The 144,179-nt window shown below is 39.6% G+C and overlaps 1 protein-coding gene across 2 annotated transcripts; it reads right to left on the bottom strand.

The window, feature by feature from the left end:
* Nucleotides 1–49,506: 49,506 nt before the first annotated feature.
* Nucleotides 49,507–122,171, bottom strand: wnt7bb (wingless-type MMTV integration site family, member 7Bb). 2 transcript variants are annotated; one of them, XM_088924035.1, is made up of 4 exons: nucleotides 122,027–122,171; nucleotides 97,055–97,281; nucleotides 58,918–59,189; nucleotides 49,507–50,816 (listed from the first exon to the last, which is right to left on the bottom strand). In XM_088924035.1, exons 1-4 carry the CDS (start codon nucleotides 122,095–122,097, stop codon nucleotides 50,337–50,339), a joined length of 1,050 nt encoding a protein of 349 aa, XP_088780161.1. In that variant the 5' UTR covers nucleotides 122,098–122,171; the 3' UTR covers nucleotides 49,507–50,336. The 2 variants fall into 2 exon arrangements, with proteins under 2 accessions (XP_088780161.1, XP_088780162.1); XM_088924036.1 differs by lacking the exon at nucleotides 122,027–122,171 and adding an exon at nucleotides 117,717–117,802.
* Between the last annotated feature and the right edge of the window lie 22,008 nt (nucleotides 122,172–144,179).

The following is a 144,179-nucleotide window of genomic DNA, read 5'->3' as shown; positions in this document are numbered from 1 at the left end:
TAGACTTAACTTTCAGTGTCCGTAATATGGGTGACACATTGACACCATAGTTGGCATTGGGGGTCTGGAGCTCTGGGTTCAGTTCCAGGGTGCTGTCTGTGTGGAGTCTGCATGTTCTCCCTGGGTTTGCGTGGGCTTCCTCCCATAGTCCAAAGACATGCCGGTACTGTAGGTTAATTGGTTTATGGGAAAGTTGGCCCTGGTGTGAGTGTGTGTACGTTTGTGTCTGGACAAGTTTAGCATCCCCTCCAGGATGTATCCTGCCATGTGCCCATTGATTTCTGGGATAGCCTCTGGCTCCTCCTCTGCAACCCTGCATCGCATAGAGAGGTTGGAAAATGGAATGGAAGGATGAATGGATGTAATATATTATAAAAGGAGACAGTTGCCAGCAGCCATATCACCCTGCAACTCCCATCTGGCAGCCCCACTGAAGCTCAGCAGGTGGGAGCCTGGTCAGTACCTGGATGAGAGACTCCTGGGAAAGCTGAGGCTGCTGCTAGAAATGGTGTTAGTGTGGCCAGCAGGGGCGCTCACCCTGCGGTCTGTGTGGGTCCTCAATACCCCAGTATAGTGACGAGGACACTATACTGCAAAAAGGCACGGTCCTTCAGATGAGACGTAAAACCGAGGTCCTGACTCTCTGTGGTCATTAAAAATCCCAGGGCATTTCTAGGAAAGAGCAGGGGTGTAACCCTGGTGTCCTGGCCAAATTTCCTATTGGTCTTTACCAATCATGGCCTCCTAATAATCCCCATCTATGAATTGGTTTCATCACTCTGTTCTCCTCCCCACTGATAGCTGATGTTTGTTGAGTGTACTGGTGCACTATGGCTGCCGTCCCATCATCCAGGTGGGGCTGCACGTTGGTGGTGGTGGAGGGGATCCCCATTACCTGTAAAGCGCTTTAAGTGGAGTGTCCAGAAAAAAGTGTGAGCAATTATTGTTATTATTATTCATTTGCTCCTTTCATAATATAATCAGTACTGGGATTAAGAGAAGTTAGTGGATGTTTTTATTGCATTGAATAATATTAATATACAAAACCAATGTCTGCTACTGACTATCAGAAGTTATCGGGTTCTCTTAACATCCAAAGGCCTGCAGATGTTTAGTACTTCCTGTAGTAGTGTTGACTGACTTAGGAGTAGCTTACAAATACAATACATTTTGTTTTATTGACAGCCGTATGTGAAGAAAAACATGTTTTCTTTAACACTGCTCACTTTCTAGGGGCCACGAGCAAGCATAGTACCAAACCACAACACTCCGAACTTGCAGTTTGCGCAGCGGACATGAATCCTCATCGGCGTCCGTGTTTTTTCTTGTAGATGCATTGCCTCGCTTGCCGAGACATGCTGGCGGGGGGACTTGAGACGGCGATGGCAGTCTGCAACTCATCGCGTGAGATTCGGCCATTGTTCTGTGGTGGCTGTGACAGTGGTCGTCAACGCAGCATTAATTAAAATGAAAAACAAAGCATAAACAATAAACAGCGAACCACAAAAGCCACAGCTACCTCCCATGCTACCCTGGAACCAGCCAAAGAAAGTAAATACAGTAATAAATTCAAGATTTCTTTCTGCCGAACTTTAAAGCCCCTTGTTATATATGAGCTTAAGTGCATTGCATTATTCAACAGATAGAACCGTAAGGATGTCATTCATTGGAAACGAAGCAAACCGGCTTTAGAAGTATCATGTTTCAGATCGGAGGCTGGTAGTGCTTTCTTGCAGATGTGCAGCTTGGCATTTTGAGTAATTTCTGAGCTTAAAAGGAAGGGGCTCTTTGAGCTCCTCATTCAGTGCGACGGGGCAGGGGGAAGTGGGGGGAGGAGAGCTTGTAATGGAATCACTTCATAAGTAAAATACCAGTTAGGGTACAATAGGCAGCCGCAAACCAGGCTGTGGTAGGAATGTTTTTCCAATATGCCATGTATTTATGCGAAGCATATTGGTATTAAAAATGTATTTTCTCTCCCCTCAACAAGAACCAGGCATTGCCCCGCTGCCCGCCCCTCAGCCTGTCAAAGAAGACGTTCCCCTTCGAGCCCAAGGTCACATTTGGTGCGGGGCTCGAGGGGAACAAGACAAGCCGTCGGGAGATGAAGTCGAGCTGCTGAATGCGTCCGGGGTTCACGTCGTCGGTTGCCACAATGCTAAGTGCGAGAGCTTGGATAAACACAGGTTTTTGTTTCCGGCACTGATTTGCGGTACCGACTCTTTCCCTGGGCGTCTGTGTCGTGTGTTAAATGGACACTTGTAGATGAGCAACTCTCGATTTTCCTCTAGCTTCCCTTGTTAGTATGGCTGTTTTTTTGCTGGTTCAAGCACAGCCTAAAGAAACACACACAAAAGCGCTGTCTCTTCCTCAAAGATTTCCTTCTGTATCCGTACTGTGAATGAATGCCCATACCAGCAGAAGCTGCTGGTGTTAGCACTGTAACCCTGTTGCACTACAGCTGAGGCATGTGTATTTGCATATTTAAAAATATTACCCAGATTAACCAAAATGCACTCCCGTTTCAGGTCCTAAATGCAACCCTCATCAGTGTTCATGTTCTGAGCAATTTTATTGTTGTACCATTCTGCACAGTGGCTCGTTGCAGTTTTACTGTGAAAATGGGGCTCTTGAATATGATGCCGAGGAAGTACAGGATATACAGGGATAGAAAAATTGCTCGCTAATCTGTAGTGGGCTTTAAATGCTGAGAAGTAAAGTGATGGTAGTAAACCAATGATGAGCAAATATAGTCTTTGCCTTTGCAAAGAACGTACTGTATGCGTTCATGCCTAACCTTAGGAGATCAGTTGTGGAAGGGTGTTTAATTCTGTCTCGGGCATCATCTAATCTCTCCGCATTAAGATATAAAGGTTTTATTGGATAATGTCATGCTGAACATTTTACCCTTTTTAAAAAAAACAAAACAACAACATCTTGTTAGCATACAAAGCCAGTGCAGGTTAATAATTCTTTTCACTTCCTGTGCTTTGCTTTTTTTTTGGATTCCCAACCAACGCCTGTTTCGTTTTGCGGCTCAAACACGAGAAATCGAACACAAAGGAGCCACCTTCCCGCAGATGTGCATTCCCATGGATTTAGAAGTGCCCTATTGAAGGATGAACAGCATTCCAGGCCTTAAGAGACTTTGCAGGGGGAAAAAACCCCAAGATCGCCAAATGGCATGTGGCTTTGTGGGATGCTTCACATGGTGGCCAGTGTGTCAGAGCTGGTTACTTCTAATCGCTGGTGATTGGTGGGAGGTTTGAACCTCCTGATGCAAATCACAACCGTTTAAGAAGACCATGACCACACAGTGGCAGATTAACATTCCATGTGATTAACTCATATCACTATAGTTGTGAACTGGGTTTGAATCCGATTGGGAAGGGCTTTGCTTTGATGGCATCTTGTGGAAATGTTCAAGTCTGCATTCTGAGTGTTTACAGGGGTGAAATGGACATAGACGTTTACCATTCACCTGTGGTTTGAGTGTCTTTTTAACTGACCTCACAGCTCCTATCTTAAATATTGGTAATGTCAGGCCATGTCACATTGAAATTAGAAGAAACACACCTTATATCTTTGCAGACCCGACGCAGACTTCTGAACGTTAGTAAAACCCAATATCTTTTGGCGTAAAAGACTGGAGAATTGATTGGCATGGCTGAAACTCACGGGGGTGAAAAATATCACACAAAACCTAAAATATTTCTCAGCAGCTTTGAATTCGCAAACAGGTAATGTAAAAAAAAAATCATTTTGTTTTCCCTTCCTGTCTCATTTCCCTTAAATGACTCAACAAAATGGGAAAATAACTGTCAAATGTAAATCTATCTTATAAGGCTTTCATATGCTTTTCAACAGCTGGTCTGTGCAACTGACCTGTACTTGTCTTGCATTGTGCCCCTGGAATAAAATAATTTTAAGCCTAACCTCTTTCTTACTAAACAGTGCTAACAATTGGAAACTAGTTCTGAGTAGTGTTTGAAAAAGAAAAATGAAGTTACGTTTGTTGACAGTATTTGTGAGTAAAAGACTAGACAATCCCTATCATCATGGTCACTCTCTCCCCCTACCATAAAACAGACAAAAAAAAGAGGAATATCTGTCCATTTTTCATCCAGGCTGTTTGAATTTCTCACAGAAAGCTGTTATGTCATCTGGGAGTGCTTTTCCCTTAACCTTCAGCATTCTCCTTGCCTAAAGTATGAGAACTATGCAATTGGCTACCGATGTGGTGGCAACAGAGTTATGGAAAAGACATTGTTACTTAACACACAGGCAGCAGTAATCATAGATCGTTTTCATCAATATATCCATCAATATGGAGAGGGAGTGGTGGCTCTGTGGCTAAGGATCTGCGTCTGTGGTTGGAAGGTTGCTGGTTCATATCCCATGGCTGGCAGAGGAATCCTTCTCTGTTGGGCTCCTGAGCAAGGCCCTTAACCCCAGCTGCTCCAGGGGTGCTGTATAAATGGCTGACCCTGCGCTCTGACCCCCAGCTTCTCTCCCTGTCTGTGTGTCTCATGGAGAGCAGGCTGGGGTATGTGAAAAGACAAATTCCTAATACAAGAAATTGTATATGGCTAATAAAGTGATCTTATCCTGATAATGCAGATCAATAATTGTATTAATTGAACTAAATTAGTACTCTACTAGTATTCAGATCAGGAGGTCGTGAAACACCTTCTCAATGCGGATGTTTGAAATACTTGTTCGTCTGTCCTTTGTGGGGCTATTTTAGAATTTCTGTTACGTGCCCTATAAAAAGATTGTGTCCTGTGTTAAGGAGAGGAAAATAACATTTCATTTGTTATTGTGCGAAAGAACAAAACACATGCTAGCTTAAGGTGAGGAATAAAGTTGCAGATATCAAAAGGGATTCACATTTTAACGCCCCTGTTCAAAGGCAATAGCTTGTTTCACTCTTTACATTTTTAATTCATTGTTAAAACATCATTGTTTAACTTTTGACCAGTTCTGAAGTTACTAAAACAGAAGATCTCTTGAGCTGTAGCTGAACCATCTTTGGCAGCCCAATGTTTTTTAAAAGAAAATGTTTTCAGTCCTTTCTAAGATATAAGCATCAAGAGAGTGATTCACACCTGACCTTATCTTATAAGGTTTAGAATTAGAGCAGGATTAAATCCAAGTCTGTCAGCCACTCGCAAATTCCAATTGCAATGCATGATAGCATATTTCCGCAGTGGGTGTAAGCAGAAAGCTATAATCAAGTGACACAATGAGAATTTGTCACTGGTTGATGGGTTGAATTTTGGCTTAGTGCAGGTGCAAGTGACTCCTTAATGATTCCTGTTGGGATTTCACTCAGGAAAAATCCATGACAACTTTGTTTTTCTTTGTGGTTTGCCTTGCTCTTTTCCAGATAGGAGTTTTAGGGACCATAGGATTTTGTGAGGAAAAAAAAATCTACTCATTCTGAGTTGAAATTGAGTTCAAATAAAATCCTTTTCTTCAGCTGCTTAACAGCAGTACAAAGGCTAAATGGATAATGATTACTGTACTGTAAGTGGCTGTTAATATGCTGTAGAACAGCGTGTTGAGCAGCTACATTCAATCTACCTGTATGGTAAACAATCGTCTTTAGTACAGTCAGACACACTTGCAATAAAAAAGAAAGATGTTTCTCAGTACCATTGTTCTGCTGACTACACCAGTTCTGTTTCTTATGTATGTGTAAAATGAAAGAAGTGACAACAGAAGCAGTGAGTATTTTAAAGGAGCTTTAGCGAAGCTTTGATTATCTCCTCATGTGATTTAATGTTATATATTCCTTTATTATTTAAACATTTTCAAGATCTTCAGCTATTTACTGTACAGTCTCTGTCAACTTAATTGACAGTTAATTGGTTAGTCCCATCTCCTTTAACAATAATACCAACAATATTTGAATTTATATAATATATTCTGAATTTCCACAAAAATGTTATCTGTTCCTCATGGTTCTGTTTAGTGGTACAGTGACAAACGTTCACACCTGCTACACTCTGTAAACATTCATTTATGTCAGAATCAGCTGTTTCCTTGCATATTAAGATACAGTATCATCGTGTTTTCTTTGGAAGGATGGCCACATGGTCTATGACTGAGCATTTACATCCAGTGATCCAACAGACATGACTTAATTGCGTAGAGAAGTTGTTCTCAACCAAAACACTTTTCTTCCTTTAAATAAATCACATTTGTAAGTGGCAACAAACGAAGGTATCTAACATATCAAATTCAAGAAATGGTCTGCACTGTGTGTATCATTGTTTTGTGAGAACAGTTAATCTAGTTTGGGGGTGTTTTAGCTCTGGTCCTGGAGAGTCCCGGTTGAGTGTGTTTCATGGGCAACCTTTTGAATTATCACTTTATAAAGCCCTGTCACAGCTTAACTGCGATCGTTTAATGAGGTGGTAAGGTCAATTAAGTAATTTAGAGATCAGCAGTAACAAAAATTAGAATATCTTTCAGCCATCCAGGGATAGTGGTCCCCCCACTGAAACATCCATCCATTTTCAAACTGCTTCTTCTAATTCAGAGCCATGGGAGAGCTGAAACCTATCCCAGCAGGCAATGGGGACAAGGCAGGATACACCTTGGACGGGGCGCCAGTCCATTGCAGGGCACACACAGACACGCACACACTCACACCAGGGTCTGTTTTACCAGAAGCCAGTTAATCTACCAGCACATCTTTGGACTTTTGGGAGAAAATCTATGAGAAGATCATACAAACTCCACACAGCTAGTACCCTAGGTCTGTCATTGAACCCAGCGCCCTGTGAATTGCTCAAACACGTGTTCCTGACCTTTAACAGGTGATTTAGGGTGAACTATAATAATTTCTGGATTGATGTGGACTCACTATGACCATTGTTACAAACCCCTGCTTAGGTGATGGTACAGGACTCAGACAGTGTTTAGCCAATAAAAAGGTTATGACCAGAGGAGACCAGCTATTCCCAATCAAACTTCACCACGCCATTTAGAAGCCTGGGGTTTTGTGTTCTTGCAATATTATGGTTGATTTATAGTTGAAGTTAATTTTGAGTTTTTGTCCTTGAGGATTAGTATGTCTTCAGGTCTTCAAACCAATGCGTTTAATAACCTAAATCAGGTCATGATTTGTTTTAAGGACTCCAGTTCAACAGTTTCTCCAGGCTCTTCAGGAGTTGCTGCTTTGCAGAAATCTAGAAAACCTGTACATTGAAGACCTTCGACGGTGAACTGAATAATTCTATTTTTACAAGGAGAAATATCCTCCCCAGTGAAAATACACATACACACTAATATGTGCAGTGCATACAACGGCATTTTAGGAAACAGCTATGGGTTTGTACCACATGAATATGAAAAATGCAGAGCTAACCAGTGTCAATGGTGTAAGAATTCCTCTGACCACAGAGTATATGATTTCAATAGGATATATGGCACCAGTTCAAGGCAATATGCAGCAGCTGTATGTTTTATCTCACGCAGATTTTAGCACTCAAATACTTTCCGTCCTTCAAACTTTTCAAGGGAAATGTGGACAAATGCCCAGAGATATGGTGTCCTTTTTTTTTTCCCTTCCAAAAATAATGCCTAAATCTGGTTGGCTATTATTTATTGCTTGCACTTCAGTCTGTCGTATTTGGCCTGGGTGAGTTAGTGTGAGTACAGGTTTTCACTTCACAACCTGTTCGGCACAAACAGCAAAACACTGCCCCCCCCCCCCATCATCCACCCCTGTGGCTGAAGGTGTCACGACGCTTGAGGAATGATTCCCTTCTTCAGGAGGCCTTTGCACTCTGGTGAAGTACCGTAAAACTGGCCAAATAAAGAGGAGTTTGCCACGGTGTAACAGCTGGCTGAGGAAACCCTGGGAAAGCAAAATAAAATGATGCTCAGCCCTGCAGTCACGGCCTCTCTGTGCGGCATTCCATTTCCTTTCAGCAGAGCGGACCCGTGAAAGGACGTGACATAGAGCCTCTCACCGCTCATTGTCTTAAAACATCCCTCAGCTTTTTTCGGCAGGTTTCAGATGCCGGATTGGAGCCCCTGACCTGTTTTCTTATAGCATGTAGACTATTCTCACCCCGCAAGAATGTTTGTGTTTGTCTGGTCTCTTAAATCCTTATTAGTCACTTGTTACAGCCACATTCTCAGCCATCCCCTGTGCTTTCGTGGTCACAGCCTTCCTTTCCCTCCAGTGGAAGAGTTGGGTGGTGTGAAGGTTTTCTTTGGCCTCCACAACATGGGAGAGGTCTGAAGAGTGTTTCGGGGGTGGGGGTGGGGGGGGGGGGATTGAGTCATGTGGACTGTCGCAGTCACTCAGGCCCCTCTGACGGTCACCTGTGCAGGAGGCAAGGCCTATATGAAAACCAGTTTACAGCAACATCCACGGGACGTTGATTTCATGCTCCGGCAGTACTGCTTGGCAGTAAATGAAACATGCGGTCTCGTCCCCTTCAGTGTAGGTAACCCGGAATTAGAGTCTAGACTGCGAAGAGTAACAAGGAGTGAAAAAAAACCGACCAGTCTGTAAACCCGTTGAGCGCTTTCGGATTTCTCATCTCTCGCCCCACGTCTTTGAGAGCTGGATTGCGTTTTCTTGAAATGTGAACTCCCAAGTGCATTTATAGTTGCGTACCCACACAAAGCTGAGATCCGTCATGGGTGCATGAATATTTCGCTTTCTACAGCTGTCAAGAGCTTTCTGAGCTCTTGATTTTACCTTGCTTTATGAAATTGACATTTATCACATGATCAGTGCAAAAACAGCTCTGTAAATGATTAGATAGTTAGAGGTGCTTTAAAACCCCTTTGTTCCCAGTTAAATGAGATTGTTATGCTACTGAACAGGCTAGTTGGACTAAATGGCCTTCTCTCTTTTGTACCTTCTCTTATATTCTAATGCCTGGATCAGCACAGCTTGGAGGCAGAAGTGTTTGTTATGAGAAATGGACTCTTAGACAAACAAATCTTAAAAAATAAATGTATCAAGAAAACTGGAAAAGGGCATGCTTATTTATCTCTAATTAATCAGGCAGATATTTTTTACCAAAGTGACTTACATTTGTGTCCATTTGTACAGCTTAGTATTTTAGTAGAGCAATTCAGGTGAAGTACTTTGCTCAAGGGTACAACAGCAGTATTTCACCTTGGATTTGAACCCACAATCTTCCAGTTATGAGTCCAGAACCCTAACCACCTATTCAGGACAATTCTTATTTGAAACCAAATGCCTAACTATGCCATAGAAACCCATTCACCAGATTTCTGCAGATTTAGATTGTAGGATTAAACTGATGGAAGCAACTTCAGTAAATGACCTTGGTGGCCACCACATGTTTGTAAAAGTTCACGTGTACCCGTTTATAAGTGCTTGAGCTCTCTGTTTTTATTCATTCTTTTGTAGTCATGTATCTCATTGTTCTTCGAGGCTTTGTCAACCTTTTTGCTGGAAATACCCTGCAGAACATCTGTGTAACAATATCCTCTGTGGGTTTTGTTTATTTGCTTTTGAGGAAGAGATGAAGGCAGTGTGATATATTGTGAAATGGAAATTCTTGTGTCAAAAAACTTTAAAAGTGCTGTACAGTCATGTACAGAGGTGGAGATCAGTAGGACTGCACTGTCAACTGGTTATTCACCTGCCTGAGCTTTTCATTTGTCCCATTAATTCCCATTTTCCAATATATCCTTTTTCTCTGGTCTGAGGCTTTTGAAACTTTTGATGATTTCAGAGAGACTAAAAGACCTAGGAAACCTCTATGCATTATGGCTCCGGTACAGGAGTTGTGGACTGACACAATATTAATGAAGAAGACAGAAGGTCCTGAGAATGATATATTTGTTAATAACTCATGGCACTACTAAAAAAAAAAGCAAAATCGTGTCCTGATTGTCACAAAGACGAGCCCTTAATACCAGAAACCTTTTTTTTTAACCTATCTGCAGACCTATATTAACAAACTGTAGCTTGAGGAAGCTGTTAGGGTATGTTTCTGTGGGTTTAATACCCTTCTCAAATCCTGCCTGTGCCCCTACCTTCTGCTCTGGCTTGGATTCAGCATACAACGTTTCTGGATTTCATGTTGGTTAGCAGCATGACAAGGTTTGTTTTGGTTCTGCATCTAGCCTGTAATTTTAAAGATTTATGCCCCTCACTGCCCCTATAATTAACGAGATTTCTAATACTTAAGTGCATACATATATAAAAGTTTAATTGCCCTGCGTATCAGCACAACGGCAGTTATTGGTATGTAAGCTGCTAACTGAAAACACAAGTGGGTTTCCATAGTTACAGTCATCACTGGTACGCTGTTAGACCAACACCCGCTTGCATTTTCGTTTCTGTGCTCGAGCCAAATCTGTTTCTTATGTTTACAAAAAAAGACTGACTCCGTATTAACCAGGAAGTTTGGTTATTTTGTAGAGTGCTAATGATAAATTTGGGCAGAGGGGGAAATGCTACATTTAATCTCTTAACAGATATCCATAGCTTTATGTAATACAGTATGTGTGCGCATGGGGACTGACTTGAGAGAAGTACCTAGGCACTCACACTTGGAAAGAAAGCCAGTCTTTTTTGGAAATGCAGATAACCAGCACGATACGAATACTTTTTCGATGGCTATCTGCAAATTAACACATGAGGTTGAAATCATCGGTCTGGGCATTTGACTTGCGTGAGATGGTCTTGGGGAATGTTTTGCGAGTGACCATTTTCACCGGAAATAATTAAACGATGCTCAATGGCTGTGCCCTGTAATTAGTCAGGCCAAATCACATCACAGATGTCCTGACTCTCCACCTTTTTTGAAGGAAAAACTAGCACTTTCATACTGTACAATGCTATACCACCCCAAGTCTTGTTTTGTAACTGAGTTCTGGATGCATCCAATGACATTAACATTTCCAATACCCAAAGGTGTCAAATCATGAAATTGTTAATCTGATCACTGCCCATGAAGGGATTTCATGTCAGTTGATGCTTTCATCTCTCTGTAATGTATGGTTTATTTTCTTTCTTATAGCCTTTTTTTAATTTGAAAATGATTCTCTTTTCTGGAAAGAGAAGCAATAACAGGGAGAGGCAAAAAAAAACCCAACCCTTTAGAAGAATTTTAAGTCGCATCGTGCAGAAGCTGATATCAGGCATTCCTTTGCACACAGACAGCTGTGACAGCTGAATGACCCAAATATCAAACAACACTTTATCAGACGGATTGTTTTTGCTATTGTTCCAGTACCTGGTGGTAGCACACCCACAGACAGGCCCTGCTGGAAAACTGTGATAATCTGGGCTTCACTGGAAAAAATAACAGTACCCCTGAAGGCCATTGGGAGTGACAGCATCTGTGTTGCCCATCACAGCTGATGACTGACATTGGTGTGGAGGAGGGAGTGGTTTTGAGTGTTGCTGATCTTCCACTATGCCCTGTCCAGGGGAAACAGCATCTCCCATTTCTATATCTTTTTCCCGCTCAGGGTTTTTAGGGTTGGGTTTTTTACAAACTCTTCTTCACACCAGGACGTGACCATCCTTTTTCGCTTTGGGGGATGTGAGTTAAATACTGGGTTTGCCATCTCTGAAACCGGAGAATCGCCCCCCTTTGACTTTACTTTGTGCTTTGGAGACATCCCAGGGCTAAAGTCTCCTTGGTTAGCAATGAGATCGCTTTCAAAGTTTGTCCAGGTCTTGTGTCGTTGCTGTCTGGAGATTGACACTTTCTCCAGTCTTTTCATGTATCAATCCACACATATCATCCACATTTCTCTTTGAATTCTAGCATGTATCTGTTTATGTCAGATTTTGACTGTTTATAGTCATCTAATTTCCCTGAAGAGAAAGGTTTCAGATTATGGTAAGTGCTTATTGATAGTCATTTGAATTGGAAGACAGTTGACTATTTAGTATTTCAGCTAGGTGAAAAGGCTTGGGCCCTTTTGTGTACTCTTCAATGAATGATTTTAAGACTCCTATGCTTTTATGTTCTAAGATTTTGCAGGATTTAGTTTCATATTGTAAGAACTAAAACTGTAAGCTTTTACTACCCCAGAGATTCTTTTAAAACGACAGTTAAAGAAGAAATCTTTGATGCTGAGAAGTTCACAGTCTTACTGAGTTGTCAAAAAAGAAGTATCAGCAGAAGGTTACATTTCTGTTCAGACATATCTTAAAGGTTAAGGTATTAGATTTATGTCTTAAGCTTGGCCCTTTTTTGTTTATACATCACATTCTCAGAAAATACCACAAATACCACCAGCTTTTTAATCTAAAACGCGTTTCGGTGAATTGTTGATATATATCCAGTAACAAATACTGTGCAACTGCAATTTGTAATGTTTTTCACCGGTGCCTGTTTATCTGTGGCAATTCACCTGTGGTAAATTAATACTTTATGTAGATGTTTTGCTTTCTGTTTATACTTTATTAAGACTAAATTAATTAAGTATAAACCGCCGCTAATAAAAATTACAAGTAACATTTGTACATATTTAAAAGATGGTTAATTAAAAATTATTGAAAAAAATATATATGTGGAGCCTGTCATGAAATTTCCAGGAGCAAGGCAGAACAAAACTCTGGATGGGAGATTAGACCATAAGAAAGGTTCCACTAACAACAGGAGGCTGTTCAATACATCTAGTCCATTTAGTAGTTATCAGCTGATTGAACCCAGGATCTCATCAAGCCACTCAAAAACATGGTTGGGCAGCTTGTTCCACACTCCCACCACCCTTTGTGTGAAGGAGTGCCTCCTGTCCTGATTGGGGGATCTCATCTAGTTGTTTCTTGGAAGCCAGAGTATCAGCTTCAAAAACATGGCTGGGCAGCTTGTGCCACACTCCTACCATCCTTTGTGTAAACACATGCCTCCTATTCTCTGTTTTAAATGCACTTATGGTCCATTGCAGGATTCCACTTTACAGCAGAACACACAGACACACACAATTTAGAAAAAATATTTAAACAACTCCAACATGTCTCTGGGTGGTGGAAAATTGGACAAAATCAAAGAATTCTTAAAACTGCCTGCAATTTCTTCAGTGGACTGCACAACCAGTCGTGCTTTTAGATGTATTTTGTGTTACTTTCCAGTAATTGAAGGTAGACACTCAACCTAAAAACCTAGAATCTCCCAATCTGAAAGGAAATTCACCTGAGCTGATCCTGGCAGTGTGGAGGTCAAGCTGGCCTATGATTCTAAAATTTTATGTTTGATTGGAAACTGACTCTTCATGGAGATCTATTGAAAACAAGGTACAGGTATATCCCAGAAAGCAGTGGATACAAGACAGATCACACCCTGGACAGGATGCCAATCCATCACAGGGCAGACAAACACACAGATATGGACACACACACTCACACCAGGGCTGATTTTTCCCAGAAGGCAATTAAACTACTGGGATGTGAATTCAGGGAGAACATACAAACTCCACACAGATAGCACCCCAGGTATTGAACCCAGGGCCCTAACACTGCAAGACAGCCATGCTAACCGCTGTGCCACTGTGCTGCCCTAAATTGATTCATATCACTTTTAAATAATTTTATAGTTCGCACCTTGCAATATCCTTATAGTATTTGCAAACAGGGACTGTGGTATCAGTTTACACTGTCATGTCTATAGTTTGTACTTTAATAATAACACTGGCTCCATCCATTGGACAGCATACCAATATTGTGTCCATGGATATACAGGGTAGTTACCCACATCCTAGATTTCTTTTGGATTTCTCTGGATTTTCAATAAATTGCTCAATTGAATTGCCTTTTGAGAATAAGGCATTCTTAAGAAGCTGACCCAAAGCTGAGTTTAACTACAGCTGACTCTACCGCAAAGAAAAGCTAGACTGACCCCAGGGCCTACTTGAAATTACCCACTCCGAATCGCTACAGGGTTTCCCACTCAGTCCCTGCCATCTTCTATCATTTCCTGTACAAGCTTGCTTTTTCCTGCTGGCAGCCATTTTGTTCCTGCACCTCCCACAACCTTACACACAAACGCACCTACCCAAAACACTTTGAACCCATAGTGAAAATTAAATCTAAATCACAACTAAATACAAATATGTTTGTTTTTATGTATAAGATGGGACCTGAATGAACTGCTGTGCCAAACAGGTAAGTGCTATATAATATGTTTGTTTATAGTCTTTATGGTGAGGGTAGGCCTAAATTCTGCAGTTGGAACAACTCTTTCTTTGATATCTGTATTCAGTCACATTCCTTACCTACACGTTAAGATTTTGACTGATTTTCACCAGATCCATAAAGAGAATGTGATGGAGGTTCTTAATAAAATTCAAGCAGAACTTCCTTACATTGTCAGACTTTGTGGTAGGCCTTCCATCCTAGAGTAGTATCTACAGTGAATGAACTTGGTCATATTTAGTTTTAGCTTGAGAGCTAAGCAACCAAAGCAACAGTTGACAATCTTATACTGCCTTACAGCATGTGATGTAAGTGTAACAAAATATCTTAAACACTATTATTGGACTGTTATTTTGGGAATAGCAATTTGACAAAATTGTTTTGTGAATATTAATATTGAGGGATTCATTAAAACAATTAGCTTTCAGGAGATTTTGTTCCCTATAGGCAGGAATGTCTGGGCTCAAAGATGTCCTATTATTACAAACTCCTTGTACATGTATGTTTGGAATAAAGTCAAAGTATTCTAGGTTTTTGATCAAGCAAGTTGCCTGCTCATGTATTTTTAATGTCTTATCTAGTTGTGCGCTGTGTACAGTATTCCAATTATCGTTTTATTTTAAATTCTAAAACTTTTGCTTGTTTAGATACTAGGTAATGCACTGTATCCTTTAAAGTGTAAAACTACATACTGTATGTATTTAATGAGGGAAAATAATGTAAGATTTATTAGGATTTATTATGATGTTAAGCCATTTTTCCGCTGTAACAAACAGGCTCTGATGGCTTGCTAACCGCAATCTCATTTTCCATAGTATTAATTTTGTTGCTGACACCTTACTGGCATTAGGCCATTATACCATCCTGACAAAGCAGCAAATACAGTTGGATCAAGATCGCTATGGATATGTTCTCAAACTGGCTAAATAGCATTTGATCTGCTTCCTTACTTGCACAATCTGTGTCAATTAGTTACTTGATTTCTGAAATTGTGTATCACGAGCAGATGTAAACGGAGAATCTACTGGAATGAATCCTTCACTGCACACTGTGTGCTCTTCAAAATTCATTTCACTTCCAATATGGGCGAGGTATTTATACTGTAAAAAAAAACAACAATGGGAATTGCTTCAGCTTTTTCCACATTCCAGCTTTTTTTTAACTCTTTCGAAAAATGCCCTATGTGGGGGGCTTTTTATGCACAGTATCCTCACCCTGGCTTGTATTCAGCTTGGCAGTGTCCCAGGTCCACAGCTGTAATTAAAATCCTGAATGATCTTCCTATCATGACCCATTATGAAAAATCTATATTATCTTGCATTTCTCAAAACAAAACAAGACGACAACAATAAAACAGTTCAGGCTGGGGTCAATTCTCCAACTTAATTAAATTCTCCTGCAAAAAAAATGATTTCAGTGGAGGGTTCTACGACTATCTGCATATTAGGAAACCATAACAGTGCTTGCTTAAACTATAAACACATACCTGTTGATGCGGTTAGTGGTTACAGTGCGATATTGAGTAGTGCAGATGGATTCTGAAAGAATCTGGCAGTAGGTACTACAGCTCAACATCCCTTACTCCTACACAGCCTCCTTGTGCATGGAAGCACATATTCCAGCCAAATTATTTTCCTTTTAACATAGCTACCTATTTGTTTAAGTCATCCACTTTTTTATATGAGTTGGACAGTTACAATAGAGTGTTCCTGTATTTCTGAACCCCTTGTTGAAGTACTCGTGCTTTATATTCTTTTTGCTAGTTTTTGGAAAACTACTACCCCCCCCATTTTAAAATACAAAATAGTTAAGGTTCATTTTTTTTAATCCTGCACCTCTGATTTAGGCACATTCCTTTAAATATCTTGGCAAAAAAAGAAAGAGTAATTCAGCTGGGATCAGATTTAGTTATGGATAAGTGAAATTTACAAAGTTAATTGGAGATGAGTAAATTTCGCAAAGGAAAGAGGCATGAATAATCTGATGGAAGCCTCAGTAACACTTCCAACCAAACTAGTGAGAGTAAAGAGTTTGGGGTGCCGTATTCTGGAGAATATTGATTTGAGTGAAGGTAATGAAAGAGTTACTGAAAAATAAATTCTGAAATGAAAGGACTTGACTTACAGCAGGTGCTGGAACTTGTCTCCGTGCAAAGACCCCCCCAAAACCAGGTGATCCAGACTGCAAAATGCTGAGGAGTAATCTGAACAGAGAATATTGTTCAAAGCCTGTGGGCTTCCAACTATTTCTTCTGTAGGAAAGCATCTGTGGAATTGGGCAGGTGGCCTGGGGATGAGGGTGGAAAAGGTTGGGGGCCAACACTGCACCATGTAGGACGCCAGCACAGAACAGGGGACGTAGGAGCCATTGCTGCCATTATCTGTGTCACAGCCAAGACATCTAAAGGATCATGGACTGCAGTGCAGAAGCAGAGGGCGTATGGTCAGATACAGAAGCCATAGTGAGAGGGGTGGGGACAAGGTGGACTCCTGCAGGACAAAAGAAAGAGGAATAGAGAGAAAGGAGATGAAGACGTTCCTAGGGCCAAAGTCCCAGTGAGTAGGAGACCCAACAAAGAAAAGGGGAAGGGAAAGAGAAGATAGGGGAAGAAAAAGGCAGGGAGCACAGAGCAAAAAAGCTGGACTGAGGAATTTCCCCTAGAGGTCGTAGTTGAGCCGGAGCTCCATGTAGGAAGGGGGGAATTGTCAGGATGGGCTGAGAGAGAATGGAAGATGGCATGGCGTGTTTTTTGTGGCACTTGGAAAGGTGGCACTGGTGTGGCTGTACCTGTACGAGTACCTTCGTTTGGAATAGAGACATGGACCAAAAACCAGACTAAGCTGCTGGAAAAGCTGAAAGCAGACTGGTCTGACTGAGACAGGAATTGACAGAGGCTGGGTTGAGGAGGCCCACTGTGAAGAGACTTGTGAGAAGGCCAGTGGGCTTGAAAGGACTAAGAGCAGGAGGCTGAGCAATGACAGGGGCCACATGGGAGTCAGATGATGGATGCAGGTTTGGCACTTGGAAAAACGGCAAGTAGTAGTAATTCTGGAACTGGGGAGCATTGACTTTTTGGAGACATTGGGCTTCCCAAATCGACAGGACTTGACCTCCTCCAGAACTTTCATGTAAAGCATCAGTTAACCTTTTGAAAACAAAAATATGGTTATGTAACAAATACGACCCTGCGTATAACAGGGATCTCAGCAGCCCTGGCTGGGGGAGTTCTCCTTTAGCTCAGCCGGCAAGTTCCCTGTTGCGTGACGCCGGAGACCCGGGTTCGTGCCCAGGCAGTGAGGGACAAAATGGCTGTGCAGGAGTGGCAAGCGCAGAAACCTCAAGAGCTGTAACTGTTACAAGGAATTTACTTTTTACCATTAGTTAAATAAAAGGCAGCTTATTTTCTGTCTTTTCAAATTTTGCGTAGAAACCAGAATGATGTCAGTATAGGCGATAAGTGTACATTTTGTGTGAATTTTGCAGAATGTCATGTTCAGGGAGGTCACAACCCATGTGCGCTGTGCACTTCTGAGCCCTGCAAAAACAGTGATTTAATAAGTTCTCCTATATAGCTGCAAGCTGCAACAACACTTGATAACAGAGGAGAAACACATTGCTACGCCGAAGCAAGCCAGAGCTCGTGGCCCTTGGTCTCCGCAGCAACCAGCCGTGTTTGCACGACGAGTTGGAAGGAGTTGAACACCTCCCCAGGGGTGCCATAACGATTTGTCCAGGTCGATTGTCCCAGCCACCTGCCCCAACTTAATGAGTCATCGTCTCATTAACTTCTTGATATTTAAACCCTGATCTGCCTATGGTCTGGTGCTCTGTCATTGAGCTGCCGTCCCTGACAGAGACATGCTCGCAGCACATCCTGCTTGTCGAGAGAAGATTGATCTGCCAGATTCAGCCCGTCTGTCTGACCAGGTTCAGAACCGTGCTTCTAGCTGGCTCGCCATCTGTCTTCGTTCACAGCCCTAGCCCAGCTTTGTACCAGACCAGCGGCATTGTGCCACAGACTGGTCCTCCAGCCTTGCTTGGCCACGCAGGTTTCCTGTTCTGATCGGCCCTGATTAGCTCTGCCAAGCGTTCACTGTCTATCCAACCCGACTGTGCACCCCCTGCTCAGCAATCTCCATCACCCCATGAAGAGACTTTCTCCCCGCTCTCGTTTCTCCTCATGCCTGCAGTAAGCTCAAGCACTTGAATCCTCTGTCCAGCAGATCCAGCTTTTTCCATCATACTGCCACTCATAACATATACAGTGTGCTTTCAGAGTGTGAATAATAGATGATCACAGCAATTTCATGTTATTTTAATGTCTACCTAATAACCATTTATCATCTGGATATCACCATTTAGTTCTCTTTAGGACACCAGGTTATGTTTGTGGCCACCTTCTTCCCAGTACAAAGGAAATGACAATTGATTTTAGAAAGAAATGTTCTGTTTCTGCAATCCCTGTAACTGTTTATGGGACCAATAGTGAAACAGTACATTAATATAAATACCTTGGTACTATTAGTGACTGTATATTCAATGTGGAAGAAGATATTCAAAGGTGCAACAAAGTTCCTTAAGGAAGTTAACGAGTTTTAAGCACAATGTTAACACTTTTTTGTAAGATTTCTGTTCAGAGCATACTAACCTTTTGTCTTCAGAGCTGCCTCCTCTTGCATATAAAATTTTAGATGAGCCCTTTTGAGCTCATTTAGAATATACAGTACTCTCCTATCCTCTGGGAGGAGGTAATAGATCCCCTGTATAACTAATACCTTTATACCTAAAACCATTCAATTATTGTATAATGAAAGAATCGTTTGCATACGGGATATTATATTATTATTGGTTTTAGATTTTTTTATAATTGATTTTTAACCTTATGGTACTGGACGAATTCTGAGTGATGTTGTCAAATGTTGTTTTGTATTGCATCATTATCGTGTACAGCGTTTATGAGCTTTTTCATGAGCACAACAAATTCCTTTAAACCCATAAAGGTTAATTCAATTCGGTACCTTGTGTGTTTCAATGGCCAGACTAAGAGAAAATGTGTCAATGGGGCTAGAATCAGGCCACGTCATAGCACAATGGCTCTAAGGCATTTGGCAGACTATGGTTTGTGATATAATCATTGCAAAATTCTTACTAATCAACAACAATTTACATTGGACAGCAAAAGAGGTAGCACAGGATGGGAAGATGCCATATCCTCTGATGAACTGAGATTTAATCTGACCTTTTCAGATGATTGAATCTGTATCCATCAACTCCAGGGAGAGGGATTTGCACAGAACTACATTATCAAACAGGTTCCATCAGGACTTGTTTTACAGGAAAGTCTAAAATTAAGAGAGCAACATCATGCAACAACTATTCCTCCTTCCAGAAGTCAGAAGTGGAATACACAGACATCACCCTCCACCATTGTAATAAGCAGTCATCCATATGCATGATATTCAAGTGTTAGGATGGCCTTCAATATCACCTAATAAGAATGTTACTGTATACTGTATTTCTAGACATTGTAGATCTTAGTTTTTGATGGCAACATTTTCAATCACAGACCATAGTAGTTGTAGTTGGCCATTTAACATCATTGGTTATTTTTTTTTAACTACAACTAGTTCAGATGTTCACTGATGCCTCGAAAACTTCAGATATGTGGCTCGACAGAAGGTGGTTGCTCCTGCTACTATACATGAGTGATCCTTGCATCTATTACATCAGTTAATCTTTCCAGTGCAGACTCTGGTTGATTCCTAAGCTTATTGCATTGATAATCTAAGTAGCAATGAATTTGCCATATGAACCTTCATTGTGTCATAAACTCAGTTCGGTGAGTGAAATCTTTTTTTGTTTTCCTCTCAGTATATTTAGATTTTTGGTAGTGTTTCACACTGTCTGTCATCATGCACAATTTCCTGTAAATATTACAAAGAATATCTTTGAAGTGGTTAGCTTTGCTGCCTCTTGGCATTGGTGATCTGGATTTAATTCCTGGGGTGCTATCTGCATGGAGTTTATACATTCTCTCTGTCTTCACATGGGTTTCTTCCCACAGTCCAAAGACGTACTTCTTCTGGGACTTCTGGGAAAACTGACCTTGATATGGATGTGTCTGTGTGTGCCTTGTGATAAACTTTGCTTGCCGAGATAGGCTCCGACTCCCCCGTGACCCTCTATTGGATAAAACAGTTGGGAAATGGTTAGATAAAAGTAGAAATTGTGAGAGTGCAGGAGGCCAGATCAGTGACCCAGTCCTACCAATTGCAAATGCTGTTCAAACAAATTTCCAAACTGATATATAGTTCCCTTATTCTGAAATGCAGCTTTTCAAAACACCTCAAAACTAACAAGGAAAATTTGAGGAATTTAGAGCAATTGAGGAAATTTAATGTTACTAATTTTTCATCGTTGGTTCATAGTGACATGGGAGACACTGACCTAACTGATTTGAATCAGCTGGGAGCTGGTCTTGCCTGGGTGATATGACTGGCTTGATTCCTTGTTCTCTTGACTTGGTAAATCAGTTAGCTGCCTGAGAGAGACCTGCTTTTTCTTGAAAAGGCAGGACAACTGCCTTCAATTAAGTGCAGTTTGTAGGTCTGATCTGCACAATAGCAGCATCATTAGGCTAGTCCCTTGGCTGTCAACCGCTTCTGCTTATCTTCAAATACTTTGTGTTCATTTTTCTGTTTTTGTGAAATCACCCTAAAAGGGCCAGTTTACATTTATTCTTCAAGGAAAGTGAAGACTTCCACACCCACCCAAGATCGATATGGCGATTCACACAAAAGCATCTAAATGGTTTCCTATTCCAGATGACATGTCGGATTTGAGGAGGTGACATCTCTTTAAAACACAGACTGCTGTCAGCACTGGATATTCCCAGAGAAGATTACCGCGTCAGTTCAGTAAAGGATGCATATTGATGTTTTTAGTGTGTGCCTGTAAACCAGTGAATGTCAGTGAAACTGAGTATCTTCTGCTAAGTGCAGACAGTCTACAGTGCCAAGGATAATGACCCCTATCATGGTCTAGTTTAAAAAGACTTCTGTTTCAGCCTTAGGAAACCAAAGACACTTGAGAGCCCTAGAACTACAGTGGGGAAAAAATTAAATATGTAAACATGCCAATAAAAAATACTATCAACCCTGCAGATATCCTCTGAATATAGATATTTTTATTATTAAATGTTTATTAAATGTTTTTTTAATTAATTTAAAACTATCCCATCCTTATATTTTTCATGTATTCATGGTTTGATTAAAATTACAAATTGAACTATTAATAAAGTCCTAGACATTCACAACAATATGACTGGCATGGTCTTCTGCCCAAAACCTCAAGCTGACGATCAAGTAACTCCATTCAAACTGATTTACTGCATCAGCTGTTGAACTGCCATAATTGTCTGTTATTATTAGAAGATATTTTATACCTAGGCAGTAACTAGTGTGATCAGTTTCAGTGGACTGACTTGATTGACAATCTGAGGTTTTGGACTGAAACGCATGATACTAAGGTCATTCTTATTCACCCTTGATTTTCACTCAAGGCACTTGAATATTATTTTCAAAGGCAAACTGGAGCACACTTACTCTATAGACATCATCAGCTGAGAAGCAGATGTTGCATGTTGACATTAACATGTCATACAGTATCTCAGATGTTCATATGGCTGTTATGTCAACTTCCCTTCACTTGTTTAGAAGTATGCTCATGGGTTTTGTAAAAAATTACAGTAACCGAGGAACGTCACAGCAAGGTGGTTGCCTTACTCATAATATACTTCAGCTTGAGGGTCAGAGTTCCAGTCTTCCTACTGTTTTTAACATGGAACTGGAAAAACAGAAGAAAACACAAGTTCATCAAGTTCACACAAGTTCATCCATACCAAAGCCACTGCTGCTGCCCATTAAAGAGGAATTTGCAGAATAACCTTGTCTGATATACAGACACTTCCCTCCCCCCAACTTACCAGTGGAGAAATGTTCGGGTGGGGCATGGTAGTGTTTGGCAGGAAAATGTCTGCCAGAGAACATTCAGAGATGCTTAAATAGAGACATATGTTCCCAAAGGCATCACGGGCTGGTCTTGAACAGCAGGCCCTCCGACGTAACTCTATATTCACAAAAAAAGGAATGGAGGGGAAATGCCCGTTTCAAAAGATAGAAGATGACAAGAACTGATTAAAGGAGAGGAATATGTAGCGACTGACCACATAATTCAATTCAATCCTTCATTCAACCAGGTTGGTCCAACCCGGAGCACATTTTAACAGTATTTACATTGCTGGCTGGGGGAATAAGGGTGCGTACATGTGTAAAAGCTAGGGATAAGTCTTGGATAGAAAACAGCATCTCTCTGTTGCAACCACAGAACATTTATGTCTATTACAGTACACAAAGCACAAAACAAATTGACCCTCAGTCATAGTAAAGTGCCTATTTCTGCCTATTCAGGATATGTTGCCATACAAGGACATACAGTATGCAATGGGGGCTACTTGCTATAATACGTTAAGTAAACTTTCCTATTCCTCAATATGAGAAGTGCTTTCTAATAGGGTTCTCATACCCTCTCTGTTATTTTTCTGAAAAGCTATTCAATTCTGAAACAAACCCCCCAAAAGCTGGTGCTGTCTTGCAGGGCAAACTGTCATTAAGACTCATTTCACTAAGACTAGGTCTGTGACCCAAACTTTACAATGAGGTGTGTTTTTCAGTGCATTTGAGTGGACTGTAAGTAAGGCATTCTTTTTCATTCGTTTTCTTAAAGGCTTTTTTTCAAGTTACCTTAGAAATGATCTGTACAGACACACTAACCAGGCTATTGTCCTATCTCACAGTTAATGGGGAATCCCACCACCATCACCAATATGCAACCCCACCTGGATGATGCGACAACAGCCATAATAGTGCGCCAGTACACTCGCCACACACCAGCTATTTGTGGGGAGGAGTACATAGTGATGAAACCATTTCAGAGTGGGGATTATCAGGAGACCATGACTGGTCAAAGGGAAATTTGGCCAGGATGCCAGAGTAACACCGCTACTCTTTTCGAGAAACACCCTGGGATTTTTAATGACCACAGAGAGTCAGGACCTCAGTTTTAAGTCTCACCCGAAGGGCAGTGCCTTTTTTGCAGTATAGTGTCCCCGTCAGTATACTGGGTCATTAGGACCCACACAGACCGCAGGGTGCGCGCCCTCTACAGGCCCCTCTAATACCTCTTCCAGTAGCAACCTTAGTTTTTCCCAGGCGGTCTCCTGTCCAGGTACTGACCAGGCTCACGCCTCCTGAGCTTAAGTGGGGCTGCCAGTTGTGAGTTTCAGGGTGATATAGCTGCTGGCATTCTGACTCTGGTTCCCCAAAGAAGAGGTGGAGAGTTGTCTGAGGAAGGCACAGGCTTTATGGACTTTCCCTGCATTGCATGTTGAATAAAGGTAATCCCTATGGCATTTACAAGTGGCAATTAGATCGTCAGTGTAAACTGAAAACTAATGTGTAATTTCAGAATAAACATTCTTTACTTACTGCAGCTAGCATTTCTTTGCTATTACAAAATATTTTTTTGCATCTTTATCAATGACATTCATTTCCATTTCCAATGCTGCCAAATTTGTTGTATTATGAACGCGACGCTCAAGTGTCTTTTCATGCTTTAAATGTTTTTCCTGAAATGTTATGTGTTGTTTTTGTTCCTCCACAACTGTCCCAGCTAAAGAAGTCTCGGAGAAACTTTCAAAAAAGGAAATTAGTTTCCCTAACCCTAATTTCAACATGTTATTATCCCTCCCCAGATGAAAGCAGCCAGTTGGATTTCACTAATGTAATGATCCTCATTTAACCAAGAGAGGATCTGTTTATTTTTGGACTTTGTTCTGCAAAGATGGAAGTTACTGAAGACTCTATGTAGGGAAACGTATCTGTGAATTCATTGGTGTGTACGTGAATGGAATTAGAATTTAAAACATAGCCGTCATTTTTGGATCTCTTTCCATGAGGTCTACCAGTGTGGCAGATGCAATATTCATACGGTCTCAGATAACAATAATAAAATGGACACCCAATGATTTAGGGAGACCATTCTAGTTAACTAGTGATAGTATTTTCAGTTACAATAGCAGGTTCCTTTTGGAGGAAGATGCAGTCTTCAGAAAGCCATGCCAGGAAGAGGAAACTGATGAAAGCCGATCTATTTTGGTGCAACACAGGTGGTCAATGAATCATTCTTAATAATTATTCATTACGCTTACATTCAGTGCTTTTCTGGACACTCCACTCAAATCACTTTACAGGTATTAGGGACTCCCCTCCACCACCACCAGTGTGCAGCCTCCACCTGGATGATGTGGCAGTACTCACACCACACACCAGCTCTCAGTGGGGAGGAGAACAGAGGGATGAAGCTAATTCAGCTAAACGGATTATTAGGAGGCCATGTTTGGTAAAGGCAAGGGGAAAATTTGCCCAGGACATTGGGGTACCACCTCTACTCTTTTTGACAAATGCCGTGGGACTTTTTTAATAACCATGGAGCATCAGGACCTCATTTTTATATCTCATCCAAAGGTAAGCGCCTTTTGTTTATAGTATATAGTGTCCCCATTGATATATTTGGCCATTAGGACTCATATAGACTGGTGCACACACATTACTGGTCCCACTAACACCACTTCCGGCAGCAACCTTAGTTTTTCCCAGGAAGTCTCCCTTCCAGGTACGGGCCAGGCTCACACCTCCAGAGCTTCAGTGGGCTGACAGTTGAGAGCTGCAGGGTGATATTACTGCTATTACTATTCATAAATTCTTCTTATTGTAGTTCTTATTCTTCTTGTCCTAAAACGGTGGTCCTGGTCCTGCTGACCCACCCCCTGTTGGTTTCTGTTCGAGTCGAGCCCTCAGTTAGACAGTCACTCCCTTCACTGACTAATAAAGAATAAGATTAATTCGAACCATTTGTTCCCAGCTCTTAAACATGTTGTGTTTTGCAAGTGAAATAAAATCCCAGACTTGTGAGTAGAAATAAAAAAATGCAAATATTCACTTGAAGCTTCTTAGATTAATTAAGGCTTCAGTTTGTTGGGTCACCAGCATTAGTTTGGGAACCACAATACAATTCTATTAAGGCAATCATAAATATGGCAAACACTGGCAATAACTAAGACAAGAATAATAATGTGATAATGTTTAAATCTCAAGCACTACAATGTGAATGTTCGATGCGCTTCAGAATTACCATGCTTCGTCACGTAATATTTTCTAGAGAAAATATTGAGATCTACAGGAAAAGAGCATCCAGTTTGATGTCATTTCTTGTCCTACTGGATTTAGTGATTGAACAACATTGTACTTGGGAGCTTACCATAAAGCTTCCATCGTTGCCAAGAAAGCTTTGGGCAGAATTCAGTTGCTTGTATAATCTACCTGGACCCAGCAATTTCTTTCAGCTAAGTTCTTTTGCCTTGCTGTTTGAGCATGGACAGCAGTGGTCACACATGAAGGATCTTGGTGAGTGGAAATTGAAGACTGAGAAGCATCGATTTGGGGTGTTATATCACTGGTGGAGTCAGGACAGACGTATTTTATGGTGGCCTAGTTGGAGTCTTGGAAAGCATCACGTTAATCAACTGGCACAGAGAAAATGACCAAGTTCTGGATGTAATTCTAAGTTGAGAAGAAAGATGTATTATTGTAATCTTTCTGAACAAATCATTGTAGGCCTGGCCATAACCTTTGTGCTGTTTGATACTGTAAGAAAGAGCACAAACATCTTGCCAAAGATGGCAATACAGTTTGTGAAACAGCATATAATAGCAGACGGTGAGTGCTCATCACTGAAAACAGAGGAAGCAAGACTTTCAATCTTGCAATCATGCCTCACCCCCAAGCACTCTTAGGCATCAGCTGGTTTGGTACTGTAGATGTAACCACAATTTTCTGCTCTTTGAAACACGAACTTTCCATGAACCAGCACATGAATTCATGAATGATTGTTTTTATGAATGAATTCCACGTTTTATTGTGCAGAACATGAATTCATGTTTTCATAGTCTTTATGGACATTCACATGGTTGTCAAAGCTGGTGGTCTCGGAAGGAACGAAAAAAAATAAGAGGGTTTCTACTTACCAAATTTTCATTTGTCAAACGAGGGCAGTAGTTTCTTTTCAAGATCGTGCAACAGACATTAACGTAAAGTTGGAAAAAGAAGAGTGGCATCTTCATCTGACTGTCTATGCATGAAACATAGAAGCATATGTGTGACATCTTTGAAAAATATGGAAAATATAGGAAAATATATCTCAGCAAAATCCACTTTCCTGAAACCATTTAAAGAGATGCCACATGAGAAATAGGCCATGGGCAATCACAGAGATTGCGATTGTAAATGCTGTCCACAGGAAATACTGTTATAAGTACACAGTCATTTTCCATTCAGTATATATATCCGCATATCGATATTTTATTATAAAAATATTTCAAAACAAAAAACTGACCTTTTTTATATTTTTATGCACTTTCCAAACACAATTCTCTGATCAAAGTATTTGGTATTCAGTCTGTATTCTAAGTGGGATGTATTCCAAGTAATCAGACAAAAACAAATATTTAGAGTGAGTGTTTGGGATCCTGTTGGGACACATTTTGTTCCTGTGAATTCCTAGATGCCTTCTTTCAGATATTTTCCATTTTTCCATTCATCTCATCTCTTATTAGGACAAATGTTCCAATACCAACATTCCACCATCTGAGCCAAAGGAATCATCTGACCCAACGACAAAACCCCAAATAAAATATTTTTATTGCAGGAATGGTTATACCTCCTTATTGACAGTGTTGATGGTGGATAGCAGTCACTCCAGCATTTGAATTAGTCCACTGACATGCTGTTCGATTGAGGGCTATAGCTTAAAATGATGCATCCTATACTTTACACATTAAAATGGTGGCTACCATATGGCCAGAAATGATGAGTGATGTTGTGGAACAGATCCAAGGCTTATCAAAAGACAAGGGTAAGATGACTACCTGCCAAAACAGTTGGTTTTTGTAGAGATGATCGTTATGATGCTATATTATTCATGAAAATGGCTACTGTCACTGACCACTAATGCACATCTTCGCCCAAAGGGTTGTAAGAATAAGGAATAAGCTACCAAGCCATGTTGTTAAAGTTGATAAACCTTGAAATAAACCTTTATTAAGTTCTAACCGCTGGGCCTATTAAACCAAAAAAAAAGCATTTAGGTCTGATGGTTCTGATGGTCTCATACATTTATTCTCGTTGATTCTTTATTTCAAATTGGCTATTACAATTTTTACCTCCTCATCTTAGAATGGCCAATTGTTTCCATAAACTTCTGCTCATGGCAGTCTCCTCTGAACCCTGCATCCTGCAAACTGCCAGAGAACTCGCCTCTGCTCACTGTTGTTCTACCTGGATTATCCTGCTTTCTCAGTGTACAGTGCAGAAAAGATTGCACCTGTTGAGAAATCACTTCACCTGCTGGGAGTGCAGGCTGCAGAGGTCCTGTAGTTGGTTTAACCCGCAGAGATGATGATCATCTACAGTCTATAATAGCTAATCCAGACTATTCAGTAAAAAGCACATTTATCTTAGCTCTCTTGGCTCCAGAAAAGTGCTCAGAGACCAATCAGTTCTGCTAACCCTTAAACCACCTAGGTATTGCAATGTTTTTCTCTCTGCCTTAGTTTTAATTACTTATTCTCTTCTGGATAATCCCGATGTTCACTCATTGGGTTTATGATTGTGTTTTTCTTTGCAGATTGTTCCATTGATATTTTATTTTGAAGGTGTGTGTGTGTGTGGGGGGGGGGGGCTTGTCTTTGTTGTGGCTGTTTCTACTGTGTTTTCATACTGTACGTCAGGAAACTGTTGATGTGGGATTTAAGCATATTATGTTGGGCTTGTGGATGTGTGTTCAAGCCCACAGGCGTTAATGTTACTTTGCAATGACCCCCATTTCCACATCAAAAGCAGAGTTGTGGCCTGCCTTTTTTCAGCTAGCCAGCTTTGTGGAAATGTTTTTTTTTGCATTGAATTTGTACGTAGTATTTAAGCATTTAATAGATCACAATTATATTCTCGTGGGGCCATTTGAATTTTGCATCTGATTGCATACTGTCTGGCGCAGTAAATTAACATGGTGGGTAGTCTCCCTGCCTCACAGCTCTTGGATCTTAAGCTCGGTTCTTGACCTGGGTGCTTTCTGGGTGGAATTTGCATCGTTGGTCATGTCGGTTTTCTCTGGATGTTTGAGTTTCCTGGCACGGTCCAGATACATGGTGTCTGGGTTAGCTGGCATCTCTGAATTGTCCCCCAGGTGTACGTGCACGTGGCAAAAAGGATAGGAGTTATTGTACGTCCAGCGTGTGTTCTGCCTCATGTCCATTGTCTGCCGAGTTAGGTTCTGGGTCTGAATGCCTCTCCATTGGTCTAAGCACTTGTTAAAAATGGATAGTCTATTGTTGATGTGTTTTCATTACATAATAATGTTGCTTTATTAGCCCTATACAATTTCTTGCCTTAGGAATACGTCTTTTCACATACCCCAGCTTGCTCTCCATGAGACACAGACACACGGACAGGGAGAGAAGCTTGGGGTCAGAGTGCAAGGTCAGCCATTGTACAGTGCCCCTGGAGCAGTTGGGGTGAAGGGCCTTGCTCAGGGGCCCAACGGAGTAGGATTCCTCTGCCAGCTGCAGGATTTGAACCGGCAACCTTCCAGTCACAGCCACAGATCCTTAGCCACAGAGCCACCACTCCATACGCCCAGCTTCCAGTGCCTCAGTTTACCATTCAGTGCTGCTTTTAAGTGTTCCTTATGACAACCTGCTCTGTTATACTATGAGACTGTGGCTTGAATTCACCTAGAATTCCATAGCTTGCTTCAGAAATGGCTTTGTGGGTTTCATCAATGTGGTCCCCTCCCAAGAAAAGTGCCCATGTGTATACAAAAGTGTATATGCGTTTAGAAAAAAAGGTTGTTTTTTATATGAGGTAGTTTTCCTGATGTGTCTGCCTGACCTGCCATGGGTGCCTGCCGGCAAATTTGCCATTTATGTTTCTTCGGGTGTTCTAAGGCTTTACTGCTATGACCCTTGCACCAGCACACTGAGGTCTTGTCACCTTTTTATCGCCGTCTACCATCTTTTCAGGCTCAAAGGGACTGCAGGGCACTTAGGAAGAGGTGAAGGTTTATTCCATGTTGAAGGGAAAAGAAAAGACGCAACATTTAGGTTCTGGAGCTTTCTTTTGGTATCACACCTGATGGAGCATGGATGTCAGTGTACGGTGCCTCAGTGCTTATTGCTGAATGGTGAGCCAAGCATATCCTGGACAGCCATAGTCCTGGAGTTGCTTGACTGGTTGTAAGTATCTAGGCCGAATCCTACAGTCTTAAACAATGCACCCTTACACCTTTTCTCCCTTAGAACAGCAAAACACTTCGCTTGAAAATACTTTTTTTTTAAAGTTCATCATAGAGTGGCGGTCTGAACTTTGCCATTTGTAACGTAACTTCATAGTTCGGCTTTCTGAGACAAGAGGCCTCTCTAAACCACACATTTTGCATGCGCTGCGGTAGCCTGAGATGGGTTGGCAGCTTGACTCAGTTATGGAGGAGCTAAAACAGAGTAACATTGTGAAAGATTAGCGAGTGTTATGCTGTTCTGATCTTTCAGCCTTGATTAACTGTCTTATGATAAATACAAGATCTTAAAATAACACTTCACCCTCTCGCCTGGCCTCATCGCTTGCAGAGGACAAAATTCTTTTTGTTTACCTTTATTGTGGCTCAGAGATTCAGCCAAAGGAAGGCACAATAAAAGGAATCTGAAGCTTCTTTCTAGTTGTTATATAGCAACCACCATATTAGCATAATAACTATTGAAGACTTTAGTTATGGCCCTTTTGTCTTCAAGTTTGGTGACAGTGCAATATAGCCCAGGACAAAAAAAAAACATTTAAAGAAGCAATTAAAGAGTTTTGCACAGTTTGCAAAGACAATAACTCAATTGTTAATGTGTTATTGAGTTGACAGGTAGCAAAGCCCAGCTTAGGCCTGTGTACTTGTGAAGTTTGTCAGCTCTGACAATCTTTGCAAAAAGACAGCGGCAGTCAATGCTGATAAAAGTGAAGGATTTTTTACCTAGTTTCTTAAAACATTGCTACATAAAGACCTAATTTATAGTTTATTTTTTATTTAATCTTTCAGCAGCAATGTGTAATTTGGTGCACCTAGTGGGTTGGTTTAATGACAATGAGAGTATCCCAAAATACAACATAATACCATAATTTTGGAAAAAATATCATTTCATTCACAGCTGATAACGTGCACCTCATTGTGTTCTGTTCAGTTTTAGCGCATTTGTCGAGTCAGAAACAGCTCAATGACATTTTTATTTAAAAGCTACAGATTTTCTTTTGTGGTTTGTTGGCTTGCTGGGCCTTTTCAAATCATTGAGAGTTTCACATAATGTCAGATTCCAGAGTGAGAAAAAAGGACGTGTGGGTAACACATCTTCTCCTTGCCTGGATTCAATTGCTTTCAGGCACCTCGTAGCCTGAGACTGACCTAAACTTTCTACAAAAAGACAGTGCTGAATTCTTCTACATCAAAAGTCTGGCCTCCAGTCTTGGGAGAATTTATGGGTATCAAGCTTCCTAGTGCATTACTGTGTATCACTAAAATGGATGACCAAATGTTACACAGACGCAAATCCAGAATGAATGCATAGAAACTGATAGGATAAGTGTTTTGTTTTGAATGATAACTACTAAAACATATCATCAAGTTCTATTGCTATTATGGCATCATAAGGAAGGTCTTTAAAATGGGAGCATGGAACCGAAGTAGGAGAAATTGCTAACAATTCTAATATGCTTGCAAATTAATGATAGGCCTATAGAATAATTTGCTCAGTAATGCGTTAAAACTGAAAGTATATATCGCCATCATTTTGAAAGGATGTATTTATATAATCAGTAAATCAACTGAATGATGAATAAAACAGCCATAAAATGACGTACTGTACATTGCCTTTGATTTTGCAGATGTCAGTTCACAACTGGATGCCTGGGTCTCAATTGTCCATGAACAAGCAGTGAATGTGACTTGACACACATACTCTGGGCTTGCAGTGCTGCAAGTAAGAGCTACTGTATTTCCCTCCCTTGGTCAGTTCTAACTGGGTACCATGGGGTCTACAGTGCACGAAATGGTTCTGTAGATGACTCATTGCTGTGTATTTTGGACGAAGGCAAGCATAATGCACATCCCTTCTGTGTTGGTATGAGCTTGTGGTATTTGTGAGTTGATCTAAGGATTCTGCATTATTCCACACCCAGAAATTAACATAACAATCCCATTATGACACTTGAAAAATGTTCTGCTCAATTCTGTTCTTGCTGAACTTACCTTGTGCACTATGGAGTACAAAACATCAGGAATAAAAAATATACAATGTTTTTTTTGTGTGTACTGGAGGTGTCTTTTGGAATTACCAGTGGTGATTTCACAATTTTCAAGAATGCAAAAAATGTTTAACCTTGGGGAAAAGTCATAAAATACCCAAAGAAATTCTTAATTTTACTCACCTCTAACTAATTAGTGGCTAAAGGAAATATTCTGGCAGTATTTTGTGTTGATACAGGAAGACTCCTCGTACTTGCCACGTCTGCAACAGTCTGGATCCATAAACATTAGGTTAAAGGTCCTGTGAATCAGAGGTAGAAATGATTGCACAATCATTTCTACTGCAAATGACATTAAGCATGCTTATGTGGTCTTGCCGTCTGCTTTAGCGCCTTTTAAAAAGCAGATTAACACTGATTTCATGTTTTTCGGACATAGCATGGAAACAAAAACTTTTAAAATGATATCTACAAATAACAAACTGTTGTCCTTATCACTAAGAAACAGTTATGCTGTATGTGTTACTCTATTTCTGCACTAGTTGATATACAGAATCCAGTTGTGTTTTTATTTTACAAAACTGCACCTTACTTAATGTATGCAGTTTCCTAGGCAGGCTGTTTCTTTACAATGTCAGTATGTATTTTTATTAACCATGAAAGCTTAAATGTAGTATAAATAAATCATATATTAAATAATTTAACTTTCTTGCTTACTTTTTGCATAACTGCAGCCATATGTGGCATGTAGTGCATTCACTTTAACTACATGGAAAATTCTAACAGGAGCTAAAATTGACTAATGTTATGCTTGAAACCAAAAACATTTTAAAGAAATTTAATCTTTCATGCCGAAACAAATTCTAAATATTGTATTTTTCGAAAGAAAGGAACAATATACAACTTGATCGTGAAAAGAAAAACAAGAACTCTTAAAGAGCAACAGTTGAAGGTTTTTTCTTGAAACAAAACTGTTACAAAATGTTCACGTTAAATTAACTTTGAGTTGTCTTCGAAGTTTCAACATGATTTGCATAATTTTTGTACTTGTTGACAACATATAGCGTGCTGCGTGAGCTAACCCAAATGTCAAAAATGCAAATATTTTCCAAATGTCCAGAAATTTCTTCTTCAGAGTATTATGTTTTGTGGTCTCAGCTGCAAAGCAGATTGACGTGGTTTTATCAATGGCATTTGTAATATAAGCACAATAACATAGAGTTTTCCTACCCTTAAAGTAATGGCACTCAATTTTCTGTTTCCTTTAGAAAAGATTTGGGTACATATTTCTTGGAGACTATACTGCAACACCTTTTTATTTCAAAGCCTGCTAGTTGACTGATATGACTCTCCCACCAAACGATGGTTTTACACTTTCTTGCGAGAAAATGCACTATTTCATCAGGTCTTGAAATTCCGGGGAAAGCCCCACTTCAGTCTTCAGTTAGAGAGTTGGGTTTGGAATCAGGGTCTGGATCCGGAATCTGAGTCCTTAAACCATCAAAAAGGACTTAAAAATAAAAAAACCGAAAACCCAGTATCTTCGCCACGTGACAGGTGTGAGACCGGGTGTCAGCAAAAAGCAAAGAGAAGCAGCACATTATGGCAGACCAGGTTTGTTTTCATTTCCAGAATGATTCTGTTCTCTTACTTTAACATGCCGATCAAACTCCAGTAGAGTTTGCCTCTTCACAACCTTGCTTAGTCTTGTTTATGGGGTAAAGAGTTGTTCATTTCCTGGGCGAAACAGTGGTGCACTGGGCATTTAGTTCAATTCCTGGGGTGCTGTCTGTATGGAGTTTGCATGTTCTCTCCGCGTTTGTGTGGGCTTCCTCCAGGTGCTCCGGTTTCCTTAGGTAGATTAATTGGCTTCTGGGAATACTGGCTTCAGTTTGAGTGTGTGCCCTGTAATGGACTGGTGTCCCATCCACATGGTGTCCTGCTTTGCGCCTGTACCTTGCAGGGTACAGGACAGCACAGATTCTGGCTCCCCCATGCCCATGCATTAAATAACGAGGTTAGCAAATGTATGGATGGAGCCTTTAATTCCTTTAGAGTAAAAGAAGAATACACCCAGAAAATGGAGTAAACATTATTTTCTTTGGAGCTTTATTCATTTTCTTCTTGTTGAAAATTTTGGTGTGGGAAAAAAGTAAGATTATGCTGACTAAATTTTCAACGGCTGGTGAACGAGTTGTGTGCACAGGCTGTTGAAGAGAATGTAGCCTGCTGTTCCATGAAAGAAAACCTGGTTCCTCAAAGAGGTCAGAAATGAGGTGTTCTTGTAGATTGGATGTGAGCCTTGACCATGGTGCCCTAAATTAAAATCCTGTGCCATCAAGAAAAACATGATTAACATGCAGATTTACAACATCTACTCAATTTCGGAAAGTAAGTCATGAGAGAATCTCCTTTGATTCTCAAGCTTTCTTCTTCAGAGGACACTAGATATCCCCCAAGTCGTGTTTCTAAAATTTAAAAACGTAACGTAATTGAGCTCCTTTTCACTCCTATCAACAAAATCTTTAGCTATGTTTTTAAATTTGAAAGATCAACCTCTAAGTTTGGCATTCATCACTGTAACCTTTTGAGCTGCTCAGCCCTGTGCACATATCTTTTGGGTGCTTAGACCTCAGGATCACAGCGTTGTGGTTAAAAGCCCTTCAAGCATTTCATAGTAGGGATGACTACTTCTCATACCAGTCTCTCTGATAAAATAAACTTGTTCGCCCACTCTATCATTTTTACTCTGCCTAATGGTACAACTCCCCACTACGATGATAAGATCTCAAGCTCAAAACAAAAACAGAATTGCTCACAAAGCTGATAGGCTACTAGGCCTATGTTACATTTTTAAAATACCTCCACCAGATTTTATGAGAGCTCTGTGGTGAACTCCAAATGTTCGTGTAATTGATATCCAAGAATGAGTTTGATTATAGTGGCTATTTTCAGTTTTGGTGGGTAAAGGACAGCAGTGGCACACTTGTAGAAAACCTTTGCAAAGGAAACCAGATGTGATCAAGTCGGCTTCCTAAAATGCAAGAAAAACTGAAAACATACTTCCTGCTCATAGCCTACTTGTCTACATTTGGGCCAGTTCCTTAAAATTCAAAATACTAACTGCAGACATTCCTTAGAAAGGTTCAACAGCTTTATTCACTCCTCACAGGAATTAAATGTCATTGCAAAGCAGCGAATTGGTAGAAGTGAAAAGATTGTTGGCATTGTATGACGATTTCTAATGCTTTAAGATGATTTCATATGATTTAAGTTGAATTCATTTCATATCAGAGAAAGTGAAGTCTTTAGACAGGTGTCACACCTACTTTATAGGGACTCTATTCCTACCATCTTAATACCATCTTATTTTCGAGTATAGAAACTAACAGAAAATTATGAAGTGGCTCTGTTCCATTTACTGTACTTTTCTCAAAGCCTGATATCTACTGACAAAGATCTACTGTGAAACAAATCAGAGAACACAAGTTGGAATTAAACCGCACTTGAGACTGTGAAAAGGAGACACCTCTTCGCACAAAGGGTTGTGGATTTCTAGAGCCTTGTTAACCGATCTTGCCTTTGCAGAAGACACCCTGAGATCCTTCAGGAAATGGCTGGGTGAGACGAATTAGGGGCTAGCAGTCCACCAACGTGATGGAGCTGAATGCCCCTTTGCAATCATCCTTAGGTTCAATTTAAGTAATTGGTGATATGGAATAAGAAAGTCGTTTCATGCTTTACTGCTTGTTCCTGGAATGCAAGGGTTCCCAAGCTGACCCAAGAGGAACACACATCATCTGGTTTTCATTCCAGTTCAGCTTAAAAATTGAATCCGTTTTTCTAGCGAGAGGCCTGATAGGAATATTTACCATAATAATTGAAATGCAATTATTCAATGGCAGCGTCAAACCAAAAAATGAGTTGAAAACAGTCACACATTTAATATTAATTCTATTATTAAGTCAACTGCTATTTCAGTTGTGTAATCAAGAGCTCAGCTAGAACAGAAACCAGCAGGTGTGTGGGTCTCCGGAACCAGGAATAAAAACCTTGCTGTAATGGGTGGGTTCTACCAACAGAAATGGAATCTCCTTCTTAGTTCTCCAAAAAATGTACATGGCCAAACATAAGTAAGCATGACCATTCTACCACCAGGATATTACGCCAGTGAGCATGTGTGGGCTAACCTCAACCAATCTCTGTCTCGCTACCCCGCCACAAAGTGTTGTATTAAACCCAATGAACTTTTGCCAGTAGTACGTGTGTTTCCAAAACCAATAGGTGCTCTTTGCCAAGCTGGGCATCCATTTCCTCCTGTCTAACCTCTTACAAACCAAGCAAAAGTTCATACAGAAGTTGGCAATTCATGGCTAACGTCTACACTTTGTTAAAAACGGACACCTCAGCGCATTACATTCCATAGCTTTGTTATCCATAGTGGCAGATACTGTACAATGTTGAAAAACATTCAATGTTTATTGTTTAATGTTTAAAATGATTAACTCTTAGTCGGTTTGCACAGGTTCCGAAGGCTGCTGGATGTTGAGCTTACATTTCTATCTAGATTGACTAAAAAGGTTTCGATGATGTTTGGAACACCCTAAAGAGCATCACATCTGAAAACGTCTAGTTTCTGAAAGGAATATTCATAGATGAATGATCCAAGCACATCCACTAATTGATAGCCTCCTCGATAAGGGCATGTCATCTGTGATAGCTGTGTCGTGTACAAAGGAAATATCAACTGGACACCACAGGGCACTAAATCATTTATGGCTAAAACATTTCTGTGAGAAATGAGCTATCATGAGCTTTCAACACTCCAGCTGCTACAGTTTTATGAAATTGCCCACCTTGGTCTTACGCACATTGAAGCAGTTGCAAATTAGCGCAAAGGAATGTTTGCGAAATGAGATTGTATGTAGGAGTTGCACTGTGACTCATTATAATAGGAGAAGCTGAGCAGAACAATGTGAGGGCAATGCAGGTATTTTCAACCTCCTGGCTGGGGCTGACCATCCCTCACTCACCCTGTGGTTTATGATGTCACTCAGACCTTTGCCTTTGAATAGGCATGTGCTTCTTACCACTAATATCAAACAGATGACGCAGAACCTCAAAATGATGGTCTTTCAATGAGACAAGCAGTCAAAACAACGTAAAAAAATGATGAGAAACACCATTCTAACCTAACATTAGATAAAAGTTCAAATGTATTTTTAACCAGTGCATGTCGCAGGTTTTACTGTTATGGTGCGTTGCTACCGTTTTGCACAGCAATTAGAGGACAATTTGAAGACTTGGGGCTTCCCAAGAAAACCTTGCTCTTTTTTTAGTGAAATAAATTAACTAAGCATGCCATCATTCACAGCTTCACTGCTACTGATTTGTATTTCATTCTTGAACAATGAATAACATAAAAGAAGAAGAATATACAGCCTTTATATTCATGTGGAGACGCATGTAGCCCAGAGGCATGCTGGGAAGATTCTGTTGAAAGTAATTTTGTGTGAGATACTTTCGTTATTCTGCTCTTCTGTTTGTCTTTTGGTAGTTTATTGTTCAATGCCATTTATCTTAATGACACTACCTATAGTACTGTATGTGTATGTATTGTCACGGATGCCGGAAAGGCCAGTCGTGGAATGAACAGAAGAGCAGTGGAGACCCTATGCGTAGCAGCAAAAACGGGACAAACAGAGGTTTGCGCCGGGCTCAGGTTGTCAGGCGATGTTGGGGATGAGGCCTATGCCCTCAGGACACGGATGTGGGGTGACCTGGTGCTATGCGGGCCTCACGACATCCGAGCCCTAATGTGGATCACAGGAGACACGGGGACTAAATAGGAAACGGAAACAAGACACACTGGAAGGACATGAATAATCACACGGAACTAGGAACAGGAAAGATGTGGAGCTCCCTCTAGGGGTTGGATGTTGACCAAGCAAGTACCACATGTAGCTGCACAGCACAGGGGGGAGGAAAAACCTCATTTAACTGTCAGGAAACCTCCGGGAGTCTATGGCTGTGAGCTACCCCCTCCTCCAGGGTAATACAATAAACTTAATTAACATGTGGTAGATTGAGCCGGACAGAGACGTATGCTTTACTATTTCCTGAATTCAAGGTGGGATTGTTGCTGAGAGTTCAAGATTGTTGCAAACACTCTTTCAAAAAAAAAAAATTAATGTTTGTTTCTCAAGGCCTTTCTCATGCCAGAATCTGACGTGGTTTAAACACCTGATTCATTGCTTTGCAGTTTCTCTACTTTTTTTTAAATCTCTAACAGGGACTTTCTCCTCCACACAGCTGGCTCTTATCTCTGGTGGGAATTCTTGGCCCATAAACCCCTGTTTTGTTAAAGCTACAGGCTTCATCAAGGCCATAAGGAGATCAGTAGATTTATTATGCCGTCACATAATCTCTGACATAATGCTTTTATTCAGATTTTTTTTTACTGGAACTTTAATGGAAAAAATATCCCCAACAAACACTTGTGGTAAACAGTTTTCACACCTAAAAGGACAACCAAACCATTTTGTCCTCACTTGGGATCACTGGAAATATGTAAAACAATATAATTCACATCTTTAATGCACATTAGACTGGAGTGACAATGTGAAATGTTGGAGTTTCTGACCAATGGTCACCAAAGATAAGCAGGTAGTGTCTGGAATCCTCACTACAATTTTAGCATTGTTTTTCAGTACATATGACCATTACCCAAAGGTGGGTGAAACAGTAGAAGGCATAAATGTTACTTTAAATTACATTTTTAACACTTTTCATGTAAATGATTCACATTTAGTGTACTGCAAAAACCAAACATGGCACAAGCATAAACTCCATGTTCTAAGGGACACTTTGAGACGGGTCGAAATGTAGTACTAACCCCCTTGGAATAAGTGGTTAGAAAATGGGTGGATGGACACATTTTTTAAAGTGAATATTTTTAATCAAATCGCGATTTGAAAACTGTTACGGGTGGAAGAAGGTACTGTAAGTCTGACAAAAAACAAAGAAAAATCCCCCCAAAACGTTTTGATTGCAGACGTTTTCTACCTTTCTTACCAAGACATAAAGCATCCCTTTCAGTTTCTTGTATTTTTTTTTTATTTCTTAGTTTCAGTGATGACTAAGACTTATTCACATACGCAAAGGTCAGGAGTTTTTCAGCCTATCAATCTGAGTTCAAAATTGTACTAATGTGGGAGTGTTACGCCTGCATTGTGGAGTCTGAGTATCTCATGGAATAAAGGTTGGTTGATTCACAGCAAATAACGTTTGTGGAAAAGTCCACAGACTTTATTCAGTAACACAAGATCTATATACTTTTTCTTCACACCCTGCTAAAGCCATTGTAATTGTGATTGTGCTCTCTTGAGATGTCGTTCCAATGTTTTGCTTACTCATTTTGCCTTTCCCTGTGGGCTGAGGAGAGATTGTATGCGGTGTTCATCTTGTGCATTAAAGGAAATCTGCAGGGTAACTGAAGCAGTAATTATTCTGTCTCTCAGCGGAACAGCTAAGAGTTACAAGCCTTGTGAGAGAGAGTGTCCGGAACTGTTCCTACTCAAGCCTCTCTCTCTGTGGGTCCCCTATTGCTTTGACAGGGATTCACTGAGAACTGGCAGCTTTTTTCTGCCTCTTTTATTTACTTTACACACCATTTCTTAAGTGGTTAACAGACACTCTTTCTTGCCAGAAATGGTAGGCCCCTCCCCTGTCCCACTCCACACTGCCTATCAAGTGTGAAACGATTAGAGATACATAGTACACCAATTATCAAAACCCCTCAACTCACTGCTCACCACTACTTTGTCAACCCCCCCCCACCCCCGCCCCTCCCCAGTCTGGAGTTCATTTGAAAAGCAGACACGTCGCTCCCAGTGTGAATTCGACCAGAAGCATTAGCTTGCAAAATATATGCCAATGAACTAATGATTCTGACACCTCCACAAAGGCTACTTTAGAAGAAGGCACACACACAGCAAAGTCTGTTTTTCTATCTCATATTTTTTAATGACAAAATGTTTGTCAGAAACAAATGGAATTATTTTTCTCAATCCAGGGTATAATATCAGAGCTTATGCGGTTCCGGGGCCCCAGGTTTCAGACGACTAACAAAACACATCTTACTTCTGCTCTGCTGGTTCCCTGTTATGCTTTTCACATACAGGAAAGGGACTGAAAGCATAAACCAACTGAATAAAGCAGTGTGGCCCTCTATTCACAGCTTATGAAGCACCACATGATACGCTTAATTTAAAATGCACCTGTAGCTGGTTTATGTGATTAGCCGGGGGATTTTATAAATACATTTCTTTTGTAAAAATCATAAACAAGCTCTGCATATGATACGAAATTAATGTCAAGTTTTCCTGAGAGCAACAGTACAACCCTGACAGCCAAAGAACTCCCAATTTCCCAAGCTTTCTGATGAACTATCACGAGTAAAATGCTTTACGTTTACCACCCTAACCTTTCAGATTTTAGATGAAGGACAGCATTCTTCTTAATGCTATTTCAATTAAAGAAGCATTCAATTTTCTTCTGCTTCAGATTTCAGCTATAAAGTGCATGCTGCCCTTGAGATCTGAGATTTCCAAGTTGGTGTACAGCATGTAAAAGCATTACATGTAGAGTAAAATGTTTCTTCTTTTAAATTAATGAACACCCATCCCTCCTAGTAAACTTTGGTTAAGATGTCCTCGTGAATTAAACAGTTCAAGATAGAAAGCAACTTACTGTATACATCTGCCGTTACAGTGCTAGAAATAATAGGGTATAGTCTCTACATAAAAAAATAATAATCTGAAATTCACACAGATCCCCATTGTTATCTTACAAATGCTTTTTTTCATGGGAAAAGTCTCAGGTCTGGAGAGTTGAAGTCTTAGGATCAAGGTTGAAATGCAAGCTGGTACAGTGCAGTACAAGATACTGAATCCAGAGACTCCTATACAACCTCTTTCTGTGACGGCTTGATAACAGCCACCTGCCAGTTTTCAGAAGGTGTTTGGCAGAGTTCACAGTCTTCCGCAGGGAGACGGGGTGCCCTCGCTTTAACTGAAACGAGCATAAATGGAAACATCATGAGCTCGAACGCATCCAGACTTTTCCAATTTAAAGCCCTCAAACAAAGACGCAGCCACAGGAAAATCCTGATTGGGCAAGGATTCAAACACTGACTGATCTTGAAAGAAAGCTGGCTAAGGAACTATATACTTCTTATGGAGGAAATAAGAAACATAAATACATATACTGCTGTGCAAATGTCTTGGACATCTTAAACACCATCAGGAGGATATACATACTGTATATGTATGCAATAAGGTTCAACAATTCACTCAAAACCTCCACCAGTGTTTTCTATTATTATGACAACTTTGATTGTTATTAATACAGCTTAGGTTGGGTGGGAAGAAACCAAGCCTGTCATTTAGACATCGTTGCTTCACGTTAACAGAATCATCAAAAGCTTGATCATAACAGCCCAAGATAAACTATACATGAGCTACCAATTTAAAGTGTGGTAGAAGTCAATCCATCACTTTTACCAATCAGATCTACTTGCCTCATTGACAGATGTTTCTCATCTTTCCTGCATCTTCTGTTCTCATCCATAAAGCTGAAAGGCTAGTTGGTACTACAAAACAATCAAGCTGAAGTTTGAGCTTAAAACAAAATATGTTTCAGTCAGATGTGAAATATTCCTTTTTTGGTCAAATGTATATATACTGTACTGTATATATCGGGGCAATTCGTTTTCTTTGTGAGATTTTAAATTTGTTTTCATCCACTTTTTCATTTTTAAACTCTCTGCCTTCCGTTCAACATTAAAAAAGTTACCAGAACCCCAAGATTTTTAAAAATGGATAATAATGAAAAAACGTAGTAACACTCAATGCCAACAACATTTCAGAAACATGCATACAGTATATGTGTATATACAGTACTATAATTACTTTTTCTCCTACTTGTCATTTCAAATTTGTAAATGATGTTTTGGTGACCGAAAGGACCTTTTATTAATGGAGTGTGCAATAAATATTTTTTTATTTACTGCGAGAGCATTTTGATCAATAGAATGATCAACAACTGGTTTTATGTACTTGATTAGTATTGGCAATACTTTACAGGAGCCACTCATAAAAAGCTATCAATTAAGGATCAGGTGTTACTTACTGTAAATGTTTTGAGTAGGAAAGAAGTCTATTTTGGAGATGCAAAAAAATGTGCATGAACATCCTAATATGATAGTCAATTTAACAAAGTGTCATTATTTTTCTCTTACTTCCTCACTGCAGTGTCAGCACCGAAATAAATATCAATGTGCAAGAAATTGTTTCAGTTTGGAAAATGTTTGGGTCTAGTACTGTGTGTTAGTCGTTATTAAGCAACTCTTTATGCGTACAGTACCTAATACATGGATCCCAGCATTAAAAAATGGCCTTATTCGATACTGTTTGCTCTCTGTATGATTCCCAATTCCACAACTGTTCTCTATACACGCTGATTCATTTCAGTTTCAGTGACCCAGATCACTCCAATTCATGCTTAGCCAGTCCAGACCAAAATAAAAAAGGAAAAACGCAAAACACAAAAGCAGTCCTGAGTCCATTCCTGTTTACCACAGGTCATTTGCACTGGGGGGTGTATTTGGCCTGTTACTTGCCAAACATTGATATGAAATTAGCAACTGTGCGTGGGGAACACAAACTATGTAGATTGCGGTATACACCCATACAGTATATACTTCAAGAAGGGAGCTGAATCAGGAAACTGCGAAGGAACAGGTAAAAGTTAATTCCATGCTGAAAAGAGAAGAAAAGAAATGCAGTGTTCCGGCTGTGGGGCCTTCTTCGTCTGACAATGCTCATCTTCTCATTCTGAGCTAATTCACGGTTATTGGCTGCCACTACATAGTGTACCATTATGCAAATCATAATGATGAAAAGCATAACTTTGGAATTGAACTTTAAAAAATCTTGATTTAATTGTTTTTAGTGGAATTGTACTAATTGGTCATTCCTGACTGAGCGACCCTGTCTGTTGCATGAGCGCTAAGACAGCTCGTTGGTGAGGGAGTTGATCTGGCATTACGAGATCTAACCTATTGGAAGTCAAGCCTTCTGAAAATTAAGGGAAGAAAAATGCAAAAAGTAGCAAATACGCCATAAATATTATACAATATTTCACAAAATAGAAATGATCAAACAGCCACATAAACTTGATCTCTCGTAAATACAATTATGGTTCCAAACCTATTGTCCAGGTTTTAACCATTATTTAATCAAGGTTTAATTGAATTGACTAGTAAATGAACAAAGTTTCATAGTTCTCTTTAGTTTCACCCAATAAATCTGTGTATGCTAAATCACACCTGAAGAAGGCTCCACATTCGAAACGTTGTGTTTCTTCTCTTCTCGGCATGGAATAAACCATTACTTGTTCCTTTACCGTACAGTTTTTCCACTGCAAAATCCCATCGGAACATCGACCCTGTACAAAAAAGCTGGAAGCTATAATCAACACTCTCCTCCAAGATACTGTCTTTCTTAAATTCAACATTTTTTACAGCTCTTTGAGGTGGATTCTTAAGATTAAGTTTTTAAATTCTGGAAGAATTAGTCTTGCAAGTACTCTTTCTTTATAAAGCCATGAAAGGCTGTCTCTGGAAAGTAAACAATGGGCTAAAATGTTGGCTATAACTTGTCTGAAGCTCTATTTGACAGCATAATTAATAACTTAATACTATGAATTATCCTTGAAAGCCTGATTTTTGGTAGAGCAGGTCTAATTTATCATCAGTTTTAACTGTGAGATTGTTTTTTCATTTTGAGCTAATTTACAGTTACTAGCTACCACTACATACTACGTACTGTACTATTATGCCAATCATAATGATGAAAATCATAAACTTGGAATTTAATTCCCCTTACAATTTCAAAGTTAATCAGCGGATTCTTATATTCTATATCATATATATTCATCATATCTATAAAAATTGATTTATTTAATAATCTGTGCTTCAGTTGCATAAAAATGCCATAATGGGTGACTGAAATCTTTTAACAGTTTTGCATTAAATCTATCCCATATACTGTACAAGCTGGCTGAAATTGATGCAGGAGATATTTCATTATTCTAAAATATACAGTTTAAAGATTAATAGATTACCATGCAATCAACCTGATTTACTGTACTGTATATACAGTAGTTATCTGCATCTGAAGCAGAGATAATCATTATCTCTAAAACGGTCCAGGCAGGTTTGACACAGGGCAAGAAGAGTGTATATGAGCACTTGTAATGCTTCAGGGAAACAAGAGACAGATGTTTCCCTCTGTTTGACATTAGAAAAATGAAAGGCAATAAAAAGACTAGCGTGGTGAAAACCTACAGGGATTGACAGTTTGACTTTATTCAGGGAACACAAAGACAGAGCAGTTGTCCTGCAAATCGGAGATGTTGCTGTAGATATAGACCAAAGAAAAACAAATCTACCCTCCTAACTGAGTAGTAAAACAATATCAACAGATCAGAGTACCCTGCCCATCCTGTTTGTTTTTATAAGGCTATCCTGACCAACGGGATAGCACAGGTGTTTTTTGTCATGCTTAAATGCATACTGTATGTAGGAATGTATTGGTATATAAATATCCCCCACAAAGGCTCTTATCTAAAACATAATCTTACGCATTTTACACATTTTCTTCTTCAACAAACTGTAGTATGTTTGAGAGTTACGTTTTTTTTTCTTCTAGCAGTATGATTTTTAATGCGTATTAAAGTCTGACTTCAGCTGGCTCTCTACAAGTTTCGGGGGATTGTGCTCATTGCCTGCCAGGGATCGAGGTGTCAAAGAAAAATGTCCTGCTTAATTCTAAACATTGACATTGGCTGAAATTAGCACAGCACTTACACAGTTTGCATGTTTTGTGGGCTGGTTGTAGATATCTTTGCAATAACTTTATGGCTAATTCAATGCTTAATACTTAATACTAGGAGGTATAACTCTAACATCTTGAAGTTCAAAAATTATATTATATCTATTTATTATTTTATTATATTATATAATATACATTCTATATATTGTCACAATTGCCAGGCTGGCTCCATGGAACAACCAACAGGCCTGCTCTTGCTGACCCAAGTGAAAATACATATCGTTTTCCCAGTTGTGTCAATTGAAATTCCTGTACTGAACAGGTGAGCAACTCCTACATGAATATGATCTCACGTAAACTTTCAAAGAGGAAAATGTGCATTAACTGAAAAAAAAGACTCTGTTCCAAAATGCAGGGAGTGAGTACTTGGTTTCTACTGCAAAAGCTCGCCTTTTCCTCCACCTTCAGCCTAGTTTTTGTTGAAGAGATCATGTCTGGTGGTGCTTATTGACGCTAGACCTGTTTTAGAATGTTTTCACTAAGTGGACTCAAAGGCTGTGTTTGGTTTGCTATACTTTTCATCACACACTGTTGACACCAAAATCCACAAATGACTTTTGGCTTTACTTGAACTAGGTCATTGTTCTGTCAAAAAAAAAAATAATAGCATGATCTCAAATGCTTTACATTTTTTCCGCTGGCTTCTACCAACTGTTGTATACCCATGGGCAATCAGCGAGACCCTGTTCACAGCCTAAAAGGCCTTGAGAATATTTTTCTGGCCTGTGTGGGCTATTTCCCTCTGTCACACCTTTACAATTTTCATCTCATGTCAGGTGCCTTTTATTTTTACAGGGACCCTGGACTGCAACTTCAATAACAACCTCTAGTAAGGCTGTTCAAGATCTTTAACCATTTTACTGTGGTATCTTGGTTTTGTGGTATATTTGGTGAGATTGTGTTTCCCTTCTTTACTGTATAGGTAGAGAACATACTGGAGTGTATTTTGTGGAATAGAAAACCTATACCTTTGAGCCCTGGAGTTTTGGAAGGCTTTCATATTTGACAGTCATTTTGGCTCAAGTTTCCTACTGAAAACACCAGAGCCAGGATAGTTGTTAATTGCCAAACAAATGATCCACAGGTGAAACATGTTAAACAGAGCACTAATGCAGCAATTAAGAGGGGATTGAAGTGAAAGAGCAAAGTAGGGGGTATCAAAGTAAAAAAAAAAAGTGTCCACATATCTTGAATATTCGTTTCAAGGAATTTGTTTTTCTACAATAAACATAGCAAGATTAGCCTGCCTCAAACTAGAATGAAAATGGACATCTTTTTAAAGTAACAAGCAGTCAAGAAAGACAGGTTTCGTTTTGTTTTAGTGAGGTGGGCCTTCAATAGAAAGTGTTTTGTTTAAAGCAGAGTATAAAGATTTACAGCAGCAGCTTTGACACCACAGAGACGTTTGACACAGATTCTATCTGTAAATGCACAAACTAGCTTACAATGAAGCTGTAATTCAAGTCTTTTTTTTCTTTCGGATAGCTCTATGAGATTGTTCCTTAATGTTTGTGAATGCACAGCCATTGTTTTAGTCTGTATAGATGAGTAAGATGGTCATCAGGCTCCAAAAATACTGTACTGTACTTGGAATGTTAGGGTTTCCAAACAATGCATAAAAGAGTATTCAATGTGCTCCAAAACTGAGCAATCTCATCCAATGTACTGAGAGTTACATTTTTGCTTAAATTTCATATTTAATTATGCATTGTAATTATCAGTTTAACAAAAAATAGTAGTGAAACCACATCTTTAAATTGCTTACTTTCAGTGGCCATAATTGAAAATCTGTAATCTACCATTACAATTTTGTGATCGTAAGAATCTTGACTACTTGAAAACGAACTGCATCACCCTTGCCTGAATTTAAATTCATTATTTATTCTTTACTTTTATCATAGTAGTGTATAGCCCTAATTTCCACGGATCCTCCAGGTTAAAGTCTAACTGAACAGCTGATCTCAGTCTGATCAGTATTCTCATTACTGAAGGTGAAGTTATTAATAAGACATTTACAAAAGAAAAACAAATAGTGATAGTGATGCTGATTATGCTTCCTTGTTTTTAACTTTTGACTATTTTATTGTCAGGATGTAGCAGGTCAAAACCAGTTTAACATAGATATAGTAATTATTGCTTTCAGACTCTGAGCAACTTCAAAATATTATTCTGTTTTATGGTGTCCAGGTTGTCTGAACCCACTCTTTGGATTTAAGGGGGAGCTGCAATGCTATCTTTATATTTTAGGGTTAGAAAGAATCAGCATTGCTGAGTGCGTTTCAAACTACAATAAAAGTACAATTTACACCGTAACTCGTAAATCCTCTAATTTACATCAGAAAATAAATGACAATTTCCAAGTACGCGCAGCGCCACATTCTGCAATTCAGAATGAGGCAACAAAACTTCTGGTGAGGTGAAGCAGGCTTGTGAATAAATGTCTTTTAATCCAATAGAAATATAGCTCTTGACTTCGAGACGGTTTTGCCTATAAACGGAACTTACTTATTAACTCTGCATGCTGAACACGTCGGAAAACATTCTGCAGTAAAATATCTGCTGCACAACCTGTACAGTACTTAGCGTAGTTCGTTCGTATGTCATGGGAACTCGAATTTGCGAGTTTGCAACACAAGGCAACTTTCACAAAGTTCACGATTGTGTGCTCATTTTGAAATGTGTAACAATTTTTTTGTATTCCTTCAGTGAATTTAATTTGTTACCAGGATTAAATAACTGATCTGTGAAATTGGGCCTGCAGTTCCCTTTGAATATACTCTGGTGAATTTTCTATTAGTTGCAGCAAGTTGACCTATTGCAATTATTTTGGTTTGTTAGTTGTAATCAGAATAATGAAATATGTTGTACTTTACAACGAGGGGCCATGTACTGAACTTGAAAAGACAATATTTTACTCTATTTACACCATACTTATATTCTGTATAATGTAAGTCTGTTATTCATTTGAGTAAAATCCTTAATGTTTCCAAGTCGGCAAGCACTATCTATAGACCTACTCTGGGATTTTGATTCTGATTGTGCCATGTTCATTTTACAGTACGTTGTCTTGCATTTTGTGAGGCAGTTGTAGGGATATACAGTATCGGAATGATACAGATTTATAAGCCTCATGACAGAAATATTTGGGTGCAATTCTGCACTCTGGCAATTCAGAAACTCAGTTTCTACCCCTACTCTGATACAGTTACTTTATAGTGAACTGCGTTTTGTCTGATGAGAGCACATCTGTTTTCATTTACAAAAAGTATCGTCTATCATTTCTAGCTGCTAGTCTTAGTATTATAATGTTATAAGCAGTGTCGATCTAGAGGAACGAAATTTCAAGCCACCGAATAAATTTGTTTGACCACAGAAAACTTAATTTCCTAAACCTGTGCTTTATGTGGTGGTCCTTTGTCGAATCTATACTCTGGCCAAAACAACGATATTCTTGCTCAGTCTTGAACGAAAACATTTTTGATCACAATTAACATAAATTGTTTATTGTCACTTGTTTACTGACATTAGTTTGGTTGTAAATATAATAGAAATATAAAATTAATATAATATTTAATTAAATGTAAAATATAATCACATATATATATTTGATTCCTTATACAATAACTTCATTGATGTTAAATTCTCAAATTCCCATTTCTGGAATTCATGGAAACAGCATGATTTAGGGTTTTGTGATCCCTGAAAATGGCTTGAAAGTTTGTTACAGTTGGAGCTGAATACACGCAAAACCCCTTGTCACACACTTGAGTGCCTCTTGGAGAAACAGAACTGTAGAGTTTCCCAATTCCCTGCACATGGTGTAAATATCCAGATATTTGGGCCCTGCACAATACACAAAGCTACACTTCCAGATACTGATATGTTTGTGTGTCTTCCCTTTTGTGCTTGGTGCCTAGGCTCAGTCCTATTACAAGTTACATTAGCACTTCCTGTGTGAACCCTACTCATTTCTACAAAGTAAAGTTCTAAATTAGGTAAACAGTTAAGTAATTTTGTAATAGCCACGATCTGTTCATGTTTTTCATTTAATTTAGATCAAGAGCCAAAATTCCAGCATATTATGTGTATATATACAGTACCATATACAGTATATTCTTTTGAAATTTTACTTCAGACACTGGTTGAAGTACAAGAGATGCATTTGTTTTTTATGCATTACCACAGACGTAATCCAGTTTTAATCTGAGTAATGTATTGTACGGTTTTATAGAAGGATGCAAGACAAGTCTTAGGTAGACTGTTAATGGGACCACAAATAGTATGGTTACACCTTAAGTTTTCTTTTGATGAGAAATGTCAGATGTCAAGTCACCCAGGTCTACCTGTAGTTTGAAAAACAGGAAAGAAGGCAGAAGCAAGCAGGATTCTAGGAGCAAAAGCGATAACACAGCAGCCAATGACGGAATGTCAGATTTGCAGAAACGGCCAATCGGACTGGAAGCAGTCCAATTCAGAATTGGGCGAATTCTGTGAAAAACAAGAATGGCAAATGTATGGAACTTAATTTCTGACTGGCATGCATTTTCAACCTCAGTGAATTGCAGAACTCGGTTAAATTTAGATTGATTTCATTTGTGCTGGAGCTGAAGAAAAATAAAAATAAATCGATCAGTGCAGCACTCCGCAAGACATCCAACAACATGCTGATTTAACATTTAATGAAAGGCAGGAAAATAGGCGTTTTCTTATTTCTGACAGTGTTTGGAACCATAGAGCGACACCAGGCAGAATTGCTTTTGCCTGTGTGATTCTTAACGGCTGCTCCCTCAAAATGGTATTAAAACGTATTAGCTTACATTTAGCTGTTTTGTTTCTGTCATTTACATTTGTTTCTGCTTGTGAATACTTTTTTTAAAATCAGTAGTAATGAAAATGTTGGGGTTTCCAAAAGATGCACCTTCAGTCAAGAGTTTCTAAAAAGATTTTTTTTTCTTTTTTTTTTACACTTAGTACAAAATAAGACATTTCTACCCGTTAGTGCTTTGTTTAAAGATACTATAACATAAATAAACAATTTATTTTCAGTGTTCAAACAAACGGTTCCAGTGTGACTGGACAACTAACATATTTTGCCATTCTCCAGTTCAAGGCAGAAGGCTTATAGACTATATCCCATTCAGACAAATTTCAGCCTTCAGTGCTTCCAGAGGCACTAAACTAACGCAGCGTTCTTCACTTCGACATAGCTCAGAAAAGGTTCCAGTTTGTGCATTTAAGTCATTTTTTTTCTCTCCCCAACAAACCTTAAAGACATTTGTTAGACTAAAAGATTGAGCATAACATTAGGGAATCATTACAGTTAGTTGCGCTATAAAAATGTGGAGTCGTCGTCAAGTTGCTTTACTTCCTGGGAGTTGGAGTCACTTCCGGTTTCCTTTCCCACGTGGGTAAAGAACTACAAATACCAAAGCGCACTGCACGCTTCCCATCAAGCACTACCTGTATCCTACAGCCTTAACTAGAGTCGGTTTGGACACATCAGTGCATAAAATACGTCATTCTTGAACTGGACTACCGCAGCCTTATTTAACTTTTTTTTTCTGTAAATAGAGGGATGTGCAAAATGTTGCCACAAACAGATGAAATGTTCTGTCCCACTCAGCGTCGTTGTCTCTTTGTCGCTCCCGAGTCGGTGCTTTTTTTTCTTCTGTTTTCGCTTTGTTGTTCTCTCCCCTCCCCCCCCCTCAGCCCCTTGTCCTCCCCCCCTCCCCTCCCACCGGCCCATCAACTCCCACAATCCTCTCCCCGCCCTCATTTGCAAGTAAAGACCTCCGTCCTCGTGCTGCACGTGTTACACTTGACGAAGCAGCACCACTGGAATTTGCAGCTGCACTTGGACACTTTGGTATACTGGTGCGTGTTGTAGCCCCGCCCGCAACACATCAGGTCGCAGCCGTCCGTGTGCGGGGAGGTGCGGTTGCACAGCCTCCCCTGGGTGCCCGCGCTGCCGGTGGCGGTGTCCTCCTCACAGTAGTTGGGCGACCGCTCGATGTACACCAGGTCCGTTTCCATGGGCTTGCGGTAGCTCTGCGTCTTCTTCACCTTCAGGAAGGTGGGCTGGCGGAGGCGGCTGGCCCGCACGACCTCCACGTGCACGGCCTCGTTGTACTTCTCCTTCAGGATGTAGCCGATCTCCCGGAACTTGGGGAGGGTCATCCAGCACGTCTTGGTGGTGCAGGATCCTGAGACGCCGTGGCACTTGCACTCCAGCTTCATCCTCTCCTCCAGGATCTGCAAGAGCAGAGAGGAATCAGACAAAACTGCTGTGTGAGGGCCACAGGGTGGTGCAGTGGTTAGGAGTCCAGAGTTCTTTAAGAAGGCCTGGCTAACATATGAGCGCTCTGGAAAAAAATCAAAAAGGTCTTGGGGACTTTCGTGAAAAAAATCAATTGTTCACGGGTGGCATGGTGGTTAGCGTTGCTGCCTCATAATACTGGGGGCCTGGATTCAGTTCTGAACCTGGGGTGCTATCTGTGTGGAGTTTGCATGTTCTCCCTGTGTGTGTGTGTGTGTGTGTGTGTGTGTGTGTGTGTTGGGGGTGGGTTCCTCTGGGTGTTCCTCCCACAGTCCAAAGACACACTGGTGAGTTAATTGGCTTCTGGAAAAATTAGGCCTGGTGTGGGGGTGTTTCTGTGTGTGTGTGTGCCCTGTGAATTGTCAATTGGCATCCCGTCTAGGGCGTGTCTCCTCATGTGCTCATTGCTTGCTGGGATAGACTCTGTCTCTCCCGTGACCCTGTACTGGATGACACAGTTACAAGATGAATGGATGGGCTATTGTCCAACTTTTCTAGGATCATATTTCTTTCTATTGCTTCATGTTTTTAGGATCATAACTCAGCAGGGATACCATTATAATAAAGAGTGTGTCCTTATTTAGTTAGAAAATGGTTCAGGTGATTGAAATGTTAACTTCCACAGATTTCATAGTAGTAGGCCAAATTATCACCTACAGTGTACATTGGTTTTCACGATATCTTTAGAGCTATCTCTAAATCATTCCTAAATATCTTTATTCCTAAAATATCTTGGGATATCTCATTATATAGGACTCATTTTAAGGCGAAATTCATCTTAAAATGAAGAAGCAGGTTTTTGGATTAATCTCCAAATAAATCTGAGATATAGATATCCTAAAATAAACAGCTATCTCCAAGTAATTCCTTATTAGATCAAATGCCAGGCATTTGCATGGGAGGTTATTTCAGGATATTTCAAAGGGAATTTGAGACGTCTTAAAATGAATAGGAGATTGTATTATAATATTTTAAAATGGCTTAAAGTTTTCTGAAATTTCTTAAAGATATCTGAAATTATAATTGAAAGTGAATTCAAAGAGGTCTAGAAATCTCTAAAACATATCAGGATATCTTCAACAGAATTGCAGATTGATTTGGATATTTGCAGTTGATTTAACAATACGTGTTAATGCGTTAACTATGATTTGATTCAAGATGTACTGAAATGAAAATGTGACTTAATTTCAAGCACGGAATATTACTTTGTATACTAGGCAATGGGACTGGGGATTGCAAACTATTGAATAAATAGCAGTATTAATAATTTAAACCTTATACAAAGAGAATCTTACAGATTAATTGCATGATATAAGCAAAAGTAATGGTGTAAGGTTTAAAATACTTTATTTTGTTTTTTCCTTATTATGCATTGATGAGATGCTATTTGCAATGGCTGTTAAGTTTATTTAATTTCCTTGAAAATGTTTTTTTCTTGAATGTAGCTTTATGTCTTCTGAATCTCAGGAACACTTGGTTCTTTACTATCCTATTCTGAAAACAGCGTATCATTTACAACACAAAAATAAGTAGCTATTATTTGTTGGAAGTTTTGAGTCCTGCCTGATGTATTTTAATTGAATATCTCAGACTTGGGATTTTAAGTTGAATTATAATGCAGCTCTGCATAACTTTTGCAAAAAGGGTATTTGATTGATTGTCGTGCAAGAACAGATTGAAAATGAGTTCTTGAGCTGAAGTGATTACTTTTAGATAGCACGTCTCAGACCCAAAAACTGAAAAAAATGAAATACAATTAAAGCAAAGACTGACTAAAAAAGATTAAAAAAACAGTTGTAAGCACTTTCTTTAAGGCTATCACTCAGCAATGAATTTCCAATATTAATATATGGTAGCCTAACAGTTTAACTATTTTCTGTGAAGTGGACAAAAAACCATATTCAAAATATTTGAGATTCCCGAAAAGATATTTATGCCAGCTTTATGTCATACACAGTAACAAATACATGCTTATTGGTAAAATTCAGGTCTGTAATTTTCCCTACCTTCCTAGAGGCCAAATCACTCATCCTGAAAAATAAATACATCTTAAATAACCATAAATGTATTTCATTATATCTAAACTATAAATAAATATGTGACATAGTTTGTAGATATCCATCAAATATTCACATCTGGAATACAGGACATTTCAGACTGATTTTAAGTTTTAACAAAAGGCATGACTTATACAGTAGTGAAGACCAGTGCTGAGGCACATACAGTATAAAATAATCTTTTCTTGCAGGGAATTAGTATAGAACTCACGAGTTTTCATGAACTCCTTTGCTCTACAAGGTTTTAGGATTACCAATTATTATTTTTCTTTTGGCACATTCCAAAATCTGGAATTGCTGGGGATAATCCGGACCTTCGGACCATAAAAATAAGGATGAAGTCTGTAAGTTTTCTCTTCCACAATACGCACTACTGTCAGGCAATGACATATTTCACACTGCAGGTCCCACTCTGCCCAGAACAAGACTACTGCTGAATGGTGGATCTCTGTCACACCTGTTGCACTCACTGTTGAGGTGAAGCAGTCTGTGGCTGAAGACTCAAATCAAGCACAACCAGCCAGGCAAAAAAAAAACACAATCCAATGTCAAAGACCAGGAACAGGCCCAGGTGTCACGTATGCCCGAAAGGACGAACCGTGGAATGGCAGGAGAGCGATAAAGACCCTATGTGTAGCGGCGAGACAGGGGTTAGCCCGGGCTCAGCTGTTCAGGAGATGCCGTAAAGAAACCAATGCCCTCAGGCCAAGGACAGGAATGACCTGGTGCTAGGCAGGTCTCAGGGCAACTGAACATCAATGCTGAGCGAGTGGCAGAGCAGAAGCAGGAAATAAATAGGCTACACAACAAGACACACCAGAAGGACATGATTAATCACAGAGAACTAGGAACAGAAGGAAAATAGAGCACCCTCTAGGTGTAGTGGGCGTGACACCAGGTCAAAACCTCTGGAATACCGTACCAAAGGAAAACTCACAACTGAATCCAATGAAGCCAAAGTCTAAGCGAGAAAAACAAGGCGCTGGGAAGATCTAAAAAACGCAGTCAAACAAATACGGTCAAAACACGGAATGTAAGAGCTAAGACGGAGACAGAGAATGCAGAGGTGGGTCTTAAATAGCCAGAGAAGATTAAAGATGAGTAGGTTGCCTTGATTGTCTTCCATAGCTTGTTGTTATGGTAACTGATTGGTTAACCAGATTAGCACTATTGGCGATGGTCCTGGTGTGATTACTATTCCTTACGAACTTACGACAATAAGTTCACAGACAGCTGGGTCGCCACAGAGTACCATTAAATTACTTTAAGTACAATGAAGTTTTTCGTGGCAGAACATATCGTTAGAGACACTTGTCAAAGCACCACTAAGTGTAATACTGTATGACAGAGGCAGGTGTGGTCCCTCTATTCCAGATCATGCCCATTTGGAAACTGCAGTGGTTGAACGAGGAGAACCTGGGAGAACTGAGCCATTCCTATAAGGCCTGCAGGTGTACATGGAATACTTTCTATCCCACCTTTGTCATCGGCTAAAATTACTATAATTCCATGGAGTAATCAGTCCACAAAATTCATGGGTAGCTCAGTTCCTTTTTGGATTACTTTTGTATATTTTAGCGCCAAGAGTGGTTTAATCTAAATCTACATCAAAATGTGGGATACTGCAGCATTCGTCCCTCAGGCAAGACCAATCACTAGTGTCACATCAAGGAAATAAGTCAATTTAATTGATAGTTTTCATGCTGTTCCTGTCGCATTTAAACAGAAATACCACCATGTAGTGATTATGCCTGTTAATGTCTATACAGAATACCAGTTCAGTTTCTTGTGTAAGAATTTTAATTGTGTCAGCAAGAAAAGTTTCCAGTGCCCTTATAATCTTGGCACCAAACACTGCCAGAAGTGGTCATGATTTTTTAAGAAAAGTTGTCCAATGTAATTGATGAATATAGTCCAACCATCCCATCTTTGTAAAGCCTTTGTTTTAAATACAAACGGAAACTCTCATTTGCCAAATGTCCAAAGAACTGTAAGAGAAAACTAAAAATGCAGCAGAAAAAGCTGGCACCCTACTTTGGGTGTACTTAGAGGAAGAAAATTTCCCCCCCAAAAAAGTTTTGTACAGACCACAACCATTGACTAAATCTAAACCAATTGATAAATAGTTGGAAAAGTTTACTTATGTGGTGTCCAGTTTTTTGTCTGCTTCCAATTAGTTAAAAAATACAATGTCAATTTTTTAATTGAGTTCATTCACATCAAATGTACTTGTATCCTGTAGATGAAAGTTAAAAATTGACTTCATATGTGTTTGAATGTTCATGTGGCACTTCGGAATGGACTCTGTAGAATTTGTGCTCATTCTCAGAATGTTATCTATACAGAAGATCATGCAGCCACTGGCAAAAAAAAAACAAGCTTTATCTTTAGAAATTTACTAGAACTACTTTTGTCCAATAAAATATGAAAGAAACACATTCTCCTTTTACCCACCTGTTATTAACAGTTTAAGAGTTTAAAATAACTCATCAATGGGCTTTAAGACCTACACTAGTTTTGAATGAAGTGAAGACACCATCCATTCAGTATATTATCAAGTCCAATCAAATCACACTCTGAAATCTTTGTGACATTCGTAATCCCGACCAGCATTATAGAAATGCTTTCCAGAAGACAAGATCTGTTGTAGAGGGTGAGATTTTAAATCCATTTAAGTCGCAAGTAAATAAGGAACGTGAAATCCGGAGATAAAAAAACATGAGACCAATTACTTGAAAACAAGTTTGCAAGCAACAGCAGACCATTTGACCAATTTAACCTGTTTGTTACTGATTGTAAGTAACTTATCTAAGAATCTCACCCATCTGTTTCTTGAACAAAAATGGTCAGGTGGCTTGTTCCATACTCCTAAAGCTTATCACTTTATGCGTGCTTTTAGAAAAATAGAGTATGCAGATTAGACGTTGATTTAATTGTTTTTAGTGGAATTGTATTAATTGGTCATTCCTGACTGAACGACCCTGTCTGTTGCATGAGCACTAAGACAGCTCATTGGTGAGAGAGTTGATCTGGCATTACGAGATCTAACCTATTGGAAGTCAAACCTTCTGAAAATTAAGGAAGAAAAATGCACAAAGTAGCAAATACGCCATAAATATTACACAATATTTCATAAAACAGAAATGTTCAAATAACCACATAAACTTGATCTCTCATCAATACAATTATGGTTCCAAACAAATTGTCCAGGTTTTAACAATTATTTAATCGAGGTTTAATTAAATTTACTAGTAAATGAACAAGGTTTCATAGTTCTCTTTAGTTTTACCCAATAAATCTGTAGATGCTAGATCACACCTGAAGAAGGCTTCACAGCCATAACGTTGTGTTTTCGCTCTTCAGCATGGAATAAACCTGTTCCTTTGCAGACTCTGCATGCTGACGCAGCTACCCACCTGAACATATATGCTAAATGCAGTTAAGTGCATCTTCTCACTTAATTACTTTTATTCACAGAGCACACTTGTCTAACGCGCCATGACTTACAGATTTAAATCACCTGGTCTAAAATATTGCACTGTCAAATGTCCATACACCCACACGTACCAGTACTGTGCAACCTGTTTGACAAACTCAGCTGTCTTTACTCAAGAAAATCTTTTGGACCAGCTCATCCTACTCTCTGGGAGGTTGCCATTCTCACAGGTGATTCCTGCTGGAGCAACACCAGGAGGAAGCTCAGCGTAATCGATCAGGGTTGTTGGAGAGCTGCGTGTATCCAGTTTTCTTTCTGCCAGTTGTGTGGTAATTGACATCTGACAAACAATGTTGACAATCTCGGGGAACCTACCCTGTTGTTTGTTTTTGAAGACTTCGCTTAGAGGGAAGAAATACAAAGGAGAAAGAACCCCTGACAAAAACACTGGTACTATATAAAACCTAGATTAATATTAACTCCCAAGCCTGTGCCCTTCTTCAACTGCTGTCAAGTCAATATAATAATAATAATAATAAAAATAATTACTTACACTTATATAGCACTTTTCTGGACACTCCACTCAAAGCGCTTTACAGGTAATGGGGACTCCCCTCCACCACCACCAATGTGCAGCATCCACCTGGATGATGCGACGGCAGCCATAGTGCGCCAGAACGCTCACCACACATCAGCTATCAGTGGGGAGGAGAGCAAACTAATGAAGCCAATTCATAGATGGGGATTATTAGGAGGCCAGGATTGGTAAGGGCCAATGGGAAATTTGGCCAGGACGCCGAGGTTACACCCCTACTCTTTTCGAGAAACGCCCTGGGATTTTTAATGACCACAGACAGTCAGGACCTCGGTTTTACGTCTCATCCGAAGGACAGCGCCTGTTTACAGTAGAGTGTCCCCGTCACTATACTGGGGCATTAGGACCCACATGGACCACAGGGTGAGCACCCCCTGCTGGCCCCACTAACACCTCTTCCAGTAGCAACCTTAGTTTTTCCCAGGAGGTCTCCCATCCAGGGACTGACCAGGCTCACACCTGCTGAGCTTCAGTGGGGCTGCCAGTTGTGAGTTGTAGGGTGATATGGCTGCTGGCTAATATAATGGTTACCTTGTTGCTTTCACATAAAAGAAGGGGCCCCACAATCATATTCCATTTCTAAAATACACTACATAATTTCATTGAAGGGACAGGCAACTGTCCAACTGGCTGGTGGTCCATTGCTTTGTTTTTGCATCACACATGATAAAACCTCAGTTATTAATTAGATCCATTTGTCACACCACAGCTCCACCGACAAAGATTGTTTCTTCATGGGCTGTGTTATTTTGTTTTCTGTGATGACTAATATTACAAACAAATAAAGCCAACAGGAGCTATGCCAACGAAAAAAAAAATGCTAGCGGGCACGATGTCAACTGGCTGTGTGTTTTCGGTGCACATGTGACAAAGAAGTAACTAAAAACAAAGCAAGCTGTTGTAATCGCAACTGTTGCTTCTCTGCTTGAGATTTTACACAGTCACCACCGTTTGGAGACAGAGAACAGCCCCGTGTCAGTGATACAGAGTACATTAATTGGAGGTGTTAAGGGGGAAGGAGGGGGTACTACAGTTGACCAAGGTCAGATGGTGCAAGAAAACTACATTTTTGCATCCAAAAAACCTAAGTGTAGTCTTTTTTCAGAAGAAAAAACTCTTTGAATCTACATCAACATGACTTACAAATTCAATATGGTAGTGTTCCCCAGCCAATGGAGTGAACCAGGGCCCAAATTGCATTAGATAAGCGTCTCCATGTATGCATAAACCTCACAAGCCAATGGACATGCACAGCTAGTAACTGTATTAAGGTTTTTGCAATTTCTTACTCTGAATTTCTGACGTGGCCATCAGGTTTTTAGTCTACAAGATTTATTGGAAGAGTTAACATTACACTTGAACGGTTGTAATCAACCTTTGATGGGAAATAACTGTATTCATTTGATGTTACTGGGGTACATTTTACAGTATATGCTGATTTGTGTTTCTATTATTGCATCCACCTGCAAAAATGATTCGAATTGATCACATGTTGCACTGGAAGGTAGCAACGTCACGGTCAGTTTTTCTAAAGACAGAGAAGTAGGCAATAGATCCAATTTATTATCAGCCCATTAAAAATACAGTATCTCTACATTGGGCCATTGCTATCAGACACAGAAGTCAGCACATTAATGGGTGTCCCACTTTACCAGAGTTACATTTTTTTATTCTGCTTGCAAATGTTGACGCGATTTTGTTCTTGCTAAGATGTTCAGTTTTTGTCAGCTTTTGTGAAAGTGGATGGTGAGGAAGGGTGGGAAGTGAACCTCTTTGCACTCAAAAAGTGCCCCGGCCTTTGAGAGAGCATTTCAAATTCCACCTCCCGTCTAAAAACACAGGCAGACAGAAAAGCACGTTCATTCATTGGTATTCGGCGCCACAGATGCATAAGAAATCGAGCATTGCTTTGCCTTTTTTTATCATTGCTTTTGATCAGTTTTGGTTACCTTTCTTCCTGCCTCATTGTTATGTAGGTTCATCAGCCTCCTTGCGTTTTTTTTGATCTCGCGGGCATCTACGAACCTTCGGGAGAATTCAATGCCATATTTGATGTCTGCTGAGCAACCGCCCCATTTCCAGCCCTCTTCCTGGTTGTAGTAGCCTTGCTTCTCCCGGTCGCAGCCGCAGTTGCTGAGGTTGCCCTGGCTGCAGGCCGCGGTCACAGCGTGGGCTACTCCTGCTGCTGTGATCGCGTACGTGAATGCGGCCTCCCGGCTACCTGGGGAAGAGAACAGATTCCTTCTTAGAGAGCAAACCTATATCCATCCATCCACCTGTTTTCTAGCTGAGGATGATAATAATCAGTATCATCCCTTATGAAGCGCTTTCCTAGACACTCCACTCAAAGCGCTTTACAGGTCATAGGGAATCCCACTACTGCCACCAATGTGTAGCCCCACCTGGATGATGCGACGGCAGCCAGAGTGCGCCAGCACGCTCACCACACACCAGCTCTCAGTGGGGAGGAGAACTCATCACGTAACTCATCGAGATGGTGATTATTAGGAGGCCATGATTGGTCAAGTCCAAGCGGAAATTTGGCCAGGAAACATAAGTCACCACCCTTACTAATTTCAAGAAATTGTTTTTTTAATGACCAGGGAAAGTCAGGACCTCAGTTTTATATCAATACAGGGACACACGCCAGAGCCTGTCCCAGCAAGCACTGGGGGTTGGAAGGTGGGATACACCCTGGATGCAGGACATCGCAGGACACAGACACACACTCACAGCAGGGTGATTTTTCTCAGAAGCCAATTGACCTACAAGTATGTTTTTGGTCTCGGTGGGAATAAACCACAGGGAGAATATACAAATTCCATGTAGATCACACCTCAAGACAAAGAATTGAACCCATGGCCCCAGCATTACAAGACAGCAAAAAGAACCCCGGTGGTATTGGTCAGCCCATGAACAACCTATTTTTAAAGAAAATCTCTGTGTTTTATATTTTGTTTGCCAGCTATGCATTTAGAACACCTCTTAAAGAACCAAATCTTTGCGCACTATTGCTACCTGCTAATATAATACTTCACTGGGAAACCTATAGAGCGTTTGAGTGCCTTACAAGCGACAATACCATGTGATGTATAAAATGTTTCTCAGAAATGTGTCTGATCCTAAAGTAGCCAGTCCCTATGTTATAAATAGCATTTATATATCAAAGAGGTCTAGAGGTCTATAAAACAGCACCAGAGTGAGGAGGCTAAACCCTAACGTTTCACGATTGCAAAAGTGGATGAAAAAGCTGGTCAAAATGAGGAGCTATTTGCATGTTTTCCTAAGTGCTCAAAACCATAAATCAACTTATCTCTTCTTATTTTAACATTCACTCTTATGCAAATAGTACATTTCTTTCTCAAAGCAAAAAAAGAATGTTGCCTACTGTGCAAGTTACAAAACATAATGCAACATTGCTGGGTGCCTGGAGCTGCTGTTCCATTAGGAAACCTCTCAATACATGACACAGATCCTTTTAGTCCAAATGGAGAGCCATTTAATTTAGCTGAGTCATATAGTCAGAATATAGAGCTCAAATGAAACACAACATGCCTACAGGCAGCTATTTCTATATGACTTCAAAAGGCTAATCTCATCAGTAGTGCACCCATGGCTCTTGAAATGCACCTTATGTACTAAGCAATTCTAAAATATCATATTTTAGCGTGCTAAAACTTTATATACTGTCTATAACTAAACTAGAACTATAAAAAGTCGGCGTTTGACTTATGCTGGGCATTGCATAAATCAGTCAGTGAAACAGATTGAGCTATGTTTGTGTTTATTGTTTCCGGACGGATTTCAAAACTGTAGTCCCTGTCTGAAATGGGTTGGTTTTTTTTGTTTCCGTTTCACGTGACATCTGCTGATCTGTCTGGAATATCTAAACTATAGGTATTTCTGTTCATGTATACATGCTGCCTTCACATAGTGACAATGGAGAGTTGCCTGAATCAGATTATCAGTCATATACAGTACAGCAAACATGTATCCACACTATACTGTATATACCCCACATGCATACAACCTACCATACATCCTACTGGTACATTTGTCCTGATACTTAAGTAACATGAGTGTGGAACACTAAGAGTCTTATCCATCCAACCATTTTCCAATCCACTTACCCAATACCCATGGGGGGCGCTGGCAAGCAATGGGCACAGGGCAGGATACACCCTGGAAAGGATGCCAGCCCATCACAGGGCAAACATAGACACAAACAAATATACACTCACACCAGGGACAATTGTCCCAGAAGCCAATTAATCTACCAGTATGTCTGGACTGTGGGAGGAAACACAGACAACCTGTGGAGAACATACAAACTAATAAGATCACTTTATTAGCCATATACAAGTTCTTGCATTAGGAATTTGTCTTTACACATACCCCAGCTTGCTCTCCATGAAACACACAGATAGAGAGAAGCTGGGGGTCAGAGCATAGGGTCTGCCATTGTATAGCACCCCTGCACCAGTTGGGGTTAAGGGCCTTGCTCAGGAGCCCAACGGAGTAGGATTCCTCTGCCGGCCGCAGAATTTGAACTGGTAACCTTCCAACCACAGGCGCAGATCCTTAGCCACAGAGCCGCTGCTCCACCCACCTCCTCGCAGGAATTGAACCCAGGGCCACAGTCCTGAGAGTCAGTAATACTAATCTCCACAGCACTGGGCTGCCCACTGAGAGGCTTAGTAAACCAATAGAATCCTTTACTTCTCAGAGAAAACATGGTCTTGTCTTGGGATGTTCTGGTGGCAGTTTTCTTCTAGGTGCTGTCCAAAGTGCTGAATTCTTCCTCAGTGCACCTTACAGATTGGACAGCATGCTTGATGCTGTAGCTGCCTCTCTGTTACTGAGCGCAGATCTGCCCCAGAAGACACTGCTTAGCAATTCTGCAGATGGTCAAAGAAGGAGGAAAAGAAGAAGTTTGCTCCAGCAATTCTGCTTTCATTTAAAATCATTACCACTTTACTAGTCAGTCCACATATAAACAAATCCGCCCTTTGCCTCTTCATTTGAATTACTGTAGCCCTCATCAGTTTTAGGAATAAGGACATTTCACTGTTTTAGGGGGGACTGTTGCAGTCATTTTCCTGGACAAAGAAATCCAGAGAGTGGTGAGCTAAATTGGAACAGGTTTTTTTTGTTCACTATAACATATAATGTTACTATAGATTTGTTTACATATGGAGTGACTAGAAAAGCGGTAACGATTTTAAACGAAAGCAGAATTGCTGGAGCAAACTTCTTCTTTTCTGCCGGGCGGTTACGGTGGCTCTGTGGCTAAGGATCTGCGCCTGTGGCTGGAAAGTTGCCGGTTCAAATCCTGCGGCTGGCAGAGGAATCCTACTCCTTTGGGCCCCTCACAAAGGTCCTTAACCCCAGCTGCTCCAGGGGTGCTGTAAAAATGGCTGGCCCTGTGCTCTGACCCCCAGCTTCTCTCCCTGCTTGTGTACCTCATAGAAAGCAAGCTGGGGTATGTGAAAACACAAATTCCTAATGCAAGAAATTGTATATGGCCAATAAAGTGATCTTATTCTTATGTTATTTTATTTCTTTTTTTTACTCCAACATTGTGGTGAATTACAGTGAGAGCTGGTAGTCCAAACTGGAGTTTAGCTTAGGTATGCCTGATTCCCAGTCTGCTGGTGACTGAGTCATTGTCATCAGTTACTTTGGCCACAATACAGTAACGTAGCTAACTAACAGAATTCTTCAGCTACCTTCGGTGAACAAAACACTGCATTCATGCGTGGGAATAAGTCAAACTGGTGCCAGAGTTGGTCTCTGTTCAACAGAAAACCCGTATGTACAGATGTATTCATTTCGGGATAAAAATAAGTCTTGAGAAAGTTTTTGCGCTTTTAGCGAATGCATATGCTTATTTTCCTCTCTCGAACTATCGATTGCATATTAAATTAGCAGTTTCCCCATCTCTTTCCCCACAGGGAATATTTGGGCCTGTTGAGTTTGGACAGAAAAAAAAAGCCCCACACAGGGAAAGAAAATTCAGTTAAATCTGGGTTTATATTTGGGTATAGTCAGATTACAAAATGCCAGTGTTATTCAATCAGAAATGGCAACCTTTTATATTAAGGGCTCTGCCTTACTGGGCGTAGTGTATTATGTTACAATACTGTTGAATGCTAATGACTGCAGCATGATAATGCCACTTGTTGCACTGCCACTTTTGAGAGGCAGTGGTTGGTGGCTTAAAAGGCCGAAAACCTGAGAAGGCCAGCCCAGAGCCTTGATTCAGATCCAAAGGAACCACCCTGGGATATCCTTGAAAACTGCCAGTGGAAAAATTGGACTGACCAAAAACCTCAGTGAACTTGGAAAAGTCCTGAGAGAAGAATAGAATAATGTTAAACCAGATGTTTAATAGAGTTTAGTGGCAAGTGTCTGTGGCAGGGTCCAAGATGGGAAATTTAAGATACCCAGCTATCCACAGAACAGGTACAACTGGGACAGTATTGGTGAGAGCTTTACTGCACTTATACAGCGTACTGCTCAGAATTTCTGCCTCTGGAGGTGCCTGGAGTTAAGAGTAATTTCAGTTCTCATACCCAGGCTGTCTACACCTTCTTTTCATTGGCATATTTCTGTATAAGTGGTCAAACCTGTAAGGATATTGGCAGAGTGTGGTCCTTACGGGTTTGCCGTACTGCACAGATGATGCAGTACATGAATATGTAAATAGTATATATATATAGAGTAGTAGATTGAGGGGCAGCTGGCTAGGCAGTGACTGAGTTAGTGTTGTAAGAGTTAAAGAACACTGTGTTAATAAAGTGCACGTTCATCACTACAGAGCTGTGTGGTTAATGACCGCTGATAATAACGCCAATAGAGAATATAACAAAACCCTCCTGTTTGGGGCAGAGTGGTGGCTCTTTGGGTAAGGATCTATGCTTGTGGGTAGAAGGTTGCTGGTTCAAATCCCACAGCTGGCAGAGGTATCCTCCTCCATTGGGCCCCTGAGCAAGGCCCTTAACCCTAACTGCTCCAGGGGTGCTGTACAATGGCTGACCCTGCGCTCTGACCCCAAGCTTCTCTCTCCCCATCTGTGTGCCCATGTGTCTCATGGAGAGCAAGCTGGGGTATGCAAAAAGGGTATGCATTCCTAATGCAAGAAATTGTATAGGGTTAATAAAGTGATGTTATTTTTATTATTAATTTGATCGATTTTGTAGCACTTACTATAGAGCAATGTCTAGTTGTGGATATAACTACGCTATCAAACCAATTTTGCACTGCAGCACAGCCTAATGCAATTTTGTCGCAAACATTGCAAGATAGAACTGGAGCTAGGAAAAATACAATTAATATGTGTGTTTCAAAAAACAAATCATTGGTACTGCACTTTGCTTTTAATGAACAGTATTTGTGCATAGGGGTTAAGCAGGCCCCTGCAAATTGATTTCAAACTTCAGTTTTTTTTATGCAATCCTGTTTCTGGTCGCGTTTCTCTCTGCACTCGTTGGGCTTAGCAGCAAAAAAGTCCGCGTTTTGAATTTTTTTTTTAATAAAAAAAGAAAGCTTCACTGAGTCACTCAGCTGAAAAATGATTTATTCGGAGCTCTGGGGAGGACAGATCCAGACCGGAATCGGGGTGGGATCGTTGCCAGACCTCAGAGAGCATACCGAGCCCAGCAGGGCAATTCAGTGTCCTTTCTGTACATGCAAAAAGCTTGTAAAAATAAAAAAAAAGATGACTGCTGGAAAAAAAAGCCATTTAGCCATCTGTGCCTCTGAAATCCTAAAAGAGATGTGGAGGGATGTCGCATAAACAGATGGTAGATGTGTCTATTTTTTTTTTTCAAAACCCGTTCATCAGTAGACCAGCAAAACATGCTAAAAATGAAAGGGTATCCTAGTCCTTCACAAGCTGTTAGGAACCACTGATTCCATAGTTTGACTCATGGAAGCCGAAATGCTTGGGTGAGTTGACCATGAACAAGATCTTGCAGAAATATTCCAAGACATAACTGCTTTTGATTGAAGTGTGAGATCCAGCTGAAAGAACGGCTTGTTTAAAATACAGTGTGCTGGCCCATACTTATTGTGCAGTGTCTCTGGGCCAGGGATGTGAAGTACTGTACGTTACATCGGACCCAGTTCATCACAAGTCCATCCATTTTCTAGCAGTTTCATCCAATTTTTGGGGTTGTGGGGTGGGGGGGTGACATGCAGACTCCACGCAGATAGCACCCCCAAGAATTGAACCCAGGGCCCTAGCCCTGAGAGGCATTCCATGTCAACCATTCTGCCACTGTGCTGCCCACTTTGCAAGTCAATATTTAAAAACTGAATATGTGATACGAATGATGAATTATGCGAATTAGGTTTCATCACGGACTAGTAGAAAGATTTTAGAAAGCTAAAAGTAGTTCTGACCTTTTCACCCAATCCAGGATCACAGGGGAGCCTAATCTAGCAAGCAACGGGCGCAAGGCAGGACACACCCTGGATGGGATGCCAGTCCATCGCAGGGCATAGTGGTTAATACTGGGCTCAATTCCAGCGTGTTGCATTTTGTCAGTTTATTCTTTTTCTTTTACTTTAAATGTGATTTTATTTCTCCTCATTATTATAATCTTTAATTATAAAAAAAAACTTATTCCGCAAGAACCCAAAGCACATCATTGCACAGTTTGAAGGTAACCTACTCTACCCAGGGCACAAAACTTTCCCAGCAGACAATATGTTACTGTAAATCTGAGCAAAAAGATTTTGGTCCTAGAGAGGTAGTGTTTAGTTGCTTAACAAATGTTTTGTTTATGGCTTTTATCCTAAATGGGGATGTCCATGTTTGTTGTCAGTTGAAATAGCCATATGGAGCAGTGAAGTTTAAATATTTTATATCTGCGGCAAGATTCCTGGTAAAACAGGCATTCTTTCCCAGAGCTGACAAACAGACATAACCAAATGATATTCAGAACTTTAAGGGATTCGTAACAGAGGTAAAATACTATAATACAAGAAACAGAATACTACAAGGTGTCTGATGTAAAATTAAGCACAAAAGTACTGTATGCAACAGGTTTTTTAATATTTTTAATTTTATCCAATTTTACAGATTTCTTTGTGTCTCAGCTCAAGCGGTACAGTTACTTACAAGAGGGTGTGATCTGTGCATCTGTGTGAGGCAGCCAATTGTGCAAAATTGGTCTCAAATTCAGTCCAGTCACAGTTTGCTAGTAAGTCCAACACAAAATGTCTTAAATGTGCTAGTTAAGGCCAGATTGCCAGATTTTATATTTTGGATTTGATATTTAGCTCCGGTTTCAATTCCTGTGGTGCCACGTGTGTGGCATACAGTATGTGTGGAGTTTGCATGTTTGTGTGGGTTTGCTCCAGATGCCCTGGTTTCCTCCTACAGTCCAAACACCTGCTGAAAGGTTAATTGGCTTCTAGGCAAACTGTCTCCGTGTGAGTGTGTGTATTTGTGTCTGTGTGTGCCCTTCGATGGACTGGAGCCCTGACCAGGGTGTACTCTGCTTGCCAGGATAGGCTCCGCAATGCACGAATGGATGGAATTACGAGATTTGTTTGGAGAAATGCAAAATAATCGGATATAACTTAAAGCATATTCAGGAAATGGACTGACAGAGCGCCTCGTAAATGATAAATTATATGTTCACACTCTTATGGCATCCCATGTAAATTGCAGGGCTTCCCAGTAGCTCAGGCCGTGAAGGTGCCCATTTGGAATGCAGGTTGAGCCCTGTAATTGCAACTTTACTGGTTTCAGTCTGCACTATGTCATTAGCTGACTTTGACCAGGAATTCGTTGTGTGGATGATCATGATTGGTGCTGACAGGGATGTGTATCAGGGTGCTCACAGCCTGCTATACAGTAGTAGTCCTTCTGACTACCTGACCACCTGTTACACTCATGCCTATACAGTATATACAGTAAGGCTCTTCATGGCTTGGCACCTCAGTACCTATCTGATTATTTTCTTCCTACTCCCCACCTCGCAACCTTTGTTCATCTGATTTTGGTTTCCTAAGGGTGGCCACACACTCTGTGGGTCACAGGGCCTTCTCTTGCTGCACCCCAAAGCTCTGGAATTCTGTCCCCAAGAATATCAGAGAGACACCTTCCCTGAAGTCCTTTCAAATCCATATTTAAAATCGTCTTCAGAAAGGCTTTTTATTTCATCGATGTCTCTGTCTGCTCGTTTGCATCTCTACTGCATTATAAACCCTTTGGTTTCTTAACTTTCAGCTAATTTTGTTACCTCTTATTTTTGTGACTGTTTTCATTGAAATAATTTACATTTCCTGTAAAGTGCTTTGAGATTATTTTATATAGTGCCGTTAAACTCAAGTTAAATATTATGATTTTTTCACAAAGTGTCACTTCTCCCATCAGTACTATTGGAACTTTTCTTATCGGCTTATATTCCATCTCTTTTTTGACTGTTACTCCAATCGTGTGAACAAAAACATCCATCAAAAGGCTCACAACAGCCAGTCCAACAGGGCAGCATAAGGGGCTCAGCTTTTCAGTCTGCAGCATCTCGACTGTCGGGCAGTGTGTTTGTTTGTTTTTAAAACTTCATACACCTCTATGAATTGTACTTTGGAAAGATAATTCAAAGTGCACTTTGAGAGAGCTCATTGTGAAATTTTGACTTATTAGCCAAATGTTTAGAAGTGTGCTACGGCATCTGTTGGTTTTTGTCCCATTGTTAAGCTCTCGGTTAACTGAACTGATGAAAAATAAGTGGCCTTACTAGGCTTACAAAGTACTTTTCCAGAGCTTTTTAAACTTGATCAGTTAAAAAACACATGGTACAGTAGCTATAAAACTGTTGAAGAGCCTGGAGAAAAATAAAGAAGCAATCTTCCACTGTTCTTCTAGTGTAAATGCTGTTGAACATCTTCCAAAACATCCTTTTGAGCTGAGGATGCGTTCTGTCACAGCCAGAATGTTTGTTAGCATGAAAAGGAAATGTGCACTGGACGAACAAAAATGATTCAGAAACACAAGTGTAAAATGCATCTGAAGAACTCAAGAGTCATGTTTCTAGCTGACTTTGGACTGTATTTCTCAAGAGGCAGTGTACTAATTGAACAATTAGTGTTGCAGTTATTTAGCCAAGCAAGTAATATATTTTTAAACCATTTAGCAGTGATGTCACTGGCTATAGCTCTCCTGTCAGTTGATATACTGTAGGGTTTGCAAAGTAAGCATGCACAGAATGAGATACTGTCCACATCTAAATTAAATCATCAAGAGAAAGAATATGCTGGAAACAAAAAATATTCATAAAGAGAGTGGAGACTGGACTAGGTATAATGCACAGCTCATAATGTTTCTCTCTCTTGTGCTGCACATTTCGATATTTTCAGGCTTTAAAAGACTGCAGTAAACAAATGCAATCTTTTTCTCTTTATGTAAAAATATGATTTTGCAACATCAGTGGTGAGTGGATTTCTTTAAGTGTACCAGTGCTGACCTTTACATCTTGTTTTATTTCTTTTCTTTCATATTTTTGTATTGTTTTGTAAGTTGTGTTACAGTACAGATAAAGTACTCTTTGTAATTGAGGAATACACTTGGGTCGGTACTCACATTGCTTAGCTAACATTTTCACTCCTTCTCTTTTATGCTAAATTGTGTTACACAACTAATTGTATACACATAATTCAATTATACAATTAAATTCATTTGGTATCTTTGGTAGAATATTTTTACCTTACAGTCAGTTGCAACCTGATCCTTCAACTAGATTCATGTTAGCTTTATCCTAAACTAGGTTCACAAATTCTCCCAGCATTCAGTGATCAATTAATTTATTTCTAAATCTTTCCATCCATTTCCAAAATACTGCATTTGATACTTTGCCTGGAATGCATTGTCCTGAATACCTCTTTCCCTATTCCTGATTTCTTTAAAAAAATGTTTTTAAAAAAGAATCTCTTTCAGAGCTGTATTGTACAATTGGAGGGGATATCAGTTTCAAAAGAAAAGCAATACAAAGCATTTGAGTGCTCCTATTCCGCTATTGTTTGTTATGTGTATGGTCCTGCAGAGGAATTTCATCCTCCTGAAAGGACAGAAATATTTTTGACTTCATACAATGACAGGAAACCTACTTTCAAGGAATATGACATAATATGACAGATTAGTACCAGCTGTTTTTGCAGTTTGTTCAACACAAAGGCAATTTGAAGCTGGGGGGGTGCTTTTAACGGAATAGAACAGAGTAGAATATTTACTTGCATTCATCAGTACAACAGAAAAAAAGCCACTTGGGCTCGTTGTTAATTCACTGACTTCAGAGCCCACTGCGCTGGTTATGAGAAGTCAGAACTTTTCTCCCTTGCAGAAGATATCCATAATGACAGTTCTGATGTAAGTACTGTAAACAGTAATTACATGTCACCTTTTCACAATCTGAGGAAGCATGACCATTTGTATAGACTTCTAATCCAGTTTTGCCTACATAAAATGAAAGGCAGCAACCGGAAACAGATTATTCATCCTTTAAAAGCTCTATAACCCTGAAAGACGTTTCTAAAATATATCCATGTATTACCACGTATGAATAAGAATTGACCGGTAAATATGTATAAACAGTATACATGTCTTCTCAGCTCAACATTTTTCTTTACACAACTTTTTTCTTCAGTGTATTTATTTCAAACGTTTGTAAACTGTTCCACAAGGATAATCTTTAAGATGCGAAATGGCACGCAGAGCGACTTTGCTTATGTCTTTAAGGCCACAGGGCCCAGATTTTCAAAAGGCTGACTAATTTCCAGTCTACTACTGTTTTCACTGTCGTTTCATGCCCCGTTGCTATGAACATATACTTGGGACAAATTACAGACCAGGTTGTGGTACATGAGGTTTGCAGCTAGAGAAATTAGCCCAGCCATGCTCCTGTTCAATAAAGCAATATTGTTTTAGCAGAACTGCAAGTACGGCATTCACATATACTGAACTTTTAATGAGGTGGGCAAACTTCTAACCGTGCATTTTATAGGTGAAAACAAAGGTTTCGGGGGTTTGTAAAAATAAAAACTGTTTGAAACTTGACAGGAAATGAAAATGTACTGTATGGCAGAGTAGTACACAAGGTGTTTGGAGGGCAGATTACAGGACTACCCTACTTAGACTTATTGTTAAACTTGTGATTACTTGTAGTTACGGTAACTGTGTAATTATTCCTTTTCCATAGTCCTCTTCAAAATAAAGTTGCAGTGCTTGTTAAGCAGTGCCTGAATTCGTCTATTTCATAATGATGTACATACAGAATATCCATTCATTTATTTTCCAATATTTATCCAATACGGAGTCACAGGGGAGCCGGAGGCTATCCCAATAAATAATGGGTACAAGGTGATATACACTCCAATCCATCGCAGGGCACACACACGACACACACTCACACCAGGGCCAATTTTTCCCAGAAGCTTATTATCCTACCAGCGTGTCTTTGGACTGTGGGAAGAAACCAGAGCACCTGGAGGAAACCCACAGGAACACGTGGAGAACATACAGTACAAACTCCACACCGATAGCACGTAAGTATGAAGAGCATACATGTCACCTTTTCTTGACAGTTTTCCTTAGCATAACTTTTTTCTTCAATATATTTATTTCAGTCCTTCTTAAAGAGTTCCAAAAAGGAAATCTTTAAGATGTGAAATGGCGTTCACTCCCACAGTGGGTCTCAGCAGTGTGAGCCAGCAGTTCTAACCACCACAATACTGGGCCCCCTCAGGTGCAGACTAGTTGAAACATTTATACAGTTACAGCAATAGGTGACTAGGTGAGTGTCTCTAAGAGTCTACATATAGTGTGCAACACCTGGCAGTGTCAACATTTTCAGCTTCAAAGCAAAAGGGGATATTTGCTGAGATGTAGGGGAGCCTAAGACCTTGTGATCAAATAAATCATAGTTTACCTTAGTTAATTAAGTTCTGTGTAAATGATAAAGTGTCAATCAACAGTCCAGAAAGACACTTTATCATTCATACAATCAAGTCAAGACAGAGAAATCAAAGAAGGAAAGAAAGGTCAGACCACAAGAGAGAGAGGAGATGGGAGGAGAAGAGTGGGCCAGGCGAGAGTCCCTTCTTCAAAATCACCCCAGAATTCCCAATTGGAGCAGAGTGTTTTAGCTTTACTAAAGAGAGCCTGCTATTCTGTGTTTTTAGGGAACTTGGATTTCCCGAGTTAAAAATTGCCTTTTCTGCTTGGTTGGTGCATTTTTAGAATAGGGCGATAGGCTCCCATTTATTTTATAACATCCAGGTTTGCAGCAAGAGAGATTTAACTGCAGGTTGTGCTGCATTTAGTTTGGAAGGCAGCTTATCCCTTATTTTGGCCTCTGAGTTGAATACTTGCTCGCAGTCTGGGGTTTTCTGGGTGGTCTAGATGTACTGTAGGTCTCTGAAACGCCTTGTCTGTAAACTTGTACATCGAGAAACTTGAGTGTTGTATGTTTATGTTGTGTGTAGTGTAGTTGTACGTTGTAGTAGTAAGCTGTGCCAGAGAACACAGAATTCACATTTCTCTAATTATAACCAACTGCCAGGGTATATTCTTGGAGAAATCCTTACGAGTTGGGAGTATGATTATTTGCTATAGTTATTGACTTAGCCCCTCTGTCAGTTCCTGTTATTCACCATTTTCATAACCCTCATTTGTAACAATACTAATATCAGATCATACAGATCATGGGAGAAACAGAGCACATTGCTACTAACTCAGGGCTGCTCCTGTTTGGCAATATATACTGCACAGTCAGAAAAGCTTTGCAGTTTGCAATCTGAATTTTGATTTTAGTGACAATATCACTAGCGTCAGCTTTCGCTGATTCAGCCTTAGGTGAAAATCAGAAAAAATACCTGTTATAGTGTCTTTAAGTATAACTGAGATAAGCATGATCCGCATACTATTCTAAAATTTAAATTAACAATCGCTAATTGGGTATTCTGTATTTACAAATTGAGTGAATGACATTGTGGGGGGAAAAGACCTTTTGAATCGGACCACATCTGCAAATGTAGGTGAACACTTTTTTGAATTGCAGAGGCGTGTCCTGTTGTACACCCAGATATAATGCAGCTATCTAGTTCTCTCACTTTACTGAACTCCAGCAGCATGGCAGTTTTCTGTCTGTCTCTAACAAGCCACAAAGCTTCTACATGCTGGGGTTTTCCTCTGCTCTCGTGCACGTTCTGTGCTGTGCGCACAAGATCTCCTCAGATCCATGTGTCTATTTTCATCCAGTATGCCATGGCTCTGCATCCTGGTCTAGGGTCACTGAAATGATGACTGTATGACTGAAAGGGTGTTTTGACTTGAGTTTTTTTTGTAACTCTGATTTTCTTCCTGCACATTACTCATCATTTTTGTTTACGATAACAAATTTAGCTTGCATTTTGATTTCCCCCAAAAAAGGAAAATGTGACATGAGCTTGGCTCTCGTGAACATGCCAGTATGCTAATAATCTAATGAGTTACAGCTACTGTGCTACTATGGTTCTGAAATTCCCTAATACTGTATGCATACTGTATATAAACAGAAAACTTTATTGATTGGTTTTCCTAGAACCATCTCATTGGGAGAAACCTTCTTTTACAAACCCTGTTCTATGTCATCAAATTTCATGCATTCTTCAGACTATAGAACTCTGTCCCTAGTCATTGCAGCTGTACAGTAGAGTTTTCCAGTTGCCCAGATATCAAAATGTTATTTTGCTACAACATACAGTAGCGCTCTCAAAAAAATCAGAAAACCACGGCCGCTCTTTATCATGTCCAAAGTGTTGTTTCTGTCTGCTCACATGCAGAAAAATAAATTCCAGCACAAAAATTGGTAGGGCTTGTGAGGTTGCTTTCTGCAATAGTACAAGACTTGTGCTTTTCTATAGTACAAGAGTTGCAAAACAAATAATATGTGATCGAATAATATATACAGTGTTACCATGAATGTGTAAGAGTGTTTTGCTGTTTTTGTTGGTTTTAACTGGGCTGCACTGGTGCAAATTTCAATCCACTTTGTTGACTTATATTGAATAGAAAATATTTTTTTACAATACAATTATAAAATGCAGTACCTTATACATGTAAAACCTGCAGTAACCTTCCATTATGATTTCTGAAGTGCCTGTGCAGGATTTTTGTGGGAATCCATTGGGACATTGATTCCAAAAGTCTGTAGATATTTTGTTTTGTGTGCTATTGAGTTTTAGCTGTATGGGTAAGAGAATCTTTTGCTTTCTACCAGAAAAGGACTGAAACTTAAAATAACATAAAATAACTGAAAGTGCACTTTTGGATTAGAAAATTATAAGCTTTAACAAGCAAAACAATTCAGAGACCTGGAGATCGCCAATGTTTCTAAATCAATTCTATTGTTTTTTGTTTTTTTTCCAAACTTGCCACGTACAATCTGGGCTACGTCTTGTGATCTAAAGCCTGTTTAAAACATTAAATGAATTTGATTTGAATAGGGCTGCCACCATGAACCAGAAGTCACTGTAAGACAGTTATTGTTGGACTTTACTGTAAACATTGTCGACAGTACGACCGACTGATTACAAGCAGCATTGTGAGTAACAGACTAAAGTAAGAGGAAGAAAGAAACATTAGAGACGAGCTTAAGAGTCACTCTTGTTGAGTCATAGGGGAAACCCAGAGGTTGTTATAAATAGATAGAAAATAGCTGCCACATTGCAAAAAAAGTATTTTGCAGCCACGTAATGTGAATTTTATCTTTCCAATTATAAGTAGTATTCCAGTTGCATGACATCTCTCAGCCAGTGGGTGAATTGAGGTGGAGAAGCCTCTGCACAGTGTTTGAGAATTAAATTATTTGGCCAGCATGGTAAAAAAAAGCCGTGTTAAAAAAATATCCAGTTGTAAGCTGGGGAGCTGTATGTTAATGGGCTGGACGGACAGACAAAGGCAGAAATCAGCAGATTGGTGTTGAATGGTCTTTATAGAATGTTTGCAAACATGTGACGGGACAGAAGTGGACCAACAAGGAAATGGAAGCAAAACATTTGAATAAGTGATGCTGGGTGCTTGCCACAGGTTGGGTCTGATGTGGAATAGGTTTGACTTGAACCAAAACTCAGTTCCCTCTTTCACAGGGCTTACTGCTGCGTAAAAAATAAAATATAACTAGAAAAGAAATTTAAATCATAGTAATCATCTAAAAGGCTGATAGTCCTGTATAAAACAATTGATGATTATTATTACTGCACTTAATATCAGACTCCCACTTGAATATTTGAATACTTGAATATTTTTCCCACAATATCAGACTTCCGTTTTAAGATTTTTCCCACCACTTGGAGAACTTTTCATTGATTTGTTTTACTAGGGGGTGGCACAGCAGCGCAAGGGTTAACACACGTGAAACAGAGAGTGTGCCTGTGTCTGTGTGTGCCCTGTGCTGGATTGGCGTCCCACCCACAATGTATCCCACTCTGCATTCAGTGCTTCCTAGGATAGGCTCTGGTCCACTGTGACCTGGAATAGGATAAGTGGTTATTGAAAATGATGTGATGGGATATATACTGTGCATATAGCAGAAGTCATGATGGGGTATATCTCACACAAGTGCCTCATTTTGCGTTTTTGTTGCAGAATCTTGCCTCCTCTCTATCTCCACATCTCTCACATCTGGTTAACTCCTCTCTCCCAATGGAGGTCCAAGGCTCCTTGAATAAGAATAAGGCTCCGTATTGCCAAGGAGTCTCCCTTAACCGAGCGGATGAAGCCAAAAACGCCTTTAATTTAAAATACTCGGTAAACATTCACAAAGCAACTGATTCCTGGGTGTGGTGGCTCCTGGTGAAAATACGTTTTAATGATTCCCTTTCGCGGCCTGTCACTGTCACTGTCACTGCTGGTTATGGATGCGATAATGTGTTTTTGCCTGGTCTTTGTAATGGAGTTTATAACGAACGTTCGGGAGAGATGACAACAACCAAGTTCAATCAGACTCAGGCGTCAATAATTTGCAATCACTGCTGACATAATTTCCTCTCCTAAAACACTATAATTACCGTATGTGATTCCTCTTTTCTCCCTCGCATTGCTGTACATCTTTTTGTGTCCCACTTCCACCCCATCTCAACCTCTACAGCTGCCCCTTGGTCACTCCTCTGTCCACATGGGGGTCCCAGCCTCCTTGTCCCCTGGCCAGGAGGTCGGCCCTCAGCCAAAAGCATTCAGACAAATTCTGACTAAACACTCCATAATCATTTCAGTACACTTAATTCTTGGGTGTTGCTATTCCTAGTGAATTAGGATTGGGAAGTAGTTTCAAACCAATACTGGAGATCAGTATCTCAGGTATTTTCACTCCAGTTCTACAGATTTATGAATCATCCTCATATCCAGAAAATTAGGTTCTAAAAGGAAAAAAAAAATCTTAAAGCCAATGAGAGTCCAGATATTTCATTTATCAAAAGGTTGTATTTGAAATAGGTACTGAATCCCTCTAATTTTCTTAATTACATGCAAGTCTAGTCAATTTGGCATACAGCATGGAACACGACCATCATTAGCAAAGTTTTTTCCTCATAAAAAAACATCTTCAAAATTGTGTACATATGACTGTTTATCCAGGGTACTGCAGCAATTATCAAAGAAGTGTAGTCGATAAGAGGAATAGGGGTCTGGATTTTGTACCATTATCTCAAGGCAATAAAACAGTCAACTGCTAAAACCAATGGGAAACCAAATCTTAAACCAAAATGGTTTAATTAAAACAGCTTTTACAGCATTAATCGAAAAACCTGGGTTTTGTGGGGTGATAAAAAAAATGCCAAAGTGCCAAAAGTGTTATATTTACAAGCTCACATTAGAAACCCTAGCTTTTAACAGTTCTTTTTAAAATATATTCTGTAGTTGTAGCTGAAATCAGTCATATCAATTCTTGATTTAAGCACATAATCATGTTTATTTTAGATCTATCCTCTTCAGAGTATTTCATGCTTTGTACTGTACAGTTGGTTGCGTTCAGCTACAACATGCCTTCATTGTACGCTGTTTGCTGTGGTGGATCATGGGCAAATCCCATTAAAGACATTGCAACAGTGAAATAAACCCAGTTAATGTCCAAACAATTGTGAACTACTAAAGGCCACAACTGAGACAAGGTCACACAGCCCGTCTTGCTCAATTAATAGTTTAGCAGCTAAGTGAATCGCCAGTATCACACAGTTGCTTCTTTAAGAGACCTCGAGTGAGGTTTAGATCTCAACCACTAGGCTGGGAACCCCACCTCAGATACCCAATTAATTGTGTAAAGACCATTTTGTATGACCATTTTTCAATTAATTCTCCTTTGCTCTCTGTCCTGGTTTCCTCTTGTGTCCTTGTTTCACCACTGAGTATGAAATAGCCCCCTGGATTCTGTCTAAACCCATTAAGATTTGATATACTTGGCTCAAATTTCCTATCACTCTTTAACCTGTCACGGCAGAGATCAGAAATCGTTCTCGTAGCTCTTTTTTAAACTCTCCATAAGGTTACATCTTTTTTGTGGTATGGGAACCAAAACTAAATACAACATTATATCTGAGTTCCTTGTAATACATTGTAAAGCTTGAGCAATATGTCCTTTGATTTCAATTGCACTTTTGCTATACACTGTACCTAGGATCTTTGTTTTCTTTATGCCTTTCCCACATTGTCTTGATGTGGACATAGATGAATCTACATAAAAACCCAGATTCCTTTTACAGTACAGTACTGTATGTGCAGCATTTTGCAACAAAAAAATCACCCATGTGATATGTATAGTGTATATTCTTACTACTGTACCTGTGTGGATCACATTACACATACAGAATTAATGAGACATTGCAAGTCTTTTTGTAATCCCCTTCAATTCCAAATATGTATTGTTCTATCTGCAAATTTAGAGAAAATGAACTCTTATAAGGTCACAGGTTCTTCAGCAGACAAGTATACAAGAATCTTTTACCTGACATACTGAAGACGGACAGTGGGTTTTGATGATTTTGACCAGAAAAACTATTCAGGACTGAATACTCAGGCCAACATCTAACAATTTCAAACTGCATCTCCTATTAAACTGAGTACTATGGAACACAAAGAATTGTAATACATTTAAATAAGTGAAGAAGCATTTTTCCTGTGAACAAGTATTTTTCCTCTTAGCATCACACATGTTTTGTGCTCAATCTGTATACTTTCACTTTAAAAAATAACATTTGAGCATATGCTTTAAATTACAGACTGCATGAAATGTGCCGGGGAGAAGGTGAAATTATTGACCATGACAGAAAAAATATGGACATAAAATTTCACTTTTTTTTTTCCTTTTTTTATGGTGCGCACATTAAATGTGCCAAAAAGAAAATCACGGCTTTTGGAGAGGGGGAAAAAAATGTTGCACATACAGTATCCATTTTTCAAAATCATATTTGTCTCCAAAGCAAATTTCCCTTCATGGAAGCTTAGTTCTTACCATTCTGCTTGTCAAATTCCACCCCAGGAATGACTAGAGACAAAGGCAGTGTGGTTTGGAGAAGGCTGTGCTGATTTTTGGGATCCAGGACTTAAAAGTAACTGACACATTTTAGAAATTACACCTCCAGGGGTGATGGCAGAGAATATTTTATTTCACCCTCAGGTTTGGAAAGAGAAACTCCGTTTAAGACAGAATTGCCTAGGAGGTAAATTTGCTTAAAGAAATGAAAAACCAGGATGCAGAAATATATGATTCAGTCTGTTTGTTTACACCAAGCATGTATCCTTCATATTTGTGCCCCTTTACATTCACAAAGTGCTTTGAATGGCCAGCTTGAAGCTAGAGTTTGACTCTTAAAAACCAAGGCCCTGGAAAAGATATTACACAACACAACACCATTATAGACACATGAGCCCAGAGCAAAAATAAAGAAAATTCCAGATCTTAAAGTACATGTCATTTTCTGGAAGTAATCATTCCTGGGAACAACACCTTCACTTGACAAGGGGAACTTACCGAGTAAAAATATCTTGTGTACCAGGGCTGTTGGATGGTGTGCCCATTTTTTTGTTGCAGTATTTCTATGTAGTCTGTCTAAGTTACCATGTAGACTAATCGTTAGATACAGTACACACAGCAGGTGTTAATAAAATGAATCCTTAGAAAGAAGAAACATAAAGACAAAAACCCATAAATGTTTCAGATTTTACTAGAAAGTAAAGTATATTTACCAAGCAAATAAAATAATTAATTTTAAAGAATTAAACAAGTCTTTACATTATTATATATGTCTTGTTTTGAAAAAAATTGCAAAAATCGATGAAAATTGAAATACACACTCCTGTTTATATTCCATGTGGTCAAATCTACACATACTGGAGAAGGGGGTTCTTAAATTAAATTAGAAATAATGTAAGTAAAGTACATTTTTTCATTAAACTGACCACCAGTCAATGGTTGATTTAAATCTCTTCTGACAGCAAGGACTCTTGTTGGCGTGTTAGCTGAGGATGGTAACAATGAGAACAGGCAGATGTGCTCTGCCAACTTCACTGGCTTATCAGTTCCATTCGTCTCTTGACATACTGCAGGCTCCACAGAGACTGGCGCATCTCTCCCTAATGTCACTCCAATCCTGCATGTTTTCAGGAAGTAACCCAAGTCACTGGTATGGCTGTTTGGAGGAACTGGGTATCCCACTGAGGCACGAAGCAGGCGGCACAAGTGGAAACTATGCAGAAGTGCATTTAAAACCGAGAACAGGAGCCACTTTTTTTTGCACAAAGAGTTGTGGGTGTATGGAACAAGTTACCCAGCTATAATATTAAAAGCTGAAAGTCTGGTTTCTTTCAAGAAATGTCTGCCTCTGATACTCGAACCAAATAACTAACTACCAAATAAGCTAGACAGGTAGAATGGCATTCTCTCATAGGTAACTTTTCCTATGTTCTTAACTTCATCGCAGTTCTGAAGGTGCTCAGCGAGTAACAGAAGTTGCAGTTTAACCGAGAATGGAAAAGATCTCGGACGACTAATCCCTGGCAGTGCTCAGTCAATGGCACACAACCAGCTGAGGAATCGTTGTTATAGTGACAATACTATAACTCACAAGCAGTGGGCAACAAGGGTAGCCCTGTGCTCAAAACAAGCCCCTTCACCAGGTGAGCCTCTTGAGAGACCCAGGAATGCTTTTTTAAATCAAGTCACACCTGTATGGGCAACAGTGTTATGATCAGACAGATGGGGATCGGGGTGATGAGTGTATGGGGATAGTAGAGGGCGGTTGCACAGTCTAAGCACTTCCCTTCCTATGTAAGATATCTGGTAGCCAGCAGTGCTGATACTTTAACTCACCTGATGGCTGAAAACAAAAACCTGTGTGAATTGTTTGAGCATCAACCAAATTCCTATTCTTTCCTGTCCTCTTTGTCTTCTTGAACTTTCCTAAAAGCTGACATCAAAAGATGAATGGACAAGTAAAGGTTTATTCCATGCTGAAAAGAGAAGACAAGAAACACAAAAGAAACACAACGTTTCGGTTGTGGAGCCTTCTTCAGAAGAAGACTCACACCCGAAGAAGGCTCCACAGCTGAAACGTTGTGTTTCTTTTCTTCTCTTTTCAGTATGGAATTAACCTTTACCTGTTCCTTTGCAACCTACGCATGCTGCAGTGCCCTACTTGAACTTCAACAAAGAGAAATGCATATTTAATACATTGTCCTAACCAGCAACAATTAGGAAGTCAACACATTCATTTGGCCAGACATGGAGGACTTACAAAAAAACAAGTGCAACATCATTTCCCACTATTTGTATGACCTGAAAATAATTCTCTTTGTACGTATACACTACCTAAAAGTATCCAGTTGGATAGAATTAACATTTAAATTTGCATTTTCCTGAAACTAGTCGGTTTGGAAAAAAAAAAACCCAAAGAAATTCCTAAATTAAACCACATGTGCATAAGTCTGTATAGCAGATTACTGAATGTACTCTGGTTTATTAAAGTATCATTCACTCACTGTGGCTAATAGCTTGTAATTTGATTCAGATTTTACAAAACTGTTTAATTTACATTATTTCAAATTGTAGTTTGCCACAGAGTAAAAATATCTTTGGGAGTAAAACAGTCTGTCCAGTTTTTTGTACAATTTGGTCCCGGGGGTACTGTATTTATATAGTATAGATGCCACTATAGTGACAAAAGTGCTAATTTGGATGTGCCTTCAGTTGGAGTGTAATCTTGTACCTACTGAACAGTAGTGAGAATGATGAATTCATGAATCAAAGTAAACAAAATACTTGCATGTATTCGTCCATGTACACAATTCCTAATGGAGTCTTGGAAGTATATTAATGGGGAAAAGGCATTGTTGGACATAGACCAAACAATTTTAAAGACATTAAAGGCCTTCCAAAAGTGCAACTTTGCGATAGTTTTAAAATTTAATCATACATAGAGCATTTGACAAAATACTTTGCAGTTTCTATATGGTATGAGAAGAAAATGCTACTGTGACTTGGCTTTTTTTGGGAAAACATTCTTGTCCGACTGACTCCTTTTTGTATCTTACTTTCTGTGGAGGAGCTGCATACACGCTGAGCGCCAGATACTTAATGACACATGATGCTGTGGGAAGTTTTAATTGCTTTTACAAAGTCTGCAAGGATACTCTAAACAGACAGGAGCTCCAAGCACACCAAATTATGACTTCAAAATCCCAAAAGATACTTGTAATTCCAAAGTATTAGATTGGAAAAGCCACTGCTGCCCTCACAGCCAAAGAACATTCCCTATACTAACTCCTGATTACAACACAAACCCATTTCTTTTAACTTTTATTCAGAAGTGTCTGCTGGAGCATAAAAATATGTACAATACATGCAGTATTCTTGTAGATTGAGAAACGAACAAAACTCAGCCCTCTTTTTTTTTCCATTTTCCCCTGATCTCTTCAAGGGAGTGCAACATCACCTCATTCTGTCCAGATTTTTTGGTTTTGTTTTGTATCACAATGTTTAGTTTTTAGTTTCATTTGTACAAGTCACAGGGGACTTGTGAAAACAAGAGCAACATGAACTTCCAGGAACAATGCAACAATGCATGTGTCCATTCAGATGATATTGATGCTAATAACAATGCTAATAATTAAACAATAATAATTCCTTAGACTTATATGGTGCTTTTCTGGACATTCCACTCAAAGTGCTTTACAGGTAACAGGGATCCCCTCCACGACCACCAGTGTGCAGCCCCACCTGAATGATTTGACGGCAGCCATAGTGCACCAGTACACTCACCACACACCAGCTATCAGTGGGGAGGAGAACAGAGTGATGAAGCCAGTTCACAGCTGGGGATTATTAGGAGGATATGATTGGTTAAGGTCAGGGGAAAACTTGTCCAGGACACTGGGGTAATACCCCTTCTCTTTTCACCCTGGGATTTTTAATGACCACAGAGAGTCAGGACCTCGGTTTTACGTGTCACCTGAAGGACGGCACCTTTTTACAGTGTAGTGTCTCCATCACTATACTGGGGCATTAGGACCCACACAGACCGCAGGGTGAGCGCCCCCTGCTGGCCCCACTAACACCTCTTCCATTAGCAACTTTAGCTTTCCCAGGAGGTCTCCCATCCGGTTACTGACCAGGCTCACACCTGCTGAGCTTCAGTGGGCTGCCAGTTGTGAGTTGCTGGTAGCCATATCCTCATCATAGCAGTGGTTGCCAGCCCTGGTGCAGGAGGAGCACTGTATCTGCTGGTCTTCTTTCCAGCTGACCTCTACATCTCCAAGGGGAACTGATGCCTTCATTGATCAGTTTGCTTTTTTTTAGACTTTAATAAGACTTTTTCCTTCAGTAAGTCTTGAGCATCAAAAACACCTAACTTCAAGGGTACTATTTCTAAGCGCTTCCCTGCACTGAACTTCACACAGCCTGTCCTCAACTTTCTTGATGTTATTTCTCACTGAGCAGCTCTTCCTAGGTGATCAGCTGAGGATGAACAGATAGAGCTGGGAGTGACACTGTATCAGGATGCACCGACAGTGGGAGTGATAATAAATGTCGACATTGTGAACAGAACATATTATGCAATGGGTTTATTTCTCCCACTGTAGTGAAAAAGCCACTACTTTGGACAAGCTTCACAAAATGGTTTCCTGCCAAATGTGGGACTTAACCTGACCTCACCATATTTTCTGAAGTGTTAATTCTACAGCAAAATGACAATTTGACCACTATTGTCAAATGACGCTGTTGTGGTTGATGCAGTCTTTGAAAAGTGAAGTATGAGCAGATTAATAAAGTCATCCCCAAACAACAAAATTTTCCCATGTCACGCTTTTATGGGAACTGTAACACAACCATCGTAATCAAGACCGATTTGGTTAATTTCCTCTCCAGTTTTGTTTCTCCTAGATATGAAGTGACACTAGAAGTGTTTTAATTTCTTATTTAAGGGTTATACCCATCAGCTAATAATTAACTATTAATCACTATTGATTATTATTAAAAATTGAAAATAAGCAATTAAACAGTGGAATCTGTCTAAAAAAATCTTCCATTTCGAATAAATTGTTCTGTCTTTATAATGTATACTGGACTTGACTACAGTAGTTCAATGGAAAATACAAATTTGAAAGAAAATATTAACAGTTGAAGATAAATAAAGTGAATACGGTTATTCGGGATTTTGTTTAAAGAACTAGAAGATGAGTTGACTGGAGACGATACCAAGATATGAATTAGCAGTAGCATATGAGTTGCATGTCTTTGCTAAGGAAAGAAAATCAAACCTATATGACCAAAAACAAATAAACTAACTGTTGATTAGTGTAAGAGAGTTATAAAGAGACACGCAGGTGTGTATATACTGTACACCAGCTCTCAGTATATGTTTCTCATGGCAACTTACTGTACGTTGAGCGATTGTGTTTCAAACTGACCAGCTGAGACCAGTTATTTTTCTGAGTACAGGTGAAATAACTGTGGAGGTAGCACCAGCAGTAACTGGTGTGGGAGATAAAAAGACCTTTTGTCATTTAAAACTGGCCCTGCCTGCTGAATTTTAATTCTCCACTCAGGACTAGTGCAGACATGTTGCATACAAGCTCTGTTCTGCCAGCGTTTTGCGCAATTTAATTGGTGCTTTAGTTTAAGCATTAGAATTTTCATTTATTTTAACTGTTTTTTGTTATATTTAAAGGTTGGTTTGTTAATGTGCTTTATATAGCTTGTTTTAGTTTGGTAAACATGCTTTAGGATACTGGCAGAGCACATCTTCCTATCCTCATTGTTATCTTTTCATAAGGGTGCCATTTAATCCATTAGCACTCTATATCGACTTCTTTCCAATAACGTTCATTTCACTGGTTTTTGTACTTTGGGTTAGTCACAAATTGTAGAGCTACCTGTATAAATATATTACATGCCTGTTTCAGTATCAATAGGGAGTTCAGTAGCTCTCTTACCCAATGACAGCTCAAGTATTTCCAGCTGAAATTTGAAACCTAAATTGTGAGGGACATTAAGCCCCAACCTCTAGCTGAAAGAACAGGTTTCATCAAGGGTTTTGTGTCACTCAGTTCTATTATTTGTGGCATCACCATGATTATTGTGTTATGGGGTAATTTTTTAAAGGCCATTTGGTCCTATAGGTACATGTGTTGTCCAGCTACCACCCCTCAACCTCCCAAACTGATAAGATTCTCTCTTGCTAGAACTTTTGTCTCAAGGTATAGCTTTGAAGCATGTAGGCAAAGTTGCTGTCTGCCCCAACCAGCACACCTATAAGCCGCGTTTCACAAAGTGGTTCACTTTATCTGACGTCTGCTGCTCTTTGACGAAGGCCTTAAACTCCTACACCTTGAGCTTAGGAAGCCATGTTGACAATGGCATCTCTTTTCCGATGGTTTCCCACTCCTCTTCTGTATCATTATCTCCCAAGACCCAAGCCCCTTTTTAAGATCCTGACTAGTAACCACTAGTCAAAGACAAATCAGATTAGTCCATGATAAAATCATGCCACTATGTCATGTCAACAGCTGGCAGGTATAATGGTCTGTTACCTTGACCTCCCTCTCTAAAGACGCATTCAAATCTGCGATATTGTGTTTTTCTGAGGATTTGTTCGTTTTTTAAAAGGTTTACCAAGTGTTTGAGGGAAAGATTGCATGCGTGAGAGCTGTGGAAAGCTGGATTCTAACGGCACTAGGACAGAGGATGGAATTTAAGGCGCACAGCTGCTCTCGCCCTCGATGGGGATGCCAGTCATTTGGAAAGGCTCATGGAAAGATGAACAGTTTGGCGCAGCCAGTCCAACCTAGCCAGCATGCCGTCGGGAGGTGGGAGGAAACTGGAGCAGCTAAGGAAAACCCACACAAACAGGGGAAAAAGAGTAAAATTCCTGCTGTTCTAACAGACAGCCCACCTCCTTCAGGCCGAAATTGAGTGATGTGGCAGCTGTAGTAACTACTGGTACCACAGCATCCTGGTGCCCACACTCCTAACTATTCCATCTTTTTTTTTTCTCTAAATGCATTCTAAAAACTTTCAAGTCTGTGGTTATTTTATATATTTTCCATCAGGAAAGATGAGTTTATTTTTTTGCAATATTTGACTATGGGTCAAAAAGTGAAGAGACGTCGACTTGAAATGAAACATGCCGTCTACGTAATTATAAAATATCTGCTGATGTACTTTTAGGTTGAAAATCTGCCATAGGTCTTGCCTAGAGTATAGGTAAGAGCTTTTTCTAATGCTCAGAAGATTGTGTAATCATATTTTCCCAAGCTTTAACATCCATTACTGGGATTCTGATAGACAATACACTGCTTGCAGTTTTCAAAACTCGTTTTAATGTTTTTGTCTTTTTGCCCCATGTGGGATTTTGCACAATCACGTTATTTTTTTCAGTTTTGTAATCTTCACAGTTTTAAAATTCTGTTCAGGTTTGTAACACTGGTATATGACTTTAATTATTTAGCTTTGCCCCCAGCTTACAAGAGAAAGACTCCACCGTGTCAAATAGCTGATACAGTTATTTCAATTTCTATGTAACTACCATAATTGCTATTAAAATGTAAACCTGAAACATAGGAGGCATACAAAGAATAATAACTATTCAATAAGAAATCACTATTCAAATGAGAACTTTTACGCTATCTCACATGTTTGACATCTATCCCCAGTAAATCATTTTAATAGAAATTCTACTGATCCCAGATTCTCGTAAATAAGCCTTACAGAAGGAATCTTGTCTTTCTCCTGCAGAGTCCCAGAATCCAGGAGGATTTGCAAGCAAGCAATAAATCACCACTTCCTGAAGTAGTGGAATAATTTACTGATGGTGATTTGCACGTAATCTGTTAAATGAAATAATCTGCAGAACATTTAGAATAAAAATGTTCCGCCCTCTAGCACAGCCATTCTCTTTATTGAATCAATTGTCTGTCTAACCTTAACCCTAACCCTAACCTTACAAATGTCCCACATCTTTAGAAATGAAAGACTAAGGGTAATTAAGTGATATAGAACCCTACCCTAGAGAAAGATTCCTGCTTGCTGGACTGATGCACACTGCAGGTTTTTAAGAAATTCCTTCAATATCCCGATGTGCATTATGCATGTGACTAAAAATGCAGGGGGGGAAAAGCTCTTAATTTGTATGAAGAGAAAAGTTCTGTGGCAAAAAAATTCCTGCAATATTGCCTGTGTCACTCTTGCTGGAAGGCATTTTTCTTTTTTATTTCTGTCAAAACAAGCGGCCTTCTTCAAGTTAACTCACCCCTTGCAATTTATAACAGAATGCAAAAACACAAATGGTGTCACGTGCGTACACTTTTCACTAGGTATTTCCATGCCCCCCCCCCCACCCATCTATTTTCTAACCACTTTTTCCAGTTCAGGGTCGTGAGGGAACTGGATCCTAGCCCAGGAAGCAACGGATGCAAAGCAGGATACATCATGGAGAGAGACCAGTCTATTGCAGAGCAGAGACGTACACACACACCAGGGCCACTATTCCCAGAAGCCAATTAACCCAAACAAGTACAGGGAGCACATGCAAACTCCACACAGACAGTACCCCCCAGGTCCGGAATTGAACCTGGGGCACCAGCGCTGTGAGGCAGGATTGCGAACCAGTGCAAGACTGTGCCACCATGGTCTGAACTTGCTAGAGTAAAAGGGATAAAAGCCAAAGCAGAATAAATGAATACATACCAGAGGAAAATGAAGAAGGAAATCAAAGGACAGCTGGATTAGAACCGAAAACCCGTGCATGTTGTTTTTAATTACACTTTACTAATTATTGAATTTCAGGGCATTGTCGACTCCTGGTCATGCATACATTATCTTTGTACATTTACACTTAGAACATTCCTTGCTTTCCCTTAATTGAAACATTTTGTAGCTGCTGAGTGACAGAAAATCAGCTTTTGGGTTTATTCTCATTTTTCAAACCTTAGAAAACGTTCCTACTCTACGCCAAAATAAAAAAAAAACCCCAACAAACTCAGCCCAGGCACATAAGTCTCACACAGCTGAATGCTTCAGCCACTGGGTCTCTATTAATATATTCTTTCACCGCAACCCAAACTGAAGAGAAACATAAAGAAACATGCTGCAAAAGCATATTTTAGACATGTATTGCAATTGAAACAAAATGGTAATAAAACCATATTACATCACAGTTAACAATGTGAGCATTATAGATATTTCACCAATACAAATTCAGTATAGATGAATGCATGTATGAAATAGATTTGAGATCTGTTTGAATACTTCACATTAAGTGGTTTTCTTAGTTTAGTTCAAGGGAAGTTATGTATTAAAATATGTTTTATATTAACTCCTTAGGAAATTATGCATTAGTTTGCATGTAAATAAAACCATGGTCAAATTGTAAAGTGTTACCACATTTTCATGCATTTCAACATGTACCAAGAGCACATGGTATTGTTTGTCCAATATATATTTTATCATGTTTCTTTTCCATCATGGAATTCAACTTTTTACCTTACTTTATCTTGCAAGTTAACAGTTATTGATTCAATTTCAGGTAGTGTTCATTGTAGCATAAAAATGTAATCAAAATTACTACACTACCATGCAACAATATGTGCTCTTTTTGTGAATTTACCTGGTCTTTACACGTATTTATCCTAATTCTCTTGCATCTTTATGTTTCTAGAGCACTTTTTATAGATTCCAGTTGTTCCAGATTTAGGATGGAGCACTTCTAGTTTGTTGCTTAACCTCAGAGAATATAAAGAAGCAAAATCTGGGAAATAACTAAATAAATTACAAAGATAAACCTCACAATGAATAGTACTCTTCAACAGGTTATTTCTTATATTGCAGTTTGCATGGTACAGTATTATACCAATAACAGCCATACTGTAAGGAGACTGTATAAGAAACACATAAAGGCCTTCTTTGGATCAGATTCATTCACCTCCATTGAAAATTAGCTACAATATTTTCCCATTTCATGTACAAAACTTTTGCTGTAGGGTTCAAAGGAAAAGGCACCAAACATAAAGAACACTGAAAAGGAAAAAAATAACACCTGCATAACAATATGCATTACATGGAGTTAAAATCCTTTGCTTTTATCTAATTCAGATTAAAGTACAAAGCAGTTTGACCATGTATTAGGTACTGTATGTATTTGTTGACTTTGTGTATCTCTAGATCTTATTCTCAGAAAATTTAACATTATAATTGATTCTTGCACTATTGAAAATAGATGATTGAGACATCATACAGTACATATCTTAAGAGGCCACAGCTTTGCTGTATTAAAGCCATGCTTTTGCCTATTTAAACAGTGCTTTGCTTCCAGTAGAGTAAAGCAGAACTGGACAGCTGAAACCTCCATAGGAAGAGTTAGTATCCATGTACTGGTATTGTACAGATTGCACGACAGTACCTGGCTAGAGACAGACCCTCTGTTTTGTGGTCAACTTGTTTTTATGTCTGAGGTTTTTTGTGTGTGTGTTTTTCTTGAGTTTGTAATCTGGTGCCTGGCTCTTTCAGCAATAACACTACGGTGCCATCGTGCTACCAAACTACAGACGCATCTCAGCTGTTTTTTTTTTTCCATTCAGCCTGTCACAGTAATACAATAAAAAAATAAAAAGCGGCACATTAGAAAAGGTGACCAAAAATGAGTTTTCAAGTCGTGATTTAAAAACACAAATGGATTTTGAGTCTCTAAACAGTCTTTAAGAAAGAGTTCTAGCCAGCAGCCATATCACCCTGCAACTCACAGCTGGCAGCCCACTGAAGCTCAGCAGGTGTGAGCCTGGTCAGTACCTGGATCGGAGACCTCCTGGGAAAAACTAAGGTTGCTGCTGGAAGAGGTGTTAGTGGGGCCAGCAGGGGGGCGCTCACCCTGAGGTCTGTGTGAGTCCTAATGCCCCGGTATAGTGAGGGGACACTATACTGTATAAATGCATCATCCTTCAGATGAGACATAAAACTGAGGTCCTGACTCTCCGTGGTCATTAAAAATCCCAGGGGGTTTCTCAAAAAGAGTATGGGTGTAACCCCGGCTTCCTGGCCAAATTTCCCATTGGCCCTTACCAATCATGGCCTCCTAATAATCCCCATCTATGAATTGGCTTCATTACTCTCTTCTCCTCCCCACTGATACCTGATGTGTGGTGGGCTTTCTGGCGCACTATGGCTGCCATCGCATCATCCAGGTGGGGCTGCACACTGGTGGTGGTGGAGGGGAGTCCCCATTGCCTGTAAAGCACTTTGAGTGGAGTGTCCAGAAAAGCACTATATAAATGTAAGGAATTATTATTATTATTATTATTAGCAGTAGTAGTATTAGTTCCACAAATGTGTTGTGTCCCAGTAAAATGCTCGGTCCTCTCTGAGCACAGTCATAGTTTCAGGATGCAATGCTGTCCATTATGGGATACAGTTTATGGCCAATGCCAAGGCTTGTTAAGCACAGTTGTAATTTTGGGATACCAAGCAGTCTGCAGTTGTCTGTTGATTGTAACTTTGGAGAAGAAGAGTAGGTTTCAAGGAGATCTGCCAAATTCACTGTAGCAAAACCGTTTACAGTAAGTCCTTGTATGACAACAATAGGATTTTAGAATCAGTGCAACATCTGACAGCATGCAACAAATATGAAATGGAAACAGCGTCATTTTTCAAGATTGATTTTGTCAGAAGCTGGGCAGCTGTACTTTGTAATCTAGACATGTAATCAGAAGCACCAGCAAATAAAACAATCTAGTAATGAATTCTGCTAAGAACAAAAGCATACTCAGTCTTTTCTGCATCAGATAAAGAGGAAAGGGACCAAACTTGTGTGACTGAAAGAAACAGTCACAAGACACAGTTGGATCAAAGATCATTTCTAGATTTCTAGATCTTAGTTGATGGAATAATTTCATAGCCATCAGTGTTTGTACTACAGCTATCAAGCTTATTTAAATGCATTACATGCTTTACAAATCATAACATATGGTTCTGAAAAAAAACCCCAACTTTGTCCACAAATGCATGTGGAATGTCTCTGTTGTGTCATTCCAGACTCTTATAACTGGGATGAAGTCACCCAAAGAGACTGAAAATTAAATGGTCTAGCCCATCATTTTGGTATATTTCTACACAGAAGGGAAAAATCAGTACATTTCTTTAAACGAGTGGAAGTTTAACTATCTGTAAGTACGATTTTGAAATTCCTAGGAAAAATGAAAAAAAAAAATTAAAGCAGATATAATTGAAATTAATGGATTCAAAATGAAAATACAAAACCGGACAGTATTTTAAAATATTTTAAATGGATTATGACTGATTAAAGACTAAGTAGGCCGGAATTGTATGAGTTAATATTTCTTATGTATGCCCCTTACAATTAGCAGGGAAGGTTATTTTCTGATATTGAACACAACTTATTCTTACAAAGTCATTAGGCCAGAAAATAATGAATAAACATCCACCCTCCACCTGTGATACGCTTAGAATTTGTCACTCCTCGTGGTCATAATCAATGACCAATGCTTTCCAGAAATGTGAGCGACTACTCCTAACATAGTGCTTCCCTATTTAGCATTCTGGGAGTTTTATGACAAACATTTAGATAAGGATTGTTTAAATTATGGAAGCCTGAGCAAAGTTAGTGAAGGGAATGAGTTTGGAACACGGCCCAAAACCTTTAATTATATTATGCTAAGGTGCTGTTCTCATCTTTAAAATGTCACAGTTATTTAAGGCTCCGAGTGGCTGGGGATCTATAATCTTGAGGCTTTTTTCACATGACGGTTTGGGTTGATCCCTGCAAGCTTGACCTTTCTTTCCTCCTTATTTTGAAGCCTGTATACCCGAGCTGTTTGTGAGTGTGCATCTTCATTTCCAATCAAGTACGTGCCTTGTCAATGGCTCCTTCACTGTCAAGTGGCATTCAGTGAACCTGCTGACTTAACACTGCTTCTGTCTGGCTCGACATGTACGATTCGCAGCTGACAGAGAACCCCTTGGGCACTCTGTAAACATCCTCCATACCCAGAGGTGATATCAGCACAGTTCATTTATCACTGTCGTGTGTGCTGTATAGGGGGAAAAAAGCAAATATGGGCTGAAATACATCACATTCCCTTAAGGAATCTTCTCCACGTCTTCGAAAGCTGTTTGCTACATAATTAAGATGTTGTACATATTCCTCGTGCACTGTGTGTTTTGCTTTCCTCTAAGAGCAAAAGAGCATTTTTTCGTTATGAAGCAGTAAAAGATAAACATGTATCATCCATGAAATATGTGCCAGCCTGTGCCCTGTCATCCTCCACAGCTGGATTTACAGTAAACTGCACTTTTCATTCAGTCACAGAATTAAGCGTCTCGGCTGGTGTAAAGCAACAGGGAAAGAACAATTGAAACACGAACATTTTTCATTAGAAACTGCCTTCAGATTCCCTCCTAGTTTTAAACAAATAACGCAGCTTGGAAAAATTCAAAGCTTCTGACTGGTTAAACAGTACCACATTACTGTGTATCCGCCTTCATTTTTGTTATGCAAGTGAGACTAATGGTCCTGCACACAACAATATTCTACATTTCTTTAACAAATGAAATTGTAGATTCCAAAACCACTGCCATCTCTTTTCCTTTATCTGGGGGTGATATTTCTAAAACAAAATGGTACAACACCAATATTTTCTGTGAATACTGCAGTTCAACTTTGTGGTCCCTTATACTCTTTTTAATAACGTTGTTCCTCACTCAGTTGACTATTCCACCTGCCATAGCATTTGTCTGAAACCTGATGACACTTGGTATTCATTCTCTTTCTTGATTATTGGTTTTGAGTCCATCTATATTTAGTTTAAAGTACTGAGATCCCATTTTATTTTTCTCACCCTTATCTCCCTCCCTTCCATTTCTGCTATCTAGCATAAATGGTGCAGACACAGGGCCTCCAGTATAGTAAATGACCCCTCCCACCCTTCCTTCCATCTGGGGAAAGATATCATAGTGTACGGGCCAGCTCCACCAGACTCTGGAACAGCTTCTTCCCGCAGGCTGTCAGGCTCCTCAACACCCTGGAATCTACTTGAACCCACCCCAATTCCAGAAACAGGGTTTAAATCCCCCCAGTGCATTGTGTATATTGTATTATCTATAGCCTTGTAATTTGCACTATTTGTACTTTGCACTATGTGTACCCTGTCTACAATGTCTATGTCAGTGTCCTGTCTGTCCTGCCTGTATTTGCGCTGTGGGTCAGCAGGAACGATATTTCATTCCACTGTCTACTTGTATATGGCTGGAATGACAAATAAACATGAACTTGAACTTATTAAATGCATTTCAGTTCAACACCTCACAGAGAAACCTAGAGCCTTTTACATCTTTAGACTTTGAAGCCTGTCTGGTTCCACTTAACCCCTTGCATGCCAGTCTGTGCTGTATCAGTTGGCATAGGAGCTACCTAGGCCTGGTTTTGAAAGACCTTTATATCTGCAGGTTTTATAGGACTTTGTAGGGCAGCACTACTTCGAAAGCTGGGAGAACGTGTTAAAAAAGGTTCTAATTAAGTCAACAATGGGCTGATTTTGATTAATAAGAGCTGAGTTGTAATAAACGTTTTATTCATGGTAATAAAAACATTTAGGCACATCATATCCCCAAGACTAGAACTGGGCACCCCTGGGATACATTACAAGGCTGATATAGTATTGAATAATAGTAGTATAGATAGTAGCTTTTGGATAGCATAAGCACTCAAGACTAACACAACTCCAAGGCTCAGTTATGTCCTATCATTTGTGACATAAGGTAACATGAGATGTTATTCATAAGCCATTCATACTGCTCTTCCAAGTTGAAGACAAATTATCCCCAGGAGATAGAATTGCTTATGTAGTGGCCATCTATAAAAGGGGCAATAAAACTGAACCAAGTAATTATCAATCAATAAATCTGGCAGATCCATAAATAGAAACAATAATTATACTGTAACATAGAGAATCTAGAGGATAGGCACAGTGGGTTTATGGTTGTTTAACTAACTTATTCTTTGAACAGTTTGAGTTCTTTGGACATGCAACAACTGTAATGGACACAGAGCATACAGTATGGTGTACTTAGATTTTAGAAATCTTCTGATAATGTTACCCATAAAATATTCAGATTATAGGTATTCTGGGAAATGTGTCTTTAAACTGAGAACTGGTTAATGTATAAAAACAGAGAGTAAAGATAAGTTCTTATAGCACAAACTGTGGTGATTTATTTATTGGAATACCTGCAATGCTCTTCCTAATTTATATAGATTACCAAGATACTGGTCTAATCAAGAAGATACTACAATAGGAGCATTAGCAAACATTATTGGGGCAGCAGATAAAATTCAAAACTGGAAAAACACCTGATCTGACATTTTTAATCAAAGACATAAAATATAGGTACAAAACAGGAAGCACTGAGGATGAAGATGTTGATATACACTTACACCTTCCAGACAATGTAGTGAAGCAATAAATATAGAAATCAGTCCAGTGAGTAGCAATGTGATACATTCCCAGGGTTAAAGCAATGTCCTAGCATGACTGGCATAAAGAAATTAACCTTTCTGGTCTGGAGCAAAGACTCTGAGGATACCTGTCCAAAGTATTCAAATTCCTCAAAGACATTGACATGGTCAACAAAATGGACTCTTTCCTTTTCGCCATTTTCCCTTCTCCTCTTGTTGTACTGGTGTATTTCAACAATGAAGAACAAACTCATGTGGAAACTACAGGGAACTGCATTTAAAACTGCAGACAAGAGGCACTTTTTACACAAAGGGTTGTGGGGAGTTTGGAACAAGCAAATAGGACAAGTTTTTGACTCAGCTAGCTATTAGCAACCAAATGGGTGCTGGTTTGTCAATACCCTTTCGTCTAGCACAGATGTTTCCTCCCAAGTCAAAAAGTCTCAGGGTTTTTATACTGAACATGCGAAAAAGTGGAACTTGTGGAAGTCAAGTAGAAAGGCCAGTGAATGCAAATGTGTTTGCAGTTTGGATTTAAAAACATCTAGGCCACTGCTCTTTGGATCATTTGAAAGGCCATTCCAATTTTGCAAGGCAGTCACCAAAGGATCATGGTTTAATTTTCAGAACACAAAGCCAAACACAAAGTCCAGAGATGGCGGACCATGGTGAGGAGAATATGGTAAAACCACACTGCAAATACAGTTGGGAAAATGTCTTCATCATCTTATGCCAAAACATCTGCAGAACCAGGAGACCTACACACTGCAATCCTGATAAGTCTCCAACCACGAGGTGCTGAATTTACTCAAAAGCACAGTGAGCTATTCAGGGAAACATTTTTTTCTAGTCAGTCAAGCAATACATATATGAAATCATGAAGAAAATCACTGTTTGCACCCTAAACACTAATCTGTTGGACAGCAGACAGATGCAACTGGAGATCTGGTTGATAACTACTGTTCTACAGGCCACAGCAGTCACTAATGAATGACATTCTGTGAAAACCCCAGTTGTGTGCTCTGCCTCACAGAGTCCCGGTCACTGGTAGCTAATGACATAACCCAAATTTATACCAGCAAACACTAGATAACAAGACCAAACTTGCAATCCAGCCAGACATTTTTCAAGTAGATGCCATACTGAAATCTGGGCAAAACGGTAAGAGTCTAACAAAAAAAAAGATTTGCGCTTGTTTTGCAGAGCCGCTGAATAAACCACATAGCCAACACAGAAGTGAGGAGTAACAGCCACGAAAGATTAGAAAATGAAAGATCTGTATATTAAATTATGTTACAGAAAACAAATCAAGAGTATATACTTTACTTTCAACAATATCAATTGAATAATTCCACTGCTTGCAGTTGACTTAACTACATAAATACACGGTCCAGGCATGGACACAACCATGTTTTGAAGATTAAAAACAGATGTTCTCTTCTATTTTCGGTCAACATAACAACATTTATGACATTAAATGATCTGCAAGTCTTCTGCCGTTTGTTTTTTCAACTGTTTTTTTTTTTAAACTTCAAATAGAATCAGAATTTCTGAGCAGTTATTTCATCCTTTTGGCGTGGTCAGCTCTTTCACACCTCGCAGCAGTAACAACCAAAAGCCCCCTGCAAATCTTTCGGCCAAAGGCGCCCATTCCTTAAAACTGCGCTTTTGGCATGTTCCGATACGCAAACAAAACTCCCCCCCCAGCCTTCTGTGCATTGCTGCCCCACTAAGGGAAAAAAAATCCTCGCCCTTATCTCGTGATTACAAGATAGTAATTCTCGTGTACTTTATGTGATCACGCAATAGCACAATTGTCACACTGTATAATGCCTATATTGCTATGTGGGGACTTACAGTTTTAAGCAGTGGGACTGATTGCATGCCTAACTGTTTGTAACGAATATACCCCTGCGTATAACAGGGATCTCAGCCACCGGGGCTTGGGGAGTTCTCCTTTAGCTCAGCCGGCAAGTTCCCTGTTGCGTGACACCGGAGACCTGGGGTTCGCACCCAGGCAGTGAGGGACGAACTGGCTGTGCAGGAGCAGCAAGGGCTTTGATCTCTAAATCCCTCAAAAGTGGTCCTCATGCTTCTAATGATTCTGTTCATATTTGGCTAAAACTTGCGAGATTTCATTATGACTAAACCCCAGTCGAGAGTAAATCCATACAAATTTTGCAGCGCTGGACATTGGCACGACTGTTAAACCGAAAGTTCACGCTAGCTTTTAGATGCGTTCAGTGCACGACGTAACAGGATGTACAGTGCCTTGCGAAAGTATTCGGCCCCCTTGAACTTTTCAACCTTTTGCCACATTTCAGGCTTCAAACATAAAGATATAAATTTTTTATTTTATGTGAAGAATCACCAACAAGTGGGACACAATTGTGAAGTGGAACGAAATCTATTGGATTTTTGAAACTTTTTTAACTAATAAAAAAATGAAAAGTGGGGCGTGCAAAATTATTCGGCCCCCTTGCGTTAATACTTTGTAGAGCCACCTTTTGCTGCGATTACAGCTGCAAGTCGCTTGGGGTATGTCTCTATCAGTTTTGCACATCGAGAGACTGAAATTCTTGCCCATTCTTCCTTGCAAAACAGCTCGAGCTCAGTGAGGTTGGATGGAGAGCGTTTGTGAACAGCAGTTTTCAGCTCTTTCCACAGATTCTCGATTGGATTCAGGTCTGGACTTTGACTTGGCCATTCAAACACCTGGATACGTTTATTTGTGAACCATTCCTTTGTAGATTTTGCTGTATGTTTGGGATCATTGTCTTTTTGGAAGATAAATCTCCGTCCCAGTCTCAGGTCTTTTGCAGACTCCAACAGGTTTTCATCCAGAATGGTCCTGTATTTGGCTGCATCCATCTTCCCCTCAATTTTAACCATCTTCCCTGTCCCTGCTGAAGAAAAGCAGGCCCAAACCATGATGCTGCCACCACCATGTTTGACAGTGGGGATGGTGTGTTGAGGGTGATGAGCTGTGTTGCTTTTACGCCAAACATATCGTTTTGCATTGTGGCCAAAAAGTTCGATTTTGGTTTCATCTGACCAGAGCACCTTCTTCCACATGTTTGGGGTGTCTCCCAGGTGGCTTGTGGCAAACTTTAGACGAGACTTTTTATGGATATCTTTGAGAAATGGCTTTCTTCTTGCCACTCTTCCATAAAGGCCAGATTTGTGCAGTGTAAGACTGATTGTTGTCCTATGGACAGACTCTCCCACCTCAGCTGTAGTTCTCTGCAGTTCATCCAGAGTGATCATGGGCCTATTGGCTGCATCTCTGATCAGTCGTCTCCTTGTCTGAGCTGAAAGTTTAGAGGGACGGCCAGGTCTTGGTAGATTTGCAGTGGTCTGATACTCCTTCCATTTCAAGATGATCGCTTGCACAGTGCTCCTTGGGATGTTTGAAGCTTGGGAAATCTTTTTGTATCCAAATCCGGCTTTAAACTTCTCCACAACAGTATTACGGACCTGCCTGGTGTGTTCCTTGGTCTTCATGATGCTCTCTGCGCTTTCAACAGAACCTTGAGACTATCACAGAGCAGGTGCATTTATACAGAGACTTGATTACACACAGGTGGATTCTATTTATCACCATCAGTCATTTAGGACAACATTGGATCATTCAGAGATCCTCGCTGAACTTCTGGAGTGAGTTTGCTGCACTGAAAGTAAAGGGGCCGAATAATTTTGCACGCCCCACTTTTCATTTTTTTATTAGTTAAAAAAGTTTCAAAAATCCAATAGATTTCGTTCCACTTCACAATTGTGTCCCACTTGTTGGTGATTCTTCACATAAAATAAAAAAATTTATATCTTTATGTTTGAAGCCTGAAATGTGGCAAAAGGTTGAAAAGTTCAAGGGGGCCGAATACTTTCGCAAGGCACTGTACATACAGCGAAGTAATTACCACAATCTCGTCATTACGAGATATCTTGAGATATTTACCTCGAAAGTACGGGATAAGGGGGCAATTTTTTTTTCCCTTGGTGGCAACAATGCACTTCTGCAGTTGACCAGCAGGGGATCCCCTCTCATGAAGACACAAGAAAACTTTGAAAAAATCCCCCCGGTATACTCACCTACTCGCAGCTCCTGCCCAAATACCGTTTTCTCGCCCAGCGCAGAGCAGTTCCATCGTCCGTAGCGGAACTGATACTGGCATTCATTGATACCTAGTTGCGCTCCTTCACCAATGACAATGATGGCATCGGGGCGACTCTGGCATATAGCCCTCTGTCGAGGTGCCAGCCCCGGTATTTTATTACAGATGATGTTTGCGCCCAAAGCCACCACAGAAGACAGGGCTCTGTACAGGAAAAAAAAATGAAGGACATCAAATTAAAAAAAAATAAGATTTAAGACAAATTCAGCCTTTTCTTTTTTTTTCCTCCTCTTTCCATTTTATTTTCCAAATGGTGTCAAGAAAAAAATCAACAGAAAAAAAATCCAATCTGTGTCTGGCCCCAATCTTTGGTAACATCACAAAATTTGCGATTTTTAAAGCACAGACGAGCTTTGATATTCATTTTTATCAAAAGCAGAAATTGGACCAGAAAGTGTTTTTTCGGCCACACCATTAATACCTTGATTGCGTGATAAAAAGAATCAGAAAAAATACGCATTCGTTCTTTCCCTTGCCAACAATAATTGTCTTTAAAAATGCTTAATGTTATATTTTTGATTGACAAGTAGCTTGTATTGCTAAAAAAATGTATTCTGATTAATTCTGCACCATGAGGAATATTTGCTTTAAACGTTATATGGCTACCTTTTATTCTGTACATATAATATTGAAAAAGAAAATGTTTAGGTGTTGTACAGATAGTTTATGGTTAAAATTTTATTTGTAAAACTATGTGATTTGTAACCTCTTGCACTGAGCATTCTATTCCGAGATCATCACAGCATCACACATCACTCAGTGTCTTGAACAACAAGTTTGCCGAAACAAGCTAAAATTCTGTCTACACAGAAAAAAAGTTCATCCTGTAACCGATGATTTCTTTTTATTTAAAACCCTCAAAAACCAAAAGTATTTTTCGTTGTCAGTCTTTCATTTTTCATGGCCTCTGACCAAGAGGCATCAAAAAACGATTATTGGGGCCCATAGTGCTTCACTAGGAATAACGACACCCCCAAAATTAGATTGGGGTTGAGGATGGTTATTTCGTGTTCGGTTAAAATGAGATTTGAGATCACTTGCTTGGCGGAGGGCTGGCCTTGTGGCCAAAGAATGAGGAAGCTAGGACCCTCATATAGAGTGAGGAGTGACTAAGGACTAGCTACAGTACAAATGTGTAGGAAAGATGTGTAAGACAAAATACAAACAGAGCGATTTATTTGTGGTATACTGTACATAGGTAATGAGAAATTTACATTGGCAATGTGATTCAGAACAGCTGGATGAAACGGATTTGGTTGTTGTCATCTGTCCCAAACTTCAGTTTAAATCTGAAGCTCATGCCCCTCAGTATGTAACATACTGTATATGCTAGCATGGAAAAGCTATTGACGCCACTAACATTCAGTCTAGCAGCTTCATACTGAATCCAATAAGTCTATAAGTAAGATAAAACAGTCATTATGTTAATTTCATAATTACCTGGAAGAATAGATAATTTATTTTACCTCAAAAAAGATGTTGGCATTTTAGAAAATGGTGAAAGAGAACGAAGCCACTGGAAAGCAATTATTTGTGTTAAAAATGGATTTGACGTCCACATACAGCATCTAGGAATATTGCTTGTGTATTCATTTAAAAATCTGAAAGGTGTTATAATGATAGAAAACCTCTGAAGACGTGAGAGACACAGCAAAGGTTGGAAGAAACATTCCATGAGTTGAAAGTTAAATGATAATCTAAACAATATCTAAAAGAATCTGACAGAAAACCTGGAAATTTGTGGCAACAGCGTGTGTGAAAATATATAGAGAAGAATCGTTTGAAAAATGAACAGCTTCACAGATGCAAACCACACCAAAAACCCACTGTAGCAGAATTGGTTTTTGGACAAGCTATTTAAACCTTTCAATTTTTTTTTTAAATAAACCACAGGTTTTATTTGACAACATTCTTTGGTCCAGTAAAACCAAGATAGAACTAGCTTTCAACTAAGAATCACAATATGTTTGGAGTAATGTGTGCACAACCTCTTGAAGACAAAACGTTAGGCAAACTCTCAGTCAAGGTGTCGGGTCTGTAATGATCTGTTCTTGCTTTACAAAGCTCAAAAAGAGCCGTTTTCCAAAAGAAAAACAATGATTCCATCTTCTCATCTTCACCTCAGCATGGAGCTTTTAGATACTTGATTTATCAAGGACTGATTATTTGCAATCAAGTATCAAAAGAAAAACATATTCTCATGGACTGATCTGTTGGAATTTTGCAATGTGTTTTTCTTACAAAATACAGAAAAAAAAATTTTTTTTTTTCATCTTTTAAATGCTCATACAGCCATCAGGAATAATTTTGCTCTTGAGCAAGACAGGGCATAAAGAATTGGTCAATTTTTTTTTTAAGAATATTTGCAAAATATTCCTTGTTCTGGCCTTCTTGTTTGGCAGAGCTGAAGAATGGCATGAAAAAATACAGCACACCTCTCAGAAAATGCAGAGTTGCTGATTTAACAAGACCACAGATGAAGGCAAGTTGTGATTTTGCAAAATAATGAAAAAATTGTGTCAACAATAATCCTTATTACAATATAGTTTCATTAATTCATTCTGGACTCACAAGGACTTTGTCATTTTAAATTCTATTGGTCTATTGGTTGTCTTTTGTTACCACAAATCTACGTACCCTTTTCAGCACAAGTACAATGTATTCTCATTAAGGAGTTTAAATACTTCCTTACCACAACCATATACTGTACATACAATGCCCTCTAGATTAATTTATACGCCTAATGAAATGGGAACAAAAAATATTGTATGACTTGAATGAGTTACAGCTTGGAAAATTTAATTCTGATTCACATTTTATGTAACAGGAGTTTTTTGGTATAAATCCAGTTTAAAAAGTTAGATATTGGGTTTGGATATTGGAAGTAAGGTACAGTAGGTACAGTAATGCAGGGGAGTAGACTTTTCTGAATACTATCCGAAGAGTGCATTAATGAACTGTTTCACTTAATTTTACATCAAGACTTCTGTGCTTGGAGGAAGTAAGGACATATAAAAAAATGCTCAATTGGACCTTTTTGAGACAAAGCTGTCGCTTTATGCAGTCTTCTGATCTTTTGGTTTGGACTGGGATTAAGATGATGTGTTTGGGATCCATTTTTACTAGTTAAAAAAAAACCCGCTACGTAAATGTGAAATTTCTCTATTTGTCTGTTTACCAGCTCCAAACCATGCAGATAAATGCTTTTCATACATGTCAGACCCATAAAAGGCGAAATGCGGATGCCAGCTTTGAAGCACAAAGTAAGCTTCTGAGGCCTGCACCACAAGACGAGCAGGCTGATCTCGCCAGTTGTGTCAATGACAGAGAAACTAGCGAGCTGAAAAACATTCGGCAGCATCTGAGAGATTCCCTTTGAACAGATCATCCCCGGCCATAACCATGTCCCCCAAATATAAACACGAAAGGAGTAAAAGCTAATTAAAAATTAGTAACTGACATAACCCAGATTTCTGGTTTTCAATTAACGTATTCCCCAAGTGCAATGATACAAATCCCAAAATGCCGCGTGTTCAACCAAAATAAATCCTCTACTTATAATGGCCGGTCCTTCTTCACAGAGACAGCAGTTCTGGTGAAACATACGGAGGCAGTGTTGCAGTCCAACTGAAACGTTATTACAAGAAGCCCAAAATAACAAACCTCAACATAAGGATTGATTCCGTTTCTGTTGGCCAAGGACATAGTTCAGCACACAATGTCCAAGGACGTTCTCTTATAGCAGCTCCCTGTTTTAACTAGTGACACAACTCTAACTAAAATGACCGTCTCGCATTATCTAGTCAGAACACGCAGGTCAATGCGGAGCTGTGCAAGAAACATGTAAATTACCACCACACACCCACTCAGCTCTTGACTGGGTCCTTTTCTGTGTGATTCTTCAATAATGTCTAGCCTTACGTTCACTTAAAAGCTAAATTTCTTTTCTTCAGCTCAGATAATATACAACTTCTTTTAACTGCTATTTTACCCTGATACTGCACCAGTTCCTTCTTACATTAGTCTCAGTCTTACTGCTGTATTATATTATGTTTATTATAGTAACTGCGTGTCTTGGGGAATTTAATTTCAAGCCAGCCATACCGCTCTCAGTTTTATATTTAAAGCAGCTTTGGAGACATAAATGGAGGCCCCAGAGGGATTCTAAAGATGTTTTGATGCATTTTACTACTGTTGTTTTCAAAACGGTTTATCCATAAAAAAATATATAAAGACATCAAGGATTTCCATGGTTTTGCAATTCCTTGTTAGTTCTGTTGATGAGGACAGAGCTGTGGCCTATGAGAATGTTTCAAGGCCACATGGTCTGACAGACGTTTTAGGTTTGTCTGCTACTGCCATAAAGGGTTAAAACTGGCAAGAACTAAACACAACGCATATGAAAACACTCCAAAACACATGCAAACCCTTCCAGATGAATAAGCAACTGCGTAGAACCCAGCTAATATGCACGCCATCATCAAATACTTCCATCATATTAAGATGCATCTTTATTTTGTGGTAGATGTTTCTCGGTCCACCATGCCAAGTTTACAAGCCTCCCTGGGCAAAACTCTATAAAACTGCCAGGACACATTTCCAGTTCTCCATCGGATATTCACTCTCACCGACTCTACTACAGGCCAGTTGTTTTTAAAACTAGTCCACAGGGGAGCACAGAGAGCAGATCCACTCTTCTAATAACGATGCGGGAAATGTTTAAAGTGTTCGATGGAATCGGCACTCACACTGTAACTCACAGGAAGGAGGCGCCTGACGTCAATTAATCTTTTCATTGAGTTTGATAAATGCTTGATCGGCCAACAATTCTTTTTTACACAAATGATTTAACCCACAAAGGGCGCCGAAGGGGCACAGTGCTCGGCATTGATGCCTGGCAGCACTGGGGCCCTGGATTCAGTTCTGGAGCTGGGGTACTGTCTGTGTGGAGTTTGCAGGCCGCACACTCACAGCCCACACTCAATGGCTTCTACCCACAAGCAGTGCAATTGACGAATACACTTGGCCATGCCCCTCAGACCACACCTACACCATCAACCTTATTGTAATTTTACTTATTGCACATCTGCAGTCACTGTTTACATGTCTGCATTGTTTACATTCGAGCTGTTTACTTGTTTACTTGTACATTGTCTACTGTTTGTTTGTATATTGTATTGATGCACTGTCTGCACTTTGTGTTTTACACTTTATTTTAACAATTGAGAGACTTTCTGTAACTAAGAATTCCATTGTACCAGTACATGTACCGGTTACATACAGTGGCAATAAAGTTCAAGTTCAAGCATGTTCCCCCCATGTTTGTGTGGGTCTCCTCTGGGTGCTCATGTTTCCTCCCACAGTCTAAAGACATGCTGATAGGGTAATTTGCTTCTTGGAAAATTGCGTGTGTGATCTGTGATGGACTGGCATCCCTTCCAGGGTGTATCCTGCTTTGTGCCTGTCGCAGCCTTCTATTGGATAAAAATGGATGGATTTATGAATGATTATTACATTAATATTAATGAGTATCTTATCAATATTAATTAATTTGCACATGCAATTAGTTGTTGTTGTATTAGTTGTTACAAACAACTTTAAAAGCTGGAATCTCCCAATATACCAGTGTATCACAATACACTAGTCTCATGAGGCAAAAGCTAACAGCCTTTGGTTTAAGAAGCATTCTGTATGAACTTTTTGATGTTTTTAGCCAAGCTGCTAGATACCGTGATGTTTATGCTTGGTGGTGAGACACACCTCTGATTGTTTTAATAATTTGCAGGCCTTTGTACATTGCAAAAACAAAATTAAATTGTTAATTTGGGATGTTGGCGATTTTTTTAACACTCAAGTACCTCAAACTGTTTCCAGAGAAAGGATAAAGCTTTGTTGCAAATCAAATGTTCAGCCACGAAGCTTCCCATATAATCTGTTTTATTTACAGCTGATAGCTTTTTTTTTCTCTGTTTGTTCTTATCCCCAGTACTATACAACATATGGAGTTTAAAGCACTGTCCATATTGATTTGGTTTTATAACCAAAAACACTTGCGAACTCATAGCGGGCGATTTTTAACATCTTGGTTTATGGATTTGATTTACTCTCGTGCTTTAAGGCCTGTAAACTTCTTTTTGTTTCTCAATCCTGTGACTTTTGTTCCAGATTTCTGGGCTCCACGGAGTGTTTTCATGTCATCATCTCTTCTAGTGTCAAATCTGACCCATTTCTCTTTCCTTTTACTTTCTCTGTTTCCATGACATTAATGCTTTTCACTCATACAGCACGGCAGTAACATTGCGTGCAGTGAATTAAGATTTTGACACTTTCCTTTCTCTTCGTCCTAACCAAGTAATTGAAAAATGAAAAGAAATGCTCATGTTACAGATTCTGAAGCAAGGAGAGAAACAGAAAGATTATTTTGTAAGGTCTCTCTCCTTCCTTACACACACCACCCATCAATTGGTTTTGATGTTATTTTTTTTTTATAACGGTATTCATTTCTACCATTTGGCATTTTTGAAAATCTTGATTATGGCTAAAAATGATAAAAGAACAAAAGAATTTCCAAAAGAACTGATCTCAGCAGTCTTTCAAGTATCTAATGATCTATTATCAGAACACAGTCATTATGAAGCTCAGTACTTTTTGTGTTCTGAAGATGACTGGGTATCTGACTGGGTATCTGAAGTTATGGACACATACTGTCAAAGGTTAACTTTGTTGCAGTTTGAGTTTGTGCTACTGGATATAAATAAGAGCTATATCATTTCCTTTACTTGAGTGTCGGTTTAAAAAAAGAGAAAAATGAAAAGAGAAAACAATGTGCAATTTCATATTAATTGCTTTGTTGTGTCTGTTGGTTGGTTTCATAAAACCCAAACCAACTAAGAGGAGTTATGTACAAAAGTAAAAATATAGAATCATGTACAGTAAATCAAACAAAGCAAAACAAGCACAATTCTAACACAAGCAATTAAACTGTAGATAGTATGTGGATTTTTAGTAATTCATTTAATAAACTCTCCTCAGGAAATGAGTAAATAGTGTAGCACTGTACCTTTTTCTCAACAGCACACTTAGGCTTAGCTAATAAAAATAGCTGAAATGTCTATAGAGCAGCATAACACAGTAACAGTATTACTGTGAGAGTCACAGAGGACAGATACTGTACATTTCCAAGCAACTGAGTATGAACATGGCTTTTGTAACTACAAGTCCCAGAATCCTTGGCATCCTAAACAGGAAATGAGCACCAGTGGAATGAACAAGCCTCTGCAGAAGCAATTAGCAGGGGTCTAATGGGCCGCCTAAGAAAAGCTGATATGTGATTGGTTTGCTGGATGGGTGGAGCAGGCACACCTTAATGAAAACCTAACAGAAAATTCACTTGATAGAGAATTATACTTTGCTAAATGAAAAGTGAATTGTAGTAGCTGTAGACATTGACCTCGGTTTAGAGGAAAACCTGAATTAGTCACTGACACAAACCTGGAAATAATCCTTTTGTCACTCAAGCATGATGATGAGCACTAAAATTGTTCAGCCTTTGCTCTCCGTAGAGCTAGAGCTCTAAAGGAAGAGACAGGCTTTGTGTTTTCGACTTTCATGGCCTTTACTGTTCTTGAGGATTTTATTTCCATTTTGGATTAATTTTTCATTTTGACGAATCCTCTTAACCAGGGATAATCAACCCTGGTCCTGGTGCCCCCTCCCCCACCTGCAAGGTTTCATTGCAGCTGAGTGAAATTAATCCTTAATTGAACCAATTAACCAAGGTTACTGGGTTGGAACCTTTGTGAGTCTTTTTACTCTGCTCAGATGGTGGAGAGCTTAGTTTATATATATATGAAATTCTATAGTTAAAGACAACTTCCAACAGTTTTATGATCTGGCTGGAGTTTAAATTAAGCCACATTGTAAGGTCTGTTAAGGGTTCGGTTATCTGAGTGCTGAGATTGAAAGGAAACCAACAAGTTTGTGAGATCCCAGAACAAGGATTTGGAAACTTCCGATTTTAACCTCCTGGAACCTGATCCTTCTGTTTTCGAGAGATCAACTATCCATGCCACAAGAATTATTTAAGGTAAGCACAAACAATTGTTCCAACTTTGATGCTCTGTCTTATAGTGGAATTTGTTCCTGGAAACTCACAATTTCAAACTGAATTGAATTCCATTCAACACATGGAACCTTATGAAACTGACTTGGAGCTGGGCATTTTGGTTGCTAACATTTTTGTTTCTGAAGCACTGAATTATGATTTAGCCTACTTTAATGTCATTTATGAACCCTTAAGAAATCTTGGAATGAAATAAATAGGACTTCTACTACTAATAGGTAGAAGTTATGAAATTAACTTACAGGTGTCATTCATGGGTCACAAGAGGTGTTCAAGCCATATCCCTCTGTATTTTAGATAAACACTACCATTAGTGCAAATGCACACAAACTGCATGGGACAGACTGTCAGAGTTTGCATAAAAATAACAAGGATGTTCCCCCATTCAATATTTTAAAGCAGAGTACAAGTAAGTAACCTGACAGCAAGGTCTGTCCGACACTAACAGACATTTGGTGTAATTAGTAAACATGGTTGCAGAAATTGCTTATATCTGAACTTCAAATTCAAAGATGGACAGCTAGAAAACACTACAAAGTAAATTTTATAACTTTAGGTGAATCAAAATGTGTGTATTAATGTAGACAAGTGCAGAGCACTATTAATACTTAATGATTTGCCTGAGGTAATTACCTGTTGCATTACAGGTAAGTAATGGATTCAGGTTCTCACTGACATTCCCCAACCCCCCCCAGTACTCAAGCTGAGCAATGTTAGATACCTACAACTAAGGGATATTAAGTTCAATGTACATACAGTACAGTACAATGCATTAGCAAGACCTGGCCCCCATCTTGCATAAAAAAACACACTCCTGCTGGTTTTCATTTCAGCTAAGCTTAATGAACTAACTGAAGTCTTGAACTGTTGCTCAATTATAGTTTTTATGAATATATAGTATTTAGTATTTGCAACGTTTCCTACTCAGAAGTTTGCGATTTTATTTTACTTGTGAAACGCAGTAGTGAGAAGACAACCTCACACTTCCTTACTAGCTGAAGTCAGTCCAGCGGTTCACTTTAGTCATTTTTTGTCAAGACCAATACGGGTTCGGCAGGAACAGAAACCAGCAGGTGTGTGAGCCTCCAGAACCGGGTCTGGCAACTTCTGAACTTCTGACTTGGATGAACCCAAAGGTTTCTTCACTTCTATTTTTTTTTTTATTTACCCAGCTTATCACACTGATGCCTAACTGGAATAATCTGGCCTGTTGAAGTGAGCAAGTACAGATTGTAGATGTCAGATTGATACAAAAACATAATCAACAACAAGCCTTTCAGGATTTTCCTTGTCAACTTGCTCGAATGCAGAAGTGTCCAGTCATGGTCCTGGAGGCTTGGTTTGTCTATGGGTTTTCTAGGTGTACTTCAAGTCTTTACCTGATTGGTGGTGAAAACTGGACCCAGGAAGTTACCAATGACCTGATTTGGGTTAAGAACAGAGCTGGACACTGGCCCTCCAGGAACTCGATTGGAGACTCCCCCGACCCTAGCATCACCAGCCGAGATCCAGAATGAGGATTTAATCAGAAATCGTGACTATGCTGATATCCAGAAGCCAGCAGTCCATCATCACTTGCAACCTGCTGTGGTGATGCCCAATGTTCCCTCTAATTTTTAATAGCCTGTGTGTGCACAAAACTTCAAGTTGTGCCATTTTTTCCCCTAGTGACAAAAACTTGTGTGCACTAAATTGAATGTTTGTAAAATCATAAACCTGGAATTATTTTTTGTTAATATCATCATGCTCATAGAAGCATAGAGGTCCAAAAAAACCGGGACAGCGATTCAACGAGCCCAGTCAGAGAGACTGAGTGCAGGGCGAGCATGAGCCATGAGGTATGAGACTATGAGAGCACAGATACAGATTATCGAATAGCAATAATAATGCACACAGCCAAGTTGGGCCTCTCGCAGCCAGTCTCGTGTGGTCAATTTCAATTTCAATTGATGACTGTGTTTATTATCATACTTTTTTTGGAATTTAATTTTTTGTGTGCAGTTCAATTTCCTGTGTGCGCTGATTTCATAACCTGTGTGCGCACGCGCACAGCTTAGAGGGAACATTGGTAATGGCACGGTAGCACCCATTGATTGTAACCAGGTTTTCCTGTGACGCCTGTAGCAGTTGCAGTGCAGAAGTGGTTCCTCAGAATTGAATCCCCTGCCCCCCACTCTGCTGGATGGGGCGGTGTCGCTGGTGTTGGGGATACTGGGGAAGTAAGACCCCAAATGGCTCACATTTACACCATCCGTATGCCAGGAATACAGTTTTCTTTTCACTGTGCTGTAGACTTCTTGTTGTACTGGCAGGAGTACTCAGTAGCCTTCACTTTTTCAAAAGGCATATTCCATCTTCTAAAATCGGGTTAGCATTCCATGTTATACAAGCTCCCAAATATTACAGCAGGTGACCTGGATTGGAGGGTGCAATGACAATGAGGCTGCCACTAGAGGCCACTGCAGAGCCCTGCTAAAAGACTTGGTAAATGGCTCATCTCTGGAAATAACTGTGATTGCTAATTGAAAGCCAGGATGTGGGTTTGGTGATTTGTCTTAAAGGGTGAGAAGGGAGGTAAGTTGGTGGTCTTGGAAGAGGATGGAGATGGCAGTAGTTGCAGCCTCCCTTTTTATAGGTCTGCATTTTCAATTGAGTTATCTTCATGTCTTGGTATCGCCAAGATGAGTGGAGATTGATTTTTTTTTTTAAATCTTGTTTTGTTTCAACAATAATGAAGCCAGGAGCAGCCCAAGGGTCTTCTGTTAGGCTGTGTGTGTGTGGGGAGTGTTGCCAACAGTATCTTCTACAATGTATTTTTTTTTCCTAAAGTATTTCCCTTCACCTGCATTGGAGCAGATACTTTATATTTCTTTTGCGTATAGGACATCAAGGTGGTTATCGGTGCTACTTCTAATTAAGGACATCAAGGTGGTTATCGGTGCTACTTCTAATTCTGCAGTCCTTAGATTTGGTGTTCTTTCCAAAGAAGTTTTCCCAAGAGGCATAATACACAACCACAAACATTTACAAATGCCATTTCCAGCAGTGAAAAAGATGGTACAGTACAGTAGGCTCAAGTAAAAGGGCAGAGACCAAGTGTCTAGGGGATTGATAAGCCTAGTAGATTTCTTTTGTTTGAAGAGTCCAAGCAGCAGTCCTAGATAGGGGCTTTTGGGTATAAGAAACTCATAATCTCCTTTCCTTGCTATTTCCTTTAAATCAGGACAACTTCTGGGCCTTCAGAAACACCCCAGACCTTTGCTCTTACCAGTACGTCCCTTATATTGAACCTGCTGGGTTTCACTGAAATGGTTATAGAACCAGTTGGAGAAAACGTTGACTCTAAGGAACCATGAATTCCAACTCCAAAATCTACAACGATCAGAAAAGCCTGTTGACACTTATTTGCTTTGTGTTACTTGGGAACATCCATTGGCACATACTGCCTCCTTTGCAGAAAGAGAAGTGCTGTCTGCAGATTTGAACTGACCCTTGTACAGTATACAGCATGAGGTATGATTGAATTAAATCCTGATTTCTTTGCAAGAGAGGAATAGCATGAGTAAGAAGAAAATGAAAGAAAGCATTTGATTTTTTTTATCCTCTGGTAATTTATTGCTACCAGAATACTTTAAGGGTTAGTTTTTCTTTAGATTATTGCAAACCTTCACAGTTTTCTGTAAAACTACCTGTTTTTGTTCAAGATACTATATACTAACTCTTCACTAGCCTCTTATACAGTCTAGTCCTAGTTCTTTGGTGAATATTAACTTGCTAGCTCTCAATTCATTTTGTGATTTGAATTTTGGAATCAAACCCCCCTATATGTCCTTCTCTTTTCCAGGCTAAAAAATATTTAACCTTTTCTGCATTTTAAATGATTTTTAGAGCAACTGGTATGACTCCAGAGCTTTCTTGATTTGTTTCCACAGCAGCAATGTCTTCCTTGAAGTGCAGTTCCCAAAAACTGCGGCTGAATTAGAGTATATGGTTGAAAGCTTGAATTAAAATCGGCACAGGAAATGTTTTACTATATTTCCATGTTTTTGGCTAGTGGCTTTTGGAATTGCCAATTCAGAACTCTTACTTCTCTATATTGACTAGAAGAAAATACATAGTGAGCACTGAAAACTATAACGAGAATGTGGTATTTTGGCTCCTTTTTTTATCTTGAAATTTTAAAAATGCACAGAACCTTCTTACGATTGCTTCTAGGATCATGCTTACAAATTATCTGTTTCTGCCGCCCAGATTGTTGCACTGATAATAGAAGGGATTTGCAACATGAGAGTTTAAGGAACATTTTCTAAACCAGAGAAGGCCAGTACGGTATTGTACAGTCCAGGTAAAACTTCCTCTTCTCTTCATTCAGAAAAGGCAATGACTGGCCTTCTGCTCTTTGTCTGTTCTGGTTAGCATAATGAATTTGATTCAGTTTATTTTTATACAGCACCTTTCACAACACGGCTACCCCGAGGCACTTAACAAAGCTGTGTGTGACAATACATGAGGTATTGAATGTGATTTACTGAGGTTTCTTTTTTAATTTTGGCAAGATTTATCAAGCAAAGGGCGTCATGAAAAGGAGTGCCTTTAAATACACACAGTACCTGAGGTTTAAGGGGAAGTTATTCAGTAACATTCAGTTGCTGCATGTTGGTCTGCCTGAGGATTAACTGTAGTCTTTGCATTTGCCAACTCATATTCTGCATTAAAGTATAGTACTAGATTAAAGCCATTTAAGATGATCCATGTGCCTATACATGTATTGAAACGGTGATCATTGCTTCAGGCAGGGAACTGCATTTGCTTCCCACTATTTGGTATGAAATAATGTGTGAATTACAAATATGCCCCATGTTGGTATATGGAATAACACTGATTTTGGGAGCTGCCTTTCGGTTGGGGTTGCAAGTTAGGATTTGCATACCCGTTCGGAATGTGGCCGTCCTGATGCGGCAGCTGCTGGAATCATCGCTATTGTTAACACGGACGGGTAAATTGTTAATGCTTGCCCTCCAAGCAGAAGAAAGGCAGACCACAACAACTCATTTCATAACTGAGTAAAGATCAATCCCGTGCTCAGAATTAGAAGGAAAGGCGGGGGAAGCAGCATTTCAGCTGTGAAATCATCACCTGAAGAAGGTTCAATAGCTGTCGTGTTTATATTTCTACTTTTCAGCACCGAACAAACCCCTCCATGTTTCTTTGCAGCCCAAATTCTTGTTTTCTCTTAGTGAAAGAAAACAGTGGACGTTGGCATTAATCTGAAGAAAAGTGCTGCTAAAAATAAATCTAATAATTTAGTAGTGAATAAAACCAATCAAGGCGGGACAAATGCCTGATTTGTAATTGCATTCCCCACATAGGAATATAAGAAAGTTTGTAAAATAAGGTCATTTGGATTCAGCGTTAAAAAAAGTTTGTAAAAGACGGCCTGCGACAGTGGCTGTCAGCTTGTTGGACTCCCGCAGCCCTTCAGGTGAGGAAAAGTGCCTCCTATTCTCAGTGGCCCCTCCCCTTCAGTTTCCTCTTGTTCTCTGGCTTAAATTTTACTGGTTCTGAAGAAGGCCACTGGGCTGGAGGTCCGTCCCCTTGTGATCTCCTCTGGTCAAGACGAAAAAGATTCTTTTGTTTTAGCTTTCCGGAACAAGAATGCTCCCTTAAGCCCAACAATGTATTTGGATCCTTTCCTCTGGTCCGATTCCAGAGCAGTAATATCTTTTAGTAATGGGGCGATCAAAATCCAAATAACTTGGAGGAGAAAGGTGGGCACCAGAGACTAATCCAGATACCAAGAGCTGCAGGCAGGCTCTTTGACACATGAAGCAATCCTGTCATCTGTTATAGTTCAGGTGGGTATCTGCGTCAGCAGGCATAGGCTGCAAAGAAACAAGTAATAGGTTTATTCCATGCTGAAAAAAAAAGAAAGAAAACAACATTTTGGCCGTGGAGCCTTCTGGAGGTGTGAGCCTTCTTCCTCACACCTGAAGAAGGCTCCACGGCCAAAACATTGTTTTCTTTCTTCTTTTTTTCAGCATGGAATAAACCTTTTACTTGTTCCCTGTCATCTGTTAGGTGAGTACTTGAAACTGGACTGTCTGCTCCATTTAAAACTCTAACTTTTAAAAAGCCACCAACATCTAAAGTGCTCTGATCTGTTCTCTCAATGTTTTTCTTAATGCGTTTTACCAATCTATAATAGTGATTATTAGGGGTGTTCCCGTTTTATAATGTTATGTAACTGGCTCTTATTTGGCACTGCATTTCTTTATACTTTTGTGTCATCGGGGTGGGGAAACAGCCAGAAATTGATGGATTTTAGATCTTTCAGTACTGAGGGTACTAATGGGACAGAAGTAGTTGAACACCCTGTTGGAAGCAGATAACAGAGAGGGAATGGTGTGAGCACAAATCCGGCACAGCCACACGGTGATCTCCAAGCAGAGACCCTGTTCTAAGATCCTCCTCGCTGCCACCCGCTGGCCAGAGGCTGTGCCTTCACATTTGAAACACAAGGTCAGGGAAGAACAAAACTGGAGCCCTCATACTGTACGCACTGCACATCCTCTGTACTGTAAAATGGATTATGGTCGCGAAAACATTCTTAAGCTAACCTATCAATGAGCACCTTCCGCTGCAAGAATGAGTGTTGAACGGGCCTGCGTGTTGAATTGGTTTCCTTTACCCTGCTTAAAAGGATTTGGGCCATGAGCCAGATGTCCCTTTACCCCACCCCAGCCTCGCGGTCTATGACTATCGAGAGGAAAATTCTCTGTGCTTCAGCTTAAGCCCTAAAACCTTTTATTTTCTGGACATTGCTGAGCCAATAATTTGTTTTACATTATTTCATAATCAGTGTAAAAATAAATATTCTTGAAACAGGTCTACAAGTCATCTAGAGTCTCCCTATTTGTCCTTCAGTGCAGAAACATTCAGTATCTTGCACATCTATAGGCTATTGTCCTGTACAGTGGTCAAAAGCTAACCATGAACTTGCAAAATTGGAGCTGTTTTTAATTTTATTTGGCAGTAGCTTCTGTATTTTTGTTTTTGCACTTTTTTTGTGAAGGAAACAATTTTGTTCCCTTTAAGACTTAAAAAAATTGGGTTAAATACTCTTTGCTTCCCTGATTTTGCTTTGTTTCTTGACCAGACCACTTAAAGAGCTGTCTTGCTTAATAGTAAAGCATTATTATCATTATTGCTGTTGTCTGTTACTTGTCTAAAACAAGTTAATGTACAAAAAAAGTTAATTTTAAAAAGGATGGTAGGGTGGTGATACAAATAGGTTTAACAATTAACGCTTAATGACACATGTATGATAATATTGTGTTCATTCTTTATTCTAAATCGGTCTTCTCGTTGTGGTTAATAAGGAGACATGTTTTCATATATTGAAAACCTCCATTAAATGTGAATGGTCTATTTCCGTAGGATTCTGACCTTGTGCAGTCTTTAGGAGGGCAGAACGATTCATTCTTATTGGATTAATATTGAAATACTTTACAATATATTACAATGAACATGCAGTATCGATTTAGAACTGTTTGTATCACTCAAACTTTACTGAACTTGCACTTTTTCCTCGCTGTATTAAGATATTAGCTCCTGGTTCTATAATGGTCTACTTAATTTGTTTATTTATTATAAGCAATACTGGAATCGCAAATGTCGAAGCTGATGGCCAAGCAAATTTTCTGCACAAGTCTTCAAAACGTGTTTTGGTTTGATTTGTATTAAGATTGAATTGTGTTTTAGATTCAATTTCTGACCAAAGACTAACAAGAATGATATAATGAAAAACAGAGGAATATTTTGAAATGTAACAAACCGTAAGGCAGCCATTCATTCATTTCAATTATTTAAACTACTGCAAGTGTGGATATCAAGCCAGGAAATGTAGATCTTCACCACTTTCGATGTCCGTGACCTTATGAATGCATGAATTTTTGGTAATGTTCTCTCACAACAAGTACAGTATTACAACAAACAAGGAAATGTCACTTGTCTCGATACAGATAAAAGTATATTCCCTCTTAAAATATGTGCACAACGCATGAAGATAAAAACTACTATTACATTAAAGAGATTTTGCCAGAAGGCAATGCAGAAACAAATAATTTGAGTAAATATTTGGGCAAAAAACTAAGGGAAAAACAAGGAGCTAAGTATCTTCAATCTGGTTCACTGAGTTACAGTCCAGCAGGTTTCATAAGTAATGATTATACTGTCAATTTTTAAAGCCTTGGAACAGTTTAACTGTGATCCATCACAAGTGATCTCTTACATTTAGTAATTTATGATATGGGATGAAGTCAATCGCATAGGACTTTAAACAAACAAACTGTTCAACCAGTGTCCTACCAAAAACTGTGAGGCTAAGCGGAAATGTAAAAGCACAAATAGAATCCATTCAAAAGCCGCTGAAAGTCATAGACTGCTAGAATGAAGTTCGAACAAATTTGTATCTGAGAAGGAAACAAGACGCAACAATCTTAGTCAAGCTTCATCGATTGTAGTCTGATGAAATAAAATGTTTTAGAACATTCTTCTCAAATATGCTGCCTCAAAGAGCAAATGAATTGTGGAACAGGAATTTTCAACAAGTTTTCATAATGCTGAAAAGCAGAACCGTTTAAGAGACTTAAAATGTAATAGCAGCATTAGAGGTTTAGCATTTTCTTGTATTTTCCACATTTGTGATACGACACTATTTTTTTTCCCCTTAATATGTTCAACCACTGTATTAATTGTGTGAGAAAATAAAAGGAAGCTATTTGTTAGCTGATGTCTGAGAATGATTGTATCATCAGCTACTAAGCTGATCCCACAGTTGCATGGGCTTTGGTATGTGTGTCCCGGTGCTTATGATGACAAGTTTAAATCCTTTACTGCAGTAAGTTTGTTCTACTTTAATTAAACGTAAAATAAATGTTCCCAGGCTTTCGAGCTCGGATGCGTCTACTGGAAGCTTAAATGCTCAACTTCACTGCCTTGATGATGGCTCTTTTCTATACATCAACAAGTATACAGTATTTACTCTGTGGACGGTTTGCTTATTCTCGGTGCTTAGAATCCCCAGGATTTTGATTTGGTCTGTTGACCAAGAAAGAACTCAAGTGCCATTTTAATAATTGCAGTTGTATATTAAGGATCACTTTGCTCCTAATTCCTACGAAAATGATCACTCTGTTAATGGGGAACATGTTTATTTGTTTGATAAGTCACACCTACTGTAGGTGAAAACACTCAGCTAAAATCAACACCTTAATTATTCACAGGACATGGGAATCTTAAAAAATGAAACGGTATTGTTCCCAAAATAGCAAGATGCTTGGCCAAATAATCTCTTGAGCTAGATCTTGAGGATTACATAAACATAACGATCCTTAATCTTAAAGGCCAAGTTCATTACATGTACACATTTCACACAGAGCAGTGAAAAACGTACTGACTTGCACCGAATCTCACAAGTGTCAATTTAATACAAAAACCATAAATATATTAATCTGATTGCAGGTTATTGTTGTGCAGTACTGATATCTATAGTAGTTCAACCTTTTTTTTGTATTTTACAGTAAATGCTACGCTCTTTTTGAACCTCTGTATTTTGAAGTACAGTATGCAGTGACATTTGACAGTTTCCTGTATTTTCTCATAGTTATGCTGTTTTATGCGAGCCACTTGGGAAGATAATGGCAGCAATTAAATAAAACACTACTACTGCTACAACTACCAGAACTGCTCCTTTCGAAACTGCCGTGCCGATGACTATAATATCCACGATTGCGACCGATTTTTGATTTCCTCCAGTAATTTCCTGGTTGTAGTGCATCTTGTTTTTAGTAAGATATCAACATGCCAAAAGCTGCTACAATGAAGGTCTTAGGGGCAACACTGTCGGCACCTGAGTATTGTGTTAAGGTTGTAACCATTTTAATTCCCCCAAATCAATGGGAGATTAAATCGGACGGGAAATACTAATCTCCCTACAAGCCACAAGCAAGGTAGCGAAATGAGACGCTCATTCCAAAATTGTCCATTTGGCTGTCAGCAGGAAACCATAGAATTATAACCCGGATATTTTGAAGTCTATATTTGAATTGTCTAACCAAATGCTCTATATTGGAACATCAGATACAGGAACTTTTAAAAAGTCAGATGGTTACCCCATGGAAAGAAGCATGAATTTAAACTCATAAGTGGCAGTTTTCACTTCAGTTTTTTTTTATGCCTGTCGCTTTTTCAAAATGAATGAGTTTAAGGTCAGACTTTTATGGATTTACGCGTTCACTAATGCATCTGTCTGAAGAGTTGAAACCAGGCCTGTTTCTGCTCACAGCTCTCGGGTTTTGCATTGTCAGTGGGTGTCGTTCCAGAAGTTTCTCCGTTCTTAGCAGTAGTTGCGCCCTGACAACTGTCGAAAGGAATATGATGTAAATAAAGAAACGGACGCACGGACCAAGGTGTTAAAGCCGTTTCCTCAACCTTGGGTAGTAAAATCGCCTTCAAATAAGTCTGCAAAGTGTTTGGTTTTGGAAAAGAGATCCAAAAATCTTAACTTATGTGCACTGTCGGTTTTATGTGTTTTATCTGTTGTGTACAGACTAATAGATGTCGCAAAACCTTTTTTTTAACCGTGCAAATATTTTGCATCGGAAACTGTTTGCTGCATGGTTTCTTCCAGACTATTGCTGCCTAATAAGTGATTTCCTTCTAATATAATATACAAGAGGTAAAGAAAGTGTACATTGTATGATTTTCTAAAATCTCGACGACATGCAATCTCAATTAAAGCTCCTTTCAATGGGTTTCGTTATTGGTTAATCTACGCGTTTATGGGCACTTGGAGGGTGGCGCGATTCGAGACGTAAAATGACAAGAGAGGGTTTCCACGTTAACTCCTCAGTAGTTCGCTACTAAGCAGAACTGCCCCGTTGTTATCGTCTTCGTCATGTGTTGATTGAGAGCAAAAACAGTCAGCAATTTTATGAATGGGATCCCCCCCCCTCCCCCCGAATTTTCACCATTCTCGTCAAATAGACTGCTTTCAGAAGAGAAGAGCGTGTACGTCTAGCTGTTGGCAAGCTTTTGTTTTTGAAAGGTGGTGATAACCGAGATGAATGTCACTGGTATAGCAGTACATCCCGCCGCCATCCTCAATACCCACTTTTGACAGCAAGAACTCATTGAAACCTGAAAAGCACGATGCCCCCAGAAAGAACCACGTTTTTTTTCTGTATTCCAAGCACATCTGAAACTGCACCCCCCCCCCTCCCCTTCCCGAAAATATATCAAATTATGCTGTAAGCCGAATAAAGCAGGTTTAAATTATAAAAACAAACAATGGTATGTAGTTTCTAATGTACAAACCAAAGCTAAACATAGTCATGCCCACTTTTTAACTGTAACCAAAAACCACATCTATTTTAGCATCAAGTCTGGGGTCTAAGCACAAAGATAAAAATGTATGGTTCAGTAATTATTTTTAACGCGAAAATAAAACTTTCTCCCTAGAAAGTACTGGAATCTCTTATTGTAATTACAGCGCGGCAATTAAGCTCGAGAGTGTCACTCAAACACCGCATGTTACCGACCGATGTTTCATTACAACTTTTCCAGATGTGGTTTTAAATTATAACCTCCAAGCTGCATGTAAGTACAGTTCATAGTGATGTAATGAATAAACAATAATTCCCATTCACAAGCACTGACAGGTAGCCTTCACAGTATGCGCAAGACGCCTCAACAGAGCGACACGGATATCTGTGCAGATTTGAAACTTTAATTTGGACTTCAGTGTACGTATCGTTCATGATTAACATCTTATCCCTAGATTCGCCAAAAAAACTTTCGTTTTTCTATTTGTATAATCGGCAGGAAAAAAAGTGTATATTAGGCTTTTCCCGGTCATTTTAAACTATTTTAACCTCTTTAAAAATCATGACTGTCATAATCGGCTCCATCATGCTAATGATAATTCAGGAGGTGATTCTTTACACGCTTTTAGTAAAAAATAAGTACATCGGGGGGAAAAAAGTGTTTAACAAAAAGGTTGAAACACCTGGGTCAATGCAGCGAATGAAGTGTACCACGTTAGCTTAATCTAAAAAGCCTTGCTGAAGTGAAACAGGTGAACAATCGAGGTATCTCGGTCTTTTTGTCCGTGTGTCAAAGCCAATACAGTACATGTTACAAGACCTGGGATATCGCAGGCGCTTAGACAACCAAACAGTAACTTTTTGAAATAAAAGCATTAATTAAAATCCTGTAATCCTGGAGTTTTACACACTTTAAGTCTTTAAAGCATCTCGATCTGACGCTGCCTGCGAAAGTAAAGAGCCTCAATAAAAAAGCAGTACATCGCATCATCAGCACCTTTTACCGCCACATAATTTAATCATCATATGGTATAACGCAGGGAAAAAAAAGTTCTTAAGAGGTTTAAACTTACAGGTAGCTACCACTGGTCAGGATGAGGAATATCTGTGGGTAATACACTGACAGCAGTACACTGCGTGACGAGAAGATGATCATCATGGCATGGAACTGCGGCCGTTTTCGGATAAAGTCAAGTAATTCCTTAGTCCTGTCGCGTTTTAATCCCCTTCCACGGAACGGATCGCAGTTCCCCTGGTTAAATGTGATGTGTCTGCGGTGTTGGCTGACTGCTGGTGCTATGCAGCTCCTATGTCCCAGGGCAGTGTATGTGCTGCGGGCTCGGAGATTGACTCTGTCATGTCTCGGCGGTAGAAGCTGTTACAGAGTGTGGTTCTCGAGCTGGAATGATGATGGTTTAAGAGATTTTGGATGGCAGAAAGAGCATTTCTCTTCTCTCATGAGAGACAAGGCTGCCATTGGGCAGAGAGGCACAACAATCCGCCCACTTCTGTAACACAACGGGACAATAGAGTGACAATGATCGGCTCCGGAGACAATCCTTCATTCATCACATGGAACAAAATAAAGCGGTTCGATAAATAAACATACAAGAATACAAGAAGCCCGGTTTTCCGCTGAACGCAATCCGCTGTTTATTCAGAGCTTAGTCAGAGGCTGTGACTTTGTGCTCTGGCGCTTACTTACAGAACACGTTTTATTTCCTACCAGTTTGAAAACAGTTGTAACAGTTCTGAAAAAGCAACCTTCCAGTCGTTGAACACAAAAGATCTGTTTTTTTTTTTATTCTGCAATGGCAAAAGAGGTTATGACTTCATCCTGTATCTCCAGGTTTCAGAGAAAGGGGGGAAAGCAATAATTATTAACAGATTAATAATGATTAAACGATATAGCCTATACTAAAGTTTATATGAATGCATAGATATACTCGCCACCATTCTTGGAAAGCTCCTAGATCATAAAGTTTCTTTTTGCCAATTAATTTCGTAAAATTTGTAATACTATTATCTTTGTAGCTGCAGGAGCGTATTACTGTGGACAAAAAGGCTGCCAAAAAAAGCTCGTCTGATCTGTAGGAAACCAAGATCTAGATGCAGTGATTAAAAGTGGAGAGATTAGATTCCAGCCATTTCTGTTCTGTTAATATCTTACCCGGTAAGAGAGGAACTGTCATCCTAATTTGTTCTGATTTAAACATCAGAAATATGATGTACTATAGCAAAAGATCATACTGTGTGCCCAGATAAGATGTAAAGGACAAGACCGTATTCATAGGTCTTTGTCACAGTTTTGTATCTTTTTTTATTTATTTTTAGTAAAAAAAAACAATATCGCATCAATATCTACAGTGTGGATGCCAACTAACAGCTGCATTCCTCTAATTCTTATTTGCACAAATGTTACATATCGCTTTCCATCTCCTGGTGATGAAGCTTTTTCAGATACTAATTAAAAAGCGCTTTATGGTCACTCTAGCTCAAACCGAAGAAAACGTGTACTGCATATGCAGTATATTACAACATCCGTGAATTGAAAACAGAATTTGCATGAACTGAAAGGCTCGACTACATGTGGCAGTAAAATTAGTTATAGGCTCCTCTAGAAAACATTCTGAATTATTTCTGGGATGTTTTGTCCTGTTTCACGGATCACGATGAGCTGACTTTATCACTAGTCCAATCCTTCAACGTTGCCTTAGTCTTTGGTGTGTTAATCGATTAGGTGACGCCTTTTCTCCTGTAATTAGTGAACACTGGCACAAAGCTCTAAGAGATCTAAAAGAATGTTATCCTTTAAGATCCTTGGAAAGGTGAAAACTGGGATCTATGGATTATTAGTAGGCCCCTGGCTGTCAGTACCGCAAAATACAGGAGAGCACTGGCTCTAGAAATTCTAATAAAAGTTATACTTAGTAACAGTACTAGGTTTAAACTTAATTATACCGCTTCTTAGCTTGCATGGTGAAATCATAGTGCTTTTCACATCAGACTTTGATCTGTGTATATTTATAATTTGATGGCTAGAATATGCCGGTAGAAGACTATGCCACATCGGATAGGAGAACACATTTTGCACATTGAACGTGGTAAGAAACACAAACGCATACAATACATACTGTAGGTGTATGAAATTGCTTGTGCTTGTCTAATAAAATTAGTATGAACCATGTTTGCAGTGCTTGCGTTAAACGTTTTAAAAATAGAATTGAGTGCACTCGTAGTATAACGTTTTTCGTCAAAGATTTGCAATGTAAATAAGAGGCAAACTGAAATGCAGCAGTTTATTATTTGGCAATGTGTTCATTATTGTGTGAGGCTGACTGGACCTTTTGGTTGCAAATGAATGGGTATTGGCTACAAAGTGTAGTCGGTCCTTAGTCACGTGTCCAGTTACCTCCTTAGCATCACTGAACTATTCTCTGGCTAAAAAAAAACATGACGTTGTAACAACTCTCTATGAACACAATGTCTAACGTTTGAGGAGCAAATGTCATCGAAATGGATATAAATGTCTAGTTGGTTACCGGTGAGCAAATGCTACAGAACAGCGTTAAGGAGCAGGCCATAAGACACAGTAGGTCTAACCCATGAACAACGAGAACTCCATACAGCCTTGTATGTATAACGTTACAGGTGCACATTCTACATTGTACCCGCGCCAAACAACGTTTGCTGCCGGTTCAGCCCAAGAAGTTTACATTTGCAGAGTCAGTAACACAATATGAGCTTGGTACAAAATCTGGGGAGGAAAATTTTAAAATATGCACAGTTGGTTGTCGCTTAGAAAGCAGGTTCTTATCTAATTTCTGAACCGCCGCACTGATTTTCACTTCTGGTAATTCTGTAATACATACTGTATGGTCTATGGCGTTTTGGAAAGTTACTGTACATGAACCACTTAGTCGTGATAGATTAAATCTCGGTATTAGGATGGCATTTTGTATAAGCAGTCTAGGAAGCATCTTTTTTTTTGTATACAGAATTCAAGGCAAAGCTTAATGAAACTATGAAATACGTAACAAATAACTCTTTGCTTTCCCATTTTGGTAAACTTGATTATTATCCCACTATCGTTTCAACTCAGCGGGTTAAACTTTCACTCCTAGAACATTGAAGTCACCTGTTAATATGCTACCATAAATACACAGCTGTTTTACAACGCGCGCATGTGTGAAGTGTTATTTGTTTGAAATACCCACAACCGCAAATTATCGTACAGTATGGAGTCCATACAGACCGGGGTGGGAAAGAGTAGGTTTTCTATGGGTTGTACAGTATGTGTGACTTACTACTAAAATATACTGTACTTCAGAAGAATGATCTTTGAACATAAGAACTTTTACAACCGAAGCGAGGCTATTGGGCCTATCTAGATCACTTGGTTTTCAGTAGTGTTTTTTTGAACGAACGAAACCAGGGTATCGGTTTAATAGCATGAGAAACTTGCTCCAGACATCCCCAACCCTTTGTGTAAAGGTGTGCCTGTTCTCTGTTTGAAATTAATTTTCCCGTGCCTTGGTTGGGCTTGTGTTATTGTAATGGAAGTGCTATCACCAACAGCTTTATAGTGTCTCCCTTAAGAAATTCAACACAACACATTCCGCAAACTTTATTCATTTAACGGCGAGAGACCGAAAATAATTCCCGTCGCCCTGCATTGCTTTGTAGGTGGATGATGAGGCTGTCACAAGAGGACAGGCTGATGTAATAAAAAAACTCTTATGAAACGAATGTGTCAGTTCAGTTCCGTAAAAAAAAGAGAGAAAATAAGAGACTGAAACTCAATACGCATTGGCCCTGCTAGAATCAAGCTCGGGTATTGCAAAACAGGTAAGCACTCCGTCTGGGCTGTGGAATGTGGAAATACAACTCAGCCAACAGCTATGTGATGAGGCTACACAGGTACTGAAAAATCTGGCAGTGAACTTGAAACATTGTATACGACTAAACGCAAAACAGCAGATTACAGTACTATCAGTACAAAGACGAGACTAAAAACAGCACAGACGGCAACAGGAGGAGGGGGGACTATTTTGTTTAAAACATTTCTACAAAGATTTTTTTTTTATCAGGTATACTCTTATTGCTAAATGTACAGGAGATTGTGTATCAAGTTCATTTCAACAAGACCGCCTGACGGACAACACAGAATTAAACAGGCTCTAAGCACTGGGTATGAATTCAGTGTCATGCCCATTACTGTTTAACCCCATTGATACCTATAAATACTAAAGCGTTACACTTGCCTATACAGTACGCAGCGCAAAACGGCAAGAGACAGACGTTTCGTTCACTTTTACACACGATTTCGTTTCACATGACTAAGCGCTTCAACCACATTGCGTCGGTTTATAAAAACACTCACCCCAGTTTCAGATAAATGATTCCAAAACACAAAAACACGCAAAAAATCCACTGGCGAAAGGGTCTGTGCATGATCTATCGGCTTCCAGCAAGTGCCATTCACAGAACAAATTGGTCAGAAATCCCCATGCATACTAGCTGTGTTTTTCAACCATTCCAAGCGCAGAAAACGTTGCCGTGTTGCCCAACAACGCCACGTACAATCTTTGGTTCTTTTCTAGTTCCATGATTTGTTGGATATCCGCTAAACTTTCAGGTGCAACACCGAGGTGGAATCCAGAGAAAGCTGCTGGAGTACAATATACAGTACAAGGAGCGGCAAAAACAAAAATACGCCCGAGGAATGACCGCTCGCATTATGTTTTAAGTTCGTTTTCAGGCTGCAAGCAAATCAGTTTTTACTTGTTCAAACATCCCTGCAGGTATATCGCCCCCCACCCCACCCCAAACACCTACTCTTCAAAATCAACCTTTTGGACACGAAAAAATCGTCTTAGAATGCCATCCTGCATATACTCCACGATCCTGCTGTTTTGACGACATTTTAAGTTCTTTTCATAGCTCCAGGTATTCTCCAGGTAACAACAAAAAAAAAAAGACTATCCACGCCTCTCTATTGAATCACAGCGGATGGGTCGGGCTCTGTGCAGTTAAACACGTGCGATCTTTCAGAACGCCTTGAACAAAAGAATCGGTACTGTCATTGATAAGTTTGTCTTATTTAGCTACAGATAAATGCACTCTGAAACTTATGGTTTATATAGGCATTTTTCCCTATATAGACTTTCACAGTAAGCAACGAAAAATAATGTGAAAACTTATGCTTACTGTCTACTAACTGGAAAATGGGAGAGCACTCATGTAGGGATTCCTAGCATTTTCCAAGAACCAGGCTGTGATGAATTCACCCGTACAAAAGCTCTAGACACCGTGGGCTACTTGTGAATGAATTATACCAGCCCATGTACTGTAAGTGATCCGTAATCTTCAAAGCAGACACTAAGGGATTTCGTTTTCTCGATATGAAGTTTTTTTTTTCTCGCTGACGAGCTCTAAAGGAGAGCGTCAAAAGGCGCCACACCACCTTTTCCATACTGTTTTGGCAGGTGGAAAAATAAGTGGGTTATTGATACTTGAATGAGGCTCTGGATTCATAGCTGAAACGTTGCGGGTTCAAATGTCAAACCCCCCATATTGGGCATTTTTGCTTGTACCTTTGAGCAAGACACTTCGCTTAAACTACTTCAATATTCATTTAAACGCCCAGGTGTGTTAATTATCTCCAAATTGATCTACTGTACGTTTTGTAAGCACCCGCCGTCCAAATTAATTATAATGCTGGATTTGCCAATGTAACACAAGAGGTTACGCATGAGAGAAGGGCATTTGACTCTATTAATTTGTTTGGTAGTCAGTAGCTTCCCTGAGCTTCCAATGCAGTTAACTTGAGTGACGCCAGGGTATTCTCTTCAACGACACGGCTCGGCAGCTTGTTCCAAACTTCCGCAACTCTTTGGATAAAGAAGTGCCACCTGTTCATCCGCGTCTACAGTACTTCTCTCCTTTCACTTGTTGCCAGAGCGTTATAAAGTCTGCCCGTTTCTAAGGCAAAGAAAGTTACTCCGATATTATAAATTAGAAAAAAACGCAAGAAGGCCTTTCACAGGAGCATTTAATAACTAGCTGTAAAAACAAGAATAGGGTTCAACAATGCCTCTAACGATAGCTGCTGTACGCCTAAAAATGGTTAATATTCCTTCGCACATAAACTATTGTAGAGCTGGGTTGGGGGTTTTGTATAATTTAGGCATAACCCACAGAGCGAAATCCCAAAATACTGGAATCGACTGTAGGTAGGGTCGAAAATAAGCGCTAGAATTCATTCGTGTCTTGTACATACCCAGTGAGTTTATGCTGTACCCCGACAATCCGTTACAGAAGTATCGGAAAATGTCCTGGTAACTCCAGTTTCGCCTAGATCAATATGTCAACAAGAGATTGTACAAAATGCCACTCTCTGTGAGATTCAGAGCACGTCCTCGTAATTTGCGGGGTTTTCTTCGTCACACTTGACGTACCTTCTATTGTTAGAAAGTATTTTATTTTACACAAACGTTTCTTTACTTTTCACTGTAGCGTTTGACTCGCTGTCAGCTGTGTAAGACGTATGATCCCTACAGGGTAACCCTGTATTGCGGTTTACAGGGATTTTGCATGTGAAATCCTTTACTTTTAGATCTATTTGCTTGAAGTTTAATGAAAAGGGTGCTTTATTCTGAGGGGAGTGACTTTTCTTTCTTCCCGAATCTACAGTACCTTAGGTTGAATGAGGTGAAGGTGAATGAATGACTATATACAGTATAGTAGCTGAGCAGTCTTGTTGGGCTGCTGTAAAGAAGACGATACCTGCGGATCCCGTCTTTGCAATTTTAGTTCATTCTTCTGCTGATTATGCCGCGACATAACACCCCCGTGTGGCGACAGACTGGTGTAGCGACTTACTTTTGACTCCAGAAAGAAGTTGAAGTCTGCGACATACGGACAAATCGAGACTTCTCAAAAAGTCAGTTACTAATCAATTCGTATCCGCCCGCAGGTAACTCTGTCCGTCTGCTCAGCTCGGTTAATGCACTGTAGTCACCATTATAATGTACGCGTAAAATGTTTTTTTTTTTCGATTTTCTCAGCCTTTTAGTTCAGTGTCTGCTGAGGGAGTCCCAACTGTGCTGTTTTCCGCCTTTTCAATTGTTTTAATGAGCGACAGTTACATTTTAAAAGGCCTCAACTGCGAAACCCTCAGTTTGAAGTTTTCCATACGTCTGCTTTTATAATTTTCCATTTCTTTAATGGGCAATGAAGAGCACAAGGTGACATCTAACTTCATGCAAATTGGTATGAATACCAATATGATCCCTGAATACATACATATAAATAGTTCTGGTAATATGTCCACTAAATCATCAAAACTCATTGGAATACACCTCTCTCTCTCTTATAAACAATGACTGGCTTTATGTGAGAGTGAGGAGTTTCTGCTCTGCTATTGTATCCTGTGCTGTGGTGAAGTCTGAATTCCTGGCATTCTTCTGGTTACCTAAACAAGTCCTGCAACATTCAGAATTGATGCTCGAATTCCACACTCCTCCTCCTTGACCTACATCTGCAACCCTGATCCCAGAGAGTCAGTCCTGTGATTATATCCTGTAGGTAGCCCCGTCAGTGGTGAACAAGTACTGCAAGTGAGAGCTCCTGTAAGAACATTAACTCCTTCTAATTAATTCAATTCATTCACTCAGAGGGCTGAGTGAGAACTCACTGGAGGTGCAGCCCTCTGTCCTGGCACATTACAGAAATGTAATGGAGCTGTTTGTAAGGAATGATGCTTCAATGTTAGTTTCTTGAAAATGTTCCCCCCAACCCCCCACAAACATCACATTGGTTTCAGTCCTGCTCAACCTGTATAATGTACCCTAGTATTCGTGACTTCCTCTGCTATGCACCTGTTCTTATAGTCAGCAGGTATTATGCAATATAAACATGGTGCGTTTGAGTCTGAAGAGGTGTCTGTGATGTGAAATGACCGCCTACGTTCGAGTGCATGAAGCAGTATTCTGAAACATTTTGCTGACGAGTATGTACTGTATTTACTCTGCAATAGTCATTTTCACAGTGCAGCACTGAACCTATGCATTATCCCTGCATGTGAAAATCAGTTAGTGGCCTTGAGAAAGCATGACATAATGAATATGGAATCAAAATCCCAAACTTCCCTTTTCAATGTAATAGTATACAATTGAACGAGACTACAGCTGTGCATTTACTGCAGGCTTGTACAAGCATGTATTTAGCAAAATATGTGAACAAGCACAGTAATTCAGCCCAGAGAGAATGATTTAATCTAGTTTCTTGATGCATGTGTGGTGTTACAGTACTATACATGATTAACAAAATAAAAATGTGATAACGGTAAATGAATTGCCATTAAAATTAAGCTGTGGATTAGTTTCTGACCACTAGGTGGGAAACAATCTGATTAGTCTTCAGACTTTTATTAATACTGTTACGGTTATTCCTGTTATTGCTTACTAATGGTAAGCAACATTGGTCACCATCAGACTTAAACACAGTCCTGATGTGTCAATCTAAAAAATTAAGCTAGGCTCCTCTTGCCAGTATTGGATTTTATGGAAAAAGAGCATTCTTCCCTATGCACAAGAAATCCAAAACCGATATGCTGGTGTGGTGATCCTGTATTACAGGAGACGCAGTCTTTGGGGAGAAGGCATTAAACAAGGTTCTGATGACTGGTCATTGAACATCCCGTGGTAGTATTTGGAGCTTCCAAATTTTTGGGAATATTTATATTTTGTCTGTGTACAGAATGTGTAATTCCACGCTTCTGGTATCCTCATGGTCCGGTTTGTCCCTCTTTGCCTGTTCAAGGTCTTTGGAATTAAGAATAAATGTACCCCTTAAATATTTTTAATATTTTTACGCATGTTCAGATTCTCCACACTGCTTTGTGTTGAATGTAGCTGCTACCCTCTGCCTCTTGCCTCTTCCCATAATAGTTTGGACAAAGAATCCTTTTTGTCTCCAGTTGACTATGCCAGTGTCTACAACTACAGTACTATTCTCATCCACTGATGAGTAGCTCTTACCAAGTAGTAAAGTTAAACTCCAATTACTTGCAGCACTAGTGATGTCATTGCTGCTAGAACAGAACTAGAACGGGTTGATGTTGACTCGCCTCATTAAGGAAGCAGCATACTGTGGGATAAGAAAACAGTGGAATGACAGTGCAGGATGTGGGCCCTCTCTGTAGAACTAATTTCATATTCTTAATTCTTGTACGTCAATAGAAAAACAGCAATAAAATAACTTGAAACTAAACCCGTTTCTAGCTAATAAGTGAATATCAGTTTGTTTTGTCAGATTTAGATAAACAGCTTTTTACCATGTAGTGTACGGTGCATACGGAACTCTATGCAGGCCTGCTCTCACTGTATGCAGTCATTGCAAGTTAATCATTAGGCCCAAATGTCCTTAATGAGTTAGAATGGAATGCTGCTCCCTTGAGCAGCATTCTAATTATCTGATTGCTCAGAATTAAAATATAGCCACAAGTCTATGCCAGGTCTTGCAAGAAGCCATATCACCCTACAACTCACAACTGGCAGCCCCACTGAAGCTCAGCAGGTGTGAGCCTGGCCAGTCCCTGGATGGGAGACTTCCTGGGAAAAACTAAGGCTGCTGCTGGAAGAGGTGTTGGTGGGGCCAGCGGGGGGACTCACCCTGTGGTCTGTGTGGATACTAATGCCCCAGTATAGTGAAGGGGGCACTATACTGTAAAAAGGCGCTGTCATTCGGGTGAGACGTAAAAAAACAATATCCTGACTCTCTGTGGTCATTTTAAAATCCCAAGGCGTTTCTCAATAAGAGTAAGGCTGTTACCCCGGAGTCCAGGTCAAATTTCCCATTGGCCTTTACCAATCATGGCTTCCTAATAACCCTCATCTCGGAACTGGCTTCAGAACTCTACTCTCCTCCCCACTGAGAGCTGGTGTGTGATGAGCGTTCTGGCGCACGATGGCTGCCGTCACATCATCCAGGTGTGGCTGCACATTGGTGGTGGTGGAGGAGAGTCCCCATTATGTGTAAAGCGCTTTAAGTGGAGTGTCCAGAAAAGTGCTACAGTATATAAGTATAAGAAATTATTAGGTCTCATTATTGCTGAGAATGTATTCAGTCGATTAGTCACTCAGGGTGCAGACTCCAGTTACTAAAAGCTAAACAAGCCAGGTTCACTTTAGTTTTGCTAAATCCAAAGAAGTTGCTGATCAGACTCACCATTCACATCAGCCTTGGATTTACATGTATTCCTTGTTGCTCCAAACAACATTACGAATTTTCATGATAAGCCAATCGCCCTCTGTAGGCTCTAGACTTTTTAGGAATAGGCTAAGTAGCTTGAAATCGTCATTCCAGTTCTAATCGTACACTATTTTCAAATTGTTCTGAAATCAGATGGCCTAGATTTCTTCCCCAAACTAAAATGTTATTTATAATATTTAAGAATTAAATATTACATTAAGAATTATTAATGGATTATGAGGATGTCCTCCATTTGACCTCACAAGTGTTCGTGCCATATTCATATCGAACAGGGGTGGCAAGAGATTTTAAAGACTAATACATTGAGTTTTGTCGCACACATTAATCGGCTCTGGCTTTACTGGAGTACCCAGAAATGTTGATGTATTTACAAAGGGTGTGGCAGGTCATCTTCAAAAGCAAAAGGAAAAAACGTTCTGTGTTATTTCCCATTAAAGCTTTAGTACAGTCAGTTTTGACCACCACAAAGCCCTGTCCTCTGGACTAACCAGAGAGCTTCCGAGAATAACTGATTTTGGTGGCTTTGCATTTTGACTGTAACCCAGATTCTTCAGTACCTTGAGAATATATAGGGTATGACCCACAAATCACAGACTTCAGTACCCAAAGAATGGTGCAGCCAAAAAAAGAGTCCTTTGATGTTAAAGAATCTTCACAAATCGACTAAAACGCTGATCTTATTCCCCAGTCAAGAAAAAGAAAAGCCCTCAGCCCTCTTTGCACTGGAAATTTAGCAGCAAAGGAATTACTGCTCCTTAGAATGTAAACATTTTCTTTCTTCTTTTAGCTTTCTTGAAGAAGAGAGAAAGGGACTGCTGGCAGAGAACAGATATATATGTTGCTGTTTTTTTTAAATACTATTAAGTAGTCTTGACCGTCATCTGAAAAAGAAAACCACTGGGCATCATTCTGTTTGTGTGGGAGCTCTGTCAGCTGGAACGAATGCTGTGTATTAATCTCTGAAGCCAAACCATCAAGCCAGCGTCTCTTTGCCACATCTACAGACACTCCAGGCAAGAAGGATATCCATTTATTTGCAGTCTTGATCCTCTAGAACGAGCACGAAAGCGTCGGAACATGGATCGTTTTGATGGTCAAGGAAGCACTTCAGAGTTCCTAGCAGACAAACGAATGGAATAGGGCTGGATTAAAAAACGGATAGTTTTGACACTTTCCTCCCTCACTTCTGAGGCAGCTGTTTTCAACCGGCGACTGTCAAGAGTTTTCCATTTTTGTCTCAAGCCTGTTCTTTGCCTTTTCTCCACTTGATCAGTGCTGGAAAAGTATGGATGTCTTTCCAACACATCAAGACCCTAGCCGTGTCTGTTTTCTGTGTCTTTGACAGCTGTTCAAAAAAAAGAGTCCAGCCACATTAAAAGGAGGCTACCGCAAAACAGCGAAATTGTCCAATTTCCCACACTCAGTCCACACCCATGGTACAGTACATCTGTCAGCTGTCTATACAGGCTCAGTGTGACTCTAAAGGCCTGTCTCACAAATATAGACGAGTTAATCTGCTTTGTTTTCTGGATGTTGCATTTGGATTATCTCAACAGCAAGGCTGGGTGGTACTGTGATCGGCACTGCTGCCTCACAGATCCTGGGTTCGACTGCAGCTTTCGGGGAGCTGGCCATGTTCTCCCTGTGTGCGTGTGTGGGGGTTTTTTTTCCCCACCAGGCGCACCAGTTTCATCCCACCTGATTAAAATGCAAAGGCTGTATTTGATGTCTCCAGATCGTGTGCGAGACGCACACATGAATTCAGTAGTTGGGTCAAATTCGAATAAGGGTAAAACAAGCTGACAGATGTAGAAAAAGGGACAGCACACTTAATACTTTGGCGTTAACTCGCCTGGTTGAAGAAATGACTGTGGTGGCTAAAGATCAACACTGTCACATCTCTCCCCCCCCCCCCCTTGCTTTTGAGAGATGAGCCAGTGAGAAAATGCTACAATGGTGATGTTGGGGTGGAGGAAGAGCTCTAAAAGAGCTGTACACTGTACGCTCAGAGTTGTGGGCAGCCAAAGAAGAATTTATACACAGGGGAGCTTAAGTATGCCATTAGAATTTGACCTCCTCCCAAATTATATCTGTTAAATAACGCCATTAGTATCACGGGTGAACATTTCAGTATGTTGTGGTTGTGTAGAATTCTCCAGCATTCGGAACTTGAGCCATTTGTAAGAGCTTGCCTGACTGGCTTGATTAGGAGAAGTCAAAATGCTCAGCCATGACTTTCAAATGCAAAGCAGGTTCTGAGGTTCCTTTTGACTGCCAAAGCAAGTGGCCGTGTTTAACATTTGGATTAAGATTTAATAAAACGCTAAAATAAGATGTTTTGTCAGACTTCAAACCCCAATTTATTCCACTGCTATTTTAAATCTCCCAACTTATGCACCAAGGACACCAGCAAACCTGTCAGGGCATTGATATCTATGTATACAGAGGACGTATAAGAAGTCTATGGTGATTTATTCTGAACTGCAAGATTTTTTTAGGATTCAATAAACCTCTGTAGCTTTTTTTACCTTAAGTATTTCTTTCCTTGCAGTTATTTAAAAGTTTAATTTCACTTCACTCCAATTACATATAATGTATATTTCATCATTTCTTACATGGGAGTGAACTTTTGCTGAAGAATTTGCCACACGGTTAACCTAGTTAACCTTGTATGTAAATAAAGGGAAGGGCAAAATCAATATAATGACCCCTTAATAATGCCTGGTTTATACTATGTGATTTTGGCTCCATTTAGTAATATAAAATAAATCCTATCAATTATTAATTCAACCAGACTCAACAAAAACTTTGCCAAAACAGAGATTCAAAATGTAAACACAAACTACATGTATGATTTTCAGCAAAGGTTCGGTTTCCAACCACAGAGAAAATAGATTCAGATTCATTTAATACATACTATTTGCTACAATCCTCTAGGCAGAGCTACAGTTCTTATTCTCATTTAGCCTTTCAAATTGAATGTGAATGCGGCACTTAATAAAAATGCTATTTATTTTGTATTTATGTTCAGGCATTGTGTTCTAACAACAAAAAGGTACTTTTCTAATATTTTGAAGTTAAATCTTCATACCCATTGTTCCATCCAAAGGTTAATTTCTTTATGAATTTGTGTGCATTTGTGTGTGCACAATATTTCTTAATGAAGAAATACTTTCATTAAGAATCTAGCTGATTGTAAATTCCTCCATTCATATTGCCTTCCAATTTCTCCACGGTTTTCAGCAAACTTCCAATCATTGTCTCTTCCACATGGTAATGTACTGTAGCTGCTCTTCAAAATTCTTCTAAATCCCTTCTTTTCACTGTTATATTTGAGACCATTTAAGCCTAAAATATTGACTGAAAAAAATAGCTTTTAGCCCCTGGTGGATTTTTTTCTTCTCTTCTCTGTCTCACAACATGGCTTTTGTATCCTAGAAAGGTGTTTTTTTAAGGCCCACTTAACATATTATTTAGCAATCTCCAACACCATTTCTGATCTGAATTGCTTGCTTTTGTTTCTGCCTGAAAGACTGCCGGGGTATAACTGTCACACATACGAGGAAAAGTGGCTGTTTTCATATGTGCATTGCCTAATCAGATAGAGCATCTCAGATTTCTTTTCTAGCAAAAACTAATTTTAGATTCAATGTAGATGAATAACTTCTCAACTTCATATACAGGATGTACTGTAAAACAGTTGGGACTGGGTGTAAGTAACAGGAGATATGTGGTCATTTACAATGAACTACAAATATCAGATTACAAGAGGGGTTGTGGTTAACTAATGATTTGCAAAACCAGGAACAAGTATAACAGCTATTGATGGTCTCCTGCCTGGAAGAAAGCAAAACTGTCTGTGACCTTTGAAGAGGATCACTCTTGTTTCTTCAAGAGCTTCCTTCACTTGTCTTGGAGATCTACACACGTGCTGGTCTCATCTGATTCATACCAGCTGTCCATTACATAACGCTGAATTGACTTGATACTTGAATTTTCTGATAAGCGAATTAACATAGCAGTGCGTTTTTATGACTGTGCAAGGAAACCAGAGCAGCCGAAGGAAACCCACTCAAACGCAAGGAGAACATATTGTAGCGCTCTCAGGTTCACGTGGGTATGCACCCTCGACACTGCCGCCTCAGGTCGGCTCCCCACCACTGGGGACTCGAACCTGGGCCTCCGGCGTCACTCAACAGGGACCCAGCCAGCTGAGCTAAAGGGAAATCTCCCGTCAGCGGTGGCTGAAGTCCCTGCTATACACAGGAAAGGGCGGTGATGTCACCTTGCTGGTAAGCTGGCTCGAACAACCTGCAATGGCGGCCGTATGCGTTAGACTCTCCCCTGCTTAATTCACCGTCCTTACCCATCCCACTGCTGACACCAATGTAGCGCTCTCGGGTTAACGTGGGTATACGCCCTCACCGCTGCCGCCTCAGGTTGGCCTCCCACCACTGGGGACTCGAACCCAGGCCTCCGGCATTACTCAACAGGGACCCAGCCAGTTGCGATGAAGGGAAATCTCCCATCAGCCCGGCGGCTGCAGTCTCTGCTATTCACAGGGAAGGGCGGTGACGTCACTGCGCTGGTAAGCCGGCTCGAACAACCTGCAAAGGCGGCCGTATGCATTAAAATATATACTCCACACAGACAGCACCCCAGGTCCAGAATTCAAGCAAATGAGACAGCAATGCTAACCACTGCACCACCAGTCCTCCCTTTCAGATTATTTCAAACTCTTTTGTGCATTTTAGGAACTGAAAATATTTATAAAGTACTTTTTTAACTGCTGCATTTCACAAGTATATAAAGATATCTCCTAACAGCTTGAGAAGGTTCCTGTCAAGAAAAGTTCTAGTTCATTTAAGGATTCAATCAAGCACAGAGCTAAGATGGAATGAAAACTAGCAGGTACAGTATGTGTGTGGTTCCCAAGGAAACATGGCTGGGAGCCACTGGTACCATTATTTCTTCTAGCACTGCCTGGTAAATAAAGATTTTGTTTTTCTTTCAGTAACCTAGATCAGAACTCCTTAACTTCACATCCATTCCATTGAAGAATTTTGTGATTTTTGGTGAAATTTATGAAGTTTTAGCAGTGGTGAGACCCCGAGCACAAACATACCCCACAAGGTCTTTTTTAAAAATAAGGTTATCGAAATTTGTTTTTCCAACAGGTCTCTGGGAACGATAACAGTAAAATAAAACTGGGAGAAAAATAGAGCTTTTTCCATAAGACAGTAGGAAAATACTATAGGTATAACACTGCCCTTCAGTCTGAGCTGTAAAGGAAAATAAGAGCAACAGTGTGGCCCTCCAGTTGGAAGTGGGGAAAATATTAATTGGAAACAAGCCTTCACAGGAGGGGCAGATTCAGTCTATGCTGTCTAAAGGTTGGGCAATCTGATGGGGTTCCTCCTTGGATTTGACCTACTGGTAATGGATGAATGGAGAATTCTACCATCCCAGTATGGAACCCAGCCCAGCCTGGTATAGTTTCTAGGATCTGAAGAAATAGTATTTTAAGTTCAAAATTTGAGATCAATACATGTATCACTGGCATCAAGCTGTTGATTAATAACAACATCACTTTATTAGCCCTATACAATTTCTTGTACTAGGAGTTTCTTTATACATACGCCAGCTTGCTCTCCATGAGACACATGGACACGGAGAGAAGCTTGGGGTCAGAGTGCAGGGTTAGCTATTGTACAGTGCCCCTGGAGCAGTTGGGGTTAAGGGCCTTGCTCAGGGGCCCAATGGAATAGGATTCCTCTGCCGGCTTTGGGATTTGAACCGGCAACCTTCCAGCCACAGGTGCAGCTCCTTAGCCACAGAACCACCGCTCTGCCCCGGAGAAACACCTTGAACTCTCTCGGGCATCTACCTCCATAAAATAGTAGCTATGCACTATAACAATTAATAGAGAGATGAAAAATTATTCAAACTGAACAATTTAAAATAGAGGTGGTGTAACGAAATGCATACAGTTGGGTTTTGCAATTCTTGTGTACTATAGTGCGTTTGATGTATAGAACATTTTTTCTTTCTTTCTGTATTTGCTAGCTTTTGCATTTTGGCTTTTATTAACAAATTTTTAAGTTTGTTTTATGTATTATGCAAGTGGGTCTTGACTCAAAGGACTCCAACATGACCTGTTTGCACACTGTGGTTCACGTAAAATGTCGACCCCCTTGTCAATATTTGGATATGCTTTTTCCCTATGAAGGAAATATCTTAAACTTCCTCTGAGTGAGTTTTTCTGTGCCGGTTCAAGTTAGTTATTAAGCTAATAAGCAACCTTTGGAGGTGAGAGGTATTATAGTCCTGGCTGTCGCTAAATTCAAGGTAGGTCAATTGGAAGGCTTTTTTTTTTAATTTGAAAATTCCAGTGTTGTAGTGGAAATGGCTCTTGTGCCCAAGCAACTCTCCATCTGATCTGGTCTGCTTTAAATCCGGTGAGCTCTTGTGTTTCAGAGTGAATTTAAAGGACAGTCCTTAAAAAATAAGAGGTCCGATTTCAGCTGCAATCATCGTCAGTTAAACAGAAGCCTAACTTGTTAATGGAAAAAAGATCTAGTGGTTTCAATGAGACGTTCGTTTGAAATGTTGCACAAAGGGAAACAAAAGCTAAGTGAAAGGGAGCCCACAAGCCCCTTTTCACCCTGGGGAGGTAAGGAGGTTGTGTGCGCCCTCAAACCACAGAGCTGATCCTTGTGCTGTCATCCATGTGGAAGAAAACTGGATGAGTCTGTGAAGAAAGAAAGTAACTGCATGAAAGATGCTCTTGTCGAGTATCCTTAGAGTCATGGCTGAACTAGACCACCAAACTGGACTGTCCAGTACACTGTGCTTCTCTCTTATCGGAGCGTCTCTGTATTTCCAGCCTTCTCACAGCTGGCTTTAAAAGGCTGACAGGATTGGGTCTTTCACACTTGGGTCATGGTTGAGAACCTCCTGTGTGGTACACTTCACTTCCTTCAAAGTTTTTTTTCCAGTGTTTTCAGGGTATTGTCTCTGTTGAAGTGTTTTTTCCGAGACGGGATACTTCTTAATATAACGCCAATGGCAGTTTGCTTGTTGATAAAAAATGCCAATCCCATCAAATCGATACAAGGGAAGAAAAAAAAGGGAAAAGAGATCCGTGGTGGTTTGGAATAAACATGGCGTGTCGCAGGATTTAGAATAGCTGCCCCGCAGTGCTGGGGCCCTAGGGTACTGTCTGTGTGGAGTCTGTATGTTCTCCCCCGTTAACATGAGTTGATTCCGGGTTCTCAGGTTTCCTCTCATGATCCAACTAACAGGTTAATTGACTTCTGGTTTACAAATGGCCCTAAGTATCAGTTTACTGTATGTCTGTATATACCCCGTGATGGACTGGAGTACCATCTAAGGTGCAACCTTCCTTGTGCTTGTTGCTCGATCTGGCCCCCCTGAGACCCAGAACTGAAAGGAGAGGTTCCAACATGGATGGGTGAAATAAGCAGCCCAACCACACTTTTAAAATTGAAGCAGTATAATCCGTGGTTCAGATCATCTGCTGGGCTTTTCTAGTTCTCTTCTTACGTTTACTAGGAGAGAGGCTACACTACTCTCGATACCATATGTCTGTTAGATCAGGGAGGCTACTGCTTTTCTAAAAGCAGACAGAATTAAAATATGCTCTCCATTGGACCACTAAACTTCCCGTCTTGCATCTTCTCCCTAAGCTTGAATGATGTTATGTCAATTGCTGTATGCCAAGCATACTGTAATAAACACAATTCCTGTTCACTTTTTTCTTTTTCTTTTCATTAACCTTCCATCTGCAATTGTTCATATGCATTGCTATCAAAGCATATACAGTACATATATGTACAGTACACATGATGAAATATATACTCGGTCATAACCAAATTGCACTGTTATTGCATAGAACTGCAATGCATAAAAATAATCATTTTGGATCATTAAAGTATATGCAGTTAAACAAGAGGTTGGATATCTTTTTTTGTGTGTTTGTGCTTGTAATCCTTCATAGTCCCTAAGCAGATTCTTTTTGAGTGATTTTTTTTTACATTGGATCCAACAGGGCGGTGTAGTGGTTCTGTGGCTAAGGATCTGCGCCTGTGGCTGGAAGGTTGCCGGTTCAAGTCCTGCAGCTGGCAGAGGAATCCTACTCCGTTGGGCCCCTGAGCAAGGCCCTTAACCCCAACTCCAGGGGTACCGTTTAAATGGCTGACCCTGCGCTATGACCCCTAGCTTCTCTCTCCCCGTCTGTGTGTCTCATGGAGAGCAAGCTGGGGTCTGCAAAAAGACAAACTCCTAATACAAGAAATTGTATATGGCCAATAAAGTGTGATTACTCGTAAAACATTCTCTATTTTAATTACTTGAATAAAAGATCAGATACTTCCATTTGCATTTGGAAATTTTATCTAAGCTGCTGTTCAAGTCTTGAACGAAAAATGTTAATACAACAAAAGAATTGATGCAAATAATATTTTGCAAGGATAAGTGTCTTATTTCTTTAGATTTTCAGAAATGATGTATTAGCCAACATTTAATTGAAATAAAATAATGGGCTGCAGTCACAAAATCGGACATCAGAGAGTGGAGGAAAATAGCCCCTTTTGTCCAGTAATATAAAAGTGCTCACTAAGGATAGGTAGGAGACGAAACTTGGTGAAAAGCTTCTAATTGAGGTACTTCAAATTTTTGGATGCGTGACGGCAGTCGTCCTTGTGAAATTTTATGGATATTTTATTTTGAACTTTATAATTCAGTTACTTCATATTTTTAATTATTGCAGTTATAGGCCAGGCCTTCTTTTGGATAAGCACAATAGCTTTATAGAAAGTGGAAGACTCTTAAAAATAAAATAAATGCAGTAATGTGTGCTAATTTCAACACCATTGAGTTGTGAAAGGAAAAGTTGAAAACGAATCAGTAGCATAAGCATTGTTAATAAAGATCAGGTTTTTCAGAACAAGAGTTGCAGTGATATAACAGAACTTTACTAACAGGCACGACTAATATGTACACGAAAAGGAATCTTTTTTTAATCACTAGGTATAGAAAAAAACAAAACCAACTTCCATGTAATAAACTCCAATTCAAACTACAGTTTTATAAAAATATATGAACTTTTAAATCTTTCTCATACATTATAAACAAAAGCAGATGGAACTAAGAAAGATTAAAAACATCTGGATCTGAGTAAACAATTACAGAAATATGACAATATAAAAAAATCAAAAAGAACTATTGGCATAGATACTGAAGATTTTTCTCTTTTGTCCTCCATGGAGGGGAATTTTAAATTAAAAATGTTGTAACTATTTTTGCCATTGAAGGATTATGCAAAGTAATTAACAAGTAAATGTTCCCAGAACACGATCTTGCCCCCTTCCAACTTTATCCGTGTTGTGTAGTCAGTTTAATTAGCAGCTGAAATCAAATGAGATGGAGTTTTAAATGTTCTTTGGGCATTCTTGCTCTTGGAAAATCAAGTAACATAGACTGTAAAGGTAAAGAATCTGTCAAACACGTTTACAGTATCAATTTTCTATCCTACATTACACTCTCAATACATAACTATAATTATGTATAATATACAGTACATATTTATAATAAAGACATATACTGTATAACAACTTCAATACCTTAAGAACAGAATGCACATGAGGAAGTACTAGTGTCTGATAACAAAATGAATAAACTTTATTTTAACACACTTTTCAGTATACAAAGGCATTTTGATAATTACTGGGCTGTTTTTAACTGTTGGTAGAGAGAAAGTTGATGAGGGCAGATATGCAACTGCTCGTTTATTCTCTTTAGATGTATGCACTACTAAATACTATTTTTGTATTTTTTTGTACCTGTAAAAATGTTTAGGATAATGCAGATGTGCCTTGAGAGTCTTCACACTATGAACAGTCAGTTAAAAAAAAGAAAAGGAAGTATTCATTTTTTCCAACCAGATAGAATTTAGCACAGAGGGTGAATCATTAATATTTAAAAAAATAAGTTTGTATCGTTTTTTTGCATAGTGCATCAATTTATCCTCAGAAAATCATCTTTTCAGAGGATGCGTTTTCTGGATTAGCACAACATGTTTCCAGATGCAATTAGATGATAGTTGCTTTAAGAGGAGATGTCTGTTAGTTTTAATATGTCTTAGTGTGAAGTTCTAGATTGGCATTTGACTCCCAATAAAGGTCTTTATTTAACACACAAGTTCATGATGAGGTCAAAATTTAATCTCACACTGCTGCTCTCCTGTGCATCAATACTGCAAACAACTCTGCACATCTTTTCAAGCTCCCCTCTCTCCATGCCAACTTCACTTTTGCAACTGCATCCCTAGTTCATTCCTTGAAAGTGAGTGGGGTTCTGACCGCACCAATGAGCCTGGTGAGTTTAAGCCAAAGTATTAAGTCCTCTTTCCCCTTATGTTTATCATTCTTGGAACTTGACCAGCTACATTATTCAGAATATTATGATAACCTTTCTTATTTCTTTTAATCTACGGAACTAAGTGCTGAAATCTCCCTGGAAAGTCCCAGCACTTTTCTTAATAGCAAAGAAAGAGAAAATAATTCTGCTCTGCTACAGACTGGAGTCCTGTCAAGGCTGTATCCTGTCTTAAACCCACTGCTTGCTGGGTTGGGCTGCAGCTTCCTTGCCACCCTGAATTGGATTAGATGGATGGATGAGTGGAGAAAGGAATTTTAAATTTGGTTGTTCAAACTACCATCTTTGGTGGCATGTCTAAGGCTACTGAAGCAAGCTAATGATTAACTCTATTAAATCAGTTTTTCCCAGGACTCAAGCCTAAAAAAAAACTACTGACAGAGCAAACATACCTATAGGGAGAATGGACAAGCAATACAAAAGGTTTCCTTTAAGAAAACTTGTATAATTTACAAGTGTTATTAATTTAAAGTCCTATTTAAACATTCATCATGACACAAACTCTGAACCTAGGGTTTAAAACTAGGTTGCCACTCCTAGTACTGTTTTTCCATAAATGTAATGTTTGGGGCGACAGTAATCTCTTCCTGATTACTGTGTGGTGTAGATGTAACTAGAATTACAGATTATAAAAAAAACATGCTTGCATTGTATATTGTCATGTCAAATTAATCTTTAGAAAACAAAGCTTGAAAGAACCCTAGAAACCTAACCAAGTGACACATTTCAAAACAAACAGTACCAAAGATCTCTGAGCATTTGTGCTTCTATTCCAGATAAAAGGGCAGGAAGAACAGCTGTTATTTTTATCAGTCAAAATATTTTGTAGATGAAAGTAATAGGAGAGAACACCCCCCCCCCCTCTTTACCAACAGATAGGTAAAAACAAAACAAAAATAACTAAAAAAGGAGGAGAGAGGAGGGGAGGAACAGTTTCGGGAGAGAAATAAAGCATCTCATCAAATTGACAACATGGGGACTATGGAATAAGTAACTCGGCTAGGATGTTGAATCTTGTGAGCACTGACTGGTTGATATCATTGGATCATTTGTCTACTGAAAAGCAAGCAAAATTTGGTGCTTGAAAGATGAATAGTATCTTAAGAGTCAGCACTGAAAAGCAGCTGTGGGGGGTTCAACAGCACAGTGTCTGCAATCACATCCAAAAGCATGTGGTACAGTAAGTTACATAAAGTATCGGTGTCCAAGTGCATGCGTGTCAGAGATGGTCGGAGAGGATCTGTCTGTCATGTTGTGTACATTCTACTGTATGTGCAAGTATCAAAAGTACGAACAGGTAAAATATTAGAGGAAGAGCAAATAAATTCTAACCATCAGGACTCCCATCCAATTTGTTGAGTTCTCTATAACATATAAAGGAAACGGGGAGCAGACTGATTTAATAGAGGAGGGGAGAAAGTTGTACAGTGCAGTGGGTGACCACTGAAACAATTGGACCAGGCTCAATGGGGAGGATAAATTAGAGACCCATCGCACGTTGTAAGGTCTGAGTGGCGTCTGGAATTTCTACGATAGGAAGATGGAGAGAGAGCATATGTCCCTCAGATCCTGAAAGAATTGCAGGCAACAACTGCATTAACATCAAAGATGTAAGAAAGAGCAGGAATATCCCTTGTAGGTCAGGGATGTGAAGAGATCAGAACCAGTCAATAAGAGGAGGGCATTCCAGATAGTAGAAAGCTTCTTCTGGGAAGCTGCCTTGATAGCCATTGATATTTTTTTTTTTCTCCTTCAAAATGTCCTGTGAGTTTACAATTACTGGGCCCATTTAAAGGGAGACAGGCCTGGCCTTGGGTGTAGAGCATAAACTTTTCCCCAGAGGTTTCTTTCATTTAACATCTCAAAGAACTACCTAAAAATGCCTATGCTCACAGCTGCTCGTCAATATAAAGATCACCTGAATAACTGACCACTTCACAGGCCTCCGTTATAATTCAGTTCTCTTAATTTCTAAACTGGAAAATCAAATTGGCGCAAGGGGACACCGGTCAGAGTGCGTTGCGGCCTTGAACACCTTCACGTCAAGATTCATACACTGGATCATGCCAAGAAAGTCCAATAGTTAACCAGGAAAGGCTTAAACCTCTTACAAAGTTAGTGATTCTTATGGAAACAAATACTGTATGGTGTTCAAACATTGGCTTTTATTTAAAAAATTAACTTGTTTCCTTTATTCAAGGTGTGACGGCTCATTTGTTATAGACTGCTGTGATCCACGAGGCGCAAAACCTTCATACCAATAACCATTCTTCATATCTGCCATACAGCATAAGCATTCCCCTGACTTCTGTCGGTAAAGCTGTTTTTTTCACAATGTACAGCGCAGTTCATATGCTCAGTTAATTTGCCTCAGGCAGTCTCTTTTTCCCTTTGAGGCACAATGAAGGGAAGCTCAAAGCCTTTAATTCCAGAATGACATAAGGAACATTTATCCAACCAGTGAAACCACATCTTCATTTACACATATTTTCCCTGTTTTTGTTACACAAGACTGCATTAAAATCAATAGAATAGAATCTTATTGACTCTTTGCTCTTTGCATGGTTTTTTACTTTAGAACCCTAATCCATTTAGATTGTGTACATCTTGGTTCATCTAAGTTTCTCAACCTGAATGTTCTATTCAAAGTGTAATTCTACATCTCTATCTCTTCTTTTTTTTTCCTGTTTAACTTCAGGCTGGGTGCCCAGTAATGCTGTATTTGTCACCATAGTTCTGTTAGCCATGTGTCAGTGATTGGTGTTGCATGGTAACGCAGTAGCTTCTATCATTTGGGTTTTGTTGCTTATATTCCTGGAACTTACTGTAGGTATAAGCCTGTAATTAACTATGGCTTCGATTGTTTTGTTTTTCCTTTCTGACTCTATTTCTACCTTATCTCCAAACTGCTTAAATAAAACCCCTTCACATCATGTGGTGTGAGGTGAAATATATTGTATCTAGGTAAGTGGCAGCTTGAGTTAAGGTCATGTGGAGTTCCTGGTGTTGGGTTGATACTAAGATGAGGCACAAATTTCGGAACCGTTTGTAGTTTGTACAATGGGTGGGGAATGGAAAATTTGCAAGCCTGAGTTATTTTCATTGCTGCGTAGAGACTACTAAGCCAACAGCTGAAGGGAGAGGGTGGTGTTGGTAGCTCTGGTTAGGTATTGGACTTACTAGGATCATAAAAACCTAATCAATATTTGTAGATCATGTTTCTCAAGGCAGGGAAAACCCGGCTGAGAATTGAGATCACAGATCAGCCACAGGCCATTAGTTTTCCTTGTGAGCACTGAGGAAAGTAGAAAACTGCCTCCTCCGGTGTATATTTTTTTAGCTGCAATGAAAACGACAGTGGGCAGCATGGAGGTACTGGCATATGCATTGAGGCTTCGCAGTGCTGGGGCCCTGGGTTCAATTCCTGGGGTGCTATCTGTGTGGAGTTTGTATGTTCTCTCTGTGTGTGCGTGGGTTTCCTCTGGGTGCTTTGATTTCCTCCCATAGTAGTGCAAAGCCAAAGAAAATTGCCCCCCCGTGTGAGAGTGTGTGTGTGTATCTATGTGTGTCTGTCTGTCTGCCCTGTGGTGGACTGGTGTCCCATCCAGGGTGTACCCTGCCTTGCGTCTATTGTGTGCTGGGCTAGACTCCAGCTCCCTTTCGACCCTGTATTGGATAAAGAGGTTAGAAAATGGATGGAAAACAAAAGGAGGGTGATAAGAACTGCAGCTACATAAATGTGATAAAAAGACAGTTTTATTTCCTCCTTGAAAACTGTTATTTTATTTTTGCTTTTGCACCAGCGGAGGATGTTGATGAAACAGCCAGTGGACTGAAGCTGAAAACGCAGGCCGATATATTTTTAGAGGTTCCAAATCCCGAGCATAAGGACATACTGTACTTGTGCTCTTCTCCCAGGTCACAGGGATTTTGGGGAATCTTTGGGCTATGTTTTTAAACATCGTATAGATATAATGCTGGACTATTTTGAATGCAGAGCCAAGTTGGAGCATGGAAGGTCAGCCAGTTACATAACTGTAATGATCAGGGCTCAGCTGGAATTTCCATCATGTGGTTGTTTTCACATTCACGTGAGAGAAGCAGGAAAGGGTGTCTTAAGACTTAAGAGACCAGTTTTTATCGGGTTGACAAGGGTAAGGAATCGATCAAGCATGATGGATTCACAAGTCCTGGCCTTCTGGAAAGAAATAAACAGTAAAGATTTAAAGTTGGGGGAAAGAAAAACACCAACACAGCTGTAACTTGAAAAAGGGAGTCGGCTGTAGTATGATAAAGTGAAGACACAAAAAGAAAATAATACTTTGTCTTAACAGGGAAACGTCTTTAGATTCTAAGGTTTATCGTAATTCAAATCCTGCTACAACAAAATTCCTCATCAAATCCTGACATTGTTTGAGAAACCTTTGGATGTATTATTGAAGCTGTACTGTACATGTAATTTTTTCACTACAGTGAGATTTCAGGACTTCCAGACTTTGTCGGAAAAAATGAAAGAATCTTCAGCTGTAACTGTTACAGCTGAAATTAAAATTATGTGGAACTGAAAAGTGTTTTTGACAATTTAAAATTAATTATATCCTTATATTGGCTCATTCTTAAATCATAAACATTGATAAATTGTGACAAATTTCCCAGCATTGCTGATGAGCATTTTTGTGATAAACGAGAGAAATGAAAATGTAATCTTTTAACTGAAGCCACTTTATAACCCATATACCAGTACAGTATAAACACCTATCAGTTGATGACATTGACTTTAAATAGACTGTTATACTGTATGTGAAAGAGCTAGCACATTTGATTTATAGTTTCTTAAGGGGATACAATACAAGAACAATTTCTTAAGCATTGAAAGTAGACTTGTTTCTCAATTCAAGAAGTTGTTTCTTTCTATTCCTTTTACTGTATCTTATTAATACTTTGCAAAAAGCATGTTTACCAACTGAAACATGTGCAAGACGTTCAGCTAGCATGATTTGTAATGTTCCCAAAGGGTTTGTAATGTTCTGAGTGTATGTCCTGTCCTAGGTTTTGGCAAACAGCTGCTTATTAAAACACAAGCTGGCTTTGTAGTGTCTCTAATAGATCCCCTCTCCTTGGCCTCCAACACAAAGAGTCTAGTTTAATAAGTTGCACTCTTACTGTTTTCTTGAGAAGCTGTCATGCCCTTTCCAGGTCTTGAGGGGAGTTCAAGATGCATTTATACAGTAGTAGCATCTCAATTGCAATCTGTAAAATACAATATAGAGCTCTTTGTATTTGTACCATATTAGCTCTGTGAGAAAACAGTACTTTTAGCTATCTGGCAGGTACAGAATTTGTTGACAGTTATTTGGCAGTTTTGATAAAGGAGTGTAATTTGGGTAGTGTGGTTATACTTATTTTTTGATACATTGGTTAAACTGTATTTCTTGCTGTAACGTGGCTTCAGAAATAGAACAAGTAATAGGTTTATTCCATGCTGAAAAAAGAAGAAAGAAAACACAGCGTTTCGGCTGTGGAGCCTTCTTCAGGTGTGCAGACCTGAAGCATACCTGAAGAAGGCTGCAGGGCCAAAACGTTGTTTCTTTCTTCTTTTTTTCAGATTGGAATAAACCTATTACTTGCTCCTTTGCAGCCTACGCATGCTGACGCAGCTCCCCACCTGAACTACTTAAAAAAAGTTGCAAAATGGCTTTTAGCAGCAGTAATAAGGTAGTGTGTATACAGTATAACTAGGATTGCAAACATATTTTTCTTTAAATTTCCTTTTTTGTTGTTGTTGATTGTTTTTATTGCAA

This window comes from Atractosteus spatula, chromosome 8 (assembly GCF_055471065.1).
Source record: "Atractosteus spatula isolate fAtrSpa1 chromosome 8, fAtrSpa1.hap1, whole genome shotgun sequence".
Lineage (NCBI taxonomy): Eukaryota > Metazoa > Chordata > Actinopteri > Semionotiformes > Lepisosteidae > Atractosteus > Atractosteus spatula.
This window is presented reverse-complemented; position numbering and strand designations above follow the sequence as displayed.

Coding starts and splice junctions, on each gene's coding strand:
- wnt7bb (XM_088924036.1), bottom strand. CDS start 117,802: ATGATGATCATCTTCTCGTCACGCAGTGTACTGCTGTCAGTGTATTAC. Junction 97,282..117,716: donor CTGACCAGTGGTAGCTACCT/GTAAGTTTAAAC, acceptor TTTCCTGTACAG/AGCCCTGTCTTCTGTGGTGG. Junction 59,190..97,054: donor TGGGCAGGAGCTGCGAGTAG/GTGAGTATACCG, acceptor TCTCTTCCCCAG/GTAGCCGGGAGGCCGCATTC.